A 144179-nucleotide genomic window follows, 5' to 3' on the forward strand; every position below is an offset into this window, starting at 1 on the left:
TGTGCCTTGTCATAATCTCATCTTTGATAAATAAAGCAGGAAAAAATTGGGATTTGGTGAAAAATAGGAAAACTACTAAACTTTATGATGTGACTAAGATGTTTCTTAAATCTAATCAGAAAAATCTGATTTGATGATACTGGTTAAAATGAAAATTCGATTTAGTAACTGAGTTCTTCTCTCACCACGCTGGCTTCCTTCTTTAGATTACCTGTTAGTTTGTTTGAAAGGACCCGCCTATGAAAGTTGGGGCAGAGTTAAAAGCCACTTTTAGTGTCAACTTGTAGGATGATTTTGCTTTATGACAGTTTCTCTGGCAATTGACCTGAAATTGAACACTTGCAGTGCTTTCTGCCCACATTGCAACTGGATCATGTGTTGGTACTGTCTTATGTTCAAGTATTTGCATAATCACATAAAGGATCTTAGACATCGTATTCTTTTAAGTGATGTCTTCATTAAGATCCCGATAGAAATGAACAGTCAGGCAAGATTTAGCATCTGCTCTTAACTCAAGATATCTTGCAGTTGTCTTTTAGTAATCTCCACTTGTGATGTTGTTGTAAGGCTGGAGTGCCTTGTGAGTATAACTTCCTCGCATAATCATATTGGATCTCAAGTTGGATTAATAGAAGAGTGGAACAAGTGGATCTTTGGACCACTGTTATTCTGGATAGAAGATGTTGAATGGATATACATCATCTGAACTCGTAGATAAATAGCATCCATAAACCATGTGACTTAAAAATTTTTGAATGTAATGTGACCAAAAATTTTTTGAATGTATGCTTGTTGCCTGTTGTAAGAGAATGCAATTCTCATTTCCTCGGTCATTCATTCTGGATAACATGGTAATGGTCAGTGTTTTGTTAATTTGATGTTCCTTTAGGATAAAGTTTATTCTAGGTTGATTTGTTTGTTGGTTGGAAGCAGAACCTTGATGCACATCGCCTGATGCTGGATTTGTGCTACATTATGAAGCAAATGCTATCATGATCTAGGATTGAACCATTAACAGATTGATCGAAGGCCAGCTCTCTGATGATCATCCACACCGGAAACTTTTGTTGCAGTGTTATCAGCTGAACCGATCATCAAGGATTTATGAAGCCATGAGACAAGGATGGCTAATGAAGCATGGGTCATTAGCAATCATTTTTCTGCCAAGTTTGTAAAATTTGACCACTGTAGAATTGTTATTTAAGGCAAAGAGGCAGGTATGGATGCTAAAATTCAGCATGCCATTGTTTCTATGACCATGGACCAGTTATATGATAGCGGGCTATCAGAAAAGATTAACGAGGGTTCAAAAGGAGATGAAGTTTTCTTTGTATGTGGAGCCCTTTGAGTGTCATTCTACCGTCTATACCCCCAGACAGGTGGGATGAAGAGACTTCTTTCGGTTCAATTATTTGAGGTCCTGGGTATGGAATGGGACGTGCTACCAGAAAGGGAGTGTATCTACTGAAATCTGATTAGTAAATTGTAGTTACTTTGTTATAGGTCACAAACTCTGCTACTCTTTTCCTCCCACACTGCTGAAGACTCTGGCCCAGGCGACATACCAAGTATTTTGCTTGATTTTGCAATTATAAGGTGCTAGCTCTACCATTTTTTTCCAATTTCTGTCAAAAATAATTTAAGGAACCGTCGCGTCTGCTTGTTTAGCTGGGAGTGGAACCAATTTATCTTACAGACAGGAACAATGGTACGTCAACCATCTTGACGTGTTACTATAGTGCATCAACCATTTGGTTTGCACACCTTCTTCTTGAGTTTTTATCAGACTATGAGACAACATGAACCTTGATTGGAAGGGACGAGGGGCCACTGTGCCACATGGATATCTCTAAAAAGGCAGCCAACGGACCTTTTTATATCCTTTATCCTTACCAATTGCCTGATTCATCCTTTTATTTTTCTTTCTATGATGGAAGATGGGTCAAAGGCACCACAATGTAAAGTCGCAATCACTGTGTTGGATGGCTGACTAGATTCCTCTGTGAAGCCTACCAGATTATCCCTGCCTTCAAACTTCTTTTTGTCTGAAAATATTCGAAGTCACAAGGTCTGATGCAGGGCCTGACTGACCACTTTGTCATGACCATATGATCTTTGAAGCAGGATGATATGATCATTGGATGGAGATCTGTAGGTCAATAGTGTTAGAGATCACACACTTTTATAATGGAAGTTCTTCAGCAAGAAAATAGAAAAGGTGGAAGAATGAGTTCAGGTCACCTGGCGGAACGTAGAAGGAGTAGTCATGGTGATGATTGATATCTTTCTCAATATGATAAGAAAAAAGTTCATCAGTGCACTTACTTTAACATATCACTTCACACAAGGCAACAGCCATCACGCCAGAGTAAAAGGAGGTAAGAGAGAGACAAAATTACCATTCCTTTTTTTTGGGCAGCTCTTTGACCGAGGACTGCGCCTTGGATGAGACCGTGGCACCCCAAATCTTGCCATCATCCATCATTTGCTTGTAATATAGCGTGTGAAATCTTATGATTTAGTTGGATACTACGGACCTTAAATCGATACGACATTTCGTGAAGATGGAATGGCGTGCAGCGAACCCACACACGTACGCCATTGTCATCACCCTTTCACGAGCCTTGCCCCTATAACTTGTTAGTTGATAGCCCAAGACAAAATGCAAAGGACTTTGCTTGCAGAGAATCTAACTTAAATGGTCACATCTCTCTCTCTCTCTCTCAATTCGAGAACATCCATAATAGATCAAACATTAAGCGGAAGAGAGGTTCTTTATCTTTACCCAAAAAAAAACCGGAGAGGTTGAGGAAGAGGTGAAAGATGGAAGCGACCATGCAGTAGTAGAATTTGACAGCCAGAGTAGATGAGAACGCTTTATAAAATTCCAAAGTGGTTAGTTGAAATTACAAGGAGTGATGACTAATATCTGCCACATCTGATAACAAAACAAGAGGAAGGGATGATGGTTACAGAAAGGGAGTGGAGTGGGAGATGAGTGTTTTCTACGCTCAAACAAAGAGCACAGAGCATGAGCACTACAAAGTGATCAAAGAATCTCACTTCCTCTCAGGTATCTATCCACAAATTGAAAAGATTACAGCTTCTCTCTTGTTTCTCTTGCTTATGGATTTAATAGCATGTTTCCACACTTGCATTTCCAGTTCATGGGCTTGTAGTTGGAGCTGTCATCACCTCTGGAAGTGATTGTATTGGAGAAATGCCTAAATCCATTCTTGTCTTGTGGGACTACAGGCACTTGAACTGCCACACAGTGGCCGCATGAAGTGCATTTCCTCTCACATCTCGGCGGCGTCGATCCAATCAATGCTCTCATCCTCACCACCTCTTCTCCTCTCCCCTGCTTCCAATCCATTACCATAAGATAAAACTTGAGACAAAGAAATGTAAATTAACAGCAAGAGAAAGACGAGTAAAAAACTTCTCACCTTGGCAACCTCTAAAAGCTTAAACAATGATCTACCTGAACAGAGCAAACACTGATGTTTCAGATATCATGAGAGAGAGAGAGAAAGAGAGAATACAAAGAAATCTATGAAGGAGTTTACTTGCTACTAACTAGCATACCTTCAGCCGAATAGTTTACTTGGTTGGAGCTCAGGAGAAGAAGCACTGTGAAGACAAGGTGAACAGGTCTCCAAGTTTTGATGCGGGGGAGAAAACGACCCATCCGAAGTAGCCAAATGATTGAATGAGTGTAGGAAAAGAGAAGGAAAAAAAATGGAAGGAAAGGGACTGCTCTGTTCCCTAACTTGTTCAAACTCTCGGTTTTGGAGGCTAATGGATGAGAGAGAAAGATGAGAGATTAAATAGATGATGGCTGGTGGTGTAGAAGAGCAAAGAGGCATGTGGAGAAGCGTACAGTAGATTAAAGCCAGGTATTGAATGCATTGACAGCCATAGAAAGAGTGCGAGACAGAGTAGCACCAAAAGGACAACAGAGGAAGCAGGGCTTACCAGAAAGAAAGGGACCCAAAACTTAAAAAACATAGAACCACACCAGCTGCATGGATTTATGAGCCCCAAGCACCAAAAGATTAAAGAGAAGGAGAAGCAAGAGGGCAGACAAATGTATACAAAATGTTTAGCAGCAGCACCAGAGAAGCTGGTGTGAGAGGAGATAAAGGAGTGTCTAAGAGCAAGAGAGAGGGGAGGGGAACACATGCCTAGAAATAGCTAAGGGCCTAAAAGCCACAGCAAATAAGGGGGGTTCAGGTGTGGGGATTCTTCCCACAAACAGACATGAGATAACAGCTGGGTGCTGTCACTCTACCCTCTCCACTGTTACCATTATTACTGCTCTTGTTCTGTTTTTGTGTGGTGAGGGGGTATGCTTGTGACGGTGGTGGTGTGCAGTCCCAGTCCAACACGCCAACCCGGCCGTCCACTTCTTCTCATGGAGGGATGGTATGGAATCAGTACACTGTCTCCTATGTCACTGCACTTGTTACCAAGTGGCATCCATTCCATGCATGGGTATTGTGTACTAATCACTCACTTTAACATTTTAATACATTGGGGGTGGTGTGTATTAATATTCGCATGAACATTAAACACGTACCAATTAGATTTTAGACTGTTATAATTATTGTATTATTACGGTTTTCACATGGAAAAAACTTTCCAGCACCACAACAAAGATACCATGTAATACCATGTTGAGTGCATACGAACTTTTTTTTTCTAAACTTTTGTGGAAGTATTCGGTGTTATGATCCGTTTTATTTTATCACAACAAAAATGCATTGCTCTCTGCAAACAGGGAAAAAAAAAAAAATTGCTCTCTCTCCTTCCCTCTCTCTCTCTCTCTCTCTCTCTCATACGCACACTTTTCTTTTTTTAATAAAATTGAATTGATTAGTATGAATACATCTAACAGAATTAGAAAACACAATATTTTTATAATCAAAAGGTATTTGTGGCAGCGGTCCATAAAATCCTCTCACTCTCTTATTAACACCAACTTCACTATTGATACATATGGTGATACAGCTGCTATGGGATCGTTGCTTTGAGCTAAAATTTTGAAAAATATAGGGCCTTTGAGCCTTAAAGCCGTTGACGACAAATGAACCATACGTTGGTAGAACAAAAGACAACGCATAATGTATTTCTAAACTTATTTTACCATTTCCTCATGATTTCCTCTTTAATCATCACAAATAGCTGTACCATTCTTTAATCATTTCCCTTTTATTTCAAGAGTTTGATGCTTTTTTTTTTTTTTTTAAATTTTATTCTGGCAAATTCATTCGGCTTTTTCATCTCTCTAAAACTCCATACTCATGGACGGACGGGCAAAATACTAATAATACTTAATGTTCATTTATATAAAATGTCAACCAATTTAGCCCAAATGCTGCATGATTGACTTCTATAGGGAAGTGGAAGAGTAATGGTATATTTATTTCTAGATTTTGCCTTAAGTATTCTATATGCGGATACACTCTTGCTTTCACAAAATTTCAGCTCATGTCTATGTTGCCTCCAATCACTTGATTTTCATAAGCTTTAAATTTTAGGGATATTTGGTAACTAAATATGTAGGAATTCATAAGCAACCAATCTCTATTATTATTTACAATATCATAAAATATGACCAATCAATTAATTTTCAAAATCTATTATTGGTTCATTGAAACCATATTCATCTCTCTTGAGTATCTAACTGTGTCACCAAATAGGGACGGCAATCGGATCGTCAGATTGGATACAAATCGAATTGAATAGAGATTAGGTCAAAAATTCATCAGCCCATACTTGATCTATTTATCAAGTTAAAAATCAAATATGAATAGAACCTATTCATTAGACAGCTAATCCAATCCGATCTATAAATTTTATTTATTAAATAAATTAAATATTTTTTAATGAATCAAATAGATTTAAATAGATTAAACAGGTTATGCCAGTTGGATTAAATGGGATAGAAGTATGTTAAATAGATCTTAAATAATTTAAATAGATTATTTGATTCGATTTGATTTAAATATTAAATAAATTAAATATTTAAAATTTAAATTTAATTTAAATATTAAATTGATTAAATAGATCAATCTATTTATAATTTAAATTTATTTAATCTAAACATAAATTCAACGGATATTCAGCAGTGAGTACCAAGCTTCAGTGGAGGGAGTGTTTTTTTTCTTCCCTCAAAAAAAAAAAAGAATCCAGTGGTGCGTTATGAATGCAATCCAGTCTGTCACCATCAGAAAGTAAGTGGTAGAATTTCATGTATCCAATGAACCCTAAGTCCAACGCACCCTCTGCACTCTGTTTTATTTGTCAATTGCCAAATCATTTTTGACTCCGAAGCTGGTCTGACCTTCAGCTGTGCCATCGCTCCTCATCGAGCAGCGTGAATCTCTCTCTCTCTCTCTCTCTGTTTGTGTCTGTGTGTGTGTGCCTGTGGGTATGGGTGTGTGATGGTGATGGGTGCCTGCATCGGCTTGGTGTAGGAACTGAAGCGAGAAAGGTGGCGTCGTTTCCTTGGCCCATTCCACACGGCATACCACGTGTATGTGTTGCAGCCGGACATGGATGCCTTTGATAAAGCACATCTTGTGTTTTGTCCAATATTAGAAGTTACTGTACTAGTTCCACCCCATTTAATTCTAAACAGTCCAATTTAGAGCAGCTTTTGCTGCACCAAAGAGGGCCTCATTTCATCACAGAGATATGATACTCTGCTATATAAATCTGTTTTACCTTGTAACCATAAACAAAGTCATCTTAGTACTGCAATATGGTGTCAAACAGCACAAAGCTTGCCACAGTTTGGCATCTCCTTTGCTGGCTAAAAAGACACCAATCATCTGTCTCTTAGCCTTGGCAGCCAGGATGGGGCACCTGGGAGGCTGGGAAGTAGCAGAAAGATGTGCAACAAAACTTAAGGTACTAAACTTTAGGGCTCTCTTTCTTGAACCCTCTAATCTACATCAGGCCTACAAGTTTGAGTGATGAAGGGGTGAAAGAATATTAGATGATATGGAAGGTCAGTCCTTTAGGCAATTCTCAAGGTTTTAAATCATTTTACCTAATAAACTTGATCTATGGATCACTAGATTTTTGGATTGACTTAATTTACCATATATATGATGTAGACAAAATCGATAAAAAAATACCGCAACAGTATACAACGATGTGTTGAATGGTTAAACAGCGATGTGTTGAGATGGTTACAAAATAAACAACGATGTATTGAGATGGTTAAACAGTGATGTGTTTATTATATGCATTTGTGATATTGTTTTATTTATTTTATTTATAATACATATGGTAGATTAAGTCTATCTGAAAATTTTTGGATTACAGACAAATTATTAAGTATGGATTATTTTTTTTTTTTTTTTTGAGCTACATGCTATTTTTCTCCTGGACAAGGATACTAACCAGAAAAATAAGCATGGAGTGAAAAATATTAATTTCACTTGTTTTGACTGGATTGCTTTCCATGCGCTTGGTTTTCCCTTTTAATGGCCAGCTTTAAGCCTAATCTAAAGCCTTAGATTGCAGTAGCTGTCATTGTGCACAAACGTGCGCAGATTTGAGATATTTCGAGATTTTTTTTTTTTTTTGGATTTCACTATATAAGGACGGTACTAAATATCTCAATCATTTACAAGATAATGAGACGCCTCTTTTGAGGAGCCGAGAGGGTTGCAAAGTAAGCTCCTCGTTCACATAAACCAAGAAGCTGCTACGTGTTCGCAGAATTCCACAATCACATCTTCAACTCTACGCATCCAGGCATTAATTGTATCGAACTTATCTCTAGCACCTCGGGTGCCCACCAGGCCGCATGCAGCGGTCGCATTATTGCCTCTAAATGTACATGCATCGCAGGAGTCACATTGAATCTTATTGTTCCTTTGTGCATTTGCCTCGACATTATATTGTTTTTGAGGTTCCAAGACCCCATTACTTTAACTATTCCAAATAAAAAAGATCACGAATTGCTGATACGAGGGTTGCACAGGAGGTTTGGAATATAATTTTTGGATATTGTTAAAAAAATACTAATCCAAGCACACAAGAACTTAGAATTTTATTCAAAAAAATTAGTTCGAATATATTATTTAAATTTTTTAATCCTATATAAGTACTTAAGATTTTTTTGACGAATAATTCATGTAGGACTAAATATACATTTGAATAATCTCTCTATTTAAGTCTTAGCATCCGCACCAAGCTAAGGATCCACATCCATTCAAATCCAATAAGAAATACTATAATTAGCTTATAAATCAATTCAAGTGGTCTCGTGCTATAGTATCCTTTAGTTCGTATTGGTCATGAGCCAGATTTATTAGGTCTCTTCTATAAATAGCCACCCCCTGTCCTCCATGATCTTTTATCACCGACCAATGCCCATCATTTTCTCTCTTCTCTCCTTTCAAATTTGCAGCATTATGTCGCTATTGTTGTCAGAGATCAGGGTCAGATAACTCACTAGAGCCAAAATACATAATGCCTTGGTATTCCTTCCCTTTGTTTCCCATTTTCTTTTCATGACTGGCAAATTCATCAAGAATTGCTTGTGAATGAAGCCTTATGCCGTCCCTTGCTTTCGGGCCATTTTTTTCTTTTTTTTTCCAACTACTAGCATCATTGCCTTTTGATACTAGACCGCCAGTTAGGTCCCTTTGTTGTGAGATTGATGAAGAAATAAAAATAAATGGACAAGGCATATCTATGATATTGTCTTAAAGACCGTATTTTTTCTGTTAGAATCGTAATCCATAAATATGCAAATGGCTAATTAGAAATTTTGCCTTCAGGATATAATGCCTGACTCTAATCTTCTTCCTCTAAGTTTGCATACTTAGAGAAAGATGAACCAATTAGAACCGTTAATAGCTCAAAAATAAAAATATGATGAAAGTATGAAAATCAGAAAGAACTGAGTACCTCTCATGTTTTCATATCAAATTTATAATAATTTAAAGAAGGCTATCCAAAAGATATATCTTTTGAGAGAACACGTCATTTTGGAGGAGAGACCAAAAGAAAAAAAATTCTTTAGAGTTTTAGATTTTAAAGAACCTAATAACTACTCAAAGAAAATCACTAAAATTAAAACTTCCATTTCACCCATATGTAATTCTATGGGCCGTAAACCAATGGAAACAAAACTTCCATTGGAGAAAAAACATCCGTTCGGGATGTTTCAAACCAAAGAGCCATTGTCCTTTTAAACTATATCAAATTTTTATTTTTAAAAAAAGTATAACATTCCCCCACCATTTTTTAAAAAATATAAAATAAAAAGTAAGAAAATAAAATAAACTAATAAATAAATAGCTATTTGCACAATGCATAGCCATAGGTGGATATCCTTGAATGTATGATTTAAACAAAGTCTTAAGTAAATGAGAGGATAAAATCTTGATCTCATATAGTACTTTAAATTTTTTTATATCATACAAAAGTTCATTAGTTATTTTAAGGCCACACGTTATAGGTCATGTGCTTATCCCAGCTTAGCAAGTGGTTTAGAACTTTACCATAGTGCATGAAAAGCAACCCTGACTTCTATACTTGCGAAGGCAAATCCTATCAAGATTGTTCACAACCTCTTTCACTCTATTGAGACTATGGGTTTGTTAAGAACTTATCAGTTGAATCTTATTTTGTTGTGAAGTAGCAATGCATATGTAGAGATGAAATTTTTATTTTGAAACTATAATTTTAAGCACTAGTTTCAAAAATTCATGCACTGAAAATGTAACCTCATCGTTAGCATTTCAATGGTTCTTAATTGATTAAATTTTCTTTAAACTTCAATTTTCAAATATGGAGTAGGCTACAGTCAGTTGACCTCAAGTAATTGGTAATAATTCTATCTCCCTCGAAGCTTTTGATAATTTTTCTTAGGTCAATGGTTTAGTAAATAAATCTGCCAATATAAATTTAGTTGGAAGATATTCCATAACCAATTTATCTTTTTTCACCATTTTTCTAGTATGATAATATTTCATAGCAACATGCTTAGTCTTGTTAGATATATTATTGTGTTTAGCAATGTATATTACCGCTTTATTATCATAATACTTAGTAATGGGTTGAATAAGAGTATTGATAAAAAGAATTTATCTTAAAAATCTCCTAACCTATACTATTTCCTTATCAACTAGATACAGCAATATACTCAAATTCCATTAAAGATAGAACAATGCAGGTTTGTTTCTAGGAAGACCAAGTAATAGCATCACCTCATGCTGAATATCCACCCACTAGTAGATTTAAAATCAAATTTTCTTGAAGCCCAATCAGCATCAAAGTAACATTCTAATGCAGGTGAAGAACCATCATAATATAGTCCATAATGTAAAGTACATTTTAGGTATTTTAGTAATCTTTTAATTTCTCTCTAATGATCTGTACTAGGACTGAAAGTGAATATACTCAATTTTTACATTACATATGCTATATTGGATCTTGTACAATTCATGAGATATATGAGATTTTCGATAATTTTAGCATATTTCTCTTGCTCAATGGGTTCACCTTCATTCTTCATTAAAGATTGGGTACTCAAAGGTACCTTGCTAGGTTTACAATCAAAATAGTTAAAACAATGTAATACTTTCTCAATATAATGTGATTGGGTCAAGATTATTTTACCATCTTGTTGAATAATTTTTATTCCCAAAATCACATCTACTGGACCCATGTCCTCAATATCAAAACTTTGTTTAAGAAAACTTTTTGTTTCTTCAATAATTTTTAAATTTGAACCAAAAATAAGTAAGAAAACTTTGTTGAAGAAAATTTTTTTAAATTTGAACCAAAAATAAGTAATAATTACTTTACCATCATCAGTTACTTTTGAAAAAAATATAATTTTCAACTTTGTTGTTTTTGAAACCTAAGTTTTTAACCTCTTCTTTGAATTTTTTATACATTATCTAGGTGCTTGTTTAAGATTATACAAAGATTTATTTAGCTTATAAACTTTATCTTTGTGATCAATTTCAATATAGCCTTTAGGTTGATCAATATAAATTTTTTCATCAAGACTACTATTAAGAAGAGCTGTATTTATATCTATTGGGTGTATTTTTAATTTATGTATAGAAGCTATGGCCATCATTATTCTTATTATAGTGAGTTTTATTATAGGTGAATGCACATCAAAATAATCCAACCCTTCTTTTTGATTATATCCTTTGGCCACCAATTTGGCCATATATTTATCTATAGAATAATTAGACTTCAAACTTTTTTTTTAATATCTATTTACAGCCTATAGTTTTTGTATTAGGAGGAAGATTAGTTAAAGATCAGGGGTTATTATCTTTTAAATTTTCTCTCATTATCCATTGCCCTTTTCCATATAAGTGCATCTGATCGAGATATAGCATCATTATAGTTTTTAGGATCATCTTCTAAATAATATGTATAAGTATGCATTCCTGATCCCAAGTTTTTTTCAACTCTCTTCCTTTTACTTCTTCTTAATTCTAGTTCCTCATTTTTGAAAGAATTTTTTTCTAAATTTTTAGAATTTTATGAAAAATTTTGTTTATTTAAAAAATTCTTTGCAAATTTTTTTTCTAAATCTAATGAACTAGCATCTTTAATAGACAAATATTCAAAAAATTCAACATCAATTGCTTCAAATAAAGTATTAGACTTTAGACATAAAAATCTATATACCTTATTATTTTGTGCATAACCAAGAAAAATAGATTTAATACTTTTAGAACCAAGCTTTGGTCTCATATGAGAAGTATCTATCACATAAGCAATGCAACCCCAATCTTTAAAATAACTCACATTAGGTTTTTTATTTTTTCATAATTTATATGGTATTTTATCCATATTTTTATGTAATATTCTATTACCAATATAGCATGATGTATATAATGCTTCACCCCAAAAATATAAGGGTAAATTAGCACTTAATAACATAGCACTTACCATTTTCATAAGGGTTCTATTTTTTCTTTTCGCCACACCATTTTGGTTTGGATGGTAAGGAGTAGTTTTTTCATGTATAATATCATGAGATTTTTACAAAAGAATCAAATTTATTTGAAAAATATTTACCTCCTCTATCACTTCTTATTTTTTTGATTTCTTTTCCTAATTATTTTTTCACTTCTGCTTTGTATATTTTAAACTTATTAGATGTTTCATCTTTATTTTTCCATTAGAAAATATAGGTATACTTTGAAAAATTATCGATAAATATAATAAAATATCTTTTTCCTCTTCTAGTTAAGTTATTTTTATTATTACATGTATTAGTATGTATTAACTCCAAAATAGTAGTAAATCTATTTACAGATTTAGTAGGTCTTTTACAAATTTTAGCTTGAACACAACATCAATATTTTTCATTTAATATAGATCTATCTATTTTAGGCACTAATTTATATTGAATATCCATAGTTCTTTTACCTATATGACATAATCTATAATGCCACATATTATGCATATTAAATTGAGAAATAAAATCAATATTAAGCAAGTAAGCAGAAGATGCATTATTATTCATTAAACCGAGTAAGTATATCTTGTCTTTGGCATAGCTATTTCCAATAAAGATTTCTCTTTTGGTAAAGACCACTTGGTCAAACTCAAATATTACACGAAAGCCATGAAGGCCAAGTAAATACACATATATATGACTTTTCCTAAGTCCAAGAACATTATACAAATTTGTAAGAGTAAGAGTTTTTTTCGAGGATAGAAGAAGATTCACTATTCCAAACCCCACAACTATACTAGGGGCTGAATTTCTAATGTAGACGTTGACTTTCTTCTCCATAGCCTTCTAGGTGGTAAAGGCATCTTTGTGAGGAGTTACCTAACAAGTAGCACCTGAGTCTAGCTACCAACCATCATCTAAATCAACCATAAAGGTTGAGAGGACAGCAACATGATGATTAATATTATCAATAATTGTAGGTTGTTACATTTTTCTAGATTGTTGGCCCTTCCTATGAAATCACTCTTTTGCAATATGTCTCAATTTTTCACACACAAAATATGTACTTTTCTTCTTCTTCTTATGTTCTTTTTTATCCTTGAAATTGTTTCTTGATTTGTGTATCCATTTGTTCTTCTTTTTTTTTTTTAGATTTGTTTTATGGCTGATTTTCTGACATAGGCATTTTGCCCTCAACAACATGTACTTTCTTATTATTTTTCTTTTCTTCAAGTTGATCCCTTTTGCGAGCCTGTTCTTCAATTTGAATATATTGAAGTAATTTTTTCATAGAGTAAGATTCTTTTTTATGTTTCAATGTAGTACGATATTCTTTTCAAGAAGATGGTAATTTGCCAATCATAGTTGAAACTTAAAAGTTCTTACTCATAGGCTCACTAATTATAGCAATATCTTGGACAATTCATTGTATTTCATCAATCTAATCAACAATAGATTTGAAATCTACCATACGATACTCAATATATTTATTAATAAAAAAAAATGATTGCCGGCATCGTTAGCAGCATACCTGACTAGAATTGCATTCATTAATTCCAATGCCATGTTGTAATGCTGAAATATATTAAATAATGGATTAGCCATTGCATTTAGAATCATTCCACGACATATATAACCATCTTCAAGCCATTTCAATTGTTTCATTGTATAGCCTTGATTATTTTCTTGAGAAGATACTCCTGACGAAGAGTCGATCACTGGATCCACACCTTGTATATAATTATTCTACATTGACATGCTATCTCGCCTACTAACTAAGTTTCCATTGGGATATGAAACTTGAAGAATATAGGCTATTCAGTTAATAGTAAGATAATAATGTATCTTCAATATCCATTGTTGAAATAATGCCGGCCCCTTCAATCCATTGAAGTTTCTTTATGTCGGATGGAATCTTTACCACTTGATTTGCCATTGAAAAACACTATCTTTAACTTATTATGGGATTGGTGAAGAAATAAAAATAAATGGGCAAGGTGTATTTATGATACTGTTTTAAAGATAGTGTTTTCTCCATTAGGATCGTAATCCATGAATATACAAATGACTACTTGAAAAATCTACCTCTAGGATACAATGCCCGACTCTAATCTTCTTTCTCTAAGTCTGCATACTTAGAGAAAGATGAACTAATTAGAACCGTTGATAGCGTAAAAACAAAAATATGATAAAAGCATGAAAATCAGAAAGAATTGAATACCTCTCACATTTCTATATCAGATTTATAGTAATCCAAAGAAGGTTATCCAAAAGACATGTTCTTTGGAAGAATACATTGTTTCGGAGGACAGACCAAAAAAAAGAAAACTCTTTAGAGTTTTAGATTTAAAAGAATCTGATAACTACTTAAAGAAAACCATCAAAACTGAAACTCTTGTTTCACCCATATATAATCCTATGGGCCGCAAACCAATGAAAAAAAAACCTTCTTTGGAGAAAGAAATATCCATTTGGGATGTTTCAAACCAAAGAGCCATTGCCCTTTTAAACTATATCAATTTTTTATTTTAAAAAAAAAGTACAACACCCTTGGCCTCCTTATGATCCTTTATGATGATGTCATGGCCACCGGTAAATGACCAATACCTAAAACAATGCAAAAACCCATGTTTCCCTATTTCTCTAGACATTTTCCTCTTGTTTTTTGCCGGTCACTACCTCTGGCTGCCAACCATTCCCTTTGGCAGTCTCCAGTAATCTCGACCTCCCCTTCCTCTTTTAAGAGAGACAAAGCTTCCTTGTCTCTTCTTCTTCTCTTTTCTTTCTCTCCCTTCTCCCTTTTTCTCTCTCTAAGTAGGTCCATAGACTCCAATGAAGGGTACCACCTCCCTTGGCTATGGATCCAAGTTGATCCTAATGATGAGATCCTGAGTTGCCTCAATAATCGAGTGACATGTCAACAAATTATTCTGATCATTGTTAGGTATCTTTGGCATTTCTTCATCATTGACTATTATTGAGTCACCTAAACCATAGTTGATATTGATCAACAGAGTTTACCATGTTCAGACTAATATGGGCCATTGGACAGCATTGCTTGGTTGACCTTGTCCTTCATCTTGATTTAGGACATGAAGCCACACCCCTTGTGATACTTCTAATTGGATTATTTTATTCAATTTTAACCCATTTTTAGTTCTCTTGTGTTGTGAAGGTATATTGATTATGGATTTTAATAGCTTTAAAAAGGTTTGGGTGATTCATGTAGTTGAATTTGAGAATTCAAGGTGAAAGAGATAAGTAACCTTGATACTCCTTTCTAGCCTTTTGATTACTAGTTATTTTTGATACTTAAAATTTCATAAAAGATGAAGATCATGTTTGACATTTATAATTGTATATTTTTTAAAATTAAGGATTTGGCATATAATATGATTTATCATAAAATAATGATCCCCATGAATATTTTAACATTAATAACTTATTTATGAAATATGAGCTCCATATTTATGAAATTTATATTTTCGTTATGAAAAAGAATGATTTCATGATTATTTTGCTATTAAAGGCTTATTTGTGGACTTTGAATTGTATAAAGCCATTTAGTTTCTTTCAGTATAATTTAAGAAAATATAATTCAATGAAATATAATTTTAAAAAATTTATTTAAAAAAAATATGACTAAAGGCTTTCAAATAGTTATGGGCGGCCTTTAAAAATGGGATAGATTAACACCTGGAGCTAGTTCTCTATGATCTTACTAGCAACTAATAGTAGTTGGTATATGATACCACTTGGCATATGAGTCTATCAATGGATAACAATAGTTAGTATTTTGTCAATCACAATCTTATTAGCGGTATAATGGTGACCTTAACATTTAGTTAAGGAGAAGTAATTGAAATTGTGATATGGTTAAATGGTAAATGATTTATGACTTTTTTTATATTATGCATTGGAAACTATGCTGATGGAATCTTCATGATTTATATGTGCATGATTGGTTATTATTTATTTTATTATAATATACTATAAAATATTTTATGGTACAAAATGATATATTAATTCATATAAAAAATTATACTTGATTCGATAAGATAGTGTAAGGTTTAATTATTGAGCAATATAGCTTATATATCTTCTTTTCTAACTTTTTTATATGAATAAGATTGCAGAGCGGTGATTAATCCAGCTTTGGAGTTTGTGTTAAGAAGTTTTTGTAGCAAAATTTTAGTTTATTAGTTGATTATTGACTTAGTTGATGATTCTAAGGAATTTTGAAATTAAAGATTTTTGAACATTTAAATTTGGATCTAGAAGGACCACCATCTATTTATTTAATTATTCAATAGATGACAGAGTTGGATCTTGTTATTATATTTTACTTGAGATATACTTTTATATAGGTTTCTTTATTATTGGCTTCATATTATTGTATGCGATATTCTAGGATAGCATGGCCGTATTATGTCTCGAATTAGGGGTAGGATAAAATAATAATTTTTATAAAAATAAATGATTGTTCTATCTTGAATATTATGTGGGACAGTTATCTTTACCTTCTTGTTATATGATCGGATTTTCTCTTATGTGAATATATGGCCCAAGGTCTCAATAGACTTATGTTGGGTATAAAATACCCACAGCCGAAGTCCTCAGTGGAATCGACTACATGGCAACTTCGCCCGGGCTCCTACGGGAGCCAGGCTCCTTCGTCCTCGACGCCAACAACTTCAGCCGCAAGCAGACTCCGCCTGGACTCCTACGGGAGCCGGGCTCCGCCGCCGACATCGACTACAGGACAACTCCGCCCGGACTCCTACGGGAGCCGGGCTCCGCCGCCGACATCGACTACAGGACAGCTCCGCCCGGACTCCTACGGGAGCCGGGCTCCATCCTCAGCTTCAACCGCTGGTAGGCCTCGTCCGGACTCCTACGGGAGCCGGACCTCCCCTCTGACTTTAATTGCAGGGAGACTTAGCCCGGGCTCTTATGGGAGCCGGGTTTCATCCTCGACACCAACAACTTCAGCCACAAGCAGACTCCACCCGGACTCCTACGGGAGCCGGGCTCCGCCGCCGACATCGACTACAGGACAGCTCCGTCCGGACTCCTACGGGAGTCGGGCTCCGTCCTCAACGTCAACTGCTGGTAAGCCCCGCCCGGACTCTTACGGGAGCCGGACTTCGCCTTTAACCTTGACTGCAGGAAAACTTCGCCCGGACTCCTACGGGAGCCGAGCTTCGTCCTCGACTCCAACGGCTGCAAGGCAGACTGCGACCGGACTCCTACGAGAGCCGGACGGACTCCTACGGGAGCCGGACTCCACCGATAACTTCAGCAGCGAGCAAACTCCGCCCGGACTCCCACGGGAGCTGGGCTCCATCCTCAACGTCAACTGCTGGTAAGCCCCGCCCGAACTCCTACGGGAGCCGGACTTCGCCTTTAACCTTGACTGCAGGAAAACTTCGCCCGGACTCCTACGGGAGCCGAGCTTCGTCCTCGACTCCAACGGCTGCAAGGCAGACTGCGACCGGACTCCTACGGGAGCCGGACGGACTCCTACAGGAGCCGGACTCCGCCGATAACTTCAGCAGCGAGCAGACTCCGCCCGGACTCCCACGGGAGTCGGGCTCCGTCCTCAACGTCAACTGCTGGTAAGCCTTGACCGGACTCCTACGGGAGCCGGACTTCACCTTTAACCTTGACTGCAGGAAAACTTTGCCCGGACTCCTACGGGAGCCGAGCTTCGTCCTCGACTCTAACGGCTGCAAGGCAGACTGCGACCGGACTCCTACGGGAGCCGGACGGACTCCTACGGGAGCCGGACTCCGCGGATAACTTCAGCAGCGAGCAGACTCCGCCCGGACTCCCACGGGAGCCGGGCTCCGTCCTCAACATCAACTGCTGGTAAGCCTTGACCGAACTCCGACGGGAGTCGGACTTCGCCTTTAACCTTGATTGCGGGAAGACTTTGCCCGAACTCTGTGAGAGCTGGGCTCCATCCTCGATTCCAACGGCTGCAGACGGTCTTCGTCCGGACCTCTACGGTGGCCGGACTCTGACCACTGCCGAACTTCAGCCGACAGATCAGCACTCCCAGGCCACAATCGCGGTCATGATTCTGCTACATTTCCTGCGGCGGATTCTGCGCAGCCCCACCACTCCCTGACAGGCCGCAGTAACGATCGCAGCACTGCTCCACTCCCTATGACGGATCCCGCACGGCTCCATTACTACCTGACCAGCCACGATAAACGGCCATGATCCTGCTCCACCTCCTGCAACGGATACTGTGCGATTCTCCCATCCACTGGCAAGTCACGACGACAAACGCCGCCCCACTTCGTGCGGCAGACTCCACGTGGCACGCCCCAGCGATAGCCACGGGTCCGTTCCACTACGCTTCGCAGCAAACTCCGTCTGACCCTGGGCAGTCCACTGCCAGACGGTTACAAACGTCGCCATCAATCCGTTGCTTCCTCCGCCTATAAAAGGGGGACCCAGATACGTTATTCTATAAGCTCATTTCTTATCTCAAAACTCTGCTAAATTCTCCGTTCGAGCACTCCATTCTTGTTGAGGCAGAGAACTGACTTGAGCGTCGGAGGGTCTTGCCGGAGCAACCCCACCTCCGGTTTAGACTTCCTTTGCAGGTCCCGACTGCGACCGCGACTTCTCCGACTCCAGCTTCTCCGGCGCAAGCAGATTTTTGCACCAACAACTTATATAATAATTTGAAAACTGCAAAGACTGACAAGATGTTATGATACATTTAATGCACCAAAAATTATATTGGAATAAGATTTTGGGTTAAATCTATACCCTTCAATAAGACCCTTGGTCAGTCTCCAGACTCATCTAAGGCCAACTAAAGAAATGGTATAAACTGACACTTGACTCATATTTATAGTGGGCCCAAATGCTATAACTTAGGTTAATCGCAAGTAAGGTTGCAATGTTGGAGGTAGTTCCCTTGCAGATTCCCTCCGGTGTCTCAACCTCCAGATGGCATCCAACTCTAGCTACATTATCAGTGAACTAGAGACTTGCAGCAATATGTATCATTGTGATTAGTGGATAGAATTAAAGTTATCTTTATGAATATTTATAGTCATATAGTATAACCACCACTATGGTTAGTGTCACGGGGCCGATTCTTGGGTCAAAATTTTTTGCAAGAATCTAAACCTTGTGCAGCACTGAATACCCTATTTAATCAGCCTTCTCACAATCATCATCTCAAAGATTGTAACAACAAGCCAAACAAAAGCAAATAGTCAAGGCACATAAAAAAATTCCACACATCTCTTTTATTGCAATTCTCATAGAATCTGGATACAAGAGACCATCTCAAAGTCTCTGAATCTCACTAAGAGATACTTCTAATGCTTGCTCCCAAGGGCCAACATACATAGAGATTATACAGAGATGATGGACAACTCTCCTAACCACTAGGAACTTTCCAAAATTGCTGCCAATTGCTTCAGAAAGTTTGGACAACTCTTCCAAGGAGCTTGGAACTACTGAAAACCATCCAACACTTAGACTCGCATCTCGTTGCTTGGGTCTCACATCCCATGGCTCTTCTAGCTGTGCATGTTGTGATACGCACCTGCACGTCTCGTCGCATGCTGGTCTGTGCATCCAACCATGCACGCCCGTGCATCCTACATCGCACTCCCCTAGGTTCTGCTACACAACTAGCTACGCATCCCACAATGCTCACCCGTGCATCCTGCTGTGCACCTGGCTGCACATCTCATTGCTGGCGCCCATGCGTTTGGCTAAATACCTATGCGCCCCACACATACTATGCGCCTGTGCACCCATGGCTTGTGCACCCCACATGCATGCACTGTGCGCCTGCGCACTTGCGGCCTTGCGCCTGTGGCCTATGTACGTGCCCCATGGCCTTGCGCCTGTGGTCTTATGCATCCCGCAGCCTTGCACCTATGGCCTTATGCACACCACATGCTTTATCTCATCCGACCATCTGTGTACGGGACCAACTATTGGTGTCTTGTTGTGGCAAAACCCTAGCCATGCTCCTCCCATATTGGCACGGCAAAGGCACTAGCCCATGCCAACCTTCGTAGGCCACTAGCAAAGATCTAACAAATCACCCCCACCGGAAGAGTCCGACGTCCTCGAAGGGAGGTGTGACAGGTATTCTTGGATCTTCTCTTCAAATTGCTACAATGTTGTCTCTTTCTCTCAGCTAGCCTCATTTTCTGGCTCCCTTTTCTATTGAACCAGATATTCAATTCTTCTATTTTTTTTACTGTCTCAGCGTGTGATGGCCTAGCCTATATAACAAACTCAGCCCACCAAAGCCCCAAAAAAAAAAAGAGAAGAAAATAGGGGAGACGAGAGTCTTCTTCCTCCTCTCGTCGGCTCCCAATCAGAGTTGGAAAGAGCTCCCTCCGACCCTATTTAAGGAGGAGAACCCTCCTCTCTCCCTCTCATCAAGAAATCCTGAGGCAAATCGATCGCAATTGCTGGAACATCCTCACGGAGACCTGTCACTGTGTCCGTCCAATTGCTCGCCGGAAAAGCCTCGCTGGCATTGGAGGTAAGCCTCCTCCCCTTCCTTTCTTCTCCTCTTTCCTTTTCATGCCAGTGTGCATGCTCGCCAGCGACCGGAGTCGCCGGATTTCTTTGAGAAAAAGGGGAGTTTTCGGTTCTGTTTTTCTTTGATTTTCGGTGCCGGTGGTCACCGCCGACCACCGGTTTGGCCCTCCTTTGGTCGTCGAGTCGCCCCCTCCTGCCGACGGCTGCCCCACGCCGGCTGCGTCGTCGGTCGGAACTCCAACGAGGGGACCTCACGGTCCCCTGTTTCGGCCCAAAGGAACCCACGGGAAGAAGAAAAGAGAAAAAGAAGAAGAAGGAAAAGAAAAAGAAAAAGAAAAGAAAAAGAAGGAAAAGAAAAAGAAGAAAAAAAAATGAAAAAGAAAAAAAAATGAAAAAAAAAAAATAATAATATAATAATAATAAATAAGATTTTCTCTCCTCTCTCTTCTGTGAAGAAAAAGAAAAAAAAGAAGAAAGAAAGAAAAGAAGAAATAAAATAAAATAAAATAAAATAATAAATAATGATATAAATAATAAAATATGAGAAAGAGAGTTTCTCTCTCTTTCCCCTCTCTCTTCAGCTTGAACTAGTATTTTCTCTCTCTAAAATTAGACTTTCTCTCTCTACTTTCTCTCTCTAAAATCCTCTCTCTAGATTATTTCTCTCTCCTAAGATTTTTAAAATTATAAGAAGAATGATGATGAATTTAAATGATCTTCATGATGGATTTTTGATCTGTGATCGTCGGATGGTACACCGACACCCACTTTGATCAAATTAGGTATTTTTAGATTTTAATTTTTATAATTTTACTAAATTATCCATATGATAATTTCAGCATGATTTGATCTGATCGATCGGATTTGTTGAATCATATTGTCTGAAGAATTCAAGATGAGTTTTCTCTCTCTAGAATTTTCTCTCTCTAAAATATTCTCTCTCTTGATTGATTCTCTCTAAAAAGATTAGTGAATGAAAAAATTTCTTTTAATAATTCAGATCTGATTCTAATGAAGAATCCTGATCCATGATTGTCAAACAGCATACTAGCACCCATCTTGATCAAACCATGAATCCTTAGATTTGATCATCCATGATTTCGATCTAGTCATGATTTGATTTGATCATGTTAATTTTATCAATCGAGATATTGGACCAATCATAATATTGGATTGTGTCATCTGATCAATTCGAATTGTACCTCATGAATTCTCTCTCCTCTAATTATCTCTCTCTATTTGATTTTATGAAATCGATGAAGAAACCTCGGTCCTATCACTTCGAATCCGATTTGATCTGATAGTCAAATTTTGGATCATTTAGGTCATAATTAGATTTTGATTAGATAAAATTAGATGATCGGACCCAATCTAAACCGTTGAAATATGGTATTCGTATTCTTTCTGATTATTGAAATTGATTCTGTATAGGATTATGGATGTTTGATCATGGGATATCGCAATATGATCTACGAACAGAATTTTTGAAAGAAAAATTTATAGAATTATGTGGGTTTATTGGAATGCGTTCGAGGTAAGTAATGTTTCACTTTTTTTAGATTTATCGATAAATTATAATATATTTTTCTGACATGATTTGTGAAACGATGCATGAATTGGATGAATGATATTTTGTTATGAAAATATCTTATTTGAAATGTTATGATGAAGCATGATTGAACATATTGATTCCATGATGTATTATATTGATTGATTTCGATACTACATGTTTATATATTTTATTATCGAAATTAGAATATGAAATATGATTTATGAAGAATTATGATATAAGAAACATGATGAATTGACAACCTGACTATGTAAAGGACCCTGCCAATGGGGGCATATACGTTGGCAATTGATTTATCCTGAGGGTTCATGTCGTCAGAGAGACCAGCGACAGACCGCCAGAGAGACCAGCGGTTCCGAAGGACTTTGCTGCCAGATGATTCATAGCTCACCACAAGAAGATACGTGGTGTTATGACCCTACCACAGAGAAAATATGGTCATAGCTCATGGTTGACGAAAAGAATTTAAGAACGAAAGAAATTGAAATCTGGAAAGAAACTTGAATTTTCGAAAAAGAAATGAATTTGGCATGAATTATGTTGCATAATTGAAATTGATTTCGAATTGATGAACTCTATATACTTATTTTCTATAAATGATTATTTACTTAAATATCTGATGAAATCTGTTGAAAAGTGATCATTGCTTACTGGGCTGTCTAGCTCATTACCTCTTATTTTACTATTTTTACAGATGTTGAGGAATTAAGATGATACAAGATATGAATGAAAGAGTGATTAGAAGCAGAATCTCTATACTTTTATTTTCGGTTGAAAGTTTTATTGAATTTGATGTAAGGACTATGAATCATTATTGAATTTATTGAGACATTAAAAAAAAATTTAGGTCGTTATATTTTGGATTTAAATTATTGTCTAATTATTCTGCTGTTGTTTTAGGATAGTATGATAAGATGCCTTGCATGCTTATGGGAAGAGTTTTCTATGAGTATGCGGCGGTTGCCATGACCCTCGATTCAAAATCTCGGGTCGGGAGCGTGACAATTAATATGGTATCAGAGCATAAGTGGATAAATTATGAAACATAGAATCAGATATAGAATAGGTGTAAGTGGATAAACACCAGGGACATTATAGTGTAGATCTTTGATGATTGTAGTGGAGAAAATATTTATAAATTTTGATTAAACATTGGGATTATGTATGAAAATATTGCAAGAGATTATGATATATAGAATTTAAAATATGATAGATAATCTATAGATCATGATACGATTAGTTAGATTTGGATCGAAAGTAATCACAAAAGGATTAACATAAAATTTTATTGTGCATTATGGTTATTAATTTGATCATTGGTTATTCAAGTGAATCGTAAGTTCAAATTCGATGTGAGAATAATACTATGATATTACTTCTAGTTGAGAAGTTGACTATTATTGGCAAGATAAAGATTTGACGATAAAATATTGTTCCAGGATGGATTAAGAAAAATCTTTTATGATGCTTGATTGGAATATTTATCGAAATTGAATTTGGTATGTGGATTATATATAAAGTGGCATAATAGGATGAATGCATATTTGAGGATATTGCAAAGAAACCTATTTCTTATTGATGAAATCGATTATGAGGTTGTAGAATATTCATCGTACTGGAATCTTGAATCATCATCCTTAGATCTAGATAATGGATCTTATTATGTCTCTTGGAGAGTACATGATGTGTATGAAATTTTAATTTAAAGATTTCGTATTTAAGTTGATCAAGAGATTTTCTGGTATTATTATTGAGGTTGTTAATAAAAAATTGATATCTTCAGATTAAGATAAAAGATCTGATTTATATTTATTTCAGATTAAGGGATCCATGTGAATTTACAATTTAGAAATTTTAGATTTAGAAATTGATATGGAGTTCCTTTGCTTTTGTTAACGAGGTCCCTAATTGAATCTACTATTAAATGGAGATTTGATTTTTTTGAAGCTTGTATGATTGTTATGAAAGGATATTTGATTGATATTGAAGATCCTGATGATAAAAATTGTAGAAAAAAAAATAATGATTTGAAATTCTTATATATTCTGATTATGTCTAAATTTGGTGGAGCATCGAAGGATTTTTTTTCATTGATTTGATTTATAAGGATTTTTGGTTTGAAAATTATCGAATTGAATTGATATGAGAATTAAGATTTGATTCATATTGATTATAGTAAATCTATATGATCGTTCAAATATGATATTGGACTCAAGGGTTAATCAAGATTATTGTACACCAGTAAAAGTATGAATAGGAATCGAAAGTTAATCTTTGGCTTCAATTGTAATTTAAAATTTTAGATCTTTTCTATTGATAAGTTAAAGAAATAATTTGATCAAATTTTTTTTTTTGATGAACCTAAGAAATTTTGATTGTTAGATCAGAGTACGCAGCGGAAGCATGGTAATTTGGATTACTTTGAGTAAGTCAGGAATGTTGATCCTTTGAGTTAAAGAATTATGATAGATGATATGGTTTGATATAAATTTTTTTTTTTGATATTAGAAAGAATAATATTTTAAAATTTTAAATTATTTTAGATATTCTAATGTGATTTTTAAAAGTAGTGCTTCCACCCATTATGCTAAAAAAAATATTTAACATCCTAATTTTAGGATGAGTAGACCTTTGATTTTTGATTTTAGATTTAGAATATTTAGAGATAAATTTTTTCTATACTAGAATTAAATTTTATAATTCTCTATTTATTAGAAAAAAATTGAGATTGTTTATCAAATAATGATTTCGATCTTAGATTATTATACTCAAATATTTATCTCCAGGATATAATAAAATTTGAAGTTTGGACTCTTTTGATCATTATTATTTCTCTGACTAAAAAAAAAAATTTGAATTTATCTATTGATATTGATGATTATTCTACAAAAAATAGATTGGAGTTATTTATAATTTAATTTGATAATAAATTGATTAATTAAGAGTTGTTAATATTTAGATAAAGAAAATTTATACACTTACTTAGAATAGAGACATTGATTTTGATTATAAGAAAAATATAGTTTTGATTTAGATCAATGTTTGAGTTATTGATTTTTATTATGGAATGACTTAATGATAAAATTTATTTCAAGAATTAGAATATTTAAGAGTTTGAAGGTTTGAGTAAGAAAAATTTTGATGACTAGAAATAGTGATATTGATTCAATCAATAATGGTGATATTGATCTTTATGAAATGACTTAAAGATGAAGTTGTATCGAGAATTAAAATATCAAAAATTCGAGAATGAGATTGAAATAATAAATCTTCAACTTTTGAAAGTATGAATAAGAAAAAATATTTTTGAATTTTGATTAATTAGGATGTCATCATATGATTCACATAAGTATATTTTTTCTATCTTATGATGGGTTGAAATTAAAAGTGGTTAATATTTTAAAATAAATAAATAAATAAATGAATGATGATGAATGAAGTTCTTATGCAAGAATAGAGACATTGACCTTCTTCTATTCACAAGAGATAGATTTGATTTGAGTCATGAGATATTGAACATTATTTTACAGAAAATGAGATCATAATTTCGAAATCCTGAAATATTAAAAATCTTTGAGATGTTGATCTTGATAAATAAGAAAATGGATGGTTCCATTTCAGATCAATATTTGATGTATTTACTTTTTCCTTGTGAAATGATTTAAGAATGAATTTATATCAAGAATTAGAATATTGAAATATTTGTGGATGAGATTCAAGTAAGAAACTATGAAGACTCAAGCAAGAAAAATTTTGAGGACGAAATTTTTTTTAGAGGGGAAGAATGTGATGGCCCAGCCCATATAACAAACTCAGCCCACCAAAGCCCCCAAAAAAAAAGAGAGAAGAAAACAGGGGAGAAGACTCCCGAAGGGAGTCTTCTTCCTCCTCTTGCCGGCTCCCAATCGGAGTCGGAAAGAGCTCCCTCCGGCCCTATTTAAGGAGGAGAACCCTCTTCTCTCCCTCTCATCAAGAAATCTCGGAGCAAAACGACGGCAATTGTCAGAAAATCCTCACGGAGACCCGTCACTGTGTCCGTCCAATTGCTCGCCGAAAAAGCCTTGCCGGCATCGGAGGTAAGCCTCCTCCCCTTCCTCTCTTCTCCCCTTTCCTTTCCATGCCAGTGTGCATGCTCGCCGGCGACCGGAGTCGCCGGATTTCTTTGAGAAAAAGGGGAGTTTTCAGTTCCATTTTTCTTTGATTTCCGACGTCGGTGGTCACCGCCGACCACCGGTTTGGCCCTTCTTTGGTCGTCGAGTCGCCCCCTCCTGCCGACGGCCGCCCCATGCCGGCTGCACCATCGGTCGAAACTCCAACGAGGGGACCTCACGGTCCCCTGTTTCGGCCCAAAGGAACCCACGGGAAGAAGAAAAGAGAAGAAGAAGAAGAAGGAAAAGAAAAAGAAAAAGAAAAGAAAAAGAAGGAAAAGAAAAGAAAAAGAAAAGAAAAAGAAGAAAAAGAAAAGAAAAAGAAAAGTAAAAGGAAAAAAAGAAAAATAAAATAATAATAATATAATAATAATAAATAAGATTTTCTCTCCTCTCTCTTCCGTGAAGAAAAAAAAAGAAGAAAGAAAGAAAAGAAGAAAGAAAAAAAATAAAATAAATTAATAAATAATGATATAAATAATAAAATATGAGAAAGAGAGTTTCTTTCTCTTCCCTCTCTCTTCAGCCTGAACTAGTATTTTCTCTCTCTAGAATTTGACTTTCTCTCTCTACTTTCTCTCTCTAGAATCCTCCCTCTAGATTATTTCTCTCTCTTAAGATTTTTAGAATTATGAGAAGAATGATGATGAATTTAAATGATCTTCGTGATGGATTTTTGATCTGTGATCGTCGGACGGTACACCGACACCTACTTTGATCAAATTAAGTATTTTTAGATTTTAATTTTTATAATTTTATTAAATTATCCACATGATAATTTCAGCATGATTTGATCTGATCGATCGGATTTATTGAATCATATTGTCTGAAAAATTCAAGATGAGTTTTCTCTCTCTAAAATTTTTTCTCTCTTAATTGATTCTCTCTCTAAAAAGGTTAGTGAATGAAAATTTTTTTTAATAATTCTGATCTGATTCTAATGAAGCACCTTGATCCATGATTGTCAAACAGCGTACTGGCACCCATCTTGATCAGACCATGAATCCTTAGATTTGATCACCCATGATTTCGATCTAGCCATGATTTGATTTGATCATGTTGATTTTACCAATCGAGATATTGGACCAATCGTAATATTGGATTGTATCATCTGATCAATTCGAATTGTACCTCATGAATTCTCTCTTCTCTAATTGTCTCTCTCTACTTGATTTTATGAAATCGATGAAGAAACCTCGGTCCTATCACTTTGAATCCGATTTGATCTGATAGTCAAACTTTGGATCATTTAGGTTCTAATTAGATTTTGATTAGATAAAATTAGATGATCGGACCCAATCTAAACCGTTGAAATATGGTATTCGTATTCTTTCTAATTATTGAAATTGATTCTGTATAGGATTGTGGATGTTTGATCATGGGATATCGTGATATGATCTATAAACAGAATTTTTGGAAGAAAAATTTATAGAATTATGTGGGTTTATTGGAATACATTCGAGGTAAGTAATGTTTCACTTTTTCTAGATTTATCGATAAATTATAATATATTTTTCTGACATGATTTGTGAAACGATGCATGAATTGGATGAATGATATTTTGTTATGAAAATATCTTATTTGAAATGTTATGATGAAGCATGATTGAACATATTGATTCCATGATGTATTATATTGATTGATTTCGATACTACATGCTTATATATTTTATTATCGAAATTAGAATATGAAATATGATTTATGAAGAATTATGATATAAGAAACATGATGAATTGACAATCTGACTATGTAAAGGACCCTGCCAATGGGGGCATATATGTTGGTAATTGATTTGTCCTGAGGGTTCATGTCGTCAGAGAGATCAGCGATAAACTGCCAGAGAGACCAGCGGTTCCGAAGGACTTTGCTGCTAGATGATTCGTAGCTCACCGCAAGAAGATACGCGATGTTATGATCCTACCACAGAAAAAATGTGGTCATAGCTCATGGTTGACGAAAAGAATTTAAGAACGAAAGAAATTAAAATCTGGAAAGAAACTTGAATTTTTAAAAAAGAAATAAATTTGGCATGAATTATGTTGCACAATTGAAATTGATTTCAAATTGATGAACTCTATATGCTTATTTTCTATAAATGATTATTTACTTAAATGTCTGATGAAATCTGTTAAAAAGTGATTATTGCTTACTGGGCTGTCTAGCTCATTACCTCCTATTTTACTGTTTTTACAGATGTTGAGGAATTAAGATGATACAAGATATGAATGGAAGAGTGATCAGAAGCAGAATCTCTATACTTTTATTTTTGGTTGAAAGTTTTATTGAATTTGATGTAAGGACTATGAATCATTGTTGAATTTATTGAGATATTAAAGAAAAAATTTAGGTCGTTATATTTTAGATTTAAATTATTATCTAATTATTCCGCTGTTGTTTTAGAATAGTATGATAAGATGCCTTGCATGCTTATGGGAAGAGTTTTCTATGAGTATGCGGTGGTTGCCATGACCCTCGATTCAAAATCTCTGGTTGGGGGCGTGACACAGCGTTCAATGGTTCAAAATATTTTCCACCTTCTTATCAAACTGCTGCCTCATTGTAGGTGGGGCACGCTGCACTTACTTCCTTGAAGGATCTGCATCTCCATTATAAGGTTTTAAGAAACTAACATGAAAAAGTTGGATGCATTTTCAGTCTTTCCGACAATTACAGTCGATAAGCAACATTCCCCACCTTCTTTACCACTTCAAAAGGGCCATCATATCTTGGGATTCGACCTCGATGGTCTCTTTTGCTATTGATCTTCTTTCATATTTGAGGAGTCAGTTTTAGCATGATTTGATCTCCCACATTAAATTTCAAGGGCCTTCGACCTTTGTCTTCATACTTCTTTATCCTCTTTGATGGCTTGTAAAGGCTATCCTATGCCTCCTTAAACATTTCTTGATGATTTTGGGCAAACCGATATGCTGTTGGGCAAATACCTCCTCTTTCCTATAAGGCAATTTCTTGGGGAGGGAGACGTTGTCGTCCAGTAGCCAATTCAAATGGATTGAATCTAATCGCAAAAGATTGATGAAGATTGTAGCAGAATTGGGCTATGTCCAGCAATTTCAGCCAATTTCATTGGCTGACTATAACATAGTGCCTAAGATATTCCTCCAGTAATGCATTCACTCATTCAGTCTGACCATCTATTTGAGAATGATTTATTGTAGAAAACTTCAATTCGAATCTCATAGGTTGGAAGAGATATGTCCAAAACCTCCGAATAAATCGAGCATCCCGATCATTGATCATATCAGAAGGCAATCTGAAATATTTCACCACATTTTCATAGAATAAATCAGCATCCATTTCTATTGGATATACTTCTGGGGTTGGGACAAAAATAATATACTTAAAGAAGTGATCGACCATCATCATGACGGATGACAATCCATCAACTTTTGAAAAGCCGCTGATGAAGTCCATAGAAATTGAAATCCATGGCTTCTCTATAATAGGTAAGGGTTGCAGCAATCCCGCTTCTTTGCGCCTCTCTATCTTGTCTTGCTGGCACACCAGACTAGAATTGACATGAGCCTTGATGTCATCCTCCATCTTCAGCCATATGAATGTATGGGACAAGAAAGTCATCATGCACTCTCTTCCTAAGAGACTAGCCTATTGGGATTCATGACTCTCTCATCAATTGCCTCCTGAGTCCCCCACCATCAGGGATACATAGTCAGCTGTGTTTTGCCATCAGCAGACCATCTTCAATCTAGTATTGTCGGACCACACCATCCCAAACTTGTTGAAGCAACTTTTGGTATCCATACTCTATCTGGGTAACATCTCGAATCTTGTCGGTGAAGTCTGCTTCAACATTGAAAATGGCAGTGATAGTTTTTATAATGCCTTTTTGACTCAAGGCATTAGCAATCTAGTTGTACCTATCAGGTTTATGCTCTCACTCAAAATCATATTCGATCAAGAATTTCTACCAACATATTTGTCTAGGCAAAAGCTTTTTTAGTGTCAGAAAGAAAGTGTTAGCCACATTATCAGTTTTCACTATGAACCTGATACCTAATAAGTAAACTCGCTAAGTCCATAGGCAATACACTACCGCTAGCATCTCTTTTTCATAGGCAAAATACTTCTATTCTGCCTTCTTCAGTTTTCAACTTTCAAAGGCAATCGGATGTCCTTCTTGCACTAGCATACCTCCGATGGTCTTATCGGAAGCATCGATATGCACCTCAAAAAGTTTCTCGAAATCAGACAACTTCAGCACTGATTTTGAAGAAATAGTAACCTTTAATCCCTCGAAGGCTTCTTGACACATTTCCATCCATATCCAAGGCTGATTTTTCTTCAAAAGGTTTGTCAAAGGAGCAACTTTCTTGGAGTAGCCAACTACAAACTTGTGATAGTAATTGACTAACCCCAGAAAGCTCCTCAATTCAGCCATTTTTATTGGTGTAGTCCACTCCAAGATAGCCCGCACCTTCTTTTGGTCCATTTTTATCATGCCATTGCCCACCACATGCCCAAAAAACTTAATTTTCTTTCGATAGAACTCACACTTCTTTTTTTTGACATATAAAGAGTTTTCCCTCAATCGAGTAAGCACAAGTTTAAGGTGCTTTAAGTGTTCCCCAAATGAAACACTATATATAACTATATTATCTAAGTAAATAACTATAACTTGATCGATATAGTCATAAAACACATCATTCATTAAATTACAAAAAATAGTATGTAAACAACTACAAATTGATCGATATAGTCATAAAACACATCATTCATTAAATTACAGAAAGTAGTAGGTATATTTACCAAGCCAAATGGCATAACTAGGAACTTAAACAAACCATACCTCGTGACCATGGTTGTCTTTGGTTCGTCCCCCTCCACAATCCTGACTTGCCAATATCCCGATCACAAGTCCAACTTGGTAAAGTATTTAGCTTTGGATAATCAATCGAACAAGTCTAAAATCAAGGGCACTGGGTACTTGTTTTTAATAGTGACTTTATTCAAGCTTTTATAGTCCACACATAGCCTGAGAGAACCGTCTTTTTTCTTCTGAAATAACATCGGAGCATCGAATGGAGCCTTGGATGGTTGGATCTTTTCTAACTCTAGCAGTTCTCTCAACTACTTCTTCAACTTAGCCAACTCTTTCGGTGGCATTCTATAGGGAGTTTTGACAGGAGGCCTTGTGCTAGGCACAAGTTCAATCTTGTGATCCACAGTACATTGTAGGAGTAATCTCTTTGGCAATTCTAGGGCCATGACATCTTTGAAGTTCTATAGAATTGATGCCACCTCCATAGGTACCTTTGCTATCTCCTCCGGGCCCAATTCGATGAAAGCAGTAAGGTAAGTTGTTTCGCCCTTCTTCCAACCACAGGCCAACTGCATGATAGAGACCATCTTTACCTTGGGTTCACAAACTTCAGCATTAGTCTGGATGCTATGCCCTATGACAAAGCAAGGCTTCTCTTCATCATCGATCAGCAAGCCGAACAGATGTGGTAATATAGCTACTTTGGTGGTAATAAAGAAGTCGTTGCCATAGATCATGTTGAAGTCATCTAATAGAACCACCATCAGGTCCATCTTGCCGTTCCACTTACTGATGGCTACTTGGATGCCAAAGACCATCCCTATACAGCTTGTGTTTAGGAATTGACAGTCTTGATGTGGCTTGAGTGTTCTACCACCCTCAAGTCTAGGGTGTTCACCATTTTTTCAGTCATAAAATTATGAGTGGTGCCTATGTCCATCATTGCTGATATCTGATATCCATTGACTTTTATAGGCACGAACATCAGTTTGGGATAAATTTTATCCTTCACCACATAAATTGCACCAAGTAATTACAATAGTGCAACTCTTTGTGAACCATCTGAATCAGATCCGTCATCTTTGCCATCCTCCATCATAATGGCATTAAGTTTACTTCGATTGGGACAATTCTTAGCCAAATGAGGGCAATTACAAATGTAACATCCAGGATGAGAGTTACCTCTATCTTTTTTTGAGTGAGAACTCTCCACTTTAGCCTTCCCTTTGTCTGCATATTTGATCCTTTTGTCCCCGACATCTTTGTATTTGGTTTTTCTATTTTCATTCTTCTCCACTGGTTAGGTCTTGCCTGAAAAACAACAATTGCTGAGCTTAGAGATTTAGAGATCCATCATCCATCAGTAGCAACCAATGCGGCTGGCATATTTTTGACACCTTACCGTCGCAACTACAATTATGCCCATGGTTGGAGACCAGACGGAAAGTTGAACAATCTGTTTACCTCCAGCATGTCCTTGATGTCCAGAATGAGGAAACTAAATTCTTAGACATATTTTCTTACTGATCTGGTCTACCTTAATTTTTTTAAGGAGTCTTTTGCAACCTAAGCCGTATTGCAAGGAAGGAATTGCTCCTTCAATTTCTATTTTAGCACCTCCCACATCTTAGTGGATGGCCTAGTAGCATCTTCAGTTTTGATCCTCCATCAGAGCTTAGCACCCCAGTAAGATACATGCTAGTGATTGAGACCTCATCTTCAGGAACATGAGCGGCCTTGAAGTATTGCTCCATATCCCATAGAAAATTCTCTAGATCTTTGGCACTGTGAGTACCATTGAATAGTTTTAGATCTGAAACTTTCGTTTTGACTAGAGCTTCCCCATGAAGAGGGTTTTGCATTGCAGATTTGATCAACCTAATGTCAAACATCATTTCCTCCATCTACTGTTGTGTTGATTCATGGGAGTCTAAAAGCAAAGCCACCATGGCCATTAGGTTCTCAATCCATGTCCACAGAGTTTAATTGGGATCTACTTGAGGCACCTTAATCATTACCTCCAATCGAGCCATCCATTCTCTAAGGGCCTCCATGTTGTTTCTAATAGTCGGCATGAGCATCGTCCCTTTGCTCAAGTAAAATAAGGCAAGAACTTTGATGGAAATCCACCAACAAAGCATCCAAATTAACGTGGCTCTGATACCAATTGTCACGGGGCCAATTCTTGGGTTAAAATTTTTTTACAAGAATCTCAGCCTTGTGCAGCACTGGATGCCCCATCCAGTTAGCCTTCTCAGAATCCCCACCCCAAAGATTGTAACAACAAGCCAAACAAAGGCAAATAGTCAAGGCACATAAATAAATTTCATATATCTCTTTTATTGTAATTCTCACAAAATCTAGATACAAGAGACCCTCCCAAAATCTTCGAATCTTACTAAGAAACACTTCCAAGGCTTGGTCCTAAGGGCCAGCATATATAGAGATTATATAGAGGCGGTGGATGACAATTCAAACTACTAGGAACTTCCCAAAACCATTGCCCACCATTGCCAACTGCTCCAGGAAGTTTGGGCAACTCCTTCAAGGAGTCTGAAACTGCTGGAAATCATCCAGCACTTAGACTTGCATCTTATCGCCTAGGTCCCATGTCCCATGGCTCGTCTGATTGCGCATCCTGCAGTGTGTGCCCGTGTGTCCTGCCGCATGCTGAGCTGTGCATCCACTAGCGCGCTCATGCATCCTACTACACAACTGACCATGTGTCCCATAATGCTCGCTCGTACATCCCGCTGTGTGATTGGCTGTGTTCCATTATTGGCATCCATGCATCTGGCCAAGTGCTTGTGTGCCCTACACGCACTGTGCATCTGCGTACCTGCAGCCTTGCGCCCACGGCCTTATGTGCTCCACATGTTTTTTCGCATCCAGCCATCTGCACACTGGACCAATTATTGGTGCCTTATTGTGGCGGAGCCTCAGCTATACTCTTGCCCATCGCAGGTTGGCACGGTAAAGGCACCAGCCCATGCCAACCCTTGTAAGCCACTAGCAAGGGTCTAATAATTAGCCACTATGGCAATCTTGGTTTGACTTGAAGACATCTTCTTTTATGCAACTCTAAAAGATCCTTTATGAAGCTGATGCAATGTTGCCAGAGGTATAGAAAACATAAGTAATAATGGATGTGACTTTGCTTAGATTGAGATCTTCGATCAGTTGCTGAGACTCCAAACAATTATTCTAGTTTAGATCTAGTTTTCTAAGTCATATCTTTATTTTCTTGCTTTCATAATTATTGTAAAGATTTAAAATATCTTTTATTATTTATCATTTTTGTTTCATTAGAAAATCTAATTTTTTTATAAGGTTTTTTGCATGTATACCCTCCTAAAAATTCAATTTGCATGAATATCCTTTCAAAATTGATATTTATATGTATACCCTCATAAAATACTTGTTTTGCACGTATATCTTTCTTTTTTCTTATTTTTTTGCATATGTGCTCACATTATTTAATACCGTTAAAAAATTAATGATTTAAATTTTAAATGACAAAATATTCTTATGGGCAGATGTGCAAAAAAAAATTTATAAAGGTATATAAATAAATAGTAATTTTATGAGGATATTTATGTAAATTTGAATGTTTAGAAAGATATATATACAAAAAAATTTAATTTAATTTTTATCTATTTTATTTAGATGGATTCAGATCCTCTTACTCTATAATGTAGTAACATATTACATAATATAACAATATGATGATGATATTATATAATATTTTATATTAAAATATTATATTATATTTTATTGGTATGTAAGGTGGGACGATTATATCCATCTTATAACAATATGATATACCTTATATACTTCACAAAAATATTTTTGATAAAAATTTTAAAAATAAAATAAATAAAATTATAAATTTTTATTGTTACATAATGTCCAAATCTATAACTATATACATTCTATGTAAATGTATAAACTATTTATCTAATATCAGGTTTAGATACTTTTCTTAGAAGTATATTATTATATATTAGAGAAAACATAGATAGTTACGATCTGTTTATCTTCTAGATAAAATAATTTTGATCTATCATTAGATAAAAAAATTATTTTATCTATATAAATTAATAAATTAAGTAAATTTATTATTTTAGTGGTATATGTTAATTCTTCTATATTAGAATAAGGAAAGAATTAACAAACCAAGAGAGGTGTATTTATGTTAAGAATTTTTTGTATGTATACCCTTCCAAATATTCAAATTTATGTGAATATCTTCATAAAATTATTATTTGCATATATAACTTTATAATTTTTTTTTTTGCACATCTATCCATAAGGATATTTTAGTCTTTAATTTTAAACCGTTGATTTTTAATGATGCTAGATGATATAGGTACATATGTAAAAAAAAAAAATATTTTATGAGGATATATATGTAGATATCAATTTTGAAAAAATATTTATGTAAATTTAAATATTTGAGAGGATATATATGTAAAAAATCTTTTCTTATAGGATAGGGGTGGTCCTGGGTCCCGCCAAATTTATCCTGATGGTTTGCATCCAAATTATCTCTTGCTTGTATGCATACCACAACCCAGTTAGAGAAACTTTTGGTACCAGAAGCCTGATCCTTGCAGTCACTGACATGCATCAGAATATCTGTAACCTCAAAATCTTGATGAAAATCAGAATTTGAACTGATCTTCGATAAAACTACAAAAGATTCTGCCAAATTAGAAAGTTTCATGCTTGAATTCATTTAATCTGCTTAAAGCTTTAAATAAGGTCCTGTATCGTATAAATAACTCTCTCTCTTTCTCTCTCTCTTACTAAGAAACACTTCCTAGACTTGCTCCTAAGGGCCAGCATATATAGAGATTATATAGAGGCAGTAGACAACTCCTTAAACTACTAGGAACTTCTCAAAACCATTGCCCACCACTGCCAACTACTCCAGGAAGTTTGGGCAAGTCCTCTAAGGAGTCTGGAACTGCTGGAAATCGTCTAGCACTTAGACTTGCATCCCGTTGCTTGGATCCCATATCCCATGGCTCGTTTGGCTACACGTCTTGCGGTGTGCATCTGTGTGTCCTGCCGCATGCTGGGCTATGCATCCAACTGGCGCACCAGCACATCCTGCTACAAACTGACTGTGTGTCCCACAGTGCTTGTCCGTATGTCCTGCTGTGTGCTTGACTATCCATTCTATTGTTGGTGTCCATGCGTCTGGCCAAGTTCTTGTGCGCCCTACATGCACTGTGCGCCTACACACCTGCAGTCTTGTGCCCATGGCCTTGTGCGCTTTGCATGTTTTATCACATTCAGCCATCTGCGCACTGGACCTATTATTGGTGCCTTATTGTGGCGGAGCCTCAGTCATACTCTTGCCTATCGCAGGTTGGCACGGTAAAGGCACCAGCCCATGCCAACCCTTGTAACCCACTAGCAAGGATCTAACAATTAGCCACTACAGCAATCTTGGTCTGACTTAAAAACATCTTCTTTTATGCAACTCTAGAAGATTCTTAATGAAGCTGATGCAATGTTGCAAGAGATACAGAAAGCATAAGTAATAATGGACGTGACTTTGGTTAGATTGAGATCGTCAGTCAGTTGTTGAGACTTCAAACAATTATTCTAGTTTAGATCTAGTTTTCTAAGTCATATCTTTATTTTCTTGCTTTCATAATTATTGTAAAGATTTAAAATATATTTTATTGTTTATCATTTTTGTTTCATCAGAAAACCTAATTTGCTTATGGGATGGGAGTGGTCCTGGGTCCTGCCAAATTTATCCTGGTGGTTTGCATCCAAATTATCTCTTACTTGTATGCATATCCACAACCCAGTTAGAGAAATTTTTGGTTCCAGATCCCTGATCCTTGCAGTCACTGACATGCATCAGAATATCTATAACCTCAAAATCTTGGTGAAAATCAGAATTAGAACTGATCTTCGATAAAACGACAAAATATTCTGCCAAATTAGAAAGTTTGGTGCTTGAATTCATTTAATCTGCTTAGAGCTTTAAATAAGGTCCTGTGTCGTACAAATAACTCTCTCTCTCTCTCTCTCTAGTTATTTGTAACCTTAGTTTGGGTAGCGAGTAAACTAAAAAATATGTTGATTTCATGAAATTATAAATAACCATTATAGCAACTAATGATAGAAGGATTTTTTTTTTTTTTTTTTTAAAAACTAAGGTTCCTCATCTCAAACTTCTAATTAGTAACTCCAATTGAGGTGAACAATCAAGTCAGCGCAAATTGAACATACTAGATGCATGTGAAAATGACATCTCTCTTTCTCTCTCTCTTGTGGATCTGAAGTTCTATTCTCAAGCAAGGAAGAGAGCGGTCTTCTGTGAATCCTGCATAAACATAGATCAATTTCTGTTCAATTACGTCTAACTAAACAGATCAGCCTTAAGTCACCAGATAATCCTTAGAACACCACAAACTCTTAAGTAGTATTCTTTTTGAGTTGAACACTAGAAGCAATGTTCAAACATTATCAAATATAGTATTTAGAAATCTCAATTGATCTAAATGGCTCGAGCTCATTTTAAGCTTGGTTCAAGTTAAAGTTAAATCAAGCTTTATTTTTAGTTTAATTAAACCAAGCTCAAACTTAGATCATAACTTTTGGAATTTACTTGAGGCCAGACTGGAAGCTAACTTGTCTCAATTAAGCTTGGCTTGATAAAGCTTAAAACTACCAAGTCACACACACACTCTCAAAGAGAGAGAGAGAGAGAGAGACATTGATACTGCATGCACACACAAAAATGCTCCACTATAGAGTGATTATATATACATATCAAAGCCGAGACAAACATGATTTAGATAACAAGCTGATTAGACTTGCTTTCAATTCAATTTGAAATCAAACTTGAATTAGACTCAAAATAATAAATAAATCAAACTTGGTCTCATCTGCGCGGATTCCTATCTTATTCTTTGAGTGATCAATAATGTTCACATCACTTGTATGCATAGTTGATCGGCTCTCTACAGAATCTGTATCAGGCTGATTGTCTCTCTAGAATACTAGAGCTCTCGCGTATGATTTTGAAGAGCTGATAACAGCTCAGTTTTATTAATTAAATAAAGTATCTTAGACTCGGTCTTTGATTAGCAAAAAAAAAAAAAAAAAAAAAAGGAAGTCCCAAAATTTATGTTTGAAAATAATTCTATATTTCTTACCAGAAAATAGTGTCATAATTCACAAAAACAATATCAACTGTGTTGGTCCATGAATCCATCTTTATGGTACCAAGAGAAAATCTTTTAGGGCATTTGATACGAGATAATTATTTAAAAATAAAAAATAATTTAGATGGAGATAATGGTATCATTATATTTGATTGTAGTACGATGATTCTGCATAATAGTGATCTTAAATCATCGTCACTTAAATTATCATCTAGTCTGGTGATGAAAAATTCGTCCTTAAAGATAAGTATCCAAGGTAATCCAATGACAGTGTTCTTGCACTGGTATTTTGGGATAAAATTATTTTTTAATTTAATAAAAAAATTTATATACACACACACACAAATACACACACAAATTCACCCGTCTTTTATCTGCAAAAAATAATCTCTCTGCCTCTCTCTCTCGCCCCCCGCCACCCCCCCCCCCCCCCCACCCCTCCTCTTGGAGGGAAGAACCCACTCTTACCTTCTTCGATCGCGATCACCGGTAGGGTTTGGCCTGCCTGGCTGCTGCGGCCCGGCCATGGCGTCGTCCACCCAGATCCGCCTCATGTCCGATCTCAAGGCCATTAGGAACGAGCCTCCCGAAGTCAGTGGGATGGTTTTTTTTTTTTTTTTTTTGCGCTGATTTTTCCAAGTTTAATGCTTAAAAAGTAATTTTTCCTCCACTTTTCTTGAAAGACGTGTTATTGATGGTGTTTGTGGTCATGGGAATGGCAGGGATGCAGTGCGAGCCCTTTGTCGGACGAGAATTTGTTCGTCTGGAGTGCGGCCCCGACGAAACTCCATGGGAAGGTCTGGTCTTTTTTCTTCTGTTCTAGTGGATTTCGTCTAGTTTTCTTTAAAAAATGTATCTTTTTGGGAATGGTTGTTGGTATTGTGGTGGGGGGATTGCAGGTGGTGTGTTTGGGCTGCGGCTCACCTTTGGGAACAACTATCCGGAGAAGCCCCCCTCGCGTACGCTTCACGTCGGAGGTGTTTCATCCACATGGTTAGATTCTTGGGTCCAGTTGGAGTTGGAAAGATGATTAGTTGTGTTGAATCCATTTGAATGTAAGATGGTGATTAAAGTACTTATTACTTGGATATGGTCTTTCGGATGCTTTATTTGTTCTATTTAGTCTTGACGATGGGAACCTTTTGGTTTTAGGCTTTCATTCTATTCACCTGTTTCTTCTCAAAACGTTAGTTGTAATCAGCTTGGCATGGTGATCTGAGTTAGCTTCTGATGTCTGGTTCTGCCAAATTATGGTGCATATATAAGTTCAAACCTGTGCCTAAGGATCGCAAACTCTGTAAGAGAATCGTTAATTTGGATATCCTTTTTTGCAGAGCAATATGCGATTAACTTGGTTCATAGAAAGAATTACATGTTTATGCTATGAATTCTGTCTTAATTGTAGTTTTTGTGCTATATGTATTTGCACGACCATTTTCCTGCTGTTTTTTTCCTCTGTGAAATTCCTCTCGTGTCTCCTTTCTCTTGTTATGTACAGGGGTCTTAGATACATGGGGAATTGTGTACTTGTCAATTTCTGTGAACCTTTTATGAAATGCTAGCAGTTTGGAAGGATTTTATTTTTGTCAATTAGAATGTTGCTAGGTTTATAGCTTGCAACATGATTCTGATTTCATTTTAGTTCATAAGCTCCATGTGTTCATCTGACTTCCTCCTCTGTCAGAGTTTTCTCTCATTTTCTTTTGCTTGCTCATGATCCAATCTTAGATAGGGGAGATGGTGCTCTTTTTGAAATGTTATGAGCTTTATGAAGGATCTTTGTTTCTGAAGAAGTTTCTCTATTATTTGGCCACACAACCTTGTTTATCAAGCAGATGGTTATTTCATTGTTCCTTTTCTGTTTCATCTCATGCCAAGTCCCTTAGCAAACAAAATGTACTATATTAACAGCAATATACCATCACTTCAAGGTTATCATGAACCTTTGGTTTTAACCATTTGGAACATCTCGTTTTTTTTCGGAATAGCACAATGTTGGGACAACTCAGACAAGACTAACAGCATGGAATGATCAATTTAGTAGCTGTTGCGTCAAGGCTCTAAGGTGAGCTGATGTGGTGGAGGAGAGATATTGGTTGGGACACTGGGGTGTTGTGGGAGACCTACAAAAGAAGTTCATTCGCACTGGAGGGGGGGTGGTGCTCTGGTAAGGAACCCTCTAATACTTAAGTCAGTCGGAGTTTTGAGCATAGTGAGAGAGAGAGTGCTAGCTTAGTATGGCATTGTGTTGCTTATCTTTTAGGGGTCCTCTAATTATCTTTATATAGAGGAGGTACTGGAGTTTGTTATGCCTAAATCCATACGTTGTCAGAATAGGATGTCCGTCCACTAACCGGGTTGTTAGTCATGGGCGTCTATTACATGATGTGGCCACATTTTGAGTTTATTGGGAGATTTTATTTAAATGCCCATATGATCTAACTAGTCAGTGGATTGAGGTCGGCCAAGGTCGAGGTGCCAACTTGATCAGATCTGCATCAAGGCAGACTGTGGGACTTTGTCCTTTGTAGTCAGTGAAATTCCGACCTTGAGGTTGGTGGGAGTCTGTATCGGCATCAGTCACAGGATTTTATTCCCGTTGTTGGTAAGATATTGATTTGGAAGTCGGTACTACCCTGAGCTAAGGATCGGACGGAAGCCGATGAGATTACTTCATCTTGGGGCCCCATGATGGATTTGATGGTGCTCGTCGTCAAGACTCATGTCGGAGCTTCTGCTAGTCTGGGATTTTCGAGGATGAGTCCCGAGTACATCGGTTGAGATGGCATGACCCCATAACAATAGCTGAGGCCGAACACCAACTTCTTTCCAAAGAGGAAGGAGTGGTTTTCAAAACTTGGGTACTAGAGTTAAAAGTAACAAATTATAAACAAATTGAGTTGATTCTATGGTGACTGGTGAGCACATGATAGCAATAAGATAGAAGTCCATAATTTTGATATTTGAACAAGTAAAGATGATGGTAGAGATGATAATGTCTATATTATCAGGAACTTCAAATCACTATGCCAAAAATTAGTGCTTTCCTAACTTGACCGGCATTCTTATTGTTTTAGGAGGTTTGGCTATCTATGATTTGGGATCAGGGTGCCAAGAGACTTGGGTAACACAAACAATGGATGAAAGTGGTTTTTTGGGGGACTATCATTATGTTTTTTTAGGGTAATATAATCTTGCAGCAATTCTTAGATTTATATGTGCCATTTTTAGATTAGAAACTAGAGAATTGCCAATTGGCATGCTGGTATCGATACAAAAGTTCACTGAGATGGATGGTACTTATCATAAAAATCTTATTAGACTAACGAATAGAAGGTAATTATTTTTTATTCTGAGCCCACTGAGATGGATGGTACTTATCATAAAAATCTTATTAGACTAACAAATAGAAGGTAATTATTTTTTATTCTGAGCTCACAAGTAATGATATGATCAAGATGCTGTCGTTAGGACATCGTGATTATCAATCAAATTCCGACTTCAATAAAAATTAAAAATATATAGAAAGTAGTGAGTCGGATCGAATCCACAGAGAAAGCAAGATTTTGATTTGAAATCTTTGATTTTACAAAAAAAATAAAATTTTGGAGAAAACAATTTAAGTCGGAAAACAAAAATTAAAAGTACGAAAAATAAATCGGGTACTAAGATCTACTAACTAGATCCTAGCATCTACTTACAATAAAAATAAATAATAAAAATTTAAAAAGTATAAAAATAAATTGGTACTAAGATCTACTAATTAGATCCTAGCATCTACGTGCAAAAAAATAAAAGACAGGAATTTAAAGTGCAGGAAAATAAATTTTGTATTAATTGAAATTAAAATTCAAGTACAAAGAATTTAAAAGAAATAATAAAATAAAATAAAAATAAAACTGTAACAAGGATCTGAAGTTGATCAGTCAAGCCTCATCGGGAAGATGATTGATGACCTCTCTGTCTTCCGTCGTACTCCGTAGAGCGAACCGACTTTTTTCTTTCTTTTTCTTAGGTCCCTAAAGCTATTTTATTTTATTTTTATTATTTTTATATTTTTTACTCAATTTTTCTGTTCTCAAAACTTATTCCTGGACCTCCTATATTTATAGATAAAATTTTCATAATTTTTTGGTAGGAAAAGGAGTCCTAAAACCCTTAAAAATCGTATTAATCTTCTTAGAAATATTTTTGGCCGTCGGATCAGCTTCGGACCGTCCAAATCTGCTAAAAAATTAGAGTTATAATCCTTATCAGGGTCAGATCAAATGTCAGCTGTTGGATCTGGGTTCTGATGAAGTTCTGGCCGTCGGATCGCATAAAAGAGTCCTATTCAAAGTCGAAAACGATAACAGCCATTGGATCGCGTGATGGATTGCTTCTGGATCGTCGGATAGTGCAAAAGAGTCCTATTCAAAGTCGGCAACGAGTTTGAACTATCGGATCTGGGTCTGATTGAATCTCAGCCGTTGGATCGTGCCCAGATCTTTCTCTCATTGTGAGCCACGTCTGTGGACCGCGTAACTATTCCTGTGGACCGCGCCCTGGCTCTGTGGACCGACCGACTGGTCCACCATCCACCGGAGATAATATTTTTTATTTTTTAAGATATTTTAGCTCCGTTTTCGCTCCAATTTTCACTTGAAAAATTTAAAAAAATATGCATTAAATTTTTCAAAAATTTTTCTTCAGTTTGGTGCTTAAATTACTCAATTAAATTAACATCTATTTTTTATAAATATATCTAATTTTATATTTCTTTTAAAATTACTTATTTTTTAAGAAAATTCAATAAATTCATGAAATTAAGGTTTTTAAGAAGATGTTAGCACCATAAATTATCAAACATACTTTCAATAAATATAAAAATATACCACTTATCACACTCTCCAACTTGAACTTTGCTCGTCCTCGAGTAAAGAAAGAATTTAGAATCAAATACCTTTAAACTTAAAATCTCAAATTTCACCAAATAATTTTTCAAAAAGGCCACTGATGTTCAGTAGAGTGTAAATAAGATATGTCATTAGGGTATTAATACTAGTCAATATGAGAGTTAAACTAAGAACACCAAACTTTTTCTGAACTTTTTCAAATTATCCCTACCTTTATCTCCAAATCATTAACCTTCATATGGACAAGTATATTGTTACTTCTGTCCTTCATTTATTGATTTTTTTTTTAACGTTGTACCGCTTTTGAGTGTCTTAATCCCTTAAGCTTTCTGTGTAGCGAGTTTTCAGTCAATGACTCCCAAACCAGATGGCTTTAGGGCACTAGGTATAAAATACCCCTCGAACCTACTTGCTCGAATCAAACAGGCTACGAGTTAAAACTAGCTTTACAATAAAGCTTCTTTGCCCTTCATACCTTTTGATGCGAAACTCAATGCTTGCTTAGGCAAAGAGGCCCGGTTACTCAGCATGAAGTACTTGAAAACTTTTATTATTTTTAAATATATGAAGAAACATATAGTTACTCTACACAAATCCATAGAAAGTAAACTCTTCTTTGATGCTGGTAGAAAAATTTAGAAATGCTCAAAGAAAACTATTTAAGTTCTAAACTTAACTCTTTATTGAGTTTTCTTAATATTTAATCCCTCAATATCTCCCAAACTCTCTGATCTGTACATCGATTTTCTTTTTTTAAAAATACTTGGTTTAACTCGATTCTTAAGTATAATCAGATACTTAAATACTAAATACTAACTTACTTGAGGACTTAAAAAAATTTTATTCTCCCTCCCAACTTAATCAACATTGTCCTCAATGGAGTAGGAAATATGAACAGTGCATGTAAAGAGAAAGAAAAGGAGAGATATCACCTGATCCATAAGTCTTTTTAAAACTGATTCTCCCTCCAACTTAGTCAAGATTATTTTTAGATCCCTACAAAAGACACAAAGCAAGACTCGATTATCATAAACAAAATGCAAAAGAAAGCAAAGACAAAAGCAAAAATTGAAAACTTGAAAACTGGATTGCCTCCCAGCAAGCGCTAAGTTTACCGTCTTCAGCCAGACCATCCTGATTCTGTATCTTGTGTCAAATATTAGATTGATAAATTTCAATAATTTTGGATTGCCAATCTCAGAAAGATGGCCTATAATAAATTTCAGTAGTTTGTTGCCAATCTTCAGAAAGTATTTCACATCCCCATTTTTAATTTTAAAAAGATAATTCATAAACCCATTTACGGACCCTTGTTTGTTAAGAATTTCTTCTATTTGTTCTTCTATAATGCTTATAAATTGAGTTTTTGAGTTAGGAGTTGAGTTTGAAGAAATAGGCACTGGAAAGATATCTTTTGATGTGTTCTCAAGTGTGATCAAAGATAATTTTAGTTCTAAAGGAGATAGTAATTCTAAAGTGGAAGAACTGGCTTCTAAGGCTGAAGAAAATGATATTCTTGATGAATATATCTTGGGTAACTCATCCACTCTCTTCTTTTCTTCACTTAGATTAGCATCAGTACAAGCTCAAATTCTTCTATTGGGTTAGTCTCAGTACTAATCTCCTCTTCTAAATTTTCTTTTTGGCTAGCATCAGTACTAGCCTCACTCACCTGATCTTGGTATGAGTCCTTAAGAATCCTATCACTTTTAAGCTCAGAAATTGTATTGTCACTTTCAAATCGGGGATTCTTAGGTGGGCCATTGGATTGATGACTAGGTCCAGATGATTGGTGGATAGGTGGGTCATTTTCAAAATTCGATATTTGTTCGTTTGGCAATTGACCTAGTTCTCACCTCATGGTAGATTCAGTTAATTGATCTATTTGTGCTTCTAGCCTAGCGAGAGATTGCTGTTGGATCATGATCATTTGTTGAAGTTGGCTAAATCTATCGTCGGTTAGATTGGTCTGTTGAGGAGGTGGGTATAATGGCTGATTGTATAGGATGGCTGGATAGGCTGACTAGGCTGACCACTATTATAGACATAATTTTGGTATTGGAGCCCATTCTGAAAGTTCTGCACAGAAAAAATTTGGGTCTGAGCCTGAGTCTGTTGGGGTTTCGAAGAAAAATTAGGTTGGTTCCTCCAATCTTGGTTATATGTATTAGAGAATAGATCATTGATAGGTTTGGAGTAACCTTGAGCAGCTTGAACTTGTTCTTGGATAAAAGGTGAAAACTGTGCAGCCGTAGGACATTCACCAACATGATGGGTCGGGCTAGCACAGGTAGAACAAATCTCTTGATAATTAGGTGGTGGTGTGTATTGTGCAGGAGATTATTGACCTAATGCTAGGAACTGATCAAATTTTGAGCAAGAATGTCGACTTTATCTAATCTTTGGGCTATTAGGTTCAGATCGACCTCAGGACTAGAATCAGAATATTTGATCTCATAGAATGATGAAAACATCGATGGATTATAGGTGGAAGAAATAAAATATTCTTTCATCTGCCTAGGTGGTTCTTAGAATTTCTAGCCATTTGATTATCATGTTTAGCATAGATCAGTCGTTCAATTTCAGAATTAGGTTCAACTAGGTTAGAAAAAATTATATCGTGCATGTATTAGTGCAAACCCTATTATGTGTATTGTTGAGATTTTTTTTTTTAAGAAGAAGGAGGAGAAAAATAAGAGAAAAAAAAAAGAAAAGTTTTAAAGGTGAGATCCTTAAGAAAAATCTTAGACCTAAAGACGTAAGATGAGAAGAATTAGTTGTGGTTAAGTGTTAATTGCAATCAAGTTAGCAAATAGTTAAATCTAGACACCTATGGGTTTCTTAGACCTAACAGTTCGATGTAGAGTGGCTTAGTCTAGATACAAATTGGGTTTGTTCTCACTTCCTTCAACTAGCCAGGTAAGAGGTGGGATCGTGGGGGTCCCCCCGTTGTTTGGCTTAGACACCAATTGAATTGGCCAGGTAAGCTAACGGAACCAATTAAATAACTACAAATCCACTTAGGCTGAGCCTTTGTAACCTCTAGCCTTAGACACCAGTTTCAGGAGTGAGTCCAAATTTACTTTGAACTTGACTTCAACAAAATACCCAAACTAAACTCAATTGATCCTAGGGGCCAATGTCTACTTGATTTTAGTTAGGCTAGGGTTAATGTGGAATGCTGGTTGGTTGTTTTTGGACCAAGGAAGGATGATGAAATCCCTACCTTATCTTGTTATGGGTGTTGCCCTTAAATTGATTTGAGATGAATATACACAACCAATTTCAAACAAGGGGTTCTATGCAACTAAATTAGATGCATGAAACTAATAAAACTTGAAAGCTTACCTTGTCTCCAGCGATCACCAAAAATAAATCTACAATGATGAATGCTCCTAAAATTAAGTTTCTACTCTTGTCATACAATTTTTATTAGGTTTATGTGGATAAATTTTAGATTAATTAAAAAAATAGTAATTAATACTAAAAAAAATAGTTAAGGCTAGGGTTAGGATTGATCTCACCAACTTGGAAGCTTTCTATCTCCCTTTTTTTTTTTTAATTTTTAAATTTTTTCTACAAAAAGATAAAAAAATTAGTAAGCAATAGTCATAAAAAAATCAAAGAAATCAAACATTAAAATTGGTGCCTTTCCCGACAATGGCGCCAAAAATTTATAGGATCAAGATGCTGTCGTTAGGGCACCGTGATTATCAATCAAATTTTGATTTCAATAAAAATAAAAAATATATAGAAAGTAGTGAGTCGGGTCGAATCCACAAAGAAAGCAAGATTTTGATTTGAAATCTTTGATTTTATAAAAAAAATAAAATTTTGGAGAAAGCAATTTAAATTGGAAAATAAAAATTAAAAGTACAAAAAATAAATCGGATACTAAGATCTACTAACTAGATCCTAGCATCTACTTGCAATAAAAATAAATAATAGAAATTTAAAAAGTATAAAAATAAATTGGTACTAAGATCTACTAATTAGATCCTAGCATCTACATGCAAAAGAATAAAAGATAAGAATTTAAAGTGTAGAAAAATAAATTTTGCATTAATTGAAATTGAAATTAAAGTACAAAGAATTTAAAAGAAATAATAAAATAAAATAAAAATAAAATTGTAACAAAGATCTGAAGTTGATCAGTCAAGCCTCGTCGGGAAGATGGTTGATGACCTCTCCGTCTTCCGTTGTACTCCGTAGAGCGAACCGACTTTTCTCCTTCTTTTCCTTGGGTCCCTAAAGCTATTTTATTTTTTTTATTTTTTTTATACTTTTTACTCAATTTTTCTGCTTTCAAAGCTTATTCTTGGACCCCCTATTTATAGATGAATTTTTTATAATTTTTTGATAGGAAAAGGAGTCCTAAAACCCTTAGAAATCGTATTAATCTCCTTAGGAATATTCCTGGCCGTCGGATCAGCTTCGGACCGTCCAGATCTGCTCAAAAATCAGAGTTATAATCCTTATCAGGGTCGGATCAAATGTCAGCCGTTGGATCTGGGTTCTGATGAAGTTCTGGCCGTCGGATCGCGCAAAAGAGTCCTATTCAAAGTCGGGAACGATAACAGCCGTTGGATCGTGTGATGGATTGTTTCTGGGTCGTCAGATCGTGCAAAAGAGTCCTATTCAAAGTCGGCAACGAGTCTGAACCGTCGGATCTGGGTCTGATTGAATCTCAGCTGTTGGATCGCACCCAGATCTTTCTCTCGCTGTGAGCCGCGCCTGTGGACTGCGTAACTATTCCTGTGGACCGCGCCCTGGCTCTGTGGACCGACCGACTGGTCTACCGTGCACCGGAGGTAATATTTTTTATTTTTTAAGGTATTTTAGCTCCGTTTTCGCTTCGATTTTCACCTGAAAAATTGAAAAAAATATGCATTAAATTCTTCAAAAATTTTTCTTCATTTTGATGCTTAAATTACTCAACTAAATTAACATCTATTTTTTTATAAATATATCTAATTTCATATTTTTTTTTCAAAATTACTTATTTTTTAAGAAAATTCAATAAATTCATGAAATTAGGGTTTTTAAGAAGATGTTAGCACCATAAATTACCAAAAATACCTTCAATAAATGTAAAAATATACCACTTATCACACTCCCCAACTTGAATTTGCTCGTCCTCGAGTAAAGGAAGAATTTAGAATCAAGTACCTTGAAACTTAAAATCTCAAATTTCATCAAATAATTTTTCAAAAAGGCCACTGATGTTCAGTAGTATAAATGAGGTATGTCATTGGGGTATTAATACTAGTCAATATGAGAGTTAAACTAAGAACATCAAATTTTTTCTGAACTTTTCCAAATTATTCCTACCTTTATCTCCAAATCATTAACCTTCATATGGACAAGTATATTGTTACTTCTGTCCTTCATTTATTGATTTTTTTTTTTTAACGTTGTACCATTATTGAGTGTCTTAACCCCTTAAGCTTTCTGTTTGACCCATGTAGCGAGTTTTCAGTCAATGACTCCCAAACCAGATGGCTTTATGACACTTGGTATAAAATACCCCTCGAACCTACTTGCTCGAATCAAACAGGCTACGAGTTAAAACTAGCTTTACAACAAAGCTTCTTTGCCCTTCATACCTTTTGATGCGAAACTCAATGCTTACTTAGGCAAAAAGCCCGGTTACTCAGCATGAAGTACTTGAAAACTTTTATTATTATTATTATTATTTTTATTTTTTAAATATATGAAGAAACATATAGTTACTCTACACAAATCCATAGAAAGTAAACTCTTCTTTGATGCTGGTAGAAAAATTTAGAAATACTCAAAGAAAACTATTTAAGTTCTAAACTTAACTCTTTATTGAGTTTTCTTAATATTTGATCCCTCAATATCTCACAAACTCTCTGATCTGTATATCAATTTTCTATTTTTAAAAATACTTGGTTTAACTAGATTCTTAAGTGTAATCAGATACTTAAATACTAAATACTAACTTACTTGAGGACTTAAAAAAATTTTATTCTCCATAAATTGATAGGATCAAGATGCTGTCGTTAGGATACTGTGATTATTAATCAAATTTTGACTTCAATAAAAATTAAAAATATATAGAAAGTAGTGAGTCGGATCGAATCCACAGAGAAAGCAGGATTTTGATTTGAAATATTTGATTTTACAAAAAAAATAAAATTTTGGAGAAAGCAATTTAAGTCAAAAAATAAAAATTAAAAGTGTAAAAAATAAATCGGGTACTAAGATCTACAAACTAGATCCTAGCATCTACTTGCAATAAAAATAAATAATAAAAATTTAAAAAGTATAAAAATAAATTGGTACTAAGATCTACTAATTAGATCCTAGTATTTACGTGCAAAAAATAAAAGACAGGAATTTAAAGTGCAGGAAAATAAATTTTATATTAATTGAAATTGAAATTCAAGTACAAAAAATTTAAAAAAAATAATAAAATAAAATAAAAATAAAATTGTAACAAAGATCTGAAGTTGATCAGCCAAGCCTCGTCGGGAAGATGGTTGATGATCTCTCCGTCTTCCGTCGTACTCCGTAGAGCGAACCGACTTTTCTCCTTCTTTTTCTTGGGTTCCTAAACCTATTTAATTTTTTTTTATATTTTTCTCTACACTTTCTACTCAATTTTTCTGCTCTCAAAGCTTATTCCCGGACCCCCTATTTATAGATGAATTTTTCATAATTTTTTGGTAGAAAAAGGAGTCCTAAAACCCTTAAAAATCATATTAATCTCCTTAGAAATATTTCTGATCGTCGGATCAGCTTCGGACCGTCCAGATCTGCTAAAAAATCAGAGTTATAGTCTTTATCAAGGTCGGATCAAATGTCAACCGTTGGATCTAAGTTCTGATGAAGTTCTGACCGTCGGATCGTGCAAAAGAGTCCTATTCAAAGTCAGAAATGATAATAGCCGTTGGATCGCGTGATGGATTGCTTCTGGGCCGTCGGATCACGCAAAAGAGTCCTATTCAAAGTCGGCAACGAGTCTGAACCGTCAGATCTGGGACTGATTGAATCTCAGCCGTTGGATCGCGTCCAGATCTTTCTCTCGCTGTGAGCCATGCCTGTGGACCGCGTAACTATTCCTGTGGACTGCGTCCTGGCTCTATGGACCGACCGACCGGTCCACCGTGCACCGGAGGTAATATTTTTTATTTTTTAAGATATTTTAGCTCCGTTTTTGCTCCAATTTTTACCTAAAAAATTTTAAAAAATATGCATTAAATTCTTCAAAAATTTCTCTTCATTTTGGTGTTTAAATTGCTCAATTAAATTAACATCTATTTTTTATAAATATATCTAATTTCATATTTTTTTTTAAAATTATTTATTTTTTAAAAAAATTCAATAAATTTATGAAATTAAAATTTTTAAGAAGATGTTAGCATTATAAATTATTAAAAATATTTTTAATAAATATAAAAATATATCACTTATCAAAAAATTTTGTAGCCATTATTTTTTTTCAAATCAGTACGCACATACAGACACAAATACCTGTTGCAAGAGCACCCTACAGAATGTGCGAGCAGTCAATGAGAATATTATGATAGAAGACATTTAGTGGGTACGAAATACACATGGAAAATTAATTATTAGAAATCCATCATGTCATGAAAATCTGTTTTCATCAAGTGGCTTGACTCATTCATGCCTCATAGATTGTTGTCCTAACACCCAACTCTTGCTTGGAGACTACGTTATCTAATACTCAAAAGTGACAAAGCAGGCTATTGTTTTCCGCTAGAGGTGAAGCACTATGTCCGAAATTGTTATTATCATTGTTGTTGTTGCTGTACTTAAAACCCTTAGACAATTCCATATCACAATATAACCAATTTAACCAATAACATCTTGGAGGATGGGGGAATCTATGTCCCTTTAGTCACTTACCTATGCTGGATTAGATGTTCGGTGATGGTTAGTGTTTATGTGGGTGGATAACTGGAAAATATAGGGTGAAAAAATGTGGATGAGATGATATCATGGTGCCAACTTTGGTCAGTACCGGTATGAGTAGGTGGGTGGTTGCTAGAAAGCAACAACCAATGTTAATAGAGGGTGGTACAATGCAGAGGTTTTACCAGGGGCAAGGATGCAAGTAGTATTTGTGTTACTTGGACACTTGAGATGAGTGTTCAATGTTTAGTTGTCAAGAAGAATCCTTGACTGCAAATTATATAATGGACAATGAGCTAGACTTGTGCTGCTTTTAAGTCAATAACATTTGATAAAATGATTGCTTATTTTTATGTCAGCCTTGATCACTTTCATATGGAAGTGCCAAAAGTAGATACCTAATTGCATGGCATGGTGGTTTGGTGGTGTGGTGCCCAGAAATGTCATGGTGCCCCAGGTGTTCAAGTGTCTGACATCAAAAACATAAATTCTAGAGTGTCTAGGCAACATTGTTGTCACCTGGCTGGCTCCATATGTGCATGTTTTCAGTCTCTTTGTTCTCTGATATGTCGCTGTATTGTTCACCTGACAGTCAATGTCACTATTATATGAACTGGTACTTGGCCGTAGGAGCTCACATTTTATTTTTTGTTAAAAATTTAAAATGTGCTAATTATAGCACTTAACATCCTATATTCTTCAAAGCAGCCATTCAGCTTATATGGACTGACACTTAGCCGATAAAGAAAAAAGTATTGTATATTAGGTTTTTTCCTATTGCATTGATGCACAAGCTATTTATGGTAATAAGGTTTCATTGACTTCTTATATAATCTATATGTTGCTTTCAAATTTGGTTACAGGAGGATCGGTGGTATTTGAAGATGGTCACTTCAAAATCATTTGATAGTTGAAGATCTCAAAATTTTGGGGATTGTCCTGTAAATTAGTTTGTGAAGATTTTTTCCTCACTCGTGTCTTTCTTTATGTAATTTTAAATCATGTATCAACTGCTCTCACGTGAATGAGCAAAAAGCTTCTCTTTGTTTTTTTTTTTTTTTGGTCAAAACCTATAAGTGATATGACATTGCTTCCACCAACATCCAAATGCACTCCATCATATGAAATACTAGCCAGTACGTGTAAGACATGATCACAATTTTCTTAACAATTCCACCTTTTAGCTTTATCTTTTTGTTGATTACATTGGTTCATTTGTATTGGGCAAGTTAATGGCATTTTGTGGAAACCTAGATATTTAGGGGATGTATGAAACATCAATTGGAACTGAGATTTATGTGTTACCTTCTTATTCATTCTAAATATTATACTGAAGTGATCATACAAGGGAAAATGGCAAGAACATATGGGAAAATGGCAAGAAAATATGAACTGATGTTATCGAGCAAATATGCTAAAGAAACGAAATGTAAATGGTCAATATATTCCTCTGTTGGGTTTTTGGGATTAGTTAGAAGAGAGAAAAACTATCAGGTAGTTTCTCCATCTCTCTTCCTCATATTATTTGAATCCTCGAATGTTAGACGTTGAAAAAGAAAGGCTTTGAGAAATATTGCTTTGTATTTGTTTTCATATTATTCTTGCATCAAAGCATTTGAACGGTGGTTTTGTTTGTGTGCTTTCCGTCGTGATTGCACATACGACCTGAAGAGTCTTTCAGAAGTGGAAAACATATGATTCAATCTACTGTCACACCCCCGACCCGAGATTGTGAATCGAGGGTCATGGCAACCGCCGCATACTCATAGAAAACTCTTCTCATAAGCATGCAAGGCATCTTATCATGTTATCTTAAAACAACAGCGGAATAATTATTCAATAATTCAAATCCAAAACATAACAATCTAAATTTCTTCTTTAATATCTCAATAAATTCAACAACGATTCATAGGCTTTACATCAAATTCAATAAGCCTTTCAACCTAAAATAAAAGTATGAAGATTCTGCTTCTGATCACTCTTCCATTCATATCTTATATCATCTTAATTTCTCAACATCTGTAAAAACAGTAAAATAGGAGGTAATGAGCTAGACAGCCCAGTAAGCAATGATCACTTCTCAACAGATTTCATCAGGCATTTAAGTAAATAATCATTTATAGAAAATAAGCATATAGAGTTCATCAATCCGAAATCAATTTCAATTATGCAACATAATTCATGCCAAATTTTTTTTTTTTTTGAAAATTCAAGTTTTTTTCAGATTTTAATTTCTTTCGTTCTTCAATTCTTTTCGTCAACCATGAGCTATGACCATATTTTTCCTGTGGCAGAGTCATAACATCACGTATCTTCTTGCGGTGAGCTGCGAATCATCTGGCAGCAAAGTCCTTCGAAACCGTTGGTCTTTCTGGCGGTTTGTCGCTGGTCTCTTTGGCGACGTAAACCCTCAGGATAAATTAATTACCAACGTATATGCCCCCATTGGCAGGATCCTCTACATAGTCAGGTTGTCAATTCATAATATTTCTTATATCATAATTCTTCATAAATCATATTTCATATTCTAATTTCGATAATAAAACATATAATCATGTAATATCGAAATAAATCAATATAATGCATCATGGAATTAATATGTTCAATCATGCTTCATCATAACATTTCAAATAAGATATTTTCATAACAAAATATCATTCATCCAATTCATGCATCATTTCACAAATCATGTCAGAAAAGCACATTATAATTTGTTGATAAATTTAGAAAAAAATGAAACATTACTTATCTCGAACGTATTCCAATAAATCCACATAATTCTATAAATTTTCTTTCAAAAATTCTGTTCGTAGATCATATCGCAATATCCCATGATCAAACATCCACAATCCTATACAGAATCAATTTCAATAATTAGAAAGAATACGAATACCATATTTCAACGGTTTAGATTGGGTCCGATCATCTAATTTCATCTAATCAAAATCTAATTAGGACCTAAATGATCTAAAGTTTGATTATCAAATCAAATTGGATTCGAAGTGATAGGACCGAGGTTTCTTCATCGATTTCATAAAATCAAGTGGAGGGAGAAAATCAGAGGAGAGAGAATTCATGAGGTACAATTCGAATTGATCAGGTAACACAATCCAATATTATGATTGATCCAATATCTCGAGTGGTGAAATCAATATGATCAAATCAAATCATGGCTAGATCGAAATCATGGATGATCAAATCTAAAGATTCATGGTTTGATTAAGGTGGGTGCCAGTACGCTGTCTGACAACCATGGATCAGGATTCTTCATTAGAATCAGATCAGGACTATTAAAAGAAATTTTTTCATTCACTAACTTTTTTAGAGAGAGAATCAATCAAGAGAGAGAATATTTTAGAGAGAGAAAATTCTAGAGAGAGAAAATTCTAGAGAGAAAAAACTCATCTTGAATTCTTCAGACAATATGGTTCAACAAATTCGATCGATCAGATCAAATCATGTTAAGATTATCATGTGAACAATTTAATAAAATCATGAGAAATAAAATCTAAAAATACTTGATCTGATCAAAGTGGATGTCGGTGTACCGTCCGACGATCACAGATCAAAAATTCATCATGAGGATCATTTAAATTCATCATCATTCTTCTCAAAATTTTAAAAATATTAGGAGAGAGAAATAATCTAGAGAGAAGATTCTAGAGAGAGAAAGTCTAATTTTAGAGAGAGAAAATACTAGTTCAAGCTGAAGAGAGAGAAGGAAGAGAGAGAAACTCTCTTTCTCATATTTTATTATTTATATCATTATTTATTAATTAATTTAATAATTTTTGTTCTTTTCTTTTCTCTCTCTTTTTCTTTTCTTTTTCTTCACAGAAGAGAGAGGAGAGAAAATCCTATTTATTATTATTATATTATTATTATATTATTTTTTTTCTTTTTCTTTTTCTTCTCTATTTTTTTTTCGTTTTCTTTTCTTTTCCTTCTTCTTTTTCTTTTCTCTTTTTTTTTCCTTCTTCTTTTCTTTTTCTTTCTTCTTCTCCCCATGGGTTCCTTTGGGCTGAAACAGGGGACCGGCAAGTCCCCTCCTTGGCTGGTCGGCCGACGGTGCAACCGGCGTGGGGCAGCCGTCAGCAGGAGGAGAGGCGACCCAACGACAAGAGGGGGACCAAATCCGGTGGTCGGCGGTGACCACCGACGTCGGAATCAAAGAGAAACGGCAAAAAATGAAGGTTACTTCTGCAACAAAATCCGGCGACTCCGGTCGCCGGCGAGCGTGCACATCGGCATGGGAAGGAAAGGGGAGAAGAGAGAAAGGGGAGGAGGCTTACCTCCGATGCCGGCGAAGCTTTTCCGATGAAAAATTGGATGGCACAAGGACGGTCTTCTGTGAGATTTTTTCGGCGATTGCCGCCGACCGGACTTAGATCTTCGGTGGAAGGAAGAGAGGAGGGATCTCCTCCTTAAATAGGGCTGGAGGGAGCTCGTTTCCGACTCCGATTGGGAGCCGACGAGAGGAGGAAGAAGACTCCCTTCGGGAGTCTTCTCCCTTGTTTTCCTTTTTTTTTTTTTTGAGCTTTGTGGGCTGGGATTTTTATTCGGGCTGGGCCTCGGGCTATCACATTCTTCCCCTCTAAAAGAAATTTCGTCCTCGAAATTTTTCTTGCCTGAGTCTTCATAATTTCTTACTTGAATCTCATCCACAAATATTTCAATATTCTAATTCTTGATGTAAAATTCATTCTTAAATTATTTCATAAGAAAAGTCGGTACATCAAATATTGATCTGAAATGGAACCATTCATTTTCTTATTTATCAAGATCAACATCTTAAAGATTTTCAATATTTCAAAATTTCGAAATTATGATCTCATTTCTTATAAAAAAAAATATGTTCAATATCTCACGACTCAAATTAAAATTAAATCCATCTCTTATAGGTAGAAGAAAATCAATGTCTCTATTCTTGCATAAGAACTTCATTCATCATCATTCATTTATTTATTTATTTATTTTAAAATATTAACCACTCTTAATTTCAATCCATCATAAGGTAGGAAAACATACTTCTATGAATCATATGATGACATCCCAATCAATCAAAATTCAAAAATATTTTCTCTTATTCGTACTTTCAAATGTTGAAGATTTATCATTTCAATCTCATTCTCGAATTTTTGATATTTAATTCTCTATGCAACTTCATCATTAAGTCATTTCATAAAGATCAGTATCACCATTATTGATTGAATCAATATCACTATTTCTAGTCATCGAAATTTTCTTACTCAAATCCTCAAACTCTTAAACAATCTAATTCTTGAAGCAAATTTTATCATTAAGTCATTCCATAATAAAAATCAATAACTCAAAAATTGATCTAAATCAAAACTATATTTTTTATAATCAAAATCAATGTCTCTATTCTAAGTAAGTATATCAATTTTCTTTATCTAAACATTAACAACTCTTAATTAATCGATTCATTATCAAATTAAATTATAAATAACTCCAATCTATCTTTTGTAGAACAATCGTCAATATCAATAGATAACCTCAATCTTTTTCATTTAGTCAGAGAAATAATAATAATCAAAAGAGTTCAAACTTCAAATTTTATTATACTCTGGAGATAAATATTTGAGTATAATACTCTAAGATCAAAATCATCATCCGATAAATGATCTCAAATTCTTCCTAATAATAGAGAATTGTAAAATTCAATTTTAAGATAGAGAAAACTTATCTCTAAATATTCTAAATCAAAAATCAAAAATCAAAGGTCCACTCATCCTAGAATTTTGGATGCTAATTATTTTTTTTAGCATAGTAGGTGGAAGCACTATTTTAAAAATCACATTAGGATATCTAAAATAATTTAAAATTTTTAAAATATTATTCTTTCTAATATCAATAAATTTTTTATATCAAACTATATCATCTATCATAATTCTTTAACTCAAAGGGTCAACATTCCTGACTTACTCAAAGTAATCCAGATTACCATGCTTCCACTGCGCACTCTGATCTAACAATCAAAATTAATTAGGTTCACCAAAAAAAATTTGATCAAATTATTTCTTTACCTTATAAGTAGAAAAGATCTAAAATTTCAAATTTCAATTGAAGTCAAAGATTAACTTTCGATTCTCATTCATACTTTTACTGATGTACAATAATCTTGATTAACCCTTGAGTCCAATATCATATTTAAACCATCATATAGATTTACTATAATCAATATAAATCAAATCTTAATTTTCATATCAATTCAATTCGATAATTTTCAAACCAAAAATTCTTATAAGTCAAATCAACGAGAAAATCCTTCGATGCTTCACCAAATTTGGACATAATCAGAATATATAAAAATTTTAAATTATTATTATTATTATTATTATTTTTAAATTTCTATCATCAGGATCTTCAATATCTATCAAATATCCTTTCATAACAATCATACAAGCTTCAAAAAATCAAATCTCCATTTAACAGTAGATTCAATTTGGGACCTCGTTAACAAAAGCAAAGGAACTCCATATCAATTCTTAAATCCAAAATTTCTAAATTATAAATTCACATGGATCCTTTAATCTGAAATAAATATAAATCAAATCTTTTATCTTAATCTAAAGATATCAATTTTTCATTAACAACCTCAACAATAATATCAGAAAATCTCTTGATCAACTTAGATACGAAATCTTTTAAATTGAAATATCATACACATCATGTAGTCTCCAAAAGACATAATAAGATCTATTATCTAAATCTAAGGATGATGTTTAAAGATTTCAGTACGATGAATATTCTACAACCTCATAATCGATTTCATCAATAAGAAATAGGTTTCTTTGTAATATCCTCAAATATACATTCATCCTAATATGCCACTTTATATATAATCCACATACCAAATTCAATTTCGATAAATATTCCAATCAAGCATCATAAAAAATTTTTCTTAGTCCATCCTGGAACAATATTTTATCATCAAATCTTTATCTTGTCAATAATAGTCAACTTTTCAACTAGAAGTAATATCATAGTATTATTCTCACATCGAATTTGAACTTACGATTCACTTGAATAACCAATGATCAAATTAATAACCATAATGCACAATAAAATTTTATGTCAATTTTTTTGTGATTACTTTCGATCAAGATCTAACTAATCATATCATAATCTATAGATTATCCATCATATTTTAAACTCCATATGTCATAATTTCTTGCGATACTTTTATACATAATCTCAATATTTAATCAAAATTTATAAATATTTCTCCCACTACAATCATCAAAGATCTACACTATAATGTCCCTGGTGTCTATCCACTTACACCTATTCTATATTTGATTCTAAATTTCATAATTCATCTACTTATGCTCTGATACCACTTTAATTGTCACGCCCCCGATCCGAGATTGTGAATCGAGGGTCATGGCAACCGCCGCATACTCATAGAAAACTCTTCCTATAAGCATACAAGGCATCTTATCATGTTATCTTAAAACAACAGCGGAATAATTATTCAATAATTCAAATCTAAAATATAACGATCTAAATTTCTTCTTTAATATCTCAATAAATTCAACAACGATTCATAGGCTTTACATCAAATTCAATAAGCCTTTCAACCTAAAATAAAAGTATCAAGATTCTACTTCTGATCACTCTTCTATTCATATCTTGTATCATCTTAATTCCTCAACATCTGTAAAAACAGTAAAATAGGAGGTAATGAGCTAGACAGCCCAGTAAGCAATGATCACTTCTCAACAGATTTCATCAGGCATTTAAGTAAATAATCATTTATAGAAAATAAGCATATAGAGTTCATCAATCCGAAATCAATTTCAATTATGCAACATAATTCATGCCAAATTCATTTCTTTTTCGAAAATTCAAATTTCTTTCCAGATTTCAATTTCTTTCGTTCTTCAAATCTTTTCGTCAACCATGAGCTATGACCATATTTTTCCTGTGGCAGGATCATAACACCACGTATCTTCTTGCGGTGAGCTGCGAATCATCTAGCAGCAAAGTCCTTCGGAACCGCTGGTCTCTCTGACGGTTTATTGCTGGTCTCTCTGGCGACGTAAACCCTCAGGATAAATCAATTACCAACGTATATGCCCCCATTGGCAGGGTCCTTTACATAGTCAGGTTGTCAATTCATAATGTTTCTTATATCATAATTCCTTATAAATCAAATTTCATATTCTAATTTCGATAATAAAATATATAATCATGTAGTATCGAAATAAATCAATATAATGCATCATGGAATCAATATGTTCAATCATGCTTCATCATAACATTTCAAATAAGATATTTTCATAACAAAATATCATTCATCCAATTCATGCATCGTTTCACAAATCATGTCGGAAAAATACATTATAATTTATCGATAAATCTAAAAAAAATGAAACATTACTTACCTCGAACGCATTCCAATAAATCCACATAATTCTATAAATTTTCTTCCAAAAATTTTGTTCGTAGATCATATCGCGATATCCCATGATCAAACATCCACAATCCTATACAGAATCAATTTCAATAATTAGAAAGAATACGAATACCATATTTCAACGGTTTAGATTGGATCCGATCATCTAATTTTATCTAATCAAAATCTAATTAAGACCTAAACGATCCAAAATTTGATTATCAGATCAAATCGGATTCGAAGTGATAGGACCGAGGTTTCTTCATCGATTTCATAAAATCAAGTGGAGAGAGAAAATCAGAGGAGAGAGAATTCATGAGGTACAATTCGAATTGATCAGGTAACACAATCCAATATTATGATTGATCCAATATCTCGAGTGGTGAAATCAACATGATCAAATCAAATCATGGCTAGATCGAAATCATGGATGATCAAATCTAAAGATTCATGGTCTGATTAAGGTGGGTGCCAGTACGCTGTCTGACAATCATGGATCAGGATTCTTCATTAGAATCAGATCTGGACTATTAAAAAAAATTTCTTCATTCACTAACCTTTTTAGAGAGAGAATCAATCAATAGAGAAAATATTTTAGAGAGAGAAAATTCTAGAGAGAGAAAATTTTAGAGAGAGAAAACTCATCTTGAATTCTTCAAACAATATGGTTCAACAAATTTGATCGATCAGATCAAATCATATTAAGATTATCATGTAGACAATTCAATAAAATCATGAAAAATAAAATCTAAAAATATCTGATCTGATCAAAGTGGATGTCGGTGTACCGTCCGACGATCACAGATCAAAAATCCATCATGAGGATCATTTAAATTCATCATCATTCTTCTCAAAATTCTAGAAATCTTAGGAGAGTAAAATAATCTAGAGAGAGAAAGTCCAATTCTAGAGAGAGAAAATACTAGTTCAAGCTGAAGAGAGAGAGGGAAGAGAGAGAAACTCTCTTTCTCATATTTTATTATTTATATCATTATTTATTAATTAATTTAATAATTTTTTTTCTTTTTTTTTCTCTCTCTTTTTTTTTTTTTCTTGACAGAAGAGAAAGGAGTGAAAATTCTATTTATTATTATTATATTATTTTTTTTCTTTTTTTCCTCTCTTTTTTTTTTCTTTTCTTTTCCTTCTTCTTTTTCTTTTCTCTATTTTTTTCCCTTCTTCTTTTCTTTTTCTTTCTTCTTCTCCCCGTGGGTTCCTTTGGGCCGAAATAGGGGACCGGCAAGTCCCCTCCTTGGCTGGCCGGCCGGCGGTGCAACCGGCATGGGGCGGTCGTCGGCAGGAGGAGAGGCGATCCGGCGGCAAGAGGGGGACCAAATCCGATGATCGATGGTGACCACCGGCGTCGGAATCAAAGAGAAATGGCAAAAAATGAAGGTTACTTCCGCAACAAAATCCGGTGACTCCGATCGCCGGCAAGCGTGCACATCGGCACGGGAAGGAAAGGGGAGAAGAGAGGAAGGGGAGGAGGCTTACCTCCGTCGTCGGCGAAGCTTTTCCGACGAGAAATTGGACGGCACAGGGATGGTCTTCCGCGGGATTTTTCTGACAATTACCGCCGATCGGGCTTAGAATCTTCGGTGGAGGGAAGAGAGGAGGGATCTCCTCCTTAAATAGAGCCGGAGGGAGCTCGTTTCCGACTCCGATTGGGAGCCGGCGAGAGGAGGAAGAAGACTCCCTTCGGGAGTCTTCTTTCCTATTTTTTTTTTTTTTTTGAGCTTTGTTTTATTCGGGCTGGGCCTCGGGCTATCACATCTACAGATTCTGTGTTCTTCAATTTTTACAGACTTTTCAAGATAATTTATAAAATTTGGATTTATATTGAGTTTTATTTAACCTTGGTGTTAGAGTTTCAAAGTTGAATTCATAAATTTATAGATTTATGGATTATTTTTTAAAGATATATTCTCTCATACGATCATTATTTTATTTGAATATTAGTATCCGTTGAAAGCTCTCAGGATAAGCTTTCCAATGTTATATTATGTGCAGTTTTTTATGTTTTTTCTGAAAACTCTGTTGTTGAAAATCCCATTCGGAAAAGAAGAATTGCGTCGCGCCGTGCCTTTGTCCGCACGTGAGTGCTTCTTTTAAAAGATGACCGTACCTATTTCCCTTAAAAACTGAATTGTTTTTTGTTTGAATGGGATGTTGGTGCCTTGTTTGGATTGGATGGGGCTTGTAATGTTGTTAAGGTCTTTTTGTTTTTGGCTCTACAGCACACTGCATTTCCTCGAGCTTACGGATGGGAGCACGGAGTCCAGTGACCCATGTCTTTTAAATTAAAAACATAAAAAGAAAGTTGAGGGAGGGCAGGCAATAGCACACATGCGGGAGATTGCGCGCATCCAGTCCAACGTGGACTGCACTCACGCGGCAGTAGGCTGGATGTCCCAATCGCACGCGATGGTGCGCTCCTGCGCCTGGGTGCTGTGCATCCGCATGGCGCATGCAGCCCAACTTTTTTGTTTTGATAATAATAAAAAATAAATAATATTACTGCATATGATTTATATTGATGCTAATATATATAATATTCATCATGTGTTTTTTTTTTCACTATATTTTCTTTTTATGCATGTAGGGCAAAAATGGACGATGGATCGCAAACCCTTTATGAATAATTCAAAAATTTTAAGATGAATTCTAAATATACTATACAAATGAACATAGAAATTTTGGATCATTTAATCAGATCTCTTAGATGTTGTTGCTGCTCGATTTGGTTAAGATCGGAGAGAAGGCGACTAAGCCTCGTGCAGGGATGATGGCGCTAGAATGACTTACAAAATAAATCCAAATCGGAGGTTGTGGCTCCGACGAGGATCCTCCGATATTCAACTCAGATTCAGAGAATAATGAAGCAGCAACAAGCTCTCTGAGAGAGATTGATCGGCTTACCTTTGGTCCTTGGAGCTTCAGTTGCTTATATAGAAGGCTGTCGAATAGTTGGTTGTACAGCTGTGAGATCGTGTGATATCGAGATTGCAGGATCGTTGGACATGCCATTGTGGGTGAGATAATTCAGCAATTAATTGCTCCTGCGAAAGTAGAAAAGTCGGTTATGCCTGAGTCGATCCACTTGGGATGGACAGTTATCGCGCACATTGAAGAAATAAACCAACCGAGGCATTAGGGGTGGCTCGTATGCTAAACAAATCATGCAGGTACCTCAACTCTGCATAACAGTTGGCGGCCATGGCGGCAGCTTGGCAACTTGAAGTAGCTTGTGACACCATGCCGCTCTGAGCACTCGTGGTAACTGTCGATCTGAGTGCTCGTGGTAACCACCAATCTGAGGCACTCACGGTAACCACCGTAACACTACCTCCTATTGCTGAGTCTGAGTCTGAGGGTCAGGCGAAAGGAGTACCCCAAAAGTACCTCGGATCAAGGGGTATGCACGTCTTTAGATTGACACCTGTCTTCAGTATTTAAAGCGAGTGACGTCAGTCTAGTGCAATTGATGCGGATAGTTGTGAGTGATGGGACCATTCAGGCGACGGTCCTTTCGAAAATTTAATTATCCAGCGGTGGCTTTTTGTTTCCTTCCCTCTAAATTCAAGGGCGTCGAAAGGTGATAGCAACCTACTCCTGTTTCGATTGTCCATTGTGATTTCTGGAGGCGAGATGGATCCCCAATGTGTGAAGAAGCTTGAGTTGATATTGGCCCATAGGAGACAGGCCAGGGTGCCGCCAGTTGGCCCACCGACTCCAGTGAGAGGCGATGTTTAGATTTTGATTGTCGCACTAGAACTTGCAGCTAGGAGAGATAAGAATTCTGCTTTGATTGTCAAGTCTGCGATTCCTTTGTCGACAGTTGCGGCGGTCACATTTGAGGAGACCCCGTCAGAGAAGACATTGGTGGAGCAAGCGCAAGGAAAGGATGCAAGCAACCAGCCATCAGAAGCTTCAGCGGAGGAGATACGAGCAGAGGGCACGATCGATCTTTTCGAAGGGGTGCTGGAAGCAGGCACGGAGACCGATGCATCCCAAGAACTGGTGATGGCTGCTCGATGTACCCCTATGGCTGTCCTCCATGCGGATCCCTCACAGCCGACAACTTCTGCTCCCATAGCGATAGAGGATCTCCAAGTCACGGCAAAACTCTTGAGGGATTTTCTTCCTCCATTCGATGGGCAACCTTTGGATGGATGAGGAGCGCAGCAGCAAATGTTAGGTGCTTTTAGATCTCTTATTCAGATAGAGAGTCTTGAAACACCTATCTTTCACTCTTCTAACATCTGCAACGTTTTTGATATTTATTTATAAAATTTTGCACAGATAGGTCATTACCTTACTAATTTTGTCGGCTCCACCCCTGATGATCCATCCTTGGAGCTTACGGCGGCGAGGGAGGAGATTGACTTGTTGAGATATCAACTGAAGCAGATGGAGAACAAGAACGGCGAGCTGGCGAAGGAGCTCGATTCTTTTGAAGAGGTCCTCCACGAAGTTCGAGAGACGATTAATCATCGAGATGAGGAATTGAGGTAGACTGAAGAGTGGATCGAGGCTCTCGAGCAGCATAAGTTTAAAGCCGAAAAGAAGGTCGAAGATCTCGAGAGACAGATTGAAGCTCTCAAGAGACAGAGATTGCAGGTCGAGAAAGATTGTCATTGGACTCGTGATGATTTGGAGCGGCTAAGGAAGACACTCGGGGGAAGGAGAAGCCGACACCTTTTCCTCTCCGAAACTCGTTCTTGAAGGAGTCCCAGTGAGGGCTCGTCCAAGAGGGAAAGGACTTCAGAAGGGACAAGCCGTGAAGAAAGAATGCCTCGGGGAGATAGATGCTCTGCTTCTAAAGGGGTCCAGGCGTCTCCAGAGCTACCTACAAAAACTCGGGAGGCCCCGTCGGAGGTGGAGCATCTGAAGAAGTTAGAGGAGAAGGTAAACCATAAACTCCTCTAGGGCAAATTCATAGATCAGGGGCTTTTACTAAAAAATGCAGAAAATATAAAAAGCCGGTTAGCTAAGAATGGAACCAAAATCATAATTTAAGCTTGCAACGTGGCGTTCTTCATGGATTTTGAGAAATGTAGAACCATCATCCAGGCGTATTTTCCTTCGAACCATATTAAGCTCCTGCAGACCAACTGTCTGGATGAGAGTTTGTTGGCTGTGTCAGCAGACAGTGCGGAGAGATTTGCTAGGGCATCCCACTTTCTTATCGAGGCGAGCAAAATCGATACAACCATCTAGATTGAGGGAGATGTTGACATCGAGAAAGGCTGTTCTGGAGATGGTTGCTCTGACGGTGCTTCCAAGCAGTGATTTGCATCTCATTTTTCTCTTTTTTTTAATATTTTCTGTAATCTGAGCTTTCCAATCTTATAACAGAATTTTTATAGGAATATATAAATATTTTTGTTTTTGGTTCCTTGTATGGATGGATATGAGTCATGATCCGAAGCATACCGACTGAGTGTCAATATATACTAGGCATCTGGCAATATATACTGCACACCTGGCTATAACTTGGAATCATAAAAACTTGATTAGCGTTATAATTTAAGTGCATAATCTGGGCCATATTTTGAGCAAGGTATGGGTCGAGCCATAATCTGAGCTAAAATTCGGGCTAAATTAAATTTAACTAAAGTTAGGATCATAAAATGCAATATGAATTATAGTTCAAATTTTGATCCGAGTCAGATGTCTCATATCTGTCGTACAGATTTTGAAAAGACTGAAATTTGAATCATGTCTGTGTGGGAGGCATTGGTGCATGTCTCCACATGCCCCTTTGAAAGTGACATAAAGCATGATTTGCCTGCCACTAGCTTTAACTACCCAATCAGCGGTAGAAATTATATCCTCTAATGGTTGCCATGCGTCGTGCGCGTGTTTGCCTTCTGTCGATTCATATCTCTTACAATTAATGCAATGATGGGCGATGGCCTTTGGAGGTTTCGTTGATCCAAGAACTATTTAAAGCCTTGGACAAGAGCAGGCGTATGCTTTGCAAAGTCTCGGATTGTTCTCCTCTTTTGGAGTAGGGCCCTCTTCTTTCTTCCACCATCCTTTGTGTTTTTCTTCCTAGGCAAAAGAAATAGCCTCTAGAGATTTTGATTTCGCATCACTAGGATTTTGATCCGAGCTATCTGAGAGGGATATTGTAGTACTTCATGGACAGTACTAGATCCCTCCAGCATTCCAGCTAGAAGTTTGGGGTCCGGACGATCGAGTCTGCCAACCACCTTCGGGACGATGGGCCTTTATGAGGAGTGTTTCCGAGCAGGGTTGCGACTTCCTCTCAACCCCTGGAGAAGGATGAGAGCCAGGAGCATAGGTCCATCTTCCTCTCGTTGGGCACCTTCCACCTCACGGTCCCCGCCAAGGCCTAGGGGTCATCGCACCCCCCAGTTCGAGCAGATTTCTTCGAAGATTCGGGTCTGCTGCATTTAGGAGTATCGGGATTTTGCGGAGTTTAAAAGGGAGATCATCGACATTGCCGTCAGAGGATTCATCGATGGTTTCGAGAATTGCAAGGCCCTTCTGCTTCAGATAATGCTGTATTTGCAGCTTCACTCCTTTCAGTTTGGAAACAGCGACGATGAGGCTTTCTTATCAGATGAGGATTGAGCTTCCTCATCCTTGAGCTGGAGACTGAGGAGAGCGTCCGCCATTCGGCCATTGCTATCGCCTTCGACGACGAGAGCTCCGGATTGGGTTCGCTGGCTGGTGGGGATTTGCTTTTGGACCAGCATGATCTTCTCTTTTTGTGTAATGTGGCACTGAGAACGCCATTTTTTTTCTTGTAAAAGAAGTTTCTTTTTCTTTTGTAAGGTGGTGCTCGAGGCACCCACCTTTTGTAAATATTTTAATCAATGAAAAATTATCTTGTTTCAATCACGCTTGTGTTCTATCTGTATGTATGTTTCTAACTTAGCATACGGCGGCTAGCTCCGACTTGAGGAGCTCAGGATTACTTTAGTCACGTGCAGCTTCGACCTTAAGAATTTAGTTAGGCTCACTCCAATCTAGGAGTTCTGACTAGGAAGCATCTCGAACCAACTTATGAGCCATCATGTACTGGGGCTGATCGTACATGGTTGAAAAAGGCTGAGACTGCTCTGCTTAAGAGGCGATTAGCACTCAGCTCCTTGTGCGAGCAGCTACTCGTATTCGGCACGGATCATGAGATGCGGTTTGTGCTCGGCTCATCTCATGAGTGGCAGGCTTAGCTCATCTTGATTCGAGAAGCAGCGTGTAGCATCTTGTGCCCACGACATCTTGTGCTCTTTTCGTCTTCATACGAGAGGCAGCATGCACCTGCGGCATCTTGTGCCTATGGCATCTTGTGCTCTCCTCAGCAGCATTCTGAAGGTCTGATTAGTTAGCCCTCATGAGAGGTATCGTGTGCCTGCGACAGCTTGTGCCTATGGCATCTTGTGCTTTTCTCGTCTTCGCGTGAGAGGCAGCATGTGCCTGCGGCATCTTGTGCTTGTGGCATCTTGTACTCTCCTCTGCGGCATTCTGAGGGTCTAATTAGTTAGCCCTCAGGAGAGGTATCGTGTGCCTGCGGTATTTTGTGCCTATGTCATCTTGTGCTCTTTTCATCTTCGCACGAGAGGCAGCATGTGCCTGTTGCATCTTGTGCTTGTGGCATCTTGTGCTCTCTTTAGCGGTATTCTGAAGGTCTGATTAGTTAGCCCTCACAAGAGGCATCGTGTGCCTGCGGCATCTTGTATTCTTCTCATCTTCATGCGAGAGGCAGCATGTGCCTGTGGCATCTTGTGCCTATGATATCTTGTGCTCTCCTCGACGGCGTTCTGAGGGTCTGATTAGTTATCCCTTCGAAGGTACCTTAGGATCTTCCTCTACTTCTCATACGACTTGAGCTTTGTAGGGATTTTGTAAGTTAGCCCCGTCTCTAAGTTGTGGAGGTCTCCCGGATTGTCTTTCGCGAGTCGATCTTAGTCACGGCTAAGAAAACTTGTGAAGTTAATTAGAAAGATATTCCTTCGTGCCAGCATAAATTGGCAAACCTGAAGATTCATTCGTATAAAAAGATGTTACAACATCATTGATAATACATATGGAGGTTACCTGAGTTCTACGGCTTGGAGATTGGCGTCCTGTCAAGCTGTTTGAGCCTGTAAGATCTAGAGCGTATTACTTCATCTACCTAATAAGGACCTTCCCAGTTAGGTGATAGCTTTCCCTACTCAGTGGGTGCGAGACCTCGGCCCATCGCAACACTAGATCGCTAGCTCAGAATTCCTTCAGTTTAATCTGGGAGTTGTAATACTTGGTCACTCTGATGGTAGGCAGCCATTCTTACGGTGATGCACTCTCTGCTCTCTTCAATTAAGTTGAGGTTAGCCCGTAGCCATATTGAGTTGATATCTTCATTATATTCCTCGACTCTAAGGGAAGAAAGCCTGAACTCTACAGGGATGACCGTTTCAGTCCCGAATGCCAAGTTAAAAGGAGTCTCACCACTTGGGAGCCTCTAGGTAGTCCAGTAGGCCCACAACACATGATAAAGCTTGTCAACCCATGACTCCCCAGTTCGATCGATCCTAGCCTTTAAGCCTTGCAGGATGGTTCGATTGGTCACCTCTATCTCTCCATTTGCCTGTGGGTAGCCTATTGAAGTAAAACGATATTCAATCTGATATTCTTTGCAGAACTCACGGAGTCGGATGTCGCTGAACTGTCTGTCATTATCTGTGATCAATATTCTAGGAAGACCGTAGCGGCAAATGATATATCTCCAGATGAAATCTTTCACTTTGGCTTCTATTATACGAGCCAGAGGCTCGGCTTTAACCCACTTTATAAAGTAGTCAATGGCCACCAGGAGGAACTTGCGCTGACCTAATGCAAAAGGAAAGGAGCCAAGTACATCCATCCCCCATTGGACGAACGGTCAAGGGGCATTGATAAGAGTCAAGGATGATGCCGGCAGATGCTGGATATTGGAAATCCTTTGGCAGTGATCACATTTTCTGACAAACTCGTCTGCATCTTACTGCATGGTTGGTCAGTAGTATCCCTGATGGAGAATCTTGTTGGAGAGGGACTTACCCCCCAAATGGCTCCCACAGATGCCTTCATGGACCTCCCACAGTGTATAATCCACCTCGAACGGACGCAAATATTTCAATAATGGTAGGGAGAAAGATCGTCTGTATAGCTTGTCGTTGTAGAGGATATAATGGGTAGCTTGCTTTCTTACTTTTCGAGCTTCCCTATGCTCAAACGGCAATTTGTCTGACCTCAAATATTTGAGTAGAGGGTCAATCTAGCAGGACTCTTCATTAATTTGTTGAATAGCGAGGGGTTCCTTGAGGCTCGAGGTTTTCAATACCTCGAAATAAGTCCCCTCCTCTCAGTCGATGGGTAGCAAAGCCGCCAGCCTTGATAGTGCATCCGCCTTAGCGTTGTCCATTCCAGGGATCTGCTGAATGTCAAAGCTCGAAAAGGTCGAGATTAAGTCCTTTACCTTTTGGAGGTATCTTTTCATGTTCTCTTCTCGGGCCTCATAGCCATCCTTGATATGGCCGACCACTAACTGGGAATCGCTGAAGATCTTTAGATGCTGGGCTCCCACTTTTCTCACCATTTTGAGATCAAAAAGTAGAGCTTCATGCTCCGCCTCATTATTAGTGGTGGGGAAGTCAAAGCATAAGGCGTATCCCGCCATCTCTCCTTCAGGATTGGTCAGAATGAGTCCAACCCCTGCTCTTATTGCACTTGATGAGCCATCTACGTGCAACGTCCAGAGCTTTTCTATGTCAGATCCCATGTCTACCTCCTCGCCTCTCAAGCTATCATCAGATCTTGAGTTCTCCCCTTTTTTCAAACTCCCTGCAACCCTCGAGTCCTCCCCATTTGGAATGGTGCACTTGAGAATAAAATCTGCCAACACCTGGGCCCTGATGGAAGGTCATGGATGGTACTGCATGTCCAGCTCTGCGAGTTCCAAAGATCACTTTGCAATCCATCCCGAGGTATCCAAATGGTGGAGGACGGCTTTAATTGGCTGATCCGTAAGTAGCACCACCGTATGAGCTTGGAAATAAGGCTGCAACTTCCTCATCGTGACGATCAATGCAGAAATTAACTTCTCAAGTTTAAATTATCTAGTCTCTGCATCATGGAGGACCTTGCTGGTATAGTACATAGGCCTTTGCACTTGTCCTTCTCGAACTAGGACTGAGCCGACTGCGATAGGGGAGACGACGATATAGAGAAACAACTCCTCGTCAGGCTGAGGCTTCGAGAGCAATGGTAGGGAGCTGAGGTATTGCTTTAACTCCTCAAATATCTTCTGGCACTTGGTGGTCTACTGAAAGTCTCTTGATTGTTTGAGGGTCTTAAAGAAGGGAAGACATTTCTCGACTGATCTGGAGACAAAGTGATTGAGCGAGGCGATCTTACCCGTGAGGTGCTGCACTTCCCCAATAGTCTTCGGTGGTGCTATCTCAAGGACCATCTTGATCTATCACGCCCCGAACTCAACATCCAGATCGGATACGTGATGGTCGCAGACTCCTTAGAGCAAGCCCTAAAGAATATGTAAGGCCAAATTAAATCATTACAACCTTATCAACCATAATATTTAATTTCAATAATAATTCATAAAACTTGCATAATTACAGTTAACATTCCTTCAATCCTCTGATCAGGTATCAATGATACTCTATCTATGCATCCGCTCACTCACAAATCCATACCATAACCAACCATGGACATCTTGTAACTTTGAGAAGAAAAGAAAGATGAAGGGGTGTGAGCTTTACAGTCCAGTAAGAATTTTCATATCACACCAATATAATAATATAATCTGAAAATAAAGATAAGCAATAACACATAAAAGTCGATGTTCACTATCCAGAATACTGTAAATATTTATAGATTATCTATTTTATCGAAAGAGATACATTATTATATGTTAATAAGTGAAATAATTTTCTTCAACGATTGTTTCATGTCTTATCTTTCTATTTTTTTCCATTATCACATCATCTTTAATCCTTTTCTTTTTGGCTTTGGCTTTGGACTACCAGGATCATGCGACGATCTTTTATTCGAATCAATTTCTGTGATCTTCCTCGGATCGAAATATTCATGATCTTTCTCAGATCAAAGTGGTCATGATCTTTCTCGGATCAAATCATTCATGATCTTTCTCGGATCAAATTTTTTCACACATAAACCTGTGAGGGCTGTCCCAAGCATAAGCTCCTGGTAGACTATTCCACATGACAAGGCCAATCCAAACTATATATATATTTTTTTTTATAAAATTATAATATTTGACTTCATTAATCAATTCAAATTTTGTAGTGTAATAAATATATCATACCCATATAATCATGCCATCAATCGTTGATACATATGTATTGATATACCATACTCATGCTCAAAATCACATAAATAAATAACAGTGTCTCAGATATAGCAAATTTATCGATCTCAAATTCAACGATACAAAATCAATGAGATAAAACCAACGATAAAATAACATACATAATGATGATCATGTACAGGGATTCTTATCTTTACCGGTGACTGATCCAAATACAGAAATCAATGTTCTTCTTTGATTTATGAATTTTTTTTAACAAAATACTTCACTTGATATCATATGCAGACAATCATCTCTTCATAATTCTGATCAAATATAAAAATCATATATATAGAGAAAATTACCGATAATCGATTCTAAAAACACAGATCGAGGATCTCTCTTAGGATTAACCAAAATTAAGACTTGTCTATGTATTAGGATCTTTCACTGATCCATAAGATTTTTAGAGAGAGAAAATCCATGAAGAGAGAGAAAATTTTAGAGAGAGAAAGTAGAGAGAGAAAGTGGAGAGAAAAATCTTCATATCCTTCAGATGAGGAAATCATGGTCGAGATCATCAGAGATCCTATCAGGGTGACTCAATATGAATCAAGTGTTACAAATTTCGAATAGGATCAGACTAGGATCAGATCTACCGTACGAATTTTGGAGCAATCTCAAATCATTATATTTTTATTTCAAATTTATCCTAGGGTCTGTGATGCAATCAAAGAGAGAGTAGAAAGACCTTAGAGAGATAAAATCTATAAAGAGAGAGAAAAAAGTCTAGAGAGAGAATCTAGAGAGAAACTGGAGATAAAAGATAGAGAGAGGAGAGAGGAAAGAGAGAAAAAGGAGAGAGAGGAGAGAGAGAAAATTCTCTCTTTCTTCTTTTTTTTTTTTATTTTTTTTTTCTCTTTCTCTCTTTCCTTTTCTTTTTTTTTTTCTTTTTCTTTTTCTTTCTTCTTTTTCTTTTCTTTTCTTTCTTCCTTCTCCCGTTTTCATCTTTCTTCCTCTTCCTTGGTCGAGTAGGGGAGGACCCGAGGGAGGAGCTTGGTAGCTCGAGCTTCGACGAGGGGCAGTGGCACCTGGTTGATGGTGACAGGGCAAGAGAAGGCCGACGGCGAGGTCCAACCGACGGAGGAAAATTTGAAAAAACAGGGACCCCACCCTTTTCTTTTTGTTTTTCGATCATTGGCCCATTGCCGGCGGCCAAGACCCATAGGGAAGGAAGGCTGGGAGGTGAGGGTCCCTTCGTAGTGGTGAGATGCTGCAACTGGTGGTGCCGGTGATCGAAAAAGGGAAGGAAAAGACCCAGCCAAAATAGAGCAAAACAGAGGTTCCATTTTTCATGGATTTTTTTGACAAGTTTGACGGCCGGCGAGGGTGCACCGTACCATGGAAGGGAGGGAAAGAAAGAGGAGAAAGAAAAGATGGGTTTACCTCATGCTTCAGCAGCGTCACCGGCTCTAATTTTCGATGAGCATGGGAAGAGGTTGCCGCGGCTTCTACGGAGAAAAGGAGAGGAATCGGGTTCGAAGATCACCGATGGAGGGTCTTGAGAGAGGGAGAGGCTTATTTATAGAGGTCTCTAGGGCTCCGGTGATCCTAGAACTCCCTTTCCATCCGGGATTCATTAGAGAAGAAGACTCCCATCGGGAGTCTTCTTCCCGTTCTATTTTTTTTCTTTTTTTTTTGTATGGGCTTTGGGTTTTGGGCTTGATTCTGGGCCCAATTGGGTCGAGATGTTACATGATTTTCTCAGGATTGACCTCGATGCCTCTCGGAGAGATCATGAATCCAAGAAATTTGCCGACGGTGACTCCAAAAGCACATTTTGCTGGATTCAGCTTCATTCGAAACCGACGGAGAGTATCAAAGGTCTCTCGAAGGTCAGCAACATGATCTGGGGTAGCTCAATTTTTAACAAGCATATCATCAATATACGTCTCCATATTGCGATCGAGCTGATCTTTGAAGATTTTGTCTACCAACTGCTGATAGGTGGCTCCTGCATTCTTCAGATCGAAGGGCATCATCCTGTAATAATAAAGTCCATGGTCAACGATAAAGACTTTTTTTTTCTCATCTTCAGACGTCATTCAGATTTGATTATAATTGACAAAAGCATTCATGAAGCTGAGGAGCTCATGTCCAGAGGTGGCATCCATCAATTGATCAATTTGAGGCGAAAGATAGCTGTCTTTAGGACAAACTTTGTTGAGGTCGATGAAGTCGATGCACATGCGCCACTTTTCTTGCTTTCTTGACCAGCACAATATTGGCTAGCCAGTCCGGATACACGACTTTCCTGATAAAATCGGCCTTGAGCAGCTTGTCCACCTCAACTATGGCCTTTTGGCACTCCAGGGCAAAACTTCGCTTCTTTTGCTTCACCGGATGATGGGTTGGATCCACCCTCAAATGATTGGATATCATCTCCGAATCGATGCCAGGCATGTCTGCAGCCGACCAAGCGAAGACATTCGCATTCTTTTGCAAAAGAGCTGTTAGCCGGCTTTTGGTTACCTCATCCAAGCATGAGCTGATCTTCACAGTCCGGCCTGGGTTTTCTTTCTCCAGCAGGACATCCAGGAGGTCCTCAATCAGTTGGGGATGCCCTTCAAATAGATCATCACGGGTGTCCAGTCCTATTGGGAGCTCAGGTTGGACCTCCGCTTGGGTTGGTTGGCCTTCTACTTGGAGCTTAATGGCAAAGCATTCTCGGGCCATGGCCTGATTATCTCGGATCTGTCCTACTCCATTCTTGATCAAAAACTTCACCATTAAATGGTAGTTTGAAATGACAGCTTTTAGAGCCCACAAGCTCGGACGATCGAGGATTGCATTGTAGGCTGAAGGGAGCTTAACCACCAAGAAGTTGACTTGAATTGTCGTTCATCGGGGTAGAGTGCCCACGATAAGAGACAACTTGACCATTCCCTCTGGGATCATCGAGCTTTCGAAGAAATCCTAGATCGAGGTGTCGAATCTACTTAGCTGGTAGGATGTGAACCCCATCTGGATGAAGACAGTAAAGTACAAGATATCTACTGAGCTTCCATTATCAATAAAAATACGATGTACATTAAAATCAGTGATATTTGCTGTTACAACCATTTCATCATTGTGCGGGGTCAGGACACCCTCTGTGTCATGCTAGGTGAAGATGATAGCCTCTTCTTACTCGTTCTCAAGCCTTGGCCTCATCACCTCTGGAAGCTCCGCTGACCTAGACGACCCCCAGCAATCATATGGATCTCCCCACGGAAGGGCCGCTCTTCTTCCACCGCCTGTCCTCCTGCCTACTATCCCTCTTGTTGCACCAGTGTTGGCTGCGGCTAAGGCAGAGGGAACAGTTGTTGAGATAAAAGGGGTGGTTGCTGAACTCTCGAAGGTTGACATTGAGGAGCCACCCTCCAGACAAAGTGATTCAGCCTTCCTTGTCTGACGAGCCTCTCAATCTCATCATGGAGCTGGTGGCAATCTTCAGTATCGTGATTATGGTCATGATGGTAAAAATTATATTTATTGGGGTCATGGCCGTGCCCCAGTTTCGACTGCATCTGCGGAGGCTCAGGCAGCTCTGGCCGTATCCACATCAACACCTCACTTTAGGGAACAGTCAGAGGTGTATAGTTATTGTAACGTTTAGGAGGTGAGGGCTGTCTATCCCTCCTAGGGGGACATCGGGACTGACGGTATCGGCCCCCATTTGTCCGCCTCTGGAATGGGGACTGAGAGCACCAGTGGGTTCTCCTTCCTGCTTTGGGGAGCACTTTTTATTCGATCTTACTGCAATAGAACTGGTAGGGGGATCATCAGCAAAGGCTTCTTCCATGTGTGCATACTTCTCCGCTTGGGCAAGCATATCCAAAAAATCTTGGGGATAAATTTTGTCAATGATTTTTTCAAGTCATTCTTCAATAGGCCGCCCATCATAGCGGCCATCGTGGTCGACTGATTCAGGTCGCGGACTTCTTGGGTCTTCGTGTTGAATCTATTCACAAAAGCACGGATCGACTCTCGCTTCTTTTGCTTGATGGTGTGGAGGTAGTCGGACCACTTTTGTTATTGTCGACTGCTAACAAAATGGCCGATGAATGATTGGCACAAGTCTTCAAAAAAATGGATGGAGGCCGGCTTCATGCTTGAGTACCACTGTCGAGCGGTCCCCTTAAAGGTCGGAGGGAACGTCCGACAAAGGATTACATCTGATGCTTCTTGGAGGAGCATTACCACTTTAAAGGTCTTTAGATGATCAATGGGGTCGGTGGTCCCGTCGTAGACCTCCAGCTGAGGCAATTTAAAGTGCAGGAGGAGCGGCTCTTGCACGATCCTCGGGAGGAAGGGTGGCTTGCTGTTGAACCCTTCGTAAGGCAGCACCGAAGAATTATTATTGCTAAGAGCATTTTCTATCTTCTTATCGAGTTGCTGGCCAAGCACTTGGAACCATCTTTTGATGTTGAGATCTCGGACGGTGCAGGCCTCAGAGCGCAGAGGAGAGTGGCGACTAGGGGTTGAATCTGCCCTGATCGCGGGCTTGGAGATCGCCGCCTGGCTGGTTGGGCCCTAGGGTGGCTCTGATGAGTTGGCCTCCTCCCTAGACTTTGAGGAGGCGCTTGCGGCTCCGACTTAAGTGGCGATTGCGGGATTGAATTTTGAATAGGATTCTGTGGGGGTGCCACTACCGAAATTGCAGGTTGCACCGCTGGAGAGGGTGCAGAGGCCGCCTGAGTAGGCTGCAACACTGTTTGAAGGGGTGTAAGGAAAGTTTGGACTGTCTGGACCACGGTCGTCAGATTTTGGACTTGTTGGAAAAACTGATTGAACTGGTCAGCCGTGACCGACGCTGGCTGGGCCAGTTGGGCTAGTAGCGAAACCTCTGATGCTATTGGCTGCACTTGGTTATTGCCCTGGTCTGTCGCCTGATGTGCGGCGGCAGTGGCATTGGAGAGTCAGAAAGATGTTCATCTAGGAGCCATGATGCGAATGTAGACCCTTCCTCTATCTGTTACTGCTCGATTTGATTAAGATCAGAGAGAAGGTGACTGAGCCTTACACAGGGATGATGGTGCTGGAGTGACTTACAAAATAAGTCCAAACTGGCGGTTGTGGCTCTAGTGAGGATCCTCCGATATCCAAGTCAGATTCAGGGAATAATAAAGCAGTAACGAGCTCTCTGAGAGAGATTGATTGGTTTACCTTTAGTCCTCGGGGCTCCGGTTGCTTATATAGAAGGCTGTCGAATAGCTGGTTGTATACCTGTGAGATCATGCGATCTCGAGATTGTAGGGCCGTTGGACATGCCATTGTGGATGAGATAATTTAGCTCTTAATCGCTTCTGTGAAAGTAGGAGAGTTGGTTACGCCTGAGTCGATCCACTCGGGATGGACAGTTGTCATGCATATTGAAGAAATAAACCAATCGAGCCATTATGGGTGGCTCGTATGCTAAACGGACCGTGCGGGCACCTCAGCTTTGCATAACAGTTGGCGGCCATGGCGGCAGCTTGGCAACTTGAAGTAGCTTGCGGTAACCGCCGATCCGAGCGCTGGCGGTAACCGTCGATCCGAGGCACTCACAGTAACCACCGTAACAGATGTGATGGGATCAATATCCCTGTTCAAGAACAAATTGTTACTCTGCTCAACTCCCTACCAGTAGAATAGGAAACTATAGCTCTCGCTCCACGAGAAAAATGCAAGAAGGGTGAAATTAGATCTTTCTACAAAATGGCTTGGGAGCTTGAGTTAGCTGAGGAGCATTGTATATTATCTGGAATTAGGTGAACTGCAGTATTATCTCAGTTTCCAAACCTTTGCAGTGCAAGACACTTGGGCTATTACAAATACAATAAGGATCTTAGGGATCCATATGAAGGAATCAGATCTAGGGTTTCAAGATTAGATTTTGGAACTTTTTCAAGTTCAGGCAGCGGAAGACTAAAATAAATCAAAATTTATCTTATAAAATCAGAGAATCTCTAGATCTAAGATCCTATTACATGATTATTATATGGCACTAAATCAGAAATTAAAATATGAAGAGCAAAAACTACATGTTGATCATATCAACATGTTTCTATACTACATCTAATGTATGTAAAATATAATAGATCAGATCTATTACCTTGCAAGTTAGACGTTCTAACTTTACTGATCCGGGTTTGAGGACTATGTTGTGAGCTACACATGCGTTCGGCCTTTAGGAGTCATCCACACGAGCTCACGAATCACCATCAGAAGTCCTGATCCAGAAAATCAGCACAGTATGCTAGTACTGTGCTGATTCTTCTTCGATGGTCGATCAGATGCCTCCTTGATTTGGACTTTTCCAAAAATGAGAAGTAGGAGAAGAAGTTTTAGATGTGAGACACTCTTAGAAAACTCACAGATGGAGGAAGGGAAGAGGTGAAATCAGCAACCCTAGAAGAAGACCCTCTTCTTCTTCTCTTTGATCTAACCCAGACACTTAGTTTTGTGTCTATTATATCTCCACGCCCCAACACTCTTTCTCTTTGATCTTCACACGCCCCAAAGGTCTCTCAATTCTCTATAATTCATAAAAATTTCAAGAATAAATTCATCTTAAATAATGAGATATGAAGAATCCTTGTTTAGGTTAAATACCTAGTCAAGGAAAATCCAAACAGGGCAAGACAAGTGGTGCCTAACTCTTGGGCGCCCCCTCCTTTTTCTACCATGGACCATCAGCAAAGGGCGCACAATATATACCATAAAAGTCATAAAAATCTCAAAAAAAATATGGATAAAATTAGTGCCATAAGGAAAGAGTTTTGGTTTCCTAAAATTCTATCTCATAGAATTTGAAATCCAAACTAATTCCTACTTTGACTTGGTCCACAACCACATTCCATGTAAGAGAGAAAGAGTGAAAAATTTTGGGCATGTGTGAAGGCCTGAGAGAGAAGGTTTTGTCATACAAAATAAGAGAGAGTGGGCGTGGGGGGCTAAGGTGGCGCAAGGTGGAATCCTAGTCTTACTAGGATTCAATCTATGACTTGTTCAAATTTGGTTTCTCAAACTAAATCTAATCAAAACCAAATCAACCCAATTAAAATAGGTCTTAACCCAATTAAGAACCTAATTTAATCAGATTAAATTAGATTTAAATCTGATTTAATTTTCTAATCGAATTAGAAATTAGGTTGATCCAAGTCCTAATTGAACTAGGACTACTTTTTTCTTGCACTTGGCTTATCCAATAAACCAATTAGACTTGATCCAATCAAGCCCAAACCAAATCTAATTAAATCATATTCAATTAGACTTAATCTCAACCCATTGGCTTAGTCAAATTAAGTCAATTAACAATCAAATTGCTAATCGATCCTCCTGCAACACTTGCACTAGGTTAAATGTCAATCGTATTGATCATTTAACCCTAAAATGATTCTTAATCATTGATCAACCATCCGATCGGATCGTGAACTCTAATATGTGTGATCTCATAAATCCCAACCTAAGTCGGTAGAATAGAAATAAATTTTTGTACCAATCGAAGTGACCATCTAGCAATGGTATCTGACGGTCGGATAGGTCGAATGTGTAGAACAACATCCTTAGAACCCATGCGGATATAGTTTCCATATAATTCATCCCCTTGATCAAAATGCTTATAGGATACCTCAGAGTTTAACTGTCAACTTTGATCAGGTTGTCCACATTGTATTTCAAAATATAAAATCCATCTGATGGATTATTCTGGTCAAGATTTTGCTAAATTGAAATACAGCGACTCATTCTTCTCCAACTCTTGGAGTGGTCAATCCAATCTTGATCACACTTCGACTTCGTAAGTACTTGACTGTACCCAGAAGCCTTCCATCACTGAATTAAAAATTCAGTTAGTCCAGTACCAAAGCACAGTGAGTTGCTTGCAAGTCACTGAGGTGATCTCAAGTCTAAGAGACACTTCTACCGATATCCCATCAGAGATAATCTCGACAGCAGAATGCTCTGGAGTTAGTCACGTTCAATGATGATGTACCTTTACATCTCATCTGTATGCCATACCAGTGTCTCCACACTCCTTAGTTAAGAGGACAACCAACCCATATGGCCTACAGCGACCTATGCTCGATAGAAGCTGTCGTCCTTATTAACAGCCTATCATTTGATCGTGAACAGTTTTAAGGACTAATCGATAAATCTTCTCTTTATCGAATCTAAATAGTCCTAAGGACTTCATCACAACAATGGAGTTCATTAGAAGATGAAAATTTATGATGAAAATATCAAAAATATATTTTATTTATTAACAAATCAATTACAATACAAGGTTGCTCAACCGTCAACAGATTGATGAATGGCTTTTGGAACATATTTTTCAACAACTCTCACTTATCCTAAAGCCACTCGACACAGTATCTAATACCCATCTTCGACTTATAGTTGTCGAACTCCTTTATCACTAGGGTTTTAGTGAAGAGATCGGCCAGGTTCTTCTTTCCGTCGATTTTCTGAAGGTCGACGTCACCTCGATCCACGATCTCCCGGATCAGGTGGAAGCGACACAAAATGTGCTTCGTCTGCTGGTGTGCTTTGGGTTCCTTCGCCTGAGCAATGGCACCAGTGTTGTCGCAATAGAGCAAGACCGGACCATCGAGGGAGGGTGCTACTCTGAGCTCGATGATAAATTTTCTCAGCCACACAGCTTCCTTTGCAGCATCTGATGCTGCGATATACTTCACCTCACAAACAGAGTCTGTCATAGTATGCTGCTTGGAACTCTTCCAGCAGATGGCTCCACCATTCAGAGTAAAGATATAACCCGACACGCTTCTGCTGTCATCATGGTCAGATTGAAAGCTGGATTCTGTGAAGCCCACAAGTTTCAGATCTGACTCATCATAAACCAACCATTGGTCCTTAGTATTTCTCAAATACTTAAGGATGGCTTTAACCACTTTTCAGTGATTTTCTTCAGGATCAGATTGGTATCTACTCACTACTCCTAGTGAGTATGCCACATCTAGCCTTGTACATGTCATGACGTACATGATAGATCCCACAGCCAAAGCATATGGGACTACTCATACGTTCTCTTTCTTCAGGAGTTGTCGGACAATCCTTCTTAGAGAGAAATTCTATGGCCTATCGGCAGATAGTCCTTTTTGAAATTCTCCATGCTTAACCTCTTCAGCACAGTGTCTATGTATGTGGACTGAAATAATTCAAGCATCATTTTAGATCTGTCCCTATAGATCTTCATCCCTAGGATATAGGATGCTTCACCCAAGTCCTTCATGGAGAACTACGATGACAACCAAACTTTTATTTCTTGTAGTACAGGGATGTCATTCCCGATTAAGAGAATATTATCCACGTACAAGATAAGAAATACCACAACTAGACTATTTGCCCATTTATAGATGCAGGGCTCTTCTCCATTCTTAACGAAGCTATATGTTTTGATCATCTTATCAAAATGCATGTTCCAACTCTGAGAAGCTTGCTTCAATCCATAAATGGATCTCTGAAGCTTGCACACCTTGGACTCATTTGTGGATATAAACCCCTCAGGTTGTATCATATACACCTCTTCGGTCAGCTCTCCATTCAGAAAAGCTGTCTTTACATCCATCTGCCAGATCTCATAATTCAGATGGGCAGCTATTGCAAGCATTATCCGAATAGATTTGAGCATTGTCATAGGGGAGAAAGTCTCATTATAGTCAATACCATAATGTTGACGATACCCCTTGGCAACCAGATGGACTTCATAGGTCTCCACCTTTTCGTCTGCGTCCCTCTTCCTTTTGAAGACCCATTTACACCCAATGGGTTTAACCCCTTCAGGTGGGTCAACCAATGTCCATACATCATTGACCTTCATGGACTCCATTTCGAATTTCATGGCTTCAAGTCATTTCTTGAAATCAAGTCTCTGCATTGCATTCATATAAGTGATCGGATTCTCATCATTCTCATCGAGTTCGATGGGATCACCATCCCAGACCAAGAAATCGTAGTATTTATCCAACTGACGTGATACTTTATCGGATCGTCTTAATGGTGCAGGTACATTGGGCTCCAGATCTGATCTAATCAAATCTGACTCAGGTTCAGTTATTGGTGTCGATCCTTCTACCTGTTGAACTTCATCAAGTTCAACTTTAGAGGCAACGGTTCATTCACTAAGGAACTCTTTTTTTAAAAAAGTTGCCTTAAGGCTGACGAACACCTTTTGTTCATCAGCATGGTAGAAAAAAAATCTTTTGGTCTCTTTGGGGTACCCTATGAATGTGCATTTGTTAGACCTAGGTCCAAGTTTATTTATAACTAACTGTTTGACATAGGCCGAATACCCCCAAACCCTAAGGTGTGAAAGTGCTTGCTTACGTCCTGTCCATATCTCATATGGAGTCTTAATTACAGACTTACTTGAAACTCTATTTAACAGATAACAGTCTGATTCGAGTGCATATGCCCAGAAGGATATCGGCAAGCTGGCAAAACCCATCATGGATCGGATCATGTCTAACAGAGTCTGATTTCTCCTTTCAGACACACCATTATGCTATGGTGTTTCTGGAGGAGTCCATTGGGAGAGAATCTCATTCTCTCCTAGATATGTGAGAAATTCACCAGAAAGGTATTCCCCTCCTCGGTCAGATCGAAGAGTTTTAATACTCTTTCCAGTTTATTTTTCTACTTCATTTCAGAATCATTTGAATATTTCAAATGAATCTGACTTATGTTTCATCAGATAGCCATATCCATATCTGGATAGATCATCCGTGAAAGTGATGAAGTAGAAATATCCACCTCTAAAACTTGTGCTCATGGGCCCGCATACATCAGTATGTACTAGGCCTAAGAGCTCAGTGGCTCTCTCACCTTTTTCAGTAAAAGGTGACTTGATCATTTTACCAAGAAGACAGGACTCATAGGTTGGAAGTGATTCACAATCACTGACTTCAAGGATTCCCTCTTGAGTCAACCTGTTTATCCTGTTCTTGTTTATATGACCTAGCCTACAGTGCCATAAGTAGATATCTGATACACTATCTAATCTAGGGTGCTTGCTTATAGAATAGACTACGTTAACAGGTTGTGATAACATATACACATCATTGTTCAAATATCCGCAAAAAATAGTAACACCATTCATAATGATATTACAAACTTATTTTTTTATTAAAATTTCATAATCATTTTTGGTCAGAAGATCTACAGAAATAATATTTAAAAAAAAATTGAGACAGAAATGACAATCATTAAGAACAACAGTATGGGACTCAAATATAAGTTTCAAGATTCCTAATGCTAGAACTGGTCTTCCATCTCCAATGTTCAGGAACCTCTCATCTTGCTTGAATCTCCTACTGACCTGCAACGCCTACAATGAATTACAAATATCGTAAGGGCTACCGATATCTAATACCCAGTCAGTTATATCACAATAGAGAAATTATAAGGAGTTATTATATAAATATCTTGTCCAGCAACAGCTTGCTTCTTTCTCTGCCTGTTCGGATCTAGAGAGATAATATACTAAGGAAAGTTCCTCTTCCAGTACCCCCACTTCTTGCAAAAGAAGTATTCAGCTTGACTCTTATCAGGCTTGATCTTTCTGGTCTGGCCCTGCACTGATGTCCCAGCCTGAACTTGTACTTTCTTCACTTTCTTCTTCTTGTTCTTCTTCCCTTTCTTAAAGGGTCGAGAACCAGAAGACGAACCTCCCACTAAGTTCACCGACTCTTTGTGGAGTTGGTGATCCTTCTCAAAGTTCTGAAGCAACCCCAGTAACCCGTGGTAGTTTACTTTAGGCTTTGTCATTCTATAATGAGTGAGGAATGGGAGATAAGACTTGGACAGCGAGTTCAGTATTGCATCTTTCCCAAGCTGCTCATGCAAGGGAAAGCCAAGCTTGCTCAAATGCTCCATCAGCTCAATCATATACAATACATGATCAGTGACAGAGGTACTATCCCATATTTTGGCATTGAAGATGGCACAACTAGTCTTGTACCTCTCTGCATCATCGGGTGTGCCAAAGGCATCCTCCAATACTTGAAACATGTCCTTTGACTGAGCCGTCTCAAATCTGCGACTGAACTCGTTGCTCATGGCAGCCAGCATGATGCAGCGTACCGTGGTTCGGTCACTGAGCCACTTTTGGTAAGTGTCTCTGACTGTTCCACGTGCATTGATAGCTGGCTCCTCAGGTGCAGGATCCGTTATCACATATAAGATCCGTTTATGCTCCAGGACAATCTTCAACTTTCGGTACTAGCTATCGAAGTTGGATCCCACTAAATTTTCATTGTCCAACAATGATCGGAGTGATAGGGAAGTGGCCATATCTGTACAAAGGAAAACCATAACCTAATTAGTAATTGATTCATTAAACCTAAAGATTTGGACTTTAATCAAAAGGTTTCTCCCACTATTTTATTCGAATTGGTAGCTTCTACCTCCAATTCGAAGAATTACCTTAATTCCTTAGTGGGTACTAGAATTCACTTAGACTGCACACAAGTCCAACTTTGGTTGGCCAACCCATGTACATCTAAGGATAGGTTTATAACCAATTATTTCTCTAAATAATTTTTAATAATTTTAAATTTGCCCCAGTCCCTAATCAGTAGGCTTTGGCCTCTATTGAAAAGGTCTGGTTAGGTCCAACCATTAACATGACCATACTTGATCCATCTAGCCAATGAATGATTAGGCCCAACTTTGGTTGGCTAATCTAACCATCATTTAGAAAGATGCAGTCAAGAAATCATATTATGAATGACAATTCCATCAGCCGATAAGCACTAGGCCTTTGGGCCTCCAATGATTATCCAACTGATGGATCCATTATCATCCACTTAATGGGAGGCTATGATCTACTTATCATCATAACTATTTTATTTTAAGGACCTAATAATTTTAGAAGATTTAATTGATTTAGAGGAGGAGGTCAGATGAACCAGCTTATTATGATCCTCCCACTGGCTTCACCAAGTCAGCTTAAGTGATACCATTAAAAGGGCTGATCTAGGAGCACCTAAATCAGTCACATTGATTTACCTAGCTGACATGGGTCCGCTCGAATAGTCAAGTGATCCGATCAAAAAATAATTTCACAAAGAGGCCAGATAAGTTCGATCGATGGGAGGGTCTGCCAAAGCTTGCTTTAGACATCATCAGAATAGTCAGATAAGTGGGCTGCCAATTAAAAACCACCGGTCTGGTTTACCTTAGACACCAACTAGTTTAATTAGTTTCGATTAGATCAATCTAACAGTTTGTGCTAGACCGCTTAGTCAAGAATCAAGTCCATTTGGTTCTCGTTAAAGACATGGACTTGACCAACTACAACTATTGTAATTGATCTAGAAAATTCTTGACCTAATCTAAGACAACAATTGATTAGATTTAGTCAATTCTCTAATTAAGTCCATCTTTAATCTAACCTTAGGTCCAACCCAATTAATGGACCTAATTCTCACTAACCCATTAACCCAATGTGTTATGGTTTGTGTCTTAGGTTCTTCAATTCACAATCCTAGAACCTAATCAAACAACTTAATTCTCAATTAAGTTTTGGACTGAGGGTTGGGGTTTGGCTTTTAGAAAATAATTTTCATGTTTGTAAAATATTTTTACAATATGGTTCTACCAACTAAGTTGCATGTTTGATTCATGATCAAAATGCAAGTGAAATAAGTATGAAACTACTTTAGATCTAATTTAAACAGGTTCATGTAATTGAAACAATTTCAACTTTAAACTACGCAAATTTTTTAGACAAATATATGATGGTTCTTTGTGTAAAAATTATTAACAAAGAGATTTTATTTTAGATTTAAATATCTTTTAAATCTAATAAATCATAAATTTAATCTAGATCACATCTAACAAATTTATGATTAAAGATAGATCTACACGAACTAGGACAACCTTTACACTGTAAGGGGTAAACCTTACAGCAGGACAATCTACGGTTCGTGATTGATCTAAAAATTTTAATTTCAGATTTAACAATCAGATTATAAATTAGATCTAATCTAAGAAATAATCTAAGCATGTATAAATAATCATGTAATAAACAACCTAGGCTCTGATACCAATTGAAGGAACCAGATCTAGGGTTTCAGGGTTAGATCTTGAAACTTTTTCAAGATTAGACAGTGAAAGACTAAAATAAATTAAAATTTATATTATAAAATTAGAGAATCTCTAGATCTAAGATCTTATTATATGATTATTACATGACATTAAATCAGAAATTAAAATATGAAGAGCAAGAACTACATGTTGATCACATCAACATGTTTCTATACTACATCTAATGTATGTAAAATATAATAGATCAGATCTATTATCTTGCAAGTTAGATGTTCTAACTTTGCTGATCTGGACTTGAGGATGTTGTGAGCCGCACACGTGTCCGGCCTCTAGGAGTCATCCACACGAGCCCACGAATCACGATCAGAAGTCCTGATCCAGAAAATCAGCACAGTATGCTAGTACTGTGCTATCCTTCTTTGATGGTTGATCAGATGCCTCCTTCTTCTTGATTTAGACTCTTCCAAAGATGAGAAGTAGGAGGAGTTTTAGATGTGAGACACTCTCAGAAAACTCACAGATGGAGGAAGAGAAGAGGTGAAACCAGCAACCCTAGAAGAAGACCCTCTTCTTCTTCTCTTTGCTCCAACCCAGACACTTAGTTTTGTATCTATTATATCTTCATGCCCCAACACTCTTTATCTCTAATTTTTACATAGCCTAAAGGTCTCTCAATTCTCTATAATCCACAAAAATCTCAAGAAGAAATTCATCTTAAATAATAAGATATGAGGGATCCTTGTCTAGGTCAAATACCTAGTCAAGAAAAATCCAAACAGGACAAGACAAGTGGTGCCCAACTCTTAGGTGCCCCCTCCTTTTTCTATCATGGACCACAAGCAAAGGATGCATAATATGTTCCATAAAATCCATGAAAATCTCAGAAAAAATTTGGATAAAATCAGTGCAATAAGGAAAGAGTTTTGGTTTCCTAAAATTTTATATCATAAAATTTGAAATCCAAACTAATTCCTACTTTGACTTGGTTCACAACCACATTCCATGTAAGAGAGAAAGAGTGAAAAGTTTTAAGCATACGTGAAGGCCTGGGAGAGAAGGTTTTGTCGCACAAAATAAGAGAGAGTGGGCATGGGGGGCTAAGGTGGCGCAAGGTGGAATCCTAGTCTTACTAGGATTCAATCTATGACTTGTTCGAATTTGGTTTTTCAAATCAAATTAAACCAAAATCAAATCAACCTAATTAAAATAGATCTTAACCCAATTAAAAATTTAATTTAATCAAATTAAATTAAATTTAAATCTGATTAAATTTTTTAATCGAATTAAAAATTAGGTTGACCTAAGTCCTAATTGAATTAGGACTAGTTTTTTCTTTCACTTGGCTTATCCAATAAACCAATTGGACTTGATCCAGTCAAGCTCAAACCAAATCTAATTAAATCATATTCAATTAGACTTAATCTCAACCAATTGGCTTAGTCAAATTAAGCCAATTAGCAATCGAATTGCTAATCGATCCTCTTGCAATATTTGTACTAGGTTAAATATCAATCGTATTGATCATTTAACCCTAGAATGTTTCTTAATCATTGATCAACCATCCGATCGGATTGTGAACTTTAATGTATGTGACCTCATAGGTTCGAACCTAAGTCGGTAGCTCTAGAATAAATTTTTGTACCAATCGAAGTGATCATCTAACAATGGTACCCGATGATCAGATAGGTCGAATGTGTAGAACAACATCCTTAGAACCCATACAGATATAGTTTCCATATAATTCATCCCCTTGACCAAAATATTCATAGGACACCTCAGAGTTCAACTGTCAACTCTGATCAGGTTGTCCATATTGTATTTCAAAATATCAAATCCATCTGATGGATTATCCTGGTCAAGATTTTGCTAAATTGAAATACAGCGACTCATTCTTCTCCAACTCTTGGAGTGGTCAATCTCATCTTGATCACACTCTGACTTTACAAGTACTTGACTGTACCTAGAAGCCTTCCGTCACTGAATTAGAATTTCAGTTAGTCCAGTACCAAAGTACAGTGAGTTGCTTGCAAGTCACTGAGGCGATCTCAGGTCTAAGGGACACTTATACCTATATTCCATCAGAGACATTCTCGATAGCAGAATGCTCTAGAGTTGGTCACATTCATTAATGATGTACCCTTACATCTCACCTGTATGTCATATCAGTGTCTCCATATTTTTTGGTTAAGAGGACAACCAACCCATATGGCCTACAGCGATCTATGCTCGATAGAAGCTATCGTCCTTATTTACAGCCTATCATTTGATCGTGAACAGTTTTAAGGACTAATCGATAAATCCTCTCTTTATCGAACCTAAATAGTCCTAAGGACTTCATCACAACAACGGAGTTCATTAGAAGATGAAAATTTATGATGAAAATATCAAAAATATATTTTATTTATTAACAAATCAATTACAATACAAGGTTGCTCAACCATCAACAGATTGATGATTGATTTTTGGGACATATTTTCCAACACCATGGGTAGGCAAAGTGGGAAGGAGATTATCCTAGATCAGTTTGTTTTTGATATAGGGAATGCTTTATCATACCAAGAGCATAGAAGACTTAGTATAAATTATTTTTTGAAAAGAAGACTTAATATTTTGCCTTGTTTGATTATAAAACATGTATCTTAAATTTGTTTATTCAAATTCCTGCTCCAGTTGATAATCCCTTATGTATTTGACATTATATGATCTTAATTTGTTGTTCATTAATGGCATGCTATGTATTTTTTGTTGATTTGTTTATTCATTGCTGTTATAACATGTTTAAATATATTGTTGAGCGAGAGTTCTAAGATTGGTAGAACTTGAAGAAAGTTCTCACCTAGAACTTAAAATTTTTTGAGCAAATAGTTCTCAATGAATGATAACTCAACATTTGAATATAGAAGACGATTGGAAGCATGGAATGCTGTACCATGCCGAACCGATCGGTACACCCTGTACTGAGTCGGATCGATGGGAAACCAACACGGTTCGGCTGGTTCAAATGGTATACCTATGGAGGAGGGAGGAAAAGAGAGAAAGTGAGAAAGAGAGAGAGAGAGGAGAGGGAGGGAGGTGGGAGCCGTTGGAGGTCAGCGGTGGCTCGCTGCGGCCATCGGAGGGCCGCAAAAGCATTTGTGGCTCGTAGGTTCGCTCGATAGGGCTTTGAAATAAGCAAAAAAGAGAGAGAAGAGGGGAGATCACCAGAGATGGGAGCAGGTAGTGTCACGATCACGGATGCGGGCTTCGTCGAGGTCGGGAGAGGGGGTGGCGGAAGCGGCACGGGCACCATTGCGATCACAGAACAGGGGCTGTTGCCTTGTTCACACGATCTTTTTTTTAAATGAAGATCAACAGTGAAGCAGACAAACCATTTGTCGGTTTCACTGTTTAAAAAGTTCTTTAAAAAAATTAAAATCAATGAAGCCCACAAATCATTTGTCGGCTTTACTTAAGTTTTAATTTTTTTTAAAAAAAATCATGAAACAGGGATGTCGTCTTTGTTTCACGCTCGCAGTGCCGCATGCGTGGACTGCGCCATCTAATGGCCACAGCGATCAGTCGGAGACCATCCGACGGCCCCGCCCCCTCCCCCTCAGTCCTTTTCTTTCTTCCTCCCTCTCTCTATTTCTCTCTCTTTCTCTCTTTTTCTTCCCCCGATTCGTGTCGGGTGCCTTCGTCGATTCACTACCGGTTCGGTACGGTACGGAACGATATCGAATCATACCATCGATTGGCCGAAATAGCTGTTGGTACTGAGATGGCAAACCGATTGGCCGAAATAGCTATTGGTATTGAGATGGCAAACCTTGATTGGGAGCATAGCGACCATTCGATTCGGTGTCTTATATTAAGTTATCATTGATTCAGTTCACTTTTTGCTTAATAATAATATATATGTGTGTGCATTTATCATGTTGTATTTTTTGTGCTAGTACTTATTGTGTACTTGTCTCTATATAGTGGTATTCAATATGATATCTGCATCAAAGAATATTGTGGCTAAGTTAAACAAGGGTGATAAGTTGAACGGTGAGAATTATAATAATTGGCATCGAAAAGTTCAGTACATCTTTGAGGAATAAGAGGTTCTGAAGATACTTAACCATACCATGGCTAAGCCTGAGCAGGATACTTAAGCTTAACGTAAGAGAGATGATGAGGCTTACTTAGCCTGGACAAGGAAGAACAGTGTTGTTTGCATCACGTTGTTGAGTAGTATGCAAGATGATCTCATATGTGAGATCGAGGAATACAATACAGCTCAGAAAATCTGGCTTGCTTTGAGAAAGAAGTTTGGGGGTACTTCAGCTACTAGGCTGAGGAGACTCACTATCAAGTTTGACTTCTATAAGAAGTGTCCAAATAATACTATAAGGCAGCATCTTAGGGAGATGTCAAATATGATAAGGGAGTTGACGGCAGCTGGCCATATCCTCATAGATGAATAATAGGTTCAGGCTATAATCATATCGTTATCCAAGAGCTGGGAGCATATAATAATAACTATGACACATAATGATAATATAAAGACTTTTGATAATATAGTGTGTCATTTGAGTTGGAAGATGAGCATCTTGAGGCAGCTAAATCTTCTAGATTCATTTATGGTTGAATCCAGCTCGCGCAAGGCTCCTAGCTTCAAGCATAAAAAGGATTGAAAATTCTCCAAAATAGGTAAGAAAAAGGGGCAAGTATTCATACTTGGTAAGGCTAACCGATGCAAGAGAGGCATGCACGGTGGTAAAAAGGACAAGACCAAAATGTGCTGCTACAACTGTGGCAAACTGGATCATTTCGCTCGTGAATGCATTGAGCCGAAGAAGGTATGCCCTTACTCCATTATATTAAATTATGCTTATATTTGTAGTTATTGTTTGCTTACTGAATCTCATCCTGTGTGGATTGTAGACTCAAGAGCCACAGATCATATAGCTAGAGATAGAGAAGCTTTTGTGGAGTATCGTTGAATCAGTCTAGGTACTAGATGGATGTATGTAGGGGATAATTCCAAAGTTGGAGTGAGAGGTATTGGCACCTGCAAGTTGATGTTAAATGATGGTCGTACCTTACTCCTACATGATATCCTATATGCACCAGATTTTTGACGGAACTTGGTTTCTGTTATTGTCCTTCTTAGCTTAGGATATAGTTTGAATTTCTATAGTATTCATGTTGATGTGTATTTAGGAATAACTTATTATGGCTCTAGATATTTATTAGATGATTTTATGGTATTGGATGTTGATTACAGTGCTTGTATTAATTACGATGATAGTTGTTTTTCATTGATTGCTTCTTCAAGCACTGTGAATGATGATGTGAATATGTGACATGCTAGATTAGAGCATATCGGATGAGAGAGAACGAACAGATTAGCTCGAGAAGGCCTATTAGGCTTACTTGCTAAAATAGAATTGCCCACTTGTGAGCATTGTCTCGCAGAAAAATAATCAGAAAACCATTTGGTAAAGGAACCAGAGTAGAAACTCCATTGCAATTAATTCACTCTGATATTTGTGGTGCAATAAATGTGAGGGTGAGACATGGGGCCTCATATTTCATCACATTTATGGATGACTTTACGCGCTTTGGTCATGTTTACTCGATCTCTCATAAGTCAGAAGTATTAGATTGCTTTAGATGATATTTAGGTTTGGTTGAGAATCAATTAGATAAAATAGTTAAAATACTAAGAATTGATCGTGGGTGTGAATATCTATCTGAGTAGTTTAGGATATTTTGTGATGAGAAAGGGATACATCGATAATTGACTATTTTTGAAACTCTGCAACAAAATGGTGTTGCAGAAAGAAAGAATAGAACACTTCTAGAGATGGTTAGGTTGATGATGGCGCAAGCAAATCTTTCTATTTCATTTTGGAGAGATGCTCTTCTGACTACTGCCTATATACTTAATCGCGTACCCTCTAAATTGATCCCTTCTATACCTTATGAATTATGGACGGATAGGAAACTTGACCTAAGTAATTTATGACTTTGGGGGTCTGCTATCTATGTTTACGATTCTTTTCACAAATATGGTAAATTAGGTCTGAGAGGAAAGAAATGTATCTTTATAAGATACTTAGAATACTCCAAATGATGTGTTCATTAGTGAGCTGGTAGATGAAAGTTGGATTGAAATTGAATCACGAGATGTCATATTCTTAGAGAATGATTTTCCTAACAGGGGTGAGATAAATAAGAATCTTCAATTTTTCGAGTTGGAAGATCCCGATATTGGTGGCGCACCTATACAACAAATTGAGATGAATGAGGAATTGCCTCAACCTCATGGACCTAGTGGGAGTGACACATTACATTTGCATAAAAGCACTCATAAAAGTATCCCTCGCTGTTTTGACATCGAAGGGGAGGCTTTTATGATAGCTTCTTATGATGATGCTAAGCCTAAAATACTTAAAGAGGCTCTCTCGTGCCCTACAAATGAAGAGTGGAAGGAGGCGATGGATGAGGAGATGGATTTTATGAAACCAAACCATGTCTGGGACTTGGTTGATCTTCCATCGAACTATAAGATAATCAGGAACAAACGAATTCACAAGATTAAGCGGAAGGCGGATGGATCTATTGAAAGATGTAAGGCTTGCCTAGTGGCTAAAGGTTATGCCTAACAAGAGGATATAGACTATGAGAATTTTTTTTTCAGGAGTTAGGTTTGCCTCTATTCGCCTTATCCTTGCCATCGTCACATATTTAGATTTGGAATTACATCAGATGGACGTTAAGACATCATTTCTTAATGGAGAACTGGATGAGAAAATCTACATGGAGCAATCTGTAGGTTTTGTTACAAAAGGCCAGGAGCATAAAGTATGTAAGCTTCAATGATTAATTTATGGACTAAAACAGTCATCTAGATAATGGTATCTAAGATTTCATCGAGCTATAACTTATTTATGATGATCGATGAAGACCATTGTGTATATGTCAAATGTTTTGAAGATAAATTTGTGATTCTATCATTATATGTGGACGATATTCTGTTGCCTGGGAATAATAAAGAGTTTGTTGTCGTCATAAAAGAATAACCATCTTCAAATTTTGAAATGAAAGATATGGGAGAAGTAGCTTATGTGCTTGGTGTTAAAATCTATTAGGATCACTCAAGAAAGGTTCTTGCATTGATGTAGGAACCTTATATTAAAAAGATTCTAGAGTGATTTAACATTCAAGATTGCAACCCCATAGATGGATGTAGGAACCTTATATTAAAAAGATTCTAGAGTGATTTAATATGTAAAACTGCAACCTTATAGACACTCTTATAGCAAGAGGCAAAGGTCTAAACCTTAAAATATGTCCTAAGACTCTAGAAGAAAAGAAAGAAATTGTTAATGTTCCTTACTCCAGTGCTATTGGTTGTTTGATGTATGCTATGATGCGTACACGGCTCGATATTTGCTATGTTGTTGAATTGATGAGTCGCCATCAAGCTAATCCTGAAAAGTTGCATCAGAAGGCGGTCAAAAGGATCCTTAGACATCTCAAAGGTACTTCAGATTACTCCTTATGCTATTAGGAAAATGATTTGCGTGTGAATGGTTATTCAGATGCTGATTGGGTAAAAGATCTGGATGAGCGCAAAGCGACTTCAGGATGTATTTTTGCTTAACAATGGTGCTATCTCTTGAAGTAGCAAGAAATAAACATGTACAACCTTATCTACAATGGAGGCTGAGTTTATTGCTTGTTCAGCCGCAGTATAGGAGGCAATTTGGCTTAGCAGATTTCTACAAAATCTGGGTGTTGTAGTCATTGCTACAGAACCTGTAACAATTCTTTGTGATAGCCAAGCTACCATTGCATATGTGAAGGATCCTAAGTATCATGCCAAGACGAAGTAGATTGATACTAAAAATAATTTTATTAGAGATATAGTAGTACATAAGGAAGTGGTCCTAAAATATATTTTTACCTCTTTGATGATTGCGGATCTTTTTACTAAACCTATTCCTAGAGATGTATTTTTATTTCATGTTGAGTCTCTGGGATTGTATAGAGTTTAGTAAGAAATTGTATTATTAAGGATCACTATGACTTTCATGTACAATATTTTATTATCAATAAATTGATGTTTGTTTATTCAATATTAGTTTTATTTTATTAGTGAATGGAATAAATTTCTTATAAAACTAGCAGGGACACATACATTACATGTACGTCATCAAGTATAGGTCGACTTTCTCGCACAAGCAACCACCTCAGGTGTTGGAAGAGCGATCAAAGATGAGATACTATGATATTGGATGCTGTGAATGCGATATTAATAAGATACTTGTTCGACATTGAAAGAATAAATTAAAATATACAAAATTATTTGATGGGTCAAAAGTGTCACCTTGACCCGAGTCAAGATGAGGTCTACATTTAACATATGTATATACAGTTCATGGACCGAACATGATAGTCCCACAATCATGTCAGCCTGGGTGAGAGTTAGATGCGAGTACTTGATTAGGCGCTATCGATAGTGAGCTAATAACTCGGACTAGTTGCATGTGAATATGTAATATGAAGTTGCAACTGGATCAAGATTTGTATGGTGGTAATAATTAGTAAAAAGACGTATGCTTTTTTAGAGAAACCACCATAGTATGTACTTCATATTACATTTGCTTGCTTCGACCTATATGGGAAGTGAGTGATCAAATATAGTAATCCCTGCATCTTCACTGTGTGAGTTTCTTTTTGAGGTATAACATTCAGAACTAACCTCAGTTAGTGCCCTATGTGACTTTCAACTATGTTTTCAAAGTGACGGGCCAATGTTTGCTACTTTAGCATGCTTCCATTGGTGATAGAATAGTTTAGCCTAATGGGACATGTCGAGGAAAGTAGTCGGTCTGAAAGTAAGATGCATAAGTGCGAAAGGAAGACCATTATTGATTACAGTGACCACATGTATTCATCGGCCGACCAATTATGTCATCTTGATATGGCTTAAATATAATTGTGGATACATGGTGAGGAAAAAAAGGTTAAACATAGTCTTGGAGGGATTGGATATGCTTTTGACTGATGTAACAAAATATGCCTGGAGCACAGCGAGACAATTATTCTAACAATTATTTTTCTTTTGGGTAGTAGCCACTATATTTTTTCCTAACAGGTACATAGTATTGAACTCCCAGGTGCAGGTATACTCATGGGTCACACGGTTCAGTTGTTGAGTATAAATGACATTGAATTTGAATGAAAATTAAGAGTTATTTTGGTACAGATATTTTCAGATCTTATTAAGCCCATCATGTGCGAGTAAGAGATGTTGGATTTTTGATCTGGTTGGATTATCCATGATGGGCTAGCCCGACCGTGATCTAAATTCAAATATTAGAGGGATTAGTTAGAGGAGAGAAACTATCGGATAGTTTCTCCATCTCATCCTCATATTATTTGAATCATCCTCTGAGAATGTCAGATGTTGAAAAAGAAAAAGACTTCGAGAAAGATTGCTCTCTATTTGTTTTCATCTTATTCTTGCATCAAAGCATTTCAATGGTGGATTTGTTTGTGCTTTCTGTCATGATTGCACATACGATCTGAAGAGTCCTTTAGAAGTAGAAAATGCAAGATTCAACCTGCGGATCCTGAGTTTTTCAATTTTTATGGACTTTCCAAAGTAATTTCCAAAATCCAGATTTATATTGAGTTTTATTTAACATCCTCAAAAGCATTGGATCATTTTTACTTGCTAAATAATGGGGACTGACTATGTTGAAAAAAAGGAGCTAGAGCAAGTAATGGAAATTAAGGTGATGTTATCAATGATGAGCACCTCTATATGGGGCTTGGGAGGGGTTGAAGCTTGTTTGCCTTGATAGTGCCATGATGGGCCAATTTAGGATTAGGGCAGCTATGCCTGCTATGTTAGGTTGTATATTGGTGGTTGACGGCAACCTTGCCATGCTGCTGTAGGGTCTTAAGTGCCTTTGGTGATTGAAATTTGGGGTGATGCCACCATGGATAGGACAATAATAAATATTAGTAATTAAGGAAGTGTTTTTTGCTTGGGGAAATTAATGATCGATCCATTTGTTAACCATGCTTTAACTTTTAATCCTTGTGGACTATTTTTATAACAATCGATCTACAAGTAAATATCCTTGTAACTTTCAATCCTTAAAGGACAAAAATACTATTCGTATTTTTTCTCCCCCTCCCATACAGGCTCTCCGTCTCGATGTAGGCCGAAAGCTGGGAGTTTTGCTCGGCCGCCCTCAAAATCCTCATCCCAACCACCCCTCGTCACCACTGCATCGCCTCCTGCTCCTCGCCGCCCTTCCCCAACACGGACGGTGTGAGAATCCCTACGAGAAAGCATGCAGTGTCATTGTAGATCCCATTGTAAACTTCAAAGATCTCGATCACAACACGGTCCATGGCTTCGAGGATGAGGCCCGTCTCCATACCGCCGGCGTAGGGGCGGATTTGCATCAAGAGGTGGAGGGCTTGGAGCCTCTCGAGCTGCTGGAGATCACAATCAGAGTCTTTGGAGCTCTCGTTGTGATCCCCTATGTCATATGATGGGAGGCGGGGGCGGAGGTCAAAGAAGTGGAAGTAGGTGCAGACGGAGGCAAAGAAGTCGGAGGCCGGGGAGGGGAGGAGAGGTCCCGGACCCATTCGATGTAGTTGACGCCAGGTTCTAGCCCTTGGAGTCACCCCCTGTGAACTTGTCGGTGGAGACGATGGTGAAGGCTAGGAAGAGGAGAGGAAGGACGGGTGTTGCCATCGCCATTTGCTGTCATGATGCTTCTATTCTCTGAGATGAAGACTGTGAAGTATTAGGGATCGAGTAAGAAAAGTAGTTTCTGCCTCTCTCTATCTTGTCTGTTCTCTTTGACGACCTATCCTCACCCTGGTAGAAGCCAGCAAAGGCACATGGGGAGTGGATGATTTTTGAGTTTTTTTAATAGAAAAGCCCAAAGGGCAGGGTGGGGGCTATCAATTGATTTTGAAAGTATCTCATGTGGTCTCGGGAAATGTGTTGGCTTATGATTTTGCCGGTAAATGTGTGGATGATGGGTAGTGCACGGATTAGTATAATTTTTCATTTTACGTGGCCTACAATAGATGGTAACATGGATGAACAAAAATTGATGTATAGCTCATAAGTATCTATGTTAATATATAAGTACAATTAGATATTAAATTACCAAGCTAATATTTGGTAGATCTTTTTATACAATTTTTTGCCTTGATAGGAGATTGCAGAAACTTTTCATATGCACTTTCAGGCATTATTTTCTTTATAGGTTCATGCAGGTGGTGAGGGCGAGGACGACCTAAGGAGGGGTGACCTCATAGATGAGGCTGGAGATGATGTCGATGCTGGCGCCTAGGTCTTTAAAGAAGGCCAAGGTGTTGAGGGTTTGTTGGTCATAGCCCAGGATGGTCTTGATGTCGTTGGAGTAGATGCCGAAGATGTAGATGCCATCGGAGTTAAATTACCACTGCACATGGTTAAATTAACATGGTATATAGTTGAATTAACACCGCATATATTTAAATAAAATATGGTATATAATTAATTTGCTATTGTAAAGTTACATATATGGTACATAGTTAAATTAACATGATACACAGTTAACTAAATAGTTAATTTACCACTATACATAGTTAAATAAATATGATACATAGTTAATTTGCTATTATATATAGTTATATATATATATGGTATGCAGTTAAATTAATATGGTATACAATTAAATTAACATAGTACATAGTTAATTTGTCACTACACAGTTAAATTAACATAGTACACAGTTAATTTATCATTACACAATTAAATTAATATGTTACGGTTAAATTAACACTGTATAGTTAAATAAATATGGTATATAGTTAATTTACTATTGTACACAGTTATATATACATGGTATACAGTTAAATTGCCATTACACATAGTTAAATTAATATGATACACAGTTAACTAAATATGGCATAATTAATTTATCATTATACATAGTTAAATAAATATGGCACAGTTAATTTGCTATTGTAAATAGTTATATATACATGGTACACAGTTAAATTAACATGATATATGGTTAATTTAATCATGCACCATGTTAATTTAACTGTGCAATGATAATTTAACTATATATCATATATATATAATTGTGTACAATAGCAAATTAACTATGTATCATGTTTATCTAACTGTGTATAGTGTTAATTTAACTGTGCAGTTGCAAATTAACTGTATATTATGTTAATTTAACTATGTAGTGATAAATTAACTGTGTACCATATTAATTTAATTGTATACTATGTTAATTTAACTATGTACCATATATATATAACTATGTATAATAGTAAATTAACTATGTACCATATTTATTTAACTATGTATAATAGTAAATTAACTGTTTAGTTAATTGTGTATCATGCTAATTTAACTATGTGCAGTGGTAATTTAACTGTATATCATGTATATATAATAGTGTACAATAGCAAATTAATTATATACTATATTTTATTTAACTGTGCAGTGTTAATTTAACTGTATATCATGTTAATTTAACTGTGCAGTGGTAATTTGACTCCGACGGTATTTATATGTTCGGTATCTACTCCAATGACATTAAGATCATTTTGGGCTATGACCAATAGACCCTCAACACCTTGGCCTTTTTCAAAGATCTGGGCGCTAGCATCAGCATCATCTCTGGCCTCATCTGTGAGGTCACCCCTCTCTGGGTCGTCCTCACCCTCACCGCCGGCATGAACCTAGAAAGAAAATAATGCCTAAAAGTGCACATGAAAAGTTTTTGCAGTCTCCCATAAGGCAAAAAATTGTATAAAAAGCTCCACTCAATATTAGCTTGGTAATTTAGTATCTAATTGTACTTATACATTAACATAAATACTTATAAGCTATACATTAATTTTTGATGATTCATATTACCATCTATTGTAGATCATGTAAAAGGAAAAATTATACTAATCCGTGCGTTACCCATCATCCACACCTTTACCAGCAAAAAAATAAGCCAACACATTTCTCGAGACCACATGAGATGCTTTCAAAATCAACAGTCCCCACACCTGCCCTTTGGGCTTTACTATTAAAAAAACTTAAAAATCATCCACTCCCCATGTGCCTCTACTGGCTTCTACTAGGGTGGGTGAGGTCGTCAAAGAGAACAGACAAGAGAGAGAGAGAGAAGCAGAAACTGCTTTTCTTACTTGATCCCCAATACTCCCCAGTCCTCATCTCAGAGAATGGAAGCATCACGGTGGTGAATGGCGTGGCCGGCGAGCTTCCGAGATCGAAGGAGAACTAGCAGGAGCGATGCATAGCTAGGGTACCCCAACCAACATGATGCCGCCTTCTCCTTGGCCGGCGAGTAGGGGAACCCAGCTATGGTGGCATTGAGGGCGGCCGCGCTAGCGAAGACGGTGGCATCATCGTTGATGGAGGTGGCCACTGCAGCAACGGATGTGGCATCTCGCAGTCCCATGATGGTGGCCATGGCCATATTCCATTAAATAGGGGAGGGGGAGGACGTGCTTCTCGCTCCCAGATCTAAATTCAAATTGAATTGCTCGTGTGTTGATGCTCTCATGGAAATTCTTTTATGTAAAAGGAAAGGGAAAAATGAAGGAAGAAGGAAGAAAGACGAAGGTAAGGGTAAGTTGGATATTTTCTAAAATAAAATGGTGCCAAAAGGATGTCTTATTATGGTAAGGCTAAAGGAGGGACCGGGAGTTAGAGTTTTGGATAATAAGGATTTTTTGTTAGAGCGGCATCAAAAAGGGCATCGAGAATTAAATTTCCATTTTTCTGCTTATTTTTCATTTTAACATCCAAATGTAAATGGTCAATATATTCCTCAAAAGCATTGAATCATTTTTACTTGCTAAATACTAGTGACTAACTATGTTGAAGAAACGAGCAAGGGCAAGTAATAGAAATTAAGGTGATATTATCAATGATGAGCACCTCTATATTGGGCTTGGGAGGGGTTGAAGCTCATTTGTCTTGATATTGCCATGATGGGCCAGTTTAGGATTAAGGCAGCTATGCCTTGCTACTGGTATGTTAGGCTCTATATTGGTAGTTGATGGCAACCTGTTGTGCTGCTGTAAGGTCTTAAGTGCCTTTGGTGATTGGAATTTGGGGTGATGCGACCATGGATAGGACAATAATAAAAATTAGTGGTTGCAGAAGTGTTTTTTTCTGCTTATTTTTCATTTTAACACGCAAATGCACCCCCCCCCCCTTCCTGGCCCGGTGAAGAAAAGAAGATAAAAATAGTAAATCCATGTTGAAACTATTACTCCACTAACTCAAATTATGATCCAATCGGAGAAAAGGAAGATTTTTTTCAACCAACTCAAGTCGTATCTCTTGAAAGAAAATTAAAAAAAGATGGAAGAATTGCGGAAAAGGGCTTAAGTCCTCTATTCTTTCATTGATTAATTCTCCACACATAAGTTAAGGTATATAACTCCTATCTATAATAGTGAGATCTTCTCTTGCACAATTTGAGTGGAATTCCTGTTCTTAGTTTTTAGAAGAACTTCCTAATTTCTAAGACATTCGTCTTTGAACAAGTTGGATCGGATTCCTCTTTCTTGTTTGAATAGAACAACTCTCTAAAAACAACATGATTAATATAAAAAATCATGAAAAAAAATAAAATTTTATAGGGGATAGATCTCGACTTTTACAACAACTTTGTCTTCCATTGCTCCGTCTTTATGTATTAGAAGATAACCTTCAGTCACTATCTTTTTCAGAAAGAAAAGTTTCATTTTGACCAATCTATTTCAAGACTTAAATAATGAAATTTTAGCCTGATTTAGCCTCCTAAGAGATTGGCTCAAAGTTATAGATCATGAAAAGATATCCATTTTTTTTAAAAAAAGATCATCTCAATCAGATATTATATGATCAAGTTATGGTTTTCTGAAATTTGGCATGCGATTTGGCTTCTTGATTGGGAGATCTTGCTCCCGAATCCTATCTAGCTCTATTTGTAGTGGCCAAAATGATCTACATCAAGTCTTATGACTTTCCTAAATACCTATGGTGATAGTGGTCAACATTGAGTCTAATGATCTTCCTAAATACTCATAGTGATCAAAGTGATGCCCATCAAGTTTGGTGATTACGAATACTCATAGTGGCTAAAGTGGCCCACATTGAGTCTTATGATCTATCTAGATCAAATTGGTATGGATTTTTATTAAGCACTAATCTTAAATTTGATTCCCTTGCTTGCTCTTGGAGTCTATCTTTTTGTGCCACCATCATCAATAATATATTTGTGAGTTTTTCCTTGAGATTCCGGATCTTTACTAATCATGAGAGGGCTATTACTTTTTGCGAGTACATGATTTTATATATAAAAAGTAATACACTGCAAGCATCTCCTTCAAGTGACATATTATATCAAAAATTTTTCCTTCTCATTTTGGACTGAAATTTTTAGATTTGTTTCAATTATTGTCATCATTTTCCAGACACATTTGAGAAATATGCCTTAATTGATTGAAGCAAGATTTGCCGTATCATCCTGTACTGTCTGGTATGAGGCATACCATACAGTATTAGTATCATACATATACAGCATGCCATACTGTACCGTCACTATCGTATCAATACCGAATCGTGTACCAATACTATAATAGGATGGTATTGATATGAGGTCTGGTATTGAGATGCGAACTTCGAATCAAAGTATAGAATTTCAAGCATGGTTCGCCGTACCGGGCTGAACCGCCCGGTATGGGGTGTACCGAGCTGGATCGGTCCCTTACCGGTCTGGTTCGGACCTTTTTTTTCGAATACAACCCCGAACCGCACCAAACCACCCGGTTCGGTGCGGTTCGGGCCCATACCGTCTGGAATCGAGTGGTACAGCTCGATTCTGGACCGATTCGGGATGAACCGAACTGTATCGTCCAGGAGAAGGGGGAGGGGGGAAGGTGGGGGCCTTTCCACATGGTTAGAGGGAAAGAGGGGGAGAGAAATGGACGTGGCCCACTTCACATGGGGGGAGGGCCTGGTGCTTCAATAAGCACCAAGCCTTCAGTGTTCTTTGAGAGTTCTCAGAGAACACCCATGGTTGTGAGCAACTTAATCGTTGAGACCTCCAAAAAATTAGAAAAGAAGGTAAAATTTTATGAAATTGGAGGAGTGATTTGAGAAGAGGCTGATCTTTGGTCGGAGATAAGATAATCTGTTATTTTGTTAGTAAATATTTTTTTTTTATTTTTGTTGTTAGAAATAGGATAAAAATGAGATAAAATAAAAATAGAAGAAAATCATGCCAAAATCTTATGATTTTGGTATGATTTAATTATATGTGATAGATCTTTGGAAGATCTACACGATGACATCAAAATTGATAATTTTTATTAATTATATATTTTTTAAATATTTTTAAATATTTATTTATTTAAAAATTAAAAAAAATTAAATTTTAGGAAAAAAAATAGAGTTTGGAAATCATGTTTAGAATGATTCAAGCTACTTAAATCTAATTTCAATTTTTTTTAAATATTTAAAATTAAAAAATTATTTTTTTAATTATTTAAATTAAAAAAATTAATTATAAAATAAAAAATATATAAAAATAGTGTTATATTTTAGTTAATTTAAAAATATTATTTGAAGCATATAACATATTTATTTTGAATTTATAAGTTTTAAAATAATTATTAAAATTATTTTAAAATTATATATAATTATTTTAATTATCATTAAACTATCTTATTTTGTTATACTTGCATATATTTTAATTATATATATACTGCGGATGATCTTGCACATGGAGTAGGGTCCATGGATGTACTAGATCATCCCGCATTATGGATCCTATTATCTACAGCCACCTTATGATTCATATGCATATGGTGCATCCGAGGTATCATCTTTTAGTGGTTACTACCCTATGCAGTCAGAAGCATCTTACGGATCAGATTTTGCTACTGACATATTTAGATGGGCTCCTCCACAACCGTACCATCATCTCGAGGATACTTCTCAGAGTCAGAATTTTAGCGAGAGATCTGAGATGTCTTACAATATAGAGAGGATGCCTTATGGGATGATGAATATTCGAGAGTACGGTGCAGCTTGGCTAGAGGGTTGGACTGATATCCCTTCAGACTATGTTGATGATCCAGACATCTACGAGCGTCACAGATACTCAGCAAGAAATTAAATGCAGAGTACATCTTAATGTTCGTATATCAGTTATTGCGCTTTGTACTTAAATATTTAAATATATTTTAATACATATTTTATATATTTTTTCTTTAATTTTAAGATGACATAGTTGAAATATAATATAAATAAATATATGTTTGAAATTTTGGATTAAGAGTCTTTGTACCGCAACCTAACTCCAAATTGAACCCAAATATGTCAATAATATGTAATATAATGCCATATTAAAATTGTATTTATCAATTATTAACTTTAAAAATTCAAAAATAAATTTAAAAATCGAAAAAAATATTGTGTACAGGTATTGGACCGGTACGCCTAGGCGTACCGTGTGTCGGTACGGTATGGTATGGTACCGGTACCATACCGTACCGGTCCGGCACCGGCACGCCGTCCGGTACCGGTACAGTGAATCTTGATTTCAAGTATAGCAATTTCACTCTTTCTTTCCTCAAACCTTCAGGGTTCCTTGGGATATCTCTTGTGACAATATTTCTAGCTTTAACTAGCCTAGGAAGGTAAGTTATGACACTTGCATGGGTTGTTGATTTGTTGCCTTTTTCTCAATTCCAACACAAGACTAGAGTTTGAGACCATCTCATGTTGAATAGGAGGTCTAGGATTTGGAGTTTTATTTTGCAGCAAGAACCTTTCCAGAATCAAAAACCTGTATAGAGAGCCAATTTATAGAACTACTTAGTTTGCGATTCCATTGAGTCCTTGCATTGCTACAGGTCAGGAAACATTAATAGAAGGGTTTTGTAGTCCATGAGTAAATCCAGCATGCTCTTCCATCCATTCCTTTGTAATTTCTTATTGGATCTGTTTGATCATATCCTGTTGATGCATTCATTTTATATAAATAGTTCCTCCTAAGTTTGTAGAAGCAAACTGTTCATGCCTCCTATAGCTGATTTCAATCTAATAAGTGCTGAAAAAACCATTGCAAGTTTTCAATTCCTTCCAGATCTTAGTTTGAAGTTAATCCAAGGGAAATTTCAGCAGGATGTCCTTAACAGGGTGACCAGATGGAAGAGAAAAAAAAAAGGTAAGAAATAGGTGCGTTAATGCAAGAAGTAGGAGATTGAAGGGAAAGAGAGAGAATTTGGCACTCAAGGCTCCAAAGAAAGAAGAAGGCTGCTCCTCCTCTTCCAAAATTTCCATAAACCCTATGATAGTATTGAGTCCTCTTTTATATCCTTCCCTCTGGAGGTTGGAGTAGGATAGTATGGGAGAATTTAAAGAAAGAGGTAGGATGGGACATACAAATACCTCCATGGCTTGGTTCCACCAATTGCACCTCTTGCTCTCTTCTCTCATCTTATTCTAGTTGGCTGGTCCCCTAGTGGATTTAAGGGACCCAAACTCAAAACCAAGGTGTTTTGATGCTTAACGAGTTGCCAAATGCAACTCACCTGAGCCCTTAAATCTTGAAACTAGATTTTCTAATCTCAACTGCACATTTAAAAAAAAAAAAAATGGCTGACAACAGAAAGTAGAACCTGATATACTGAAGTTAATCAAAGTTTAGCAGTCTGAAGCTTCAAAATCCCAATTACATCATCTCTTATTTGCCTAGACTTCTCTGGAACCTTGAGGCTTGCTTTTAGCTTGCATGAGCTTAAACTTATAAGATAGTTCTTCATAGTAGAAAAATGGCCATAAAGATTTCGTGACCAGTTCCTTCCTTTGTCAGTTTTCCTTGGCCAGAACTTTTATACCCTAAAATGAAGGCTGCTGTTAGTTGATTGTCGGTTGTAAAACATTCTTAAATTTGATGGCTCTTTGTTTTTAAAACTTGATATATCTTTCTTAGGTGTACCCTGTTGATCCTATGGTCGAGCAGCTTGTTCGAGTGATGGTGGTGTTTCAGACATGAGGATCATCACTTGATCTGTGAAGCCAGTCCCATATAGATGGGATAAAGCTTAGTGGTTATGGTCAAGATTGAGTTGATGATGCGAGTGATGTGGTGTGGTTGATTGAGTATATCATATAATATTGAAGCATGATTGCATATTACAACTGTAATCTATTTGAGAAGATTAGAAATTTATGTTGTTAAATGTTGAGCAATATGGGTAATGTGGCAGCTTAATGACATGAAGTTGAGAGTTAAGCAAGGGATATAGAAGATGATACACTACAAGTATGAATGTGACAAGGGAAGAAAATGAAAACAGTTGAGCTGAAAATCTGGTAAGAAGTGAGGTTAAGGGAGATTAGGGAACCAATTAAGACTTCTGTTGAGAGCTGAGACACAAATGTATAGAAGATGAATGTTATGACAGATAATACCTTAAGGGCATGTTTGGTTGGAAAAAATTAGATCTGGAATAGGAATCGGAATGAGTGACTCCCATTCCAGCCATTTGGTTTGGGGGGAGTTCCACTCCAATTCCAATTTCGGGGTAGAATGGGAATGGTTCAATTCCTGTCAAATCCAATCCAGACTCTCCCTAATGGATTGAGATCTCATTCCGATGGAATCAGGTATAAAACAAAAATAGAGAGATGGAGATGGGGATGTCGACAACGACAAGGTTGGTGAGGTTGGCAAGGTGGGAGAGCCAGACGCCGGTGAGGCGGCTGAGGGAGGAGATGTAGGAGCGGAGGGAGGAGGCGAAGGGGGTGGGTAGACGGCGTGGGGCGGGAATGGGGCAATAGAGGAGGGAGAGAGAGTGAAGGGTGGAGAGGGTGTTGAGGGCAGTGAAGGAGAGGTCGACGTCGGGGGAGTAGTTGGCGAGCCGGAGGGAAACGAGGTGGCGGAATGGGGTGGCATTGTCATGTGGGGAGGGGAGGGCGTAGGGGTCCCGGATGGTAGAGATGCTGATCGATTGGAGGGCCGTCAGTTGCCGAGGATCCAGAGTCGATCGACCGCTGCGGGTGACTGGAGGGGCGGGGCCCCGGGCGATCGGAGGGGCGATTCCCTGGGCGGCTGGCGAGGGTTTTAGGCTCGACGAGGGGGAGAAACGAGAGAAAAAATAAAAAATAAAATAAAAAAAAATAAAAAGATAAATAAAAAATTTTAAATATTAAATTATTATCATTATTGAATTATTTTTTAAAAAATTTAAAAATATTATTATTATGTTTAATTTTTATTTAATATCAATTTTTAAAATTAATTTTTAAAAATTTTAGTTAAGAATAAAAATAAAAATTTGAGTTGACTCCGATTCCTACATTTGTATGAACCAAGCAACAATAATGAAAATCATCCATTCTGATTTCGATTACGAACCAAATGCTTCGGGGGATTTGGTCATTTCGATTTCGATTCCAAGCCATTCCTATTCCCATTTTGATTCTGGTTACGAACCAAATGCCCCCTAATATGTTATCGCACTCAGGATTGGCTCTACTTGATCCATGATTTGATGATCTCAAGTTAGTTTACCACTTGCTAATTGGTTGGTACGCCTGCTAAATTTTACTCATCTTCAAGATTGGATGTTTACGATTTGACCTGCCAAATGCTCATTGTTAATATACTAGGTATGGTACATTGATTTATTTGAAGTACACGTCCACCGATGACCCTCATCTCTATTTCTTTCATCTATACTCATGTTCCCATACTATTTAGGAGGCGTTTGGTTCGTAATCGAAATCGGAATGGCTTAGAATCAGAATCGAAATGGTTAAATCCCCCGAAGCATTTGGTTCGTGATTGGAATCGAAATCAGAATGAAAAATTGAATCCATAGAGTAGGGATTGAGTTCTATATAGATTGACCCATTTCCATTCCATCTCAGAATCGGAATCGGGATGGGACTCCTCCCAACCAAACGGTTGGAATGGGAGTCACCCATTTCGATTTCGATTCTAGACTCCCACTCCCTCCAACCAAACACCATTTTATATTCTAGAATCTAGTTTTAACTTTTTAATAAAATTTTTCTTTATATTTGGATGGTACTTTATAATTGTGCGGCACTGCTTGAGTGGTTCCCATTTCAGTCTCTGGGATTTTATCATATGCGACACTTCCTTTCTATCTATCCATTTTATTGGAAAACCTAGGAAGACAGAATAGTACCCTAAGGGGAACTCTACTATCTAATACTACCATGTTTGATTTCATACATATTTTTGTTCAGAATATGTTGTCCACTTGCACCATGTTGGTCTCATTGCTTACTAAATGTTGACTTTTAATAAAAATCAGTTGCCAGTTCTCATTGCCTGGAGGAACACCTATTAAATTATCAAGCTATTATTTGTAAGGAACTACTATATGCAATAGATCATATAGTGGAAACTTAGATGGACATCTATATAACCATCATTGTAAGGTGCAAAATTTATTGTAAACAGGTGATTCTTTATTTGGATCAGAAGCTGCAGTTTAAGTAAATAAAAATTCAACAAAGAATAAGTACAGAATATTCCAAGTTATTTTTTTTCAACATTGCCTCATTTCGTAGTTAACTTTTTGCAGTTTATAATGATGGCACACTTTGTATGGACATCATCCAGGATGCCTGGTCACCCTGTCACAATGTTTGCACAATTTTGACTTCAATCCAGGTCAGTCTTCCTGCCTTATCACTACCATCCACTCAAGAATCCCTTGCCAACATACATTAACATACATTTGTGGGCCCAGTGATGAGTAAACACCTTCTTGCGGTCACTTCTCACTGACCCAAATCCAGCAAGCCCTGCAAATCCTGAGGCTGCGCACATGTTTCAGCATGACATTCAAGCCTATAACAGGTTTGTATAAATTACAACTTGTTTTCTTTGGCCACTAAAGTCTTAAATTACTATTTAAGGAATTGAATGGTACATAAACCTTGTTGTATTTTGGTGAATCTGACCACAATCTTGCAGGAAAGTGCGGCGCTGTGCCCGCAAGTCCATCGAATCTTCATAGCTTCCAAGGTCCAGGTTCTGCAAGTCATTTTGTCAAGTGAGATTAGATTGGGTCATATTGTTTACCATTTGCAGCTTTAACATCAGATATCATTGTCAAGCGTGGTTTCAAGCTGAACTCCTTTGAAATAAGAATTATGATTAGTCTGTTGGGATTCTTAATAAACTTCTTGTTGCTCCAGGTAAACAGTAACTTTGATATATCATGTCAGCTGGTAGTTGCCCTCCTGATCTTAATAGAAATGTGAGTTGTATGAAATCCGTATCTTTGGTATGAAGTTTTACTTTTATGTAGATGCTCAAATCAATGTTAAAACACGGAAGGCAGGTCCATTGGGCAGGCTGGCTGGCTTTTCCTGTTGCGTTTGAGCCTGACCTGAGAAGACTTGGGCTTGGGTTTTAGAGACCAAATACAAACCATACGTGGTCTAAAACCTAATTTAGAGCCTGTGCCTAACGCATTTGACTCCCCGACACCCGTTCTCCATCTTTTCACCTCTCTTCCTTAAGAGTTGTACGAGGCCAGGTTGGATCGAGGCGCGCTTGATCCTGACTCAGCTGTTTTCATACTTGATCGTGATTTTGGATATGAACAGAACCTATTACTCGATCAGCTTGCGTTCGGTTCGGGGAAAGGATTTTAGATCTATTATGTCATATGGGTTGGAAGTCGCAGTCAAATGTGATCTGAATCTAACTCGAAAGGGTCAGATTTAGATCACGTTTATAGTTTGGATTGGGCAGCTAACTATTCTTTTATAATTAGAATATAATAGTTGATAATTAAATATAACAGTTCATTCCAGTAATTCGTCATTCTTAAGTTTACAAATTATGATTGGTATTATAAACAAGAATCATCAAAACAAACAATGAGATATGAATGTTTAAATATAATTAAGTGAAAATAGATGAGAGGAGCTGCAGTTGTTGAGATGAAAAATTTGTTTAAATGAAACTTCATTTAATAAATAGGGAAAGAGAGTGAATGAGAAAGAGATTTATTTGGCTGAGAACGAGGAGGAGATTTATTTTCATTTTTTGGGTCAAGCTAGATTAGTTTAGGTTGATTTTTTTGTTCATCCAAATTAGACCTAGTTGACATGTGTAGGGTCAAGTCAAAAAATATTAGGCCTAGATTCAATCCAGAATTTAGATTGGATCTAATCATTGATCCCAATCTAATCCATAGGTCTTCAAGTATCGACAAAGTCATCACCCCCTCTTCCCCCAACCCCCTCCCCCCAACCCCCACCCCTACCCCTTGTGCCCTAGCTCTACCCTTTCTTCTTGCCGTTCCCGTTAGCTTCACCCTTCCTCTCCCTCTTTGCCTCAAAACGGTTTGCTTAAGCTCGATTTAGGTTGGGCATGTTTCGATTTTGTGTTGAACTTTTGTTTAGGTTCAGCCTAGGTTTGTGCTTGACTTTTTAATAAAATATTAAGCCTATGCTTAGCATGTTTAGAGCGGTATAAGTCATAATCGTAGGTAGGGATAGCAATTTATTTTGCCCCACTACATATGCAACCCTAATGGTATAGGTTTTATTTAATCTATAGTGGATTTGGGGTTAGTGTGGATGATGATAAAATCCATCTCAAATCCGCCTCGGCTACATATAACTCTTTACAAATTTTCTCATTGAGGCAATAAGGGGGAGAGAGAGAGAGATTTGCATGCAAAAAAAAAAAAAAAAAAAAATTGTTAGTTTTACTTGTCTTGATCCATCAAATCCGTGTCGAGACTCTATCCGTCCTGCCTTGCCCTGAGGCAAATAGTGGGCAGGTTTGAGTAATGGTCTACTTGATCCATACACGGTATATTGCCATTCCTAATAGCAGGTTCTTACTTGATATATCAGGCATTTTATATTCAAGTACCATATGATGTCACAATGGAGCTTGGTATAGAGGTTTAGAGCCGAACTTCTCATGGCAGCTGCCAAGTGGATGCAGCAACCGCTTTGTAAAATAAAGTATACGTGATGTTGTTTAGCAAATCCATTGCACATGCAATAGCCATAAAAATTGAATAAATGGACTACCACCTGTTGAACTTCAAATGTGGTTATTGAATTGACTAGATCATCATTAGTGGTTGCGAATTTTACCTTTTGCATGCATCCCTCTTAGGAGAGTCCATAACCGGTTAAGTTTACACCTTATGGTTTCATTGTGTTTGGTGGTTTAAATTAATGGGTCGAGATCTTCAGATTATTTATAAAAAAAGATGGGCAGGTGATATTAAGTGAAATCCCTTGGATAGAAAGGAAGATGCAAGGGAAATGCTTATTAACTTACATTGCTGCTATATATTCCACTGCAAAGGATAGAATGAAGATGTTGAAGCTCTGTTATGTACTTTCTTTAGTTGAATATCTCTTCTTTGATGTTGGGATGGAAATTTACATCATGGCTTTTCAAAAAGAAAAAAAAAAAGAAAAAAAGAAAAAAAAAAAAAAAGGCCATTGCCATTTTTGTTTCTTCCTAGAAATAATACCTTTTAAATGGGTCCCAGATAAAAGGATTTATTTACTTGTCTTTGTTGATAAGTCTTCTTTCACCCTTATTTCTTTAGTTACCTCCCTGTGCTATAGGAGAAGTTAAGAGAGACACAAGCGTGGTGGAGTGGACAGTTCTTTAGGCTTTTCAGATAAAGTGGATAGTTTCTCCTCCAGTGGCCTTCAGTATCACAGTGAAAATATTTTTTCTTTGCTTCAGCCTTCTTTGGAACGTCCTTCTTTGATTTGCTCTCTTTCTTCTACTTCTTAGCAGATTTATTCTTCTTCTTCCAACTAGATTTTTTCTTGAAAGAAGTCCGCTCTACAGCAAGAACAGTATCCCTTGAACTTTTCAAGGTTCTTTTCATAATGACCAACATGTTAACTAGTTCGGATATAGTGCAATCAAGTTTGTTCATATGAAAATTTACAATAAATTGTCTATATGAACTCGTAAGGGATTGAAGGATCAAATCCATCTGTAATTCCTTTTGCATATCAAGCTCAAACTTTCCAAGCTCCTCAATGTCTTTGATTATTGTCATACAGTACTTATGAACTGACTGTCCTTTGTACATTTTCAAATTGAAGAGTCTTTTGGATACTTTGAAGCACGCTATACTGCTCTGCTCACCATACAACTTTTGTAGGTGAGTGATCATAATCTTGACAGTGGGCATATACTCATGTTGGCTCTGTAACTCATTTGACATGGATGCCAGCACATAGCACTTGATCCGACTGTCTTCATCCTTCCATTTTTTATAAGTAGCTCTTTGCTCAGCAGTAGGATGGTTTGGTAACACTAAAAATTTCTGGTCGAGTACATGATCTAGTTTTTCAAAAGTCAGGACAATCCTGAGGTTTCTTAGCCAGTCTTTATAGTCTGTTCTGATCAAACGATTGGATTCAAGGATGCAGACTAGAGGATTAGAGGCTGACATTATTTAACTGGAAGAGTAAAAATTCAAATTAGACTTTTGTACTTTAAAATTATATTTTTTTCTAGAGACTTTAAGATACAAATAATGACTTCTACTAATTTTTTAGATCCCTCTATTCTTCAGATAGGAAACGAAAGTCCTAATGTGATAAATAGATTTTTAGTGGGTGCTGCGGTCCCACGGATACCATGTATCTCACCTAATAGTTATTGGTAATATGTACACCGATGCATGGATAACTCTTTATCCAGATGCTTCTCTAAGTATGTTGCAGTGATTTGATCTCTAACTCATATGGGCTCACCTAACAGTTATTGACCACACTCCTTAGTTAAGTCCGATCCATCGTTCACAAGTTGGTGCAAGATCGTCATTGGATCCCTCACCTAATAGTTATTGGACCCAACTCCATCTTTATCCTGGAGTAACTCTTTGCTAATAGAGTGGTTACATATTTTCGGTGCAACTAAACCACTGTAACCAGTCGAGAACAATAAACACCAGTAGCACGTCCGCACATCTACAACGGTGGAAGATCTATGGACTTAATATTTGTGGAAAGATTTAGGTTTAGGTTTCATCTAACCAGTCATCATATGACCAATCTAATTGGCATGGACTAAATCAAAATGCCATGCAACCTTATTCAAGACTCAATTTTTCAAATTGATCAGATAAGTGGAGATCGATGGGATCCCCCCGTTGCTTTCCTTGGACATCAATAAATTGATCAGGTCAGCTAACGGAACCAATTAAATAATCACCTTTCAATTACTTATCTTAGACATCAATAGGTCAATTGGTCCAAATAGATTTGCTCAAGCGAATTAGGCTCAAGCTATCGAGTCAAATTAGGTCCTTAGGTTAATCGATTTTACATATTGATTTAATTGATTTGATCAACAATAATTGTATGATCATATAACTTAATTAATCTAGTCCTAATCAATACTTGATTCTGTTTGATCAATTACTTAATCGAATTAAATCCATAATGTTCAAATCAAAAATCATAGATGCAATCTAATTATATGATCTAATTTTTGATTTTTTCATAACCAAAATCCTCATGCATAAACATAAATTTTAAATTTTAAAATTAAATTTTAGATCTAAATTTTTTGTATAAAAGATAAAATCTAAATCATGAAACTAATTTTCAGATTTAACATATAAATATATATTTCATATATATATATATGTAAAATTCAGATCTAAATAATATTCAGATCATAACATGATATTATATATCTCATATATAAATCATGAATCATATTGAAAATAATTTTTTGACCTAAATATGCAACCATATATCTCATATATGAATCATAAATTGGATCAAATTAAATTTCACATTTACACATGCATCTGCATATCACATGATTATGAACTAGAAAACGTTCTAAAACAAAATTCAAATCTATGTATGCTTTCACATATCAACTTATATTCTAAAATTAAATCTAAAATAAATTTTAGATTTAAAATACTCATCTATAATCTCATATATCAAGAAAAAAATTAGATTTTAAAATTTTTTTTAAAACATATATGTCAATTTCATGCATATGAAACCCGTGGCTCTGATACCACTGTTGAAATTTTAATATAGGGGCATGCATGTATGTTTCAAAATTTTTTTTTCTAAACATCGCAGTGGAATAGAAGATTAAAATACTTTTTAATCTATATCATACATGTATAAAATATAAAGTACTAGGATTTACTTCATATGCTGAAATTGAACATATGCTGAAATTAAATATATGATCGAATCGTATACCTGTTTCGCAATTTCTTTCTTCAATCTGGATCTAGAAGAGAAGAGGCTTTCTCTTAACTGTACAAGTACCCAGTCTCTAAGGATATCCACTCAGGATCAGTCTGGAATAGCCCTCTTTTATATTGATTTTTTTCTCTAAGAAAAATCAGCCTGCGAATCTGAATGAAACTTGGATCACGATTAACTCTTTGATCCTTTCTTTGATCTTTTTCTTCTCTTCTTCTTTTACTTTTTTTTTTCTAGATTATAAAGCAATCAGAGAGTAGAAATCAGCAAACACGAGGAATGCCCAAACCCCTTTGGGCATGAAGGATGAAGGATGTCTAATATGGTGGACATTGGAACTCCAAGGGAGAAGAGAGGGAGAAGAGAAGAGGGGGCATGGGCTCTCCAAGAGGGGGCGTGGGGCTGTTGGTTGAAGTGCTAAGAGACCTTAGAGGAGGCCCCTTTAAATAGGCATAAGGTTTGAATCATATTCAAAACCAAACAATCACTTAATACAACTCCTACTTGTATTAAGAATCTTTATTTCTTTAGTTATTTGACTCATTTTAGGAAATCCATTAAGCGCCAACTATTGGAGCCCTTGCACCCACAAAAATATACTCCACTTTGCACCCATGAGATGCCTCATAATGGTTTCACATATTCGTTAATAGGTGGACATGCCCAACTTGATCAAATCAAGTGGCACCCAACCAAAACTATTAAGAAAATTAATTAAGGGCTTGGATCCTTAATTCAATTGATCCAAAATCTTAGACACCCAACAATTAGAGTCCAATGAATCTAATTTATTTAGATTATTAGTAGATAATTAATTTAAATTAATCTTATCAAATAAAAAATTCAAATGTAAAAAAAAAATTGGGTCCAACCATGTGCTAGCAAGGTTATTCTAAACCCAATAGGATTTCTCTAAATCTAATTGAGATTTTATAAGTCAAATTACTTATTTCAGATCTAATCCCTTTGTTGTGTGACCTTATAGGTTCAATTCTATCTGGTAGTGAGATATACAATGATCTCTATCAAAATATCATTGAAACTCTTTTCAATAAGTCGAAATAATTTCACTCTAGCTCATCAAGGATTGTCGATCCTGAGCAACTCTAGTGAGTTCTCACAATCCACCAGTGACACCTAGCAGTATGTAGTAGCAATCTAGTAGAATCGAAAAAGAACCTTAAGATGTTGTTCGCGTGTGATTTAGTCTTTCTGTCGTGAGTCCCGACTAGATGTCAGGTCATGGATAAATCGTCAAATCTCATCATCAGTCATATGATAGATTCGATCAGCTAAAGTTCAATTGTGATCCTTATAGAAACTCTTTTCCATCAATCATACTACTGTGGCCACAGACTTTCGAACTTAGCCTCTCAAATTCTATAGGATTATTTTTTTCTATCAAGGTCGATAGATTCAATCTTGATATTCATCCTACTCCTACAGTGGATCAACTGTCGTCAACATCCACTACAAGAGCTTATTGAGATCATGTTTATGTGTCAGTCAAACATCAACAGCCTCACTGCGAGCAGTCGTACCATCACAGATCAAAGGACCATTCACACAACTACAGTATCGAGACAATCACTGACGATTGAGTAGAAATCCAAGTGATCTCTCGTATGGTCACGCTCAATATTAATTATTTCTAACAACTATCTGCACTTGTCGCTCAGTGTCTCTGCATTGGAGATCAGAGACTCATCTATCCTGAAGGAAGCAATCTGTGCGTCGGTCTATCCAGATCGATCACTGTCCTCATGATGATACTATGACCGGAAGCATTTAGGAATTAAATACGTCTCTAATTTTCAACACTTTGAAAATATGTATCGAAATATTAATTCCATGGACGATTCAAGGACACATTACACTTGAATGAAAAATAAACTTATCTTTTTATTGATCAAATTAATGTATTAAATGAAAAATTGTGTCTTAACTATATCTCAATATATCAAATATATTGGCTTCTAGGACATACATCTAACATTCTTAGCATATTTAGATGCATAGTATAGCGGTAGAAGTTATTATAGTAGGTAAGGATAGCAATTTACTTTGCCCCATTGTTTATGCAACCCTAATGGTGTAGGTTTTATTCAATCTATAGTGGATTTGGAGTTAGTGCGGATAATGATAAAATTCATCTCGAATCTACCTTGGGTATATATAACTCTTTACAAATTTTGTTGCTGAGGCAATAATGATGTGGGGAGAGAGAGAGAGAGATTTGCATGTAAAAAAAAAATGATTTTATTAATTTTACTGGTCTTGATCTGTCAGACCCATGTCGGGACTCTATCCGTCCTGCCTTGTCCCGAGGCAAGTAGAGGGCAGGTTTGAGTAATGGTCTCTTTGATCCATATACTATATATTGCCATTCCTAATAGCAGGTTCTTACTTGATATATCTGGCATTTTATGTTCAAGTATCATATGATGTCACAATGGAGCTTGGTATAGAGGTTTAGAGCCGAACTTGACATGGCAGCTGCCAAGTGGATGTAGCAGCCGCTTTTTAAAACAAAGTATACCCGATGTTGTTTAGCAAATCTGCTGCACATGCAATAGCCATAAAAATTGGATGAATGGACTACCACCTGTTGAACTTCAAATGTGGTTATTGAATTGACTAGATCATCATTAGTGGTTGCAAATTTAGCCTTTTGCATGCATCCCTCTTAGGAGAGTCCATAACTAGTTAAGTTTACATTGTCTGGTTTCATTGTGTTTGGTGGATCGAGGTCTTCGGATTATTTATAAAAAAGGATCGGCAGGTGATATTAAGTGAAATCGCTTGGATAGAAAGGAAGATGTGAGGGAAATGCTTATTAACTTGCATTGCTGCTATATTCCACTGCAGAGGATAGAATGAAGATGATGATGCTCTGTTATATACTTTCTTTAGTTGTATATCTCTTCTTTGATGTTGGGATGAAAATTTACATCATGGCTTTCAAAACCAAAAAAAAAAAAAAAAAGAAAAAAGAAAAAAAGGCCATTGCCATTTTTGTTTCTTCTTAGAAGTAATACCTTTTAAATGGGTCCCAGATAAAAGGATTTATTTACTTGTCTTTGTTGATAAGTCTTCTTTCACCCTTATTTCTTTAGTTACCTCCCTCTGCTACAGGAGAAGTTAAGAGAGACGCAAGCGTGGTAGATGCGTGCAATCTGATCCAAAGAATCCACTAACATCACATCATCACGAACGGCCATTTGAGTAGTTGGAGGTTGTTTTGTCCTGTAAATCCTATGCTTCATCTAATTGCAGCTGCTTGCCTCAGCACCATTTATCATTTTTGCACGCAATATTATGTGCATCTCCTGCTCTTCTCCAATCTGAACTCAGCTTCTTGGTTCTCCATATATTTGTTTCTTTCCCACTGACTTTGGGTAATCTACGTTAAAAGAACCCCACATTGTGAAGCATATGCTAAATTAAACTAACAAGATTATCACATGTGTGCGATGTTCTTGCTCTCTGAAATTAGAGAAATCTCCCTCCTATTGATGTAAACTAATTGCAAATTATTGTCATAGAAAAGAACAATAGAAGATGTGAGCTGAAAATTTGGCCACTATGAAAGTGGAGGAAAACTGATGCTTAAACGGGTTCACTCATGGACCACTTTGCACCTGCTCTAATGGAATCATCTGGGCAAAGAATCAGGGGTTCCATTCTGCTTGATCTTGATTGGTATGTGGGTGATTGCGTAGAAGGTGGGAACTAGCAATGATTAGGATCTGTTTGGTTATTTCTATTAGATTGGATTGAAAATCCTACAGAATTAATGGATTGAGCCATCCATTTATGCATGATATCATGCATCGAAAAAACTCCATCCAGCCCAACTCCTATGGGATAAAAAGGAACTCCATAAGTCTGTTTTTGTTTGCAGCCTAAAGATTAGGTCTTTGATTTGGTTCGGACAGACACTTAAAAATTGCAAGCTAGATGGGTTAATAGACCTAATTTCTATGGAATTTTCGGTCCAATCTTATAGAAATATTCAAACTAGCCCTTAATCTCCAAAAAGCTAAAAAAAGCACCTCAAGATTCACCGTTTGGAGATGGGCCATTGACTTAAATTTGATTTAAAGATGATATTTTTATGCAGTGTCCTATTTATGGATGGTTTGCTACATTGATTCTGTGGGTATAGTGCTAGTATGTCATGGTGCTTTACAAGAATAACGAAAACACTTGTTATTCCATTAAGGATTGACCCAGAGCATTTCAAGCAGACGTTGGAGTCCCTCCGTATAACAATTTTCAATAGTTTTGCTTTGCGTCACTCAAACATGAGTCTTAACGTTGCACCTAAATCAGGGACCTCAATAGTTCTCCGTATAACATTTCAATAGTTGGCTTTGCGTCACTCAAAACTGAGCCTTAACGTTGCACCTAAATCATGGACCTCAACAGTTCTCCGTATAACATACCATTTCCCGTTACTCCAAAGATTTTAATTGCATCCTGCCTCCTACTAAGTAACAACTTGAGAGGTCAAGGAGAGAAGGAAACCTTTTAAGGCCTTCCATTGCAGTGCAAGACTAGGATCATGCCACAAAAATGCTCCTCCAAAGTCCGAAGGTGAAGCTGAAGCAACCAATCACCTTAAGAAAAGGATCTTTTCCGACCATTTTCTTCTGAAAATAATATCAATTTCTTGGGATCTTAAAAGTAATTAAGATTTAAAGTACCTTCATCCCATTGGATAACCAAATTCCAGACACTGTTTCCTATTTGTTTAACTTGCAATCTCAGCAATAGAATCCGGTTGGTTGGTTGGCTGGTCCCGCGTGTTTTTTCTCTTGGACAACACCTGAAACCAAGACAGGGACTTGACTTCGCGAGCTTTATATAGGGGGAGGTGGCTGGCTACTTGGGCACAGAGAACTTGTTTCAATCTTCGTGCTATTGTTTCTCCTCCTCCCAGCCATTTAACTCTTTTCCGACATTCCATTGTCATTTCTCCCTTTTTGTTTCTCTCATTTCGTCTTGCCTTTAAGACAAGAATCTATGGCTGACTCACAGAGCAGCACAGCCAGTACGTATGAGGTGAGTGGATTTTGTTCATCTCTCCATGTTTGTTAATTAGTTTATTTATTTGTTTGTTTAATGGATGTTATAAGAAGTGACCATCCGTTCACGTTGAGTTATTTGTTCTTGGATTGTCGTATGTTCTTCAGATTCACGTGACGTTTTTCCAAAAAATATGACATGGACCTTCTGAAGGAATCAGACTGAAACTTAATTTCAATTAAGGACTATAACCATAGTGGTGAAGCCTGGCTTTATATTATCGACAGAGGCCATTTATTATGTCTTCCTTCACCATTCACTTCCATTACGAGCCACATTAATCCATCCAACGAAAGAGAGTTCTCTTCCAACCAATTAATTACATCATCTTCCTTATGCAATACTTCAAAGCCTCCTCAGTTATGAAGAGCAATAATAAAACTTAAGAAGTGGTGATATAGCTGAAGAGCTCCAATCACCATGGGCCTAGAACAAAAGTCCTTCTCAACCCATCCCTTGTTTTGCTTCTCCTGACTATGATGAAGAAACAAAATGATCATTTTTTCATAAACTAGTAAGAACATCAAATCATCTTGAACAATTAATGATCTGGAAGGCTAATTCTGTTTTCCATAAATTTTCGATTACCAAAGCTAGAAGTATGCTGCACTCTTTTATTCTTAACAGGAAGCAAGCACAAGGTGCAAAGCTGATGGAGACCAGAACATCATTCTGAACCCTCAGTTTGAGGATGGCCTGAACAACTGGTCTGGAAGAGGATGCAAGATTGCTCTACATGACTCGATGGGAGATGGAAAAATACGTCCATTGAGTGGCAGCTTCTTTGCTTCAGCGACCGACCGCACTGAAAACTGGAATGGAATTCAGCAGGATCTGACCGGCAGGGTGCAACGAAAGCTTGCGTACGAGGTCACCGCAGTCGTTAGGATTTTTGGCAATCCGACTCCTGCTGATGTGAGAGCAACTCTGTGGGTGCAAGCAGCAGATGGCCGCGAACAATACATAGGCATCGCTAAGTGAGTTTCTTTCTTATTCCAGTCCATCAAATTGCTCACCTTTTAATTGACCATAGTCAACGTACAATATAGGATAAGACTTCCTTTTAAGCTACAATATCCATGGAGTAGTTTCCAATTCCTAAGTTCTGAAAACTTGTCGTTGTTCAGTTCGCAGGCCACCGACAAGGATTGGGTGCAGTTGCAAGGGAAGTTTCTACTGAATGGGGTTGCTTCAAAAGCTGTCATATATATAGAAGGGCCACCTGCTGGTACAGAGGTTCTTCTCAACAGTTTAGTGGTTAAACATGCAGCAAAGCTCCCACCATCAACTCCACCTGATTTTGAGGTGAGGACATTGTGTTCCTTTCTTACGTTTATATGCGAAACATTGCAGAAATTTGGGTTAGTGAACTTTTATTCTAATCTGTTACAAACTGAACGTCTGATTCTTGAGCAGCAGAAAATTCGTAACCTGTCTGTAATCATGCAGGACGTATTTGGCAGTATCGAAAATGTCTTCTGTTTGATTTTTTTCTCCCTTCTCCACTTCATGATGCAATTACTACCCAATTCCAGCAGAATTTCTCAGTTTTGATCCTGATAAAATATATCAGCTCTCATGTTTCATGCTTCAGTATGTGCATCCTAATATCCAAGCAGAGATAAATTACCAGTTGCAGTTATGAACCATGCAATAGAAAATCTCGTCACCCTTCCGGTTTTTCTTAAGCAATGAAGGTTATTAGGTTTAACATATTGCGGTAAAGTCACGAGCAAGGAACATCAAGGTCTGAATTAGTAAGAGGGAACAAAATTATGATCTTCTCATCTCTTCATTGATTGATCACTCCGAGTGTTTTTTACCGTCTTAATTAAATGAGCTTTTTTTCTTTTTTTTTAACTTACATGAACAAAATCTTTGGATGATAAGCACAACAGATCCTCACATACAGACACCACTGAAAACCAAAATTTTTTCCGTCTTATTAATTTTCCATACCACTCAAAACTTTTTTCTCAATGGTTAATTACATAAAACAATTCTTTGCAATCACATCCATCATTTTATCAAATATATATATATATATATATATATATATATATATATATATATATATATATATATATATATATATAATCTTGCCTTGTTTCTATTTACTAATTGGTCCAGAAAATGTTATTTCTTTTTGCAAAAGGACCTTTGATTTGGTTTACTCTAAGGGTCCGTTTGGTTGGGGTACGTTAGATTATGGGTAATCTAACAATTTCTGAGAATCATTTATCTGAAAAAATGATTGCAGAGAAAAACTAATTTTTATTATGTTTAGTTGGTAGAAAAATTACTATATAAAATGATACTGAAAGAAGATTACTATGTTTGGTTGGAGATAAATCTATACAGGAATATGATCAAATTTACAAATATATCTTTCAATATAAAATATTTTTTTAATATTAAAATAATATTATCATCTTCAATTAATTTTTATATAATGATAAAAATCATATAGCCCTTTATATAATACTATCTCCATCTTAATTTATTTTTACAAAAACTCTTTATTAAATTAATTTAGAAAGATATCAAAATAAATTCAATAATTACATATGCAGTTTTATTAAGGATATTTTTGTCAGGTATAAATTATCGTCACTTAAAAATTTATCAAATATCAACTTCTTTATGGTATTTGTTTTATCTTATCTCTCCGAAAAATAAGTATGGAGCCCACCAATTTTTTTATCATTTTTTTTTTATATATTTTTCATATCAAACGTAGTAATCTGATACGAGAATTATTTTTTTATGTCAGATTATTTTCAATCAAACGGCCCCTAACAGAATATTGGACGATTGTTTCTGAATCATTTGATAGGACACTCGGGGATGGAATTACCCCCGTCCCCATCCTAAATAGTCCCACTTTTAACCCTTTTCTTCCCTATCACCAAATGCTAGTACTGTTCCTCATCTCCCCCTCTAGGCTACTTAATTTGCTGCTAGAATTACCCTCAGTTTGGATCGCCCTTCACCAGCTGGTCTACCTCGGTTGGGATTACCCTCCAAGCTATTATCAAACCAATGATGGCAAACATTGTATACATATACCTAATGCGTTAATGACAATACTAATCTTTTTTTCACCTGAAAAAAAAAAAAAAAAAAAAAAAAGACAATTCGAAGTCTTTTTCTTTCTTTTTGGTCTTTCTGATGCTGCGTATGCCCATTATAATTAAAGGAATAAGCCTCTCGCAAGCTAATGTTGAGATCATACACAAAAGGCAGCAATAAGACAAGCATCTTAATATTCTTGAACTCCGTAGTCACCAAAAATATGACCACACTCTTGATCAAAACCAAACAGCAATTATTGCAGCGCACAGTCACACACTTGATTCGCCAATTACATTAAAAACTACACTTCTCTCAATCCTTCTACATCGCTGTGCGACGTCTCTTGACAGGGGTCCGTTTTGTTTCTTGAAAGCTACCAACCTCGACCATGCTAAGGTTGACATGGTTACCGTTAGCCCTTTGTTTCTGTGCCTTGCCAAGTTTGATGTTCCAGTTTAAAATTAGTATGGATATATTGCAGAACAGATGTACCGATCACATGGCCGATACATCGAGCACCTCGCCACGCCTAGCCTTAATTCAGATATGAACATTCAAAATAAGCCTCAATTGTCAAGGAATCGATTAAAAAAAAAAAAGGGGTCTCCGAAGCATTCCTTCACCACCTTCACGCTGATGACCAACTCCAGCTTGTAACTTTGAATAGCCATTCACACATCCGTTCATACAACGGGTGTGCAAAAAAGTGGCTGGACTGCAAATCCAATCCAAACCGGTATCTTTTATTTGGTTTATATCAGATTTTTAAAATTTGGTAGGATGTTGGTTTGAGAAAATCTTGAATTAAAAAAAATTGGTTCAGTTTCAATTTGAGTTATTAAATATATATATTCAATTTTTTAACTATTTTATTATATTTTTTCACTTATTGTATAAAATATTATTTTTATGTTTAGATTTAGTTCAGTCCATCGAACATCAACTCTATATAAAATGAAATTTTTATATTTAAGCTTAACCTAGCCCATTTAGTCCCACCCATTGAACATCAAAATGATAAATCGAACCAAATCGAACTGAATTTCTTGGATACACTTCAAGCAATTTTCTTTAGATGGTTGGTCCAATATTCTATTTCAAATAATATCTCTGATTTGACTCAATGCAACCGATGCACACCCCTAGTGACAAGCACGTCCATAGAAGCCACCCTTCCACGTATAGAAATAGATCAAGTTTGAAGAGTAGCTAGATTGAAGAAAGCATGGGAAAAGAGTGTTTTGCTCATGTGCAGGGGAAGGTTGGGAATCATTAGGAGCTCCTAATTGATGCTAACTAGGGATGACTTATGTCATGTCTCAAATTAACTAATAAAAGAGGTACTATATAGGTTTATTAGCTTAGACCAATCTTTCTCCTATAGTTTAAACTTTTACGTTATAGTTCTTACAAGTGATATCAAAGTCAAGTCCACTATATATCACGACCTTTATTAGTCATGACGTCCCTCAGCAAAAGATACTAGGATCGGAGAGGACCTAGACCGGCATGGATGGTCCCCTCCTCTTGAGAAAGAGAGCTAACCGTGATGAGGACATCATTGGATTGGGCGGAAAAATTGTAATATTCACACATTGACTTATAAAAAAAACTGTCTTATATTCACATTTGACTAATAAAAAGAGTGCCTTAAGGTCACATATTGACTCATAAAAAAGTGCCTTATAGGTTTATTGGTCAGAGTCCATCCTCCTCCCAATAGCTTAAGCTTTTGGGTTGTGATCTCGTGACACTTGGTAATCTCCCATCACTATTTAGGTTAACCAGAGACCTGGTAAACTGGTGCAACAAAATATCAATAGATGTAGTTTTTTGTAATTTAAGAACATATTTACCAGGTAGATTTGTAAATATGGTTGAGGAATGGTTTAATATGTAATTTTAATAAAATGTTGGGTCTGGTTTGCAACAAAAAACCATACAAATCAAGTGCCTCATTCTTTCCTCTTTACAAATTGTTTTGCTACTTTCATAGCGCATGGTTATATTCGTTGGGGACTACCTCTAAGAACAGAAGTTCTGGAGCTAGAACAATTCTTTTATCTGCACATTGCACCGTAACTGTTCTCTACCCCACCACTTTTTGAGAAGATGCTGCTCTGTAACTGTTGAATCCTTCTGTTGTAGAATGTTGGCTATGGAGTCAGTATAATCCAGAACAGCAATCTCAGTGACGGCCTAAATGGGTGGTTTCCTCTTGGTCCATGCACTCTAGCCATCGCCAACGGCTCACCTCATGTGCTTCCTCCCATGGCGAAGGACTCTCTTGGACCCCATGAACCTCTAAGTGGTAGCTGTATTCTTGTAACAAATCGTACACAAACCTGGATGGGGCCTGCCCAAACGATCACTGACAAGCTGGAGCTACATCTGACATACCAAATATCAGCTTGGGTCCGAGTTGGTTCCCAGAGAAATGGTCCTCAGGACATCAATGTCGCTCTAGGTGTAGATACCCAATGGGTCAATGGAGGCCAAGTTGAAGCAAATGATGATAGATGGTATGAAATTGGGGGATCATTTAGGATCGAGAAGAAGCCTTCCAGAGTGATGGTTTATGTTCAAGGACCTTCGCCAGGAGTTGATCTGATGGTTGCTGGGCTTCAGATATTTCCTGTTGACAGGAAAAAAAGATTCAAGCATCTAAAGAATCAGACTGACAAGGTACCCAATCTCCTCCTCCTTAGCCCAGGACCAACCAGCCTAACTTCATCAATTTGAGTGCTATAAATCCTGCTTCTTTATGAAATTATGTTTCATACTTTGGCTTCTCCTTTTACTTCAAATGCCAGTGCCATTCCATAATAGCTTAAACTAACATTCCATAATGGCATTGCTTCGCAGGTACGAAAGCGAGATGTTGTACTAAAATTTTCAGGATCAGATGCTGATGGTTCATTGAAAGGATCTGTGAAAGTCAAACAAACGAAAAACAGTTTCCCCTTTGGATCATGTATTAGTCGATTAAACATAGATAATGAAGACTACGTCAAATTTTTTGTGAAGAACTTCAATTGGGCAGTGTTTGGCAATGAGCTCAAGTGGTACTGGACAGAGCCACAAGAAGGAAATCTTAACTACACTGATGCTGATGAGCTCTTGGATTTTTGTAAGAAGAATGGTGTGGAGGCTAGAGGCCACTGCATCTTCTGGGAAGTGGATGGCGCAGTGCAATCCTGGGTTAAATCTTTGAACAAGAACGATCTATCGACGGCCGTTCAGAACCGTCTGAATGGTCTGCTTGCAAGGTATAAGGGCAAGTTCAGACACTATGATGTGAACAATGAGATGCTTCATGGTTCTTTCTATCAAGATAGGCTGGGAAAAGATATCAGAGCTTATATGTTTAAGACTGCCAATCAGCTGGATCCCTCTGCCACCCTCTTTGTGAATGATTACCATGTGGAGGATGGAACTGATACTAGAGCAAGTCCTGAGATGTATATAGAGCAAATCCTTGGTCTCCAGGACCAAGGTGCACCAGTAGGAGGAATTGGAGTACAGGGACATATAGATAACCCTGTGGGGCCAATTGTAAGCTCTGGATTGGATAAGTTGGGGACACTTGGTCTCCCTATCTGGTTTACCGAACTGGATGTCTCATCAGATAATGAGTACATTCGAGCCGATGACTTGGAGGTTATGCTTCGGGAGGCCTACGCACATCCTGCAGTTGAGGGCATCATGCTGTGGGGATTCTGGGAGCTGTTTATGAGCCGGGACAATGCCCACTTGGTTAATGCTGAAGGTGATGTTAATGAAGCTGGTAAGAGGTACCTGGCTTTGAAGCAAGAGTGGCTATCTCATGCTCATGGGCCCATCGACAATCAAAAAGAGTTCAAATTCAGAGGCTTTCATGGCACCTACACTGTTGAGATCACCACTCGAACAAAGAAGTTCTCTCAGAATTTCACTGTGGATCAGGGGGATTCTCCTTTAGTGGTGAACATTAACTTATGAAAGGTTACATGCATGATTACAAAGAGGTATGACAGAAAGAAGAGCTGCATTCTTGATACTGGTCTATCCTCTTGTACATGATCAGATTGAATAAATTCTGTGGCCTAGCATATTATGGTCGCCACAGCTTCTGATTATGATACTGTAAAACAATAAATAAATGAACAAAAGAATGTGTACTATTTCAATGTTATAGTTTTAATATTACTGGCAAGAAATAATAAAATCCATTGCCTTCAATATCCCTATCGATCTTTCTGAAGCAATAGTGTGAGATAGTAATCGTAAGTGAAGTATCATGTGACATGATATTCAGGCAATCAAATCAAATTAGCTGTTCTCTTGATTGAATTTTAAGCACTGTTTCTCCATTGTCAGGGATCTATCAATATTATGGCTGTTTCATTCGGTACTTAAAACGCCGCCATCATCTCAAAACATCAATTCGCATATGGATTGGATTTTGGGTCCCTCAGATGGTGCAACAAGTAATATTTACTCGGTTGTGAAGGAGAAACAACTACAGAATCGTGAGGTGAAACAGGAGCTTAACAAAGAGTGGAACATAACATGAGGGTCAAATCCACCTTGCTCGCCTCCCAGCCACTAAAAACACCGTAAGAAAAGATAAAGAGAGGTGGTTGAGACGGTTCAGACTGACCCAAGGTCGAATTGTCCAGCCCGAACCATTTAAAATTGATCGACCCAAGCTTGACCTGGTCCGACCCGAATGTTGAGTGAGGTCGGGCGGACAAGATTGCCTTCTTGATCCAGAAGCTTGAGATAGGAGGGAGAGGAGTTTAAGCCGTCAAATATGACGTTGGGGCGGTGGAGAAGAGGCTTTGGCAGGATACACGGGGAATGGTGGCGTTGGCTTTGAGCCTGGTGACAAGCTGAGCTCAGCCCGGACGAGGTGGAATCTGTCACGTGCCAGGTTGAAGAGGAATTTAGGAAGACGTGCCATGAAGAGTGAAAGGAGTCTTGTGAACAGTGTAAAATAATAATTAAAATAATTTAATGTAATAAACATGGTTTTCTGTTTTTGGTCCCACGGATGGGAGATCGAACTTGTGGCAGGCTCATCCATTAGAGCTCATCTCCTGTTCAGACCTAAGATCTAAGATCCTGCTGGGATTCAGGCTGAGTGGCCACCCTCTAGTCCTAGCTAATGAGATAGCGTGCTACCTTGCACTAGGCTTACCACGCTGCTCTATCTTTAAACACATCTTCACCTAGCATAGGCTTATACCAATAATTTGATTCTTTTTCCTAAATCACATACCTTTTTTATAATACTGTAGTCAACACTCTTTGGGAACTCATTGGTAATTTAAGTTCCGTAGATACTTGCATAAAGTCTTCTATTCATAAATCTGCACCTACTCTATATATATATATAAAATTACCAATCTTTGAATAAAGATTCAAGTGGTGGATCTTTTAGCTTTTGTTGCTGCGATTGATCAGCTTGGCATAGGAGTTGGCAAATCTGGATGGCTGGAGTTTGATCTAGTACCGCTAGAAAGAATCTACAAATCAAGTCTCTTACTAAAGTTATTTCTGATAGGGATCCTCCGATGTTCAAGTCAGTTCTCAATAGTTGAAAGGAGGGAAAGAGTTTGGCCAGAGAGCTTGTCTGGAGGTTCCCCCCTATTTATAAGTGGGATAGTTGGTCATTTTTAGAAATATAGGCAAGAGTTGTAGAGTGGACCATGTTTCTTCTATCTTATTTAGCCAAGATGGGCCGTTATTCATTAGTTCTGGGATACATTTAGAATGTGAAGTAGATAAGGTAAGTATTCGGTATATAACTGAATCTCGAATCATCACCTTGGCTCAGTTCTGACCAAGCCAATCAAGTAGTGATATCGTCGAGATTCTGATATTGTCGATCTAAACTAAGGTAAACTGTCATCCCATATTAGATGCCTTCCACTCTCAAGTCCGAGCTATGAGTAGCTTGGATGAAGAATGTAGAAGCATGAAATGAAGTAATAGTTACCTTAGTTCAATGCCTGTTATGCTCATAAATATTTGGACACATGGCAGTGCCTCACAGATTGAAATGAACCATCACATGCCTCAGGCATGGTGGCAGGGATCTATGGGAACTTAGCTCAACCAATCTCGATTTGACACATGGTGACCATCCATAGCTTTGCTGGGGCTGGCATCGGATCTAAGTCATTCCCACTATCTATAAATAGTGGGTCACCTCATTCGACCCCACTTCCTTTGGCTGTTGTTGGGGTCTGATAATCTCTAGCAGAAGTTTAGCATCCTTCCGATGATTTTCAGTGATCTTCAGGAAGGAGCTCCATTCAATTGATCTGATGTTAGCCCTGCTTCGGATCAGGCTCATCCTCTACTTTTTTCTTGTTGTGTTTTCTCTCTTTTTCAAAAGCTACTTTTCGAAAATTTTTCAAGATGAGTGACTCTCTCGACTTGACCATGAGTTGGTCCACTGACCAAGAACCATCTCAAAACCAAGAGGCATCTTTTTTCTCGGAGGATAACTCTAAGGAGATTGAGGTTTGGGATGAAGAAGTCCTCGACCTAGGTGCTTTCAATCCATTTTTGGCATTGAGGATTTGAAGCTAATCCAAGTTCATATCCAAATCCTAGCCGAGTATCGGCTGGAAGCACCAGCCTAGGTGGTGGGATCTATGATCCGCCGCAAGGTTGGCTCGGTCTCTATGAGGAGACCCCAAAAGCTGGCCTGAGGCCACCCCTTCATCCATTCTTTGTTCATTTTTTTGATCCCTTGAGATCACCTTGAGCTTGGTAGTGCTAAACTCGTGGCGGTTCATCATGGGTTTTACTGTCCACTACATTTTGGTTGGTGCCCAACCTATCATCCTTCTCTTCTAGGCCTTTTTTTTTTTTAATTTTTATGAGGCATCCAACAGAGAGGGACTGGTGGTATCTGTCACCTCAGAGAAAACATACCCTGATCTGTCCTCCATCCATTGCTGGAAGGTGAGATTTTTCTTTATTTCTGATCTTAAGGATTGGAGCTTTTTCTTATGGGGCCGACTTCAAAAGGTGATAATCCAGGCCTCAATACTGGGTGATGCTGAACATCGAGACAAGAAGATTCTACTCAGACAGAAAGTTCTTCCCTTGAAGAAGTTGCTATCCAAGTTGACCTTATATGACATTGATCTTAGCTAAATCGACCCACGATATGAATGCCTTTGTCCTTAATTTCATACAAGTTTTTCTTCTTGATTTCCATAATTTCTGTCTATACTAACATGTGTACCTTGGCTTTCCATAGGGATGAGGATCAAAGAATTGGAGAGGCTGCATCGGGCATTGTAGAAAAAGAAAAGAGCCTCAGCAGCCACGAGGAGTTGTTGAAGCACACACATGTTGAAGCTCCAATTGCTCAAGTTGACCCGAGTCGACTGGGGCCTTGACCCGAAGATCCACAATGGGTCTTTCCACAGACCTCGAAGTGATGGTGGTTAGCCCGATGAAGGCTCTCTCACCTAGGGCGGCACTTTCGCCCTGATTTGGTGCTTCTTTGGCCCCTTAAGGCAAGGGAGCCTCCTAATCAGCTCTTGATGTCTCTAGCTTGGCACTAGCTGTAGTCCTTGCTAAGGCCAAGTAGGGCCTGTACATCAACATAGTTCAGTCCTTATCAGATTCCATGCTGGGGAGCTAGCGAGTTGCTTGGGATCTCATCTGCAGGATCCTTCTCCCAGCCGATGGAAAGAAATTGGAGGAGTCAAGCTCCAGCTTCCACCAAACTGTTGCATATGACTCCATCTGGGTGAGTAACATCGATCCCTATATTTGAATAATTTATCTAGGCTGGGTCAACTAATTTTCATTCTTCCCTTGCTTGTTGCAACTCACCCACCACCAGGAACACTTTTTGTATACAGCCAAGTTGGCGAGATTGGAGATGGCTGAGGTCTAGAAGAAGGTGGACGTGACTGAGGAGAGGGCCCTTGAGGTGGAGAGGGCTGAGAAAAAATCTTAGGCCACCTTGATTGAGGTAGGGGGCAAAGGTCGGGCACTTGAAAGAGGCACTGAAGTAGTCTGAGGAGAAGCTTACAGTTGCTAAGGTAGAGACCAAGCTGGTCGAGGTAGCGAGGATAGCTCAGAAAGTCATGGAGGACTTTCGAGCTTCGAAAGCATTCATAATGGGAAGGCTAAGTTCGCTACAAAATCTTACACGATCGACTTCTGAGAGTGTCGAGCTAAGGTCTTAGGTTGTTATCCCAATCTGGACCTTTCCTTTTTGTATGATGACAATGACGATGTTGGATTGAACCTCTTCTCTGACCTAACCTCGAGTTGTACGAGATCTTCGGTATTGTTTGAGAGGGAGCCACTATTATCGAGGAGGTGACTAATCACATCGATGCTGCTATGGGTTGAGCCGAGGTGGGTGCTCCTCCAGTTGAACCATAGGTCCTTTTTTTTTTTCTTTTTGTAATCCCAATTTAGTTTCTCAAATCTATTTTGTAGTCTGTTTGTTTGACCTTCATTATATATATTTTTAAACATTTTGATGCAAGTACCTTTCCTTAAAAAGTAATGATTTTTGCCAAAGTCTTTTTATCGTTCTTTGATCAATGCATATTTTTTTTGAACCGGCTTTACTAATTCAGGTATATTGGACCCTACTAGGAGATGTTGAGCCAAACCACTGGTCTGTAATTCCATCCTTTATCATTGTATTAAGTTATTGAACACTTTCAAACTCTTGTACCTCAGCTTTTCACCTTGGAGCTCAACTTGCTATCATTTAGAATTTGCTTCGAGGTCGGTACAAACCGAGAACTCTGAGTTGATCTTTATTAAGCAAAATTCTTTGTAAGGATTTCAACTCGACTAATATTCATATTAGGGGTCATGTGCTCGGGGATCCTTCGATGGGGTTACCCAACTTCTCGACCAATCGAGATCTTAAGCTCGGCTAGCTTTGACTGGATGAGCCATCCTATCGAGGGGTCCTATTATGGTGTTATCCTTTGCTTCTTGACCATCCTCCTAAGGGTCCTTTTATGAGATTACCTCTCGCTTCTGGCTAATGAGATTTCGGAATCAACCAGCCTTGATAGATCAAACCATCCATCCGAGGGTTCTCTTGTGGGATTATTCCTTGCTTCTTGACCGACTAAGGTCTTAAGCTCGACTGGCTTTGGCTGGACAAACCATCCTTTCTAGAGTCCTCTTATGGGTTTACTCCTTACTTCTTAACCAATCGAGATTTTGGGATCGATCGGCCTTGACGGATTGAATCATCTCTCTGAGAATTCTCTTATAGGATTATTCCTTGCTTCTTGACCGATTGCGATCTTAAGCTTGATTGGCTTTAGCTAATTAAGCCATCCTCCTGAAGATTCTCTTATGGGGTCACCCCTCACTTCTTAACCGATCGAGATTTTGGGATCGACTGGTCTTTACAGGTGGAACCATCCTCCCAAGTGTCCTCTTATGGGGTTACCCTTTGCTTTTCGATCGATCAAGATTTTAGACTTAGATGACCAAATTTTTGCGAAATCTACAAACTTAAATGCAAAAACTTTTATTTTGAAATGAATTATTTGACATCTTCATCATTGATAATATATTTGTAAATTTTTTGAGTTTCAAATTCGGAGAATTAGGCTTCCATCCGATGCTTTAGTTGATATGCTCTAAGGTGGACAACCTTTTCAACTTGATAAAGATCTTTCAGTTTGGAGTCAGCTTTCATTGATCAAATACTTAGAGTTTCTATATTATCATCAACAATATCTTTCTTTCTTGAAGATGAATCATTAGTTTCATCAAATATAATATGAATAGATTCTTTAATAACTAAATTCTCTTTAGGAGTGTAACAAATTTTGATTAAGCTGCCTAAACTGTCCAATTTGATCCAATCTGAACTGAATCAAATATGATGGTTTAGCAGTTTAACTGGTTCGATTAGATTGAATAAAATAGAAAAATTGATATTTTAGTTTGATTATTGATTTATTGATTTATGTGATTCGCTGATATCAAACTAAACCAATAAACCAAAATTAAAATATTATTATTTTATATATTTATATATACACCTATATTACATGCTTCATATATTTATATATACACTTATGTTATATGTATATTCAAAATTGGGCTATATACTTTATATGAATTAAGAATCTAAAATATTAATTTGACCTTAGTTCAATTCAACTGAGACCAAATTTGACTTGATTATGGATCATAATAAAAGAATAAAAAATAGAAACCAAATCGACCAACCCACTTAAACTAAAAAACCATTCAAATCAGTTAAATACTTGGGAGAACTACATGAATAAACTAAACCGATATAAAATCAACCAAAAAAATGATTGTGTTTAGTCAAATATTTAATTTTAAAAACTTCTTAAATCAAAATATCGATTTAATTTTAAAAAATCACTTGGAACCGAACTGACCGAACCGTTTTCAGTCCTAGTTCTCTTATTAAAGACTATATACTTTGCTAGACGAAGAGTATCTTAAAATAATTTTTTTATCCAACTTAGCATCAAATTTATCAAATTTATCTTTTTTATTATTCAAAATAAAGCATCGATAATCAAAAATATGAAAATAATTTATATTGAATTTTTTTCTTTTTCAAAGCTCATATGAGGTTTTCTTTAAAATTGATCAGATTAAAATATGATTCAAAATCTAACATATTGTATTAGTTGCTTCCATCCAGAAATATTTTGGAAGGTTGTTTTCATACAATTTGTTACAGACTATTTTTTCTAAAGTTCTATTCCTTCTTTTGTAACCTCATTTTGTTGAGGTATCCTGTATACTGAAAAATTATGATCAATTCATTTTTTATTATAAAAACTTTTGAAATATTAATTTTCAAATTTGAATGCATGATTACTTCTTATGCAAACTACAACTAAGTTCTTTTTATTTAAAATTTTTTGATAAATTTTAAAAATACAGAAAATACTTCATCTTTTTGAACCAAAAATCAAATCCAAGTAAATCTAGAGAAATCATCTACAATCATAAGTCTCTATTTTTTTGCTTCTAGGCTTGTGGTCCTAGTATATCCAAATAAGTTTATATGAATCAATTCTAAAGATCTAGAAGTTGAAATAATATTTTTTAATTTTAAAAAATTTTTAGTCTATTTTTTAAGTTGACATGTATCACAAATTTTATTCTTTTCAAAGTTTATTTTGGGTAAACTTTTCACAAAATTTTTTTGATAAATTTTGAAATTAAATCCATACTTGTATGTCCTAACCTATAGTGGTAGAACCAATTAGTCTCATTAACTTTGTCATCTATTTTAACTAAATATTAACCATTCTTCATGAAAAGATCATCTAGATCAACGATGTAGATATTGTCATATCTATATCCAATAAGCACAATGCTATTATTATTAGGACTAGAAATAATACACATCAAGGATTCAAAACAACTTTAAAATCTTTATTATTTATACTTAGTAAACTATATTTTAATGCATCTATAAGCAAAATATTCTTAATATAGATAGGAGTGATACAAATGTTACCAATTTTGATGATGCTTCCTTTATCATTATTGCCAAAGATTACCACTCCTTTTGTTGCTTCCAAGGTGACAAATTGTGCCTTATTATCCGTCATATGTCTTGAACAGCTACTATTAAGATATCATCTCTATTTTTTTTCTTTGATTGTAAAACACTCTTACAAGAAAAAACTAAGCTTTTATTTTAGGTACCCAAACTTTTTTTGATCCTTTGATATTAGTTACAATGATTCTTTTTGGAATCTAAATCTTTTTAATCATATTATTGTTTAATATTCTAAAGTCACATGGATATGCTTTATGTCCTAACTTTCTACAATAGTAGCAAATAACATTTGAAGATGCATTTGAAGAACATTTAATAAAGAGATTTTTCAACAACTTTATTTCTTATGGGGATTAGAACTAAGTCTAGCTTTATTAAAAGTAGCTTCTTTACTTAAGATCATTCATAATTTTTCAGGATTACAAGTAAACTTATCAACAATAGTTTTTGTTGCAGCCAATCTCCTATTGCGTATAGCTTCGACGAAGGGCAACCTACAAAAGAAGTCTATAGATCGAAATTATATCCAACGGAGATCCTCCAATGCTTAAGTCCGTAGGGAATAGTGAATAGCAGATAGAATATTCAAAATGACAGAGTGTTAGCGTAGAAGTATCTTATCAAAGTTATTCATTTATCTTTCTTTTATAGATAATCTATTGGTAACTGTCTGTAACGGTTAAGCACGTGGATCCCATTTATTCCGATACTATGTGATTGTGGGATAGGCAGTTAATGCCCTCTGATGATCATGGTATATGACCTTTATATGCTTTCTGTACTGACGATTTTTGATATATCGACTGTATGTCGGTAATCATGACGTACCGATTATATGTCGGTGTATATGGTACATCGATTGATCATCGATTGATTATTCTAATATACCGATTATTCTGGTTGACTCGATCTCAAAAAAAATTGATTGAAAATCTCTGACTATATGTCATCATAATTGATTGACAGTCGGAGGTTCCATTTGTTCCACCGATTGAGAGTTGGATTAGCCGACCATGAATCGAGGGGAGTAGATCCAATTGCCCCAACAGTTGCCCCCCACTCTCAAGCTCAAAGTATTTGATATGTGGGTTGACACGTGGCTCGACACGTTGGACGAAGAAAGTTGTCATGTATTATCTTAAGCTTCGATTTAACTACAGACATTAATGATTTCTTCAAAAATCGAAAAGTCTCCAATTATTTTGTCATTCCGATAATTGTGAGACTATCATTGAGATGTCGATTCAAGAAGACGGTTAGGCGACCGGATGATTCGATCGATTTGATTCTGACTAATCGATTTTTGCCAGATGTCTAACTATTATTGAATTTTAACTGTTCACTCAAATAAAGATGACGTGGCACAATCAGACAGTAGATGCATCAAACTATCCGATTAATGATCGATTTTGATGTAGCTACATATGAAAATCTGAGATAATCTTGATATGAACAAATCTATCCCGACTGTTGACGAGCTCTATATATATAATGTCGCTTTCATTTGGATTTTTTGCTTGTCTACTTGTCTTTTTTTTGCAAACGAGGGCTTTGCTCTGAGTGTCAAGAGGTTCAGGGGTCTAGGAGTCTTCTTCTTTATGTTTTCGTGGTCTCCAGATCACCCTTAGTTTCAGGCTAGGCTTCTCTTTCTTCTCTTCCTTTTCTAGTCTTCTTTGATTTCTTTTCCTACCATTTTCGATGGCTAGTAGTAGTAAGAAGGATAAGGAGATGGTTAGAGTAGATGAGCCTTCTCGGGATAGTCGATCGGGTGACCCATTGATAATTCTCCTTTGGATCCGGACATGAAAGTTTCTTCCTTATCCGAATTTAATATTGATCGGCTCTGAAAATAATATTGTATCTCAAAATAATTTCAACTTTTTGCATCTAGTCCAGATGGTCGGATGAGTCCTCCTCCTCTAGATCAAGTAGCAATTTATATGGAGAACCTTCGGATTGGTCTTTATTTTTTGATTCTAAAATTTGTCCAAAATCTTCTTGATTTTTACTGCCTTTGTCCTGTCCAGTTAGCTCCGAATTCTATTTGGTTAATCATCAGTTTTACTTTGTTATGTCACATGATCCTGACCAACTCTCGATCTTTTCTTTTTCATACTTTTTTCGTTCTTCATCCTCACCCAAAAGCAAAGGGTTGGTGGTTCTTCAATCTGAGGAAGGATCTGTTATTTATCTCTAACCTTCCTTCATCCATCCATCGATGGAAGAATCAATTCTTTTTTGTTTCTTCTTCTTCACTTGAGATTTTTCTTCCTCCTGGAGAGATCCAAGAACAAGTCTCAATGAACATAGTCGGGTCAAAGTCATCGATTGGGAGGATTTTTTTCGACTGAAAGATATGGAAGTCCCTACGCAACGAGAGCTACTGACGGAGAAAGCCTCTATGAAGTCGGACTTTAGTTTGGTGACTTCTTTAGGTATAGCTTAGTTGATTTTTTATTTTACTTTTTATTTGCCTTCAAACTTTGTAACTGAGTCATTTTATCTTTTGATTGCAGCTATGCGACCAGTGGCACAAATTTCAACGATCGTCATTCGACAGCATGCTGTCAAAAAGAGAGCAGTGATTGGTGCTGGATCATCTCAAGCACCGAAGAAGAGTCGGGCTAAGGCACAGTCGGCATCAGTGAGAGACTGACACTCCATTGGTAGTCATCTCTGAAGCCAAACTTGTCATCACACTGTCGACTTCGATAGTGCTTCCACCAGTTGATGTGCCATCTATCGGAGGAGAATCGAATAGAGATGATGATGTCACGGTCATCATACTAGCACTAATAATGATAATGCCAATCATAATCTCATCGATAGGGGGTCGGATAAAGTCTGCACCTGCGGCCAACCAGAACCGACCGCAGCGGTGCCGACAGTACTTTGGGCCCCTTCAATTAGGCCGACACTATCTCAAGCACCTTCATCGTCTGAATGGATGGTGGCTTCAAGTAAGTGACTAACCACTAGAGAGTGGGAAAAGGCTCCAGCTATTTCAATCGATGATGGGTCGTCAACAGGCTTCAAAGCACTTTTTGACATCTGGATCCTTACAGGTGAGTCGGCTTTGGCCAACCCGAAATTGGTCAAGCGACTCATCACAGTTGCACTTCTCTCGACTGATAGGGAGAACAGAAAAGATCAGACTGTGTCTGAAATATTTTCATCTTTCTATCCGATGATACTCAGCATAAGTCGATACTTTACTTTACACTTCTTTTTTTTTTGAATTATCTTCTTTTCTTTTTAGCTAGCACATGATATACAGGCATTGGAGAGCGGATATCGAAAAATTATCGACTTGCATTGAATGTGGATGGAGAAAGTTGCGACTGCAAATGTTGAGAAAGCTGCGGCCACTGAACGACTTCAGGCGGCAATCGAGCGAGAGGCAGCTCTCATATGAAAATGAAACTAAAGTCGGTAAAAGTCGAGTTCGAGTCGGCAAGAGGCGATCTGCAGTTGGCCCGTGCTGAGTTGGAATTGGCATAGCAGACCGTCAAATCTCAGGAGTCTCGAATAAAGAAGAAGAAGCATTAAGTTAATCGACTCAAAAAAGGTCGTGATGGCTGTATTAAAGAGTTAGAAGAAGAAAGAAAGAAGCATCAGGCCATCAAAGCAAGATTGGCATTGATCGATGCAAAGTCGGCCTCTGCTAAGAAGGAAGGACTGTCGGCCAAGGATGCTTTTAGTCGAGTGCGGGAGCAGGCCGTCAAGGATTACAAGAAATTCGAAGGCTTTAAAATTGAAATTTTCAAGGGTGGCTATGCCTCTTACTGTGTCGGCTATGAAGATGGCAGAGATGCGGTCGAAAAATTATACCTAGACTTGGATCTGAGCAGTGTCACTGCCCCTGATTCGAAATAATAAGAGATTATCGAAGAAGCAATACCGACTGAAGAAGCTGCATCAGAGTCTATTCCAGTTATGGAGGAAGCCGTACCAAAGTCGGCTACTATTGAAGATCATGAGATCGATGTTGCACTGGCTACTGACACAGCTGAGGAAGAGGCCGATTGGTGACCAATGTAGAAATTTTTTTTTCTTTGTAATCGGATAATAGTCTAACTCACTTTTGTAATCGAACTTTAGGTCCAATTTTGTAATCTTTTTTACTCATGAATGAAAAGAAAATTTTTCAGGTATTGAAGATTTTCTATGTATGGAAATCTTTGTATCACCTTTTTAAGCTTGATTCTCATTATTGTTGATATAGTTGAGTATCAGTCGGATAACCAAATATCAATCGGTAGTTGAAGTTCTAGAATTTGTCGGTTAGTCGGATACTAGCCAACTGAATTGTAGGTATAAATTTTTTTGAGTGTAGTCAGGTGTCAATCGACTAAACTTTAGGCATAGATTTTTTTAAGTATTTGATAGACGGGATTTAGCCGAATATTCTTTGACTGACCGAAGTCAAGTCGGTTTGTTATTCCGTTCAATTGTAGTTGAATCGGCATACTATTTCGCTTAGCCGTAGCTAAGTCGGCATGAGTAGTCATGACTTGAGTCGGTGTTCATAATCATCGGACCGAGATGGGATCAAAATATATTAACCGATTATTCATCGGTCTGATATCATTTTTGTAGATAGCCGAATATCGAAAAAAATTTAAAATCTGATCATTCTGTTAAGTGTGTTTCATATGCAAATAATTTTATTGATAATATATTTTTAGATTATCAATATTTTAAGTTTGAGAAATAGTTATTCCATCGAGAGTCTCTAGTTGGTATGCACCCAGATGGAGTGTTTCGGTCACTTTGTAAGGTCTTTCCCAATTTGAAGATAATTTTTTTTGATCCAAAGATTTTGAAACATCTGCTTTTCTCAAGATCAGATCTTCTGGATGAAAAATCTTCGATTTGACCTTTGTATTGTAGTACCGAGCTACTCTCTGTCGGTATACGGCCATCCGAATTTGAACTTATTGTCGAACCTTAGAGAGTAAGTCCATATCAGCTCTTCGACATTCAGAGTTACTTGGCTCAGTATATTGTTCGACTCTCATTGATGGCAATCCAATCTCTAGTGGGATCACAGCTTCCATCCTATAAGCCAAGTTGAATGGCAATTCTTCTGTTGGTATGTGAGGAGTTATCCGATATGCACATAAAATCAGATATAATTCTTCCACCTAGAGGCTTTTGGCTTCATTCAATCTGATTTTGAGATCATATAGAATCATTCGGTTTGTCACTTCTATCTCACCATTAGATTGTGGGTGGCCGACTGAAGTGAGTTTGTATGTAATATGAAGTTTCGCATAAAATTCTTTAAAGTTTTGATTATCAAATTATCGACCATTGTTGTTGATGATGATATATGGCAAACTGAATCTGCATATAATTGACTTCTAAATGAAGTCTTCCATTTTACTTTCAGTAATCTACACTAGGGGTTCATCTTCTATCCATTTAGTGAAGTAATCTATGACGACTACTAAAAATTTTTTTTAATCAGATGCCAGGGTGAATAGATCAAGTATATCGATTCTCCATTGTATAAATGGCCATGGTGCAACGATTGATGTCAACTGACTAGCTGGTTGATGTTGTATGTTGGCATGTTTCTAATATGGTTCACATCTTCAGACAAACTCGGCTGCATGTTCTTTATGGTGGGTCAATAATATCCTTATCGTAGAACTTTATAAGTCAAAAATTTACCTCCTAAGTGATTTTTATAAATTTCTTCATAAACTTCTCGAAGAGCATAGTCGATATTTGTAGGTCTCAAACATTTCAATAGTGGAAGGGAGAACGACCTCTTGTAAAATTATCCATTCATCAAAACATATTGTGAGGCCATCCACCTTAGTCATTTGATCTCTGAATGAATTTCAGATAAAATTCTCTTGATTAAGTATTGGATGATCAGATCTATCCAACTTGGTTCATCATTTATTTGTAGCACTTCATCGACTTTGCTGATACTCGATTGTTCAAGATATTCGATGAACGTTCGATCGAATAAATTGGATAAAGTAGTTGTGAGTTGAGAAAGTGCATCAGCTCGAGCATTTTTTGTTCTCAAAATGTGAGAGATCTCGAAGTATTTGAAGGCTGATGTAAGATCTTTTACTTTTTGAAGGTACTTCATCATAATCGAGTTTCGAACTTCAAATTCATCCTTGACCTATCTAGTGATTATTGTGAATCGGTGAAGACCTTCAAATTGTGTATGTCAACCTCTTTGATAATTTTCAAGCTGGTTAAAAGAGCTTTATATTCGGCTTGATTATTTGAAGCTTTGAAATTAAATCAAAGGGCATATTCAATCATGGTCCCTTCGAAATTGATGAGAATGAGGCCGGCTCTGCTCTCTTGAGTATTGGATGCTCTATCAATATGTAACATCCATACTGATACTAATTCGGCTTTAGAACTTTCAATTTATTTTGATTGATTGTCAAGTTTGTCCTTAAATTTATCATCAAAAATAGTGCACTCGATGATAAAGTCGGCTAAAACTTGTGCCTTTATCAATGATCGTAGGTGATATTGAATATCAAACTCACTAAGTTTAATCTCCTACTTTGCCATCCGACTAGAAGTATCAGGTTGGTATAGAATCGCCTTCAAGGATTGATCTATCAAGATGACTATGGAATGTGCCTGAAAGTACGATCGAAATTCTTATGCCGATATGATCATAGCGTAGATCATCTTTTTTGCTCTTCAATATCATATTTCGGTATTGGAGTACTTTGCTAGTATAATAAATTGACTGTTGAATCTAATTTTCATCCTCTCAGACAAGCACCAAACTGACTACCTCTATGGAAGTCGCCAAGTAAAGATATAATGTTTCTCCTATCTACGATTTTGTAAGTAGTGAGAGAGATATCAGGTATTCTTTTTAAGTCTTCGAAGGATTATTGACACTCATTTGACCATAAAAATTTTTTTAATTTGTTGCAAGGTCTTGAAAAAGGGCAGACATATTTCTACCGACTTCGAGATGAATCGATAGAGTGTGGCAATCCTTTCATTAAGTTGTTGTATCTCTTTTTTGGAGCTGGGATGCTTCATATCGATGATGGCCTTTATCTTTTTCGGATTAGCTTTGATTTTTCACTATGATATAAGAAATCCAAAAAAAATTTTCACTGTCACTCTGAATGCATACTTGGTCAGATTTAGCTTCATCCGATGTCGTTGAAATATGTCGAAAGCTTCTTCTAAGTCTTGAATATGATTAGAAGTTTTGATACTTTTTATCAGTATGTCGTCAATGTAGACTTCCATGTTACATCCAATTTGTGTCTTGAATACTTTGTTGACTAACCATTGGTAAGTCACTTCGGTATTCTTTAAATCAAATGGCATCACTTTGTAATAGTAGTGCCTTTGTCGGTTATGAAGGCAGTATGCTCCTCATCCTCGGATGTCATTTGAATCTGATTGTAGCCTGTAAAGACATCCTTGAAACTCAGAAGTTGATGTTCCAAAATCGCATCGACTAGTTGATCGATCTTTGGCAAGAAAAAGCTATCTTTCGGATAAGCTTCATTTAGATTGATGTAGTCAATGTAGATTCATCATTTTTCATTGATCTTTCTCACCATTACTACATTGACGAGCCAATCAAGATAGTTGGCTTTTCTTATGAAGTCAACTGCGAGGAGCTTATTAACTTCTTCATCAATGACCTTCTGCTTTTCAGAGGCAAAAGATCTTTTTTTCTACCTCACCGATCTAACTTTGGGATCGATGTTTAACCGATAAGTAATTACTTTCGGAGAAATTTCTGGCATGTCGGTTGCCAACTAAGCAAAAATATCGATATTTGTTCTTAGTAAGTCTACCAGCTATTTTCGCTCCAGATCAGATAATTGCAATCCAATTTGAACTGTTCTTGTAGGGTCGTCTTCTTTTAGTGAGATCGAAACCAGTTGTTCAACTGGCTCATCTCTTTTTTCATTTTCTCACTGGTCCAGCTTATCAACTGATAGAGGATCTTCAGACTTACTATTCTCAGCAAAAATCATAAAACAACATCAGACTAGTTGTTAATCTTCATGCATTTCTCCAACTCTACTCTTTATCGAAAATCGGATTAGTAAATGATATGTTGACACCACCACTTTCAACGTATTGAGTTCGGGTCGTTCAAGTATGACATTATAAGTCGAAAAAATTTAGACTACCGTAAACATTAAGAGGACAGTGCTTCATCGTGAATCTGTTTCTGTAGTTAATGGGAGAATAATTTCTCCTTCCACATTGACTGTATCTCCAGTGAAACCGACTAATGACATCGAGACTCTTCTAAGTCGGTTAGTCGGTAGTCACATTTGAGAGAAAGTCGAGTAAAATAAAACATCATTTAAACTTTTATTATCTACCAAGATTCTTTTTACATTATAATTTACTATCATCACCAGGACGATGACAGCATCATCATGGAGAGTCTGTATTCTCCGAACATCATCCTTCGAAAAAGAGATTACATTATTATCAAGTCATGGTTTTTTTACAAATTCTTCTTCGAAAGTTGCCCTCCAATCTTTCGATCGCCCGAAAATCATGTTGATAACTCCTACCATTGGTCAATTGTTAATTGCTTCCTCAAGTTGTGTCTAAGGTTATCGATCGATAGGAGATTGAGTCGGACAGTTTCGTCGAAATTTTTTGAGGTAGCCTCATCGAATCAGGACTTCTATCTCATCCCTACGTTGAATGCACTATTTGGTATCATGATTATGATCATGATAGAACCGATAGTCCTTCTTGTCGCGGCTCCTTGGTGGCACTTTTATTGATGGAGGGTGATGAAGGTACTCTTCTCCCTCAATCTCCAGTAGGATCTGCGCATAGGGAGTAAAGAGAGGAGTGTAGGAATTAAACCTACTATCGTAATTATTTGGCCTTGGACTTCCTTGTTGGTTGTTGGCCGAGTTGGTTCGACCAGGGCTCTACTTTTCTTCTGTTCCCTTTTTTGACCTTTTCTTTTTGTTTGACGCCGGTTAGAGGCACCTTAAACTGTGTGAACATACTTGTATGTGCACTCCACTAGTTTAGCATAAGTTCAAGGAAGAGTCTTATCCATGATGTAAGTGAACCTAGATCTCCTCAGACTTCTTTTCATCATCGAGATGGCCATATCTTCATTGAGGTCCCTAATCTCATGTGTGGCAGCATTAAAACATGCCACAAAGTCTCTTAGTGTCTCTCCTTTATCTTGTTTGATAGAGAAGAGACTATCGGATATTCGTGGCACCTTTTAGCTAGTGCTGAAGGAGGCTACGAATGAATATTCAAGCTGCTCAACAGAATTTATGCTCTCCGATTGGAGCTCAGGATATCAGGCTTGAGCAACCTTTCGAATGGTAACCAGAAAGTCAATGCATAAGAAGACGTCGGTTGTCTTCTGGATCATCATCAAAGTCTTGTAACTCTCCAGATGGTCAATTAGATCGATGGAGCCATCATATGGCTCCATCTGTGGTATCTTGAATCGAGATGAGATCGGCTCATTCAAGATACGTTAGAAAAAAGGTTGACCAATATGGAAGCCAAGATCATTAGAGGACCCTCAGCTATCTACTTGGAGTCAGACGAGTTGACGGTCGATCTCCTTAAACTTACGATCGTAGTTGTCGAGCCACTGTTGCTGGGAGAAGGCAGTGGTAGAATCTCCTGAAGAACTCAAGGATTGGGAAGTCGAAGATGAACATGGCCTCTTTTCCTTCTTAATACTATGTCCACTCAAAGGAGAAGGAGATCGCCACGAATGGTGGGCAGCATATTGAGAGTGCTGGAAAGGTGGTGGCTCGATGTGGTGAAAATGTCAAGACGGTTTTCATTCTGGGGATGAAAAAAAATCATCATGGAGCATGACTACTGTGCCTGGATGGCATTATTTGCACCGTGGCTCCTCTGTCGTCGGTTGCTGTTGGAGACTATGCACTGCCTCTGTTAGCACTTTTATTTGCTGCATTAAAGCAATGATTTGGATATTCATAGTGATAACAGAATGTGAAGAACTGGGTTCTACCATTAGAGGCAGAGGAGGAAGATTTTTTTGATGGGAAGATTGCCTGACAGAGCTAGTGGAGTTATTTTGAGCTTTTATTTTTGTCATAATTTTTTGTTTTACTAATATTCTCCTTACCTGACATGCCAATCTATTGCGGGGAATCTCCTATTGTGCTTAGCTTCGATGAAAAACAACCTGCAAAAAAAGTTCACAGATCGAAATTGTATCCGATGGAGACCCTCCAATACTAAATCAGTGGAGAGTGATGAATAGCAGATAGAATATTCAAAGTGACAGAATATTAGTCCAGAAGTATCTTACCAAAGCTGTTCATTTACCTTCTTTTTATAAATAATTTGTTGGTAACTATCTGTAATGGTTAAGCATGTGGGTCTCATTTATTTTGGTACCACGTGATCATGAGATGGGTAGTTAAGGTCCTCTGATGATTATGGTATGCAACCGTTATGCACTTTTTATACTATCAATTTTTGATATACCGACTATATATCAGTAATCTTGATATATTGATTTTATATCGATATATATGGTACATCTGCTGATCGTCGATTGATTATTCTTGCATATCAATTATTCTGGTTGACTTGGTCCAAGAAAGAAATTAGTCGAGAATCTCCGACTATGTGTCGGCATAATCAATTGATAATCGGAGGTTCTATTTGTTCCACCGACTGAGAGTTGGGTTAGCCGACCATGAATCAGGGGGAGTAGATCCAATTGCTCCAATAATTTTCAATTTTTCAACTTTATTTTTTAAATCTTAATTTTCTTTGAGTAAAAATTTCTTTTCTTTTAGAAAATCCTATTTTTCTTTGATCAAAGCATGAGTAGATATTTTAATATTCTTATTTTTCAATTCAAGTTTTTTGAATTCATCTGAAAGATCATAAAAGACATTATGTAATTCATCAAAAGTAAATTCAAACTTTGTTTCAAAAATTATCTTCTCTTATTATGCAATGAGATATAGATTTGCCACCTCTTGAGTTTCCTCATCGAAGCTTAAGTTATTACTATTGCTCCAAATAGCCATTATAACTTATTTTGATCTTTTTTATTTTTTTTTTGAGGAGAAGATAGTCAATTTTAAAGTGTCCAAATTTTTTGTACTCATATTATACTGGTTGATCCTTTTCTTTCTCCTTCTTCTTGCTTGGCACACTCTCAATGAAAGATTTTCTTTCCAAATATTGTCTTTTTTCTTTCATAAATCTTTTGAATTTTTAGATGATAAGAGCCATATCTTCATTCTCTTCTCCCCCTTTGGATTCTTCACTATTTTTCTCATTTTGTGCAGTGGATTTGAAGGCTATGATTTTTTTTCTTTGCTTCCTCTTCATTATTTTGCTTCATAATTAACTCATGAGTCATGAAAGAATCAAGCTCTAGGAAGTGATTTGAGAATTTTTTGAACAAATTTACTATTAGAATAAGATTTTCTAAGCTCTTAAGGTCATTAATATCAATGAATTTAATAAATATATTAGTAATAGTTTTATTTTATTCCATCATAAATAATTTATATCTATACACAAGTATGTTGATTTTAAATTTTTTTTACTGGATTGATATCCTTATGGGTAACCTCTAATTTATCTCATATTTTTTTTAGTAAAAATATAAGTAAAAATTTTATTGAATTTATTAGCATCTAGAGAATAACAAAAAATATTCATAGCTTTAATATTTAATTAAACCGTTCTTGTATTTAGGTCATCCTAATCTTTTTTTGTTTTGAGTCTGACAATGCCATCTACCATGATTTTGGATGTATGTAGGTCATTGATTATGATACTCTCAAGATCATAATCTAGTATTTGAATGAAGATTTGTATGTGTACTTTTCAATATATATAATTTGTACCATTAAACAAGGAGGTCTATTGGTTGATTATCTTTTGGTAAAAGATGTATCAATTTGAGCTATCAGTTTATCTTTAACTTTTAATTGTTAGATCAAATTTGGTTGACATCAAATTTTGATACCAGTTGTTACTCAGAGAGACAATTTAAGAGAGAGGGGATGAATTAGATTTTTCAAAATTTAAACTTGTTGTGCATAATTAACACTCTCTATAGAGTGTGGTGAGTGAATGCTAAATGATAAGTGCTAAAATAATAAAGCAAATAGAAAGCAATATAAAAAAATAGAAAACCACGTATAAACATAAAATTTTTATTGTGGTTGGTGCCAAACTCAGTATCTACGTACATCCACTTCCTAGGCTATCCTTAAAAATTTTACTATAATCTCTTCTTAGATTACAGCTTGATTAT

General features: G+C 37.0%; 4 protein-coding genes across 6 annotated transcripts in view; 3 read left to right on the forward strand and 1 right to left on the reverse strand.

The window, feature by feature from the left end:
- LOC105061105 (cysteine desulfurase, mitochondrial) overlaps positions 1-1315 on the forward strand; it is an 11132-nt gene extending 9817 nt beyond the window's left edge. Inside the window, exon 2 of the mRNA XM_010945066.4 lies at positions 934-1315. The gene's annotated coding sequence lies outside the window, so the exon portion shown is untranslated. The remainder of the gene's footprint in view (positions 1-933) is intronic.
- A 1551-nt stretch (positions 1316-2866) lies between these two features.
- Positions 2867-4351, reverse strand: LOC105061114 (EPIDERMAL PATTERNING FACTOR-like protein 2). Its single transcript, XM_010945077.4, has 3 exons — positions 3589-4351; positions 3450-3484; positions 2867-3361 (listed from the first exon to the last, which is right to left on the reverse strand). The coding sequence occupies exons 1-3, from the start codon at positions 3689-3691 to the stop codon at positions 3125-3127; spliced, it is 375 nt and encodes a 124-aa protein (XP_010943379.1). The 5' UTR covers positions 3692-4351; the 3' UTR covers positions 2867-3124.
- Positions 4352-38638: 34287 nt separating this feature from the next.
- LOC105061122 (uncharacterized) lies at positions 38639-106582 on the forward strand. Of its 3 annotated transcripts, none has more exons than XR_012138350.1 (4): positions 38644-38800; positions 38932-39006; positions 39109-39264; positions 106494-106582. XR_012138350.1 is itself a non-coding variant. In XM_073251297.1 (3 exons), the coding sequence occupies exons 1-3, from the start codon at positions 38735-38737 to the stop codon at positions 39205-39207; spliced, it is 240 nt and encodes a 79-aa protein (XP_073107398.1). In that variant the 5' UTR covers positions 38639-38734; the 3' UTR covers positions 39208-40183. The 3 variants fall into 3 exon arrangements, 1 of the variants encoding a protein (XP_073107398.1); XR_012138349.1 differs by lacking the exon at positions 106494-106582 and adding an exon at positions 39362-40183; XM_073251297.1 differs by lacking the exon at positions 106494-106582 and having other exon boundaries at positions 38639-38800; positions 39109-40183.
- Positions 106583-117075: 10493 nt separating this feature from the next.
- Positions 117076-124496, forward strand: LOC105061131 (endo-1,4-beta-xylanase 1). Its single transcript, XM_010945096.2, has 5 exons — positions 117076-117228; positions 117880-118229; positions 118380-118557; positions 122476-123012; positions 123193-124496. Exons 1-5 carry the CDS (start codon positions 117190-117192, stop codon positions 124306-124308), a joined length of 2220 nt encoding a protein of 739 aa, XP_010943398.1. The 5' UTR covers positions 117076-117189; the 3' UTR covers positions 124309-124496.
- The last annotated feature ends 19683 nt before the right edge of the window (positions 124497-144179 follow it).

The sequence above is a fragment of the Elaeis guineensis genome, chromosome 2, assembly GCF_000442705.2.
Source record: "Elaeis guineensis isolate ETL-2024a chromosome 2, EG11, whole genome shotgun sequence".
Classification (NCBI taxonomy): domain Eukaryota; kingdom Viridiplantae; phylum Streptophyta; class Magnoliopsida; order Arecales; family Arecaceae; genus Elaeis; species Elaeis guineensis.

Coding starts and splice junctions, on each gene's coding strand:
- LOC105061114 (XM_010945077.4), bottom strand. CDS start 3,691: ATGGGTCGTTTTCTCCCCCGCATCAAAACTTGGAGACCTGTTCACCTT. Junction 3,485..3,588: donor AGTAAACTATTCGGCTGAAG/GTATGCTAGTTA, acceptor TGCTCTGTTCAG/GTAGATCATTGTTTAAGCTT. Junction 3,362..3,449: donor AGCTTTTAGAGGTTGCCAAG/GTGAGAAGTTTT, acceptor GATTGGAAGCAG/GGGAGAGGAGAAGAGGTGGT.
- LOC105061122 (XM_073251297.1), top strand. CDS start 38,735: ATGGCGTCGTCCACCCAGATCCGCCTCATGTCCGATCTCAAGGCCATT. Junction 38,801..38,931: donor TTAGGAACGAGCCTCCCGAA/GTCAGTGGGATG, acceptor TGGGAATGGCAG/GGATGCAGTGCGAGCCCTTT. Junction 39,007..39,108: donor CGACGAAACTCCATGGGAAG/GTCTGGTCTTTT, acceptor GGGGGATTGCAG/GTGGTGTGTTTGGGCTGCGG.
- LOC105061131 (XM_010945096.2), top strand. CDS start 117,190: ATGGCTGACTCACAGAGCAGCACAGCCAGTACGTATGAG. Junction 117,229..117,879: donor GCACAGCCAGTACGTATGAG/GTGAGTGGATTT, acceptor TATTCTTAACAG/GAAGCAAGCACAAGGTGCAA. Junction 118,558..122,475: donor CAACTCCACCTGATTTTGAG/GTGAGGACATTG, acceptor CTTCTGTTGTAG/AATGTTGGCTATGGAGTCAG.